Raw genomic sequence first — 144179 nt, forward strand, 5'->3', positions numbered from 1 at the left:
TGTTTGCTGCTTGACAGCAAGGGGAGAGAGGGGGGATGTAACAAGGTTAATTTAAAAGTGTGCCAATTTCTGCACTTTTGGTAAAATAAAAACAGTTTTAAAAAATTAATAAATCCTTCATATAGAAAGCATTTCGGCAAACAGGACTACAGCGGGCTGTAGTGGTAATGGTTCGTTAAGTGTTTCTTTAAAGAGTCCATCCATTTTAAGCTCATACACTGCAATATGGCACTTATTATGGTTTGAAATAATCATGAACGTTCTTTAGTTATTCTTATAAGGAAGAAATGTTGAATCTATTAGTCAGATGTAAGATGCTTAATATACCATGTTTCAAAAAAACAGTGCTGTATCCAGGAGAGGTCGTTTGGTTAAACGTTAGTGGCGCTGTTGTATTAGAATAGTAAGAATGATTCAAGTACAATGCACATGTCAATTAATTGCATTGTGGTCAGATTAACGACATACCTATTGCCAGAGGCTTGTGGCTCTGTTTTATTGCTAAGGTTCTGTAAATTTAAATATAAACTGCGGGTAGAGTGCACCTAAATGACAGCAACTTAATGTTATTTCACGTTTGACATGGTTTTTAATGATTACCCAGCAGAGTTTACGAATCAGCAATAGTGGGTTTTTTTTAACCTGTAATTATAAAAATTCTTAATCCACTGACTGTATTTAGAATATTGCTGTTGTATGGTCTACTGTCATTTGCTCTTTGTTACCTTTGTATTTATCTCACTTGTGGAGATTGAGACAAAAAACTAAATAATGCAAAACAGTTTTATCAAAATCATCACTCTTTGATTTTCATCAAAAAGGAGTTTTCAATGTGAGTAATTTACCTGCCAGGAACTTAAAACCTTACCTCTTGAGAACATCTAAAGCACAAAAACATACAAGGTGATCAAAAGAAAAGTGATAATTTATATATTCTTTTACCAAGAAAATCACAATGGAAACCAAAGGGAGGAGTTAAGCCAGTAACCAACGTTGCTCCAGACTTATTTATACCTAACCTTTAATATGATCATGCAAAAAATTATCCATCTTAAATTTGAGGTGCTAAATCAAATGGCTGCATTATAATATGATTCTAGCAAATACAAATGAAACATTCCCAAGATTCTGTGCAGCACTCTTGTAGAATAAACAATTGCAATGGACATCTGTGTCTTTGCATTAAATATCACTACGCTTTTAATAAAAACATTTTTTTTTTAAGCAGATCAATTTACTTTAAAATGGCTCAGTTACTATTGTAGAGGTTATAGCTACAAATCTTTTTTTACACAAGCTCTTTGTAAGCAAAACACGCTTTACAGATTGATAAAACTTTGATATATATTTAAACAAAATACAAAAGAAATTTCTCAGTCTTTAAATCAAAAAAATCTGTCAAATGTATCCATGTAATAGTGTTTGATCTAATCATAAAAAGAAAAGAAAAACTTTTTTTTTGGAAAAAGGCAAACAAGATTAATAATGATAAAAAAAAAACGAGTAGTGTCAAATATTTGCTGTATACATATGCATATCTTTTGAAAGGGCTGGGTCCTCGGCAACAGAAAAACCAAGAATGACTTGAAAAGCAACAGTTTATATCAGATACATTTAAATATATACAGTGCTGTTAAGATGCCATGATGAAAAAAAGAGGGACAGTATTACAGGCAAATACTAGATCCTAGCTACCCACGGGAAATGCATTAGAAAAAAAATACATTGGGAGCTACTTTTCTGATTTTACAGAAAAGTAATTATGCCATTTTGCATTTAACAATATTTTATTTTCTACAAGTCTCAATGTAAGTTCAGTTGGCACAGAAACACGGGAATGGGAGGCAGCTTTTGCATTATCCATATTTTCTAGAAAGAAAAAAATATATATAATTCCATAAAAATGACACTCCCATTAATCACAGGCATGCAATCTCATAAAAAAAATAAAAAAATTCACAGACCTGTAATTCTAGCACAGCTTTCCAGACATTGCGTCATCGTTTAAATCATATGTTTTACATGGCAATAATAAAAAGTTTTAAAAAAAGTTTACTATTGTTAACACCTCCATATATAATCAACAACCAAAATAATGACCACTTTTTAGAACAGATACATTTTCGAAAATGAGCCAAAGTGCTAGCACACCTGGCCTGGCGGGTACGCAGATTCTGCAGGACTCAAGACCTCGGAAAATGCGTTTAAATAAATAGGTCAATGCAAAACATATGCCGAAAGGGTGAGGGTTGAGTATTAAGTTACTGTAAAGGCAAAAGAAAAACTAAAATAGGTAGCGTCTTTAATACATTATTTCATAGCTCGAACACTTTAAAAATTAAAATAAGCTTAAAACATCTTTCATACAATTTGAAATGCCACGAGACAGTCGGGGATGACCGCCACCAATACTGAGGTGTAGAATGACACGACTTTTGAACAAGTTCTGCAGTGTTTTGTAATCCTAATGAACACTTTGTTTAAGGAATGCAGAGTCACCTGAGCACCACGGAGGACAATATGCTTCCCAGAAGTAAATGCAGGTATAAAGAAATTGTAGCAAGACTGACTTTACAACCATGAAAAGGAAGGAAGAAAAATAATTGACAGTACTTTATGATTTTTTTTTTCCACAGCAAAATGCCAATGAGAATACAGCACAAACAAATGCAGATATTGCTTAAAATTCCATTGTAAAAAGCCTTTTGTGTTTCTTTTACTCTGTCATATTGGAGAACCCATTCAGTTAATGTCAGTTTAAAGCTGCAAAATGAAAGCTATACAATCACTTTATGAGGGATAAAAAATAAACAGGAAAAAAAAAAAAATAAGCTATTTACAGTTTTATGTCTACAAGTCCAGCTCACATTATCACACAAATACCCAAAGCTAATGATAAAAGACCGTGGCTGCAAATGCAGGGGTATGAAATGAAAGGTATATGCAAGTTGTCATTCCGCGAGCCCCATCCTGTATGCAAGCAGCCTCATCCAGACTCCATCTAACAAGCCGCTTCTTTGTCTTGGATTTTTCCTTTGCTTTATACAGCAGTTATTCACCGTTTTTTCGCGGGTCGACGTCGTACCTAAAAGAAAAATATGGACATTTCATTATACAAACATTTAAAATACCCCCGTCTAATCAAGTCCTAAGAATAAACAAAAACAATATAATTATGGCAGAAACCGTGGAGCATGAATAAATATTCATCTTCCCTCTGCACAACCTCATTGTTTTGGCCTAAACTGTATAGTCAATTCCCTGTAGAGCCAATAAATCCTTAGATGTTTAGTTAAAACACTTATTTCTCATGCAAATAGACAGGGGTTTTCCTTGAAAATGTTTGAATAAGTAGCATAAGCTTCACGTTCTGTTAACAAGGCAAAAATAAATTTATTCTTGCAAGACTGCAAAACTCAAGGGACATCATTAGCTTATATTCTGTGTGGCATCCATGTAATATACTCTCCTTTATAATGTACAATAAAGCAGAACTCACTTGTACTTTAGTAAAAAAAAAAAAATATACATACAAATCCACTAGTTTGCCTCTGAAATTAAAATTATGTGTAATCGGTTGTTACCAGTGAAATCGTTTTTTCTATTCTCTGTAGTAAGCAATAAAGGAGATGGATATTTTCGGATATTTTATTTTTATTGAAGGTGTATGAAATGACCCTTCACTCGGACTATTTAAATCAATACTTCAGAGATCACATTTCTACAGAATAAGGTTGGGCCGGTCCTATGAAGTAATGTTCTGGATCATTGCAATATTTATCGGGTAACATGTAAAACAAGATAATGGCACAGAATCCATATCAGATGATAGTTGGGGTCAAGTCAAAAACCCACTAAAGGATATTTCTAGGGGAAAAAAAAAAAAAGTAAATTTTTAAGACATTCTCTTTGACTTCTTCTCTGGGGACTGCAGTGTGCCTATCACTATTAGAGAGTGACAAGCTGGACTTGCACTGCAGGGCTGAGCTCAGGAGAACTAACAAAAGCTTCTAACATGAGATTCCAGCTTCCATGAAGCACAGGTAAAGTAGCAGGCAATTGTACCCACGGGCCCCAGGTAAGAAAAAAAAAAATATCCTTAAAAAACAAAAAACAAAAAAAAAACCTGCTTAACATTAGGGGGAACAACAGGACACTCGCGGTACCATAACTACTACAGCGCACTTTGCCGTTTCATACATCTGATAAACATTTATCAAAATATATTTTTATGCAAAATACATTTTCCCTTATAATAGCAAACAATACAATTGCAATATGTACTTACAGCAACTGTACTGACTTCTTCCTCCTCCTCTTCAGATTCCTCATCTCTCAAATTATCACTATTGGCTGGGCTATTCTGGGACACATCCATCTCATCGGATGATTCCACTTCTCTACTCACTGCCTTCCGTGGCCGTCCAACACTGTATGAAACAAACCTCTTTTTAAAAAATTATTTTCAGCAGACCAATATGTCACATTGCAAACACATTCAGTTAAAGGAGCACTATAGGGTCAGGAACATATTTCTGACCCTTTAGTGTTAAAACCACTATCTAGTCACCCTGGCCCCCTCTTGCCTCTCTAAATATATTAAAATCTTACTTGAATTCAAGCCAGAAGCTGCTGGTTTTGTCCCGGTTTGCCTCAGAACAGCAAGCTGCCTGCTGACATCATCAGAAGTGTTGTTCTGAGCCAATCACAATGTTTCTCCATAGGATTGGCTACAATTGTGAAGGATGCAGATCAGTTGCAGACCCAGCACAAGTCAAACATAGCCCTGGCCAATCAACATCTTCTCAGACACATTGAATCACTGAATCTCTTTGAGAAAAGTTCAGTGTCTGCAACTGAATGTTGTGATTTAAACTAGGCAAGACTTCGATAGTTAGCAGCTCTAGTAGCCATCTGAGGAGTGGCCAGTGAAGTTATCACTAGGCTGTAATATAAACACTGCATTTTCTCTGAAAAGACAGTGTTTACAGCAAAAAGCCTGATGTGAATGATTCTACTCACCAAAACAAATGCAATAAGCTGTAGTTGTTCTGGTGACTATAGTGTCCCTTTAAGATTGATCTGTTTTTTAGATGAACTTTACGAAAGCAACAAATGCCTAGCTAAGGGTAAAACAAAAGAAAAAATGGAAAGAAATTAAGATACTGTAGGAGAAGAGAAAGAAGGGAAGGAGCGGGGACCATAGGTAGCTGTTCAATCTTAGCCCAGCAGAGCAGTGGTTCCAAGACCAGTCCTGAAGTACCCACCAACAATCCAGGATTTCTGGATTACCCAGTTGTGTGTAAGATGTTTTAAGAAAAACAAAACAGATACTAAAAAAATAAATAAAACAAAATAAAGAACTTTAGGCAACAGAGTAATCCCTAAATCTTGGACTGGTAGGGGGTACTTGAGGACTGGGTTGGGAACCCCTGCAGTAGAGGATTGCTTTAGGGATATTGCCACAAAATATTTGAACCTTGCTGCCTGCAAATATTTAGCAATTAATTGGCTTAAAAAAATAAAAATAAAAAAAAATTCCTTACAGCTTCATGGTCTAAAAGGAAGACCCCAGGCACCAAACAACCATCTAAATGAACTGTTAAGCCCTGATATAAGCCCCCCCCCCCCCCCCCCCCTGTGCTGATTGGCTGAGAGCAGTCAGCTCCTCATTCTAAGTTTTTTCCAAGCCAATTTTGTGGTTCAGGTTCAGGGACTCCTGCCACCAACTTCATTTAGATTAAATGGGTATGGTGTCTTATAATGCCTAAACTGTCCCATTAATCATTAATCTATATGATTAAAGGGTTACTCAAGCATAACCACTACAGCCCAGTGTAGTGGGTATGATGCCAGAAATACCCCGGCCGGTTCCAGGTAGTAGGGCTAATCATTTAGCATCGGTTTGCTCTCTTACCTGAGTACTTGATAGCTCCAGGGCTTTTGGTTCTTCTGCTGACACGCAATCCAGTCGCCATTCAATGGCTGGGAACATCAGCTGACTGCTCCCGGCCAATAAATGGCTCACTGCGCGCGCCCACACACACACACAAAAGAAAAGAAAAAAAAGGACCCTGTACAGAATTGACATTTTGGCCAATGAAGCCCCATCACTCTGTCAGAGGTAGATTTACACCTCAAACAGTTAAGGGGTTAAACTCGGTATGTGGAGTGTTTCAAAGCAAAACGCTGCACATACAGACTCAAGGAACACTTAAAGTAATTTGAAGTAGTCAGTGTTTGGAACAACTATGTATGGTTTTGTATTCTTTTTACTCCAATATTTTTCTATATATCTGCCAATGCTTGTGACCACCTCTCCTATAGACCTGCACAGAGATTCCATGTGACAAAACATTTTAGTTGAAGACATTTTATATTGCTAAATATTTACAAGAAGATGAAAGTTTCTGAACAAAAAAAAGTACCTTTTTTTCTCTTGTGAAGCAGCATTTTTGGGCGGCCGTCCCCTTCTCTTCTGTGGGGTAGATTGAGGCGTATCAAGGACAGGATCAGGCTGCTCAGATCTGTTAATAAAAAAAAAAAATAATATTAAGATAATAAAAGCAGTATTCATGCTTACACAATGCAATCTATTTCATGATCGGAATTTGACCTATTATATACTGTGTCTGCACAGTAATGTGTACATTTTACAACCAATTAACAAGTAATGTTTTATAAACCTACTTGCTCACTTTACTTTTTAGAAGACAACACAAAAATGTGTTCATATCAATTGTACAAAACTCCATGGGAAAATACCAACTTTGAAATTCCATTAAACTGACACTCTAGGCAATGGAATCAACTCATCTTAACTCATTAAAAAGCTCACGGTGCTTCAATACTGGCCCTGCAGTCTGGGGCTTAAATTTGTTCGGTCGTTACGAGGGTGGATATTATTTAGATCAAATGAATTTAAATCACTAGTCAGTAAGACTATTAAAATCTTGGTTTTCTACATTCTGCTCTGTGGTTGCTATGGGAGGAGACCAGAGAGTGTCTGACAGCCAAGAGAAAAAAAATAAATATTTTTAATAGGTTTTTCACCTAATTATTCATTTGCTAGCAAACAATATATTCAATATTATGCTTAATCTAATGACCATACATTGTTTGGGGTATGGCAGGTGCCACATATAACGTTAACGTTAATTAAACAGTGGGCATTGCACATCAGGAGCCCACATATGCAAGTGTTATTACAGTCCTTGTGAAGGACTGGTGCTGTTCAAGGCCCACAATTCTATTCAAATTCAACTCTTAACTCCTTAAGGACGGGACTGTTTTAGCCATGTTGTACGTTTCGGATCAAGGCTTTTTTAACACTTTTATGGTGTTGGTGTTTAACTGTAATTTTCTTCTCTCTTATTTACTGTTTCCATATACAAATTATATATTGTTTTTTTCTTTACATACCCTTATTTCTATCATGTCATATAATCTACTTTAAAAAAAAAAAAAAAAAAAAAAAATCTGGTGAAAAATTAAAATACATGTTTTTTGACTTAGTTTACGTAGCTACAAAATCTAATGAAAAAAAAACTACTAAATAGATTCAAAATTTTGTCCTGAGTTTAAAAACACCCAGTGTTTACATGCTTTTTTGCAAGTTATAGGGCTATAAGTACAAGTAGGAAATTGTGTTTTCAAAATATATATTTTTAAAATGTATCAATAGTGACATTGTAACATGTTATCTGTCAAATCTCTGAATCCCATCCGACATGTACATTTTTTTTTTAAATTAGACAACCCAGGGTATTCAATAAGGTGTATGTCCTATATTTTTTAGTAGCCACTTCGTCACAAACACTGGCCAAAGTTAGCATTTATATTTGTTTGTGTGTAAAAAACGCAAACCGCAATTATGAACACTAACTTTGGCCAGTGTTTGTGACTAAGTGGCTACTAAAAAAAACTGAACATACCCCATTTGCAATACCTTGGGTTGTCTTTTTTTGCAAAGGGTATGCTGGGTGACCATATGCTCTCAAAGGCAACATAGCCAACTTGGCAAATTTCAATGTAAAAAAAAAGGAAAATAAAGCTTTATATTTGACCAAGTAACTTTAAAAAAAAATATAAAACCTGTACATGGGGTCCACTGTTCTACTTGGGAGACTTCGATGAACAGAAATATTAGTGTTTCAAAACAGTAAAACATATCACAGTATAATCAGTGAAAAATGTCATTGCTGTGATATGTTTTACTGTTTTGAAACACTAATATTTGTATTCAGTGAAGTCTTCCGAGTAAAACAGTACCCCCCATTGACAGGTTTTAGGGTGTCATGTAAAGTTACAGGGTTAAATACTGTGCTAGCAAATTAAAGTCTCTGGACTTTCGGCCTGGGTTGTCAGGTAGGTCCTTCAAATGGCAAACAAAATTAATTATGTAAAAATATTACATAAGAGTGAATATATATAGAATATATATATATATATATATATATATATATATAGAATTGTTTTCCTAGCTTGTTGCAAAATTGTGCTTCAAACTGGGTTTTTTGCCTTCTTTTGGATCAACAGCAAAAAACAAATGTGAGGAAGGCTGAACTTCATGGACGCAAGTCTCTTTTCAGCTATGTAACTATGTAATATATTTAAAGCTTACATATTTATGAAATTATTTAGGTAATTTTGTATATGGATATTTATATTTCGGATTATTTTTTTTTATACATACATAGATATATAATTTCATTCTAAGTGTATTTTGATATATATTAATATCAAAGGACAGAATAAAATTACATATATAATTTAAGTTTAATTTACTTATTTATATTTTATAATAAAATATATATACACACACACTATATATATATATATATATATATATATATATATATATATATATATATACACAAACACACACACACATGTGTGTAATTTCATTATAAGTGTATATATATTCTTATATTAATTAATTTATATATATATATATATTATAAAAATGCACGTAATTTGACATATTTATACAAGATACATATATATTATATATACATAATATAAATATAAATATATATACACACACACACAATTATTTTTTTTTTACTGTAACTGATTATACATTTTTTTTTAACTTTTTTCCCACCAGCAGGGGGACTGCCTGGGCTGTCACCGGTCCTCAAGGGGATTTTTCCGATGATGGTCCTGAACAGTTATCAGTCGTGAAGGGGTTAAGGGAACCAAAAAAAACACTCCAACAACAAGCCAAATTGAATATAACCGGTATATACAGATGGCACCAAAAGAGAAGAGGGAAAAAAAATGTAAAAAACGTTTATTGGTTGTGTAAAAGGAAAAAAAAAATGGACACATACTTTTGTGGGGTTTTCTTTGGGGTTTTTGATGCTCCTCTTCCTCTCCTTTTAGGTTCTACAGTTTCAACTTCAGGTTCTTCACTCATTTCAAGTGGTTCATCCTCTTCTTCAGGGGGACTGTCTACAGCAGGTGCTTTTTTCCTACCTCTTTTCGGCGTTTTTGCAGCTAGTTCTTCTTTTGCCGCGATGCCTTTTGCAGACTTTGGAGGTCGTCCCCTTCTTGCTTTTTTGGGCGGACTGTTTTGCTCATCCTCATTCTCAAGCAAGTCCTCCTTTAATCGTTTGTCAGGCCACTGTTGATCATCTGACTCCGAGACAGTTGCAACTCTTTTCCTTCCTCGTCCTCCTCTGGATTTTGGTTCCTGAACTGATTTTGACAATTCTTCTATGCTTATATTATCCTCTTGATCAATCAGAGACTGTTTCTTGCGCCCCTTGGGTTTTTCAAGGTCAGTCTATACATAAATAAAAATGCAGCAATTTAAGAATAATTACATTTGAACATGATACACTTTGTCCAAATCTGTTACAAAAAGTGCTTTTAAAGGATCAGATGTTTCTTGATATAATTACCCTCGGTAGATATAGGTGGTGCGGAAGGTTTTATTTGATGGGGTAATTTTATGAGAACGGACAGATTACGTTTAATAAAAACTGAAAGATGGGAACAAACATATGTACAGAACATGTTCCCTCCCTTTGTAATAGCAAAAATGATCTGAAAAAAAAGTTTGTTACACAAATGAAAAATATGATTGTTGATCAAACATCGCCACTTTGTGCAAACCTCATCATAAAACTTAAAAGGACACTATAAGCACCAAGAGGGTTTCATCTTACTGAAGTGGTTTGGGTGCAATATCCCTGTCACCTTAACCCTGCAATGCAAAACATTGCCGTTCTAGATAAACTGCAATTTTTACATTGCTGAGCTAAGACAGCCTCTAATGGCTGTAACTACTCAGGGGCAGTTTTGAATTCCTAACACTAATCCTTTAAGATATCAAAGCTTAAAACAGTAACTCCTACCCTCAGAATATCAGAGTCATCTCTTTTATCGCCTTTCTTTCCAGACAATGGTGATGACATCATGGTGTAATCATCATTTTCACTCGGATCCAATTCCACACTTTCAAGCCTTTAAAGAGAAAATATCACAAACATTATATAATATAATATTAATTATAGCTGATATATAGAGACATATATAAACACCCAAAAAAAATATATGCCATATACTCTCTAGAGGAAAAGTAAACACTTTGAAATGGAGAAATAAGAACTTGCAAAATACACAGGCAACCCCTTATAAAACAATGCAGAAGCATTTAAGTGATTGTGTTAAACAAGCAGATATTTGGAGATAGTTTTTTTTCCCTTTTAAAATATTCATCTGGAATCATTTGTATAAATTTGGGTGCTCATTTTTTTTATGCTGTTTTGAGTAGTTTTGCTTTTGCGTAGGTGTGACTGTCAGATGACTGATGGTGCCATGGAGGTTTAATTTAAAAAAAAGTATTATTGCAGTAACAAGTTTAAATTACCAAGTTGTTGGTATATTACAGGAACGAAGTGCACCATAACAACTTAATCAGAATTAAGTTGTTATGGTGTGAGGAGGTCCCCGGACTAAAGGAATTAAATTGTTAATAAACCGTTCAACTTCAAAGTCTACAATCCAAAGCACGTTAGCTCTTCCCACAAATATCCACTGCAGCCCACGGCTTAAAAACATTAAGCCTCAGAGATGCTGACACTTAGCCTATCAGTAGCCCCCTAATTCACAAAACAGCTTGAGAAAATTATGTACATTACTCAAGCCGTTTTGTGAATGGGGAGGTTTTTATTCTCAAGCCGTTTTGTGAATGGGGAGGTATTTATTCTCAAGCCGTTTTGTGAATGGGGAGGTATTTATTGTCAAGCCGTTTTGTGAATGGGGAGGTATTTATTCTCAAGCAGATTTGTAAATGATGAGCTTCTGATGGAAGCTCACAAACCAGGGATGCTGCCAGTAGCTATGGAGCACAAAGTAGCTGAGCTGGGCTAGTTCTAAAACCAGCAATACATTATTCAACCCTTTCACTCCTCAAATCTGATGAGTGGAACTGCAGATGAGGGCTGTACTTATAGAGCAGAATGATTGCTTCTAGACCGGTGTAGCCACTTCATTGTCTGGGAAGTGGCTAAAAAGTTAAAATAAAATCCATTGCCACTAGAATAACCCATTTAAATTCCACAAAATTGTTTTCTGTCAACACAAGATCTATATCTACAGGCTTTGTATCTTTTCCTAAGTTGTGTTTCAAAGCTGCTATATAGAGCAAACACAGACTCAAAGGAATCCATGTTTAAAATAGAATAAGGGAAAAAAGTGATTCTTTGTTAAACTAATTTGCATATGCCCACTCAGAATCCTTTGCGGTGGTAACATTACTGCAAATTTGTGATTCCTGTGGGAAAACCAAGTCTTATGGCTTGACTGGTGTGCAGATTTTTGTTTAACATTGTATTAGCTATAATATATTGGGGTTTTCAAGGTCATATATACATACATACACACACATTTTGTGACATGAGTATAGAAGGGCCTTTTGTTACATAAATGAATTTGTACTGCGGTATACAGAAGGCTTGCACAATATAGCACCACCTTCCGAATACCATATCACTTCAAATCACCTGCACACGGACACTAAAAGTAGTTTAAAAATGGATCTTTACATGTCCGACAAAATGGGAGCAAAAAAAAAAAAAGACTGGTTTAACTATTGACAAAAAGGACTGTATAATAAAAAAAAAGTTTTAACAAGAACTGTATTACAACAATATAGTGAATACAGTTGATTTCTTCAAATAGCCTCTGTTCCTGAAGAACTTTACATGTAAGCACATACAGCTCAGATTAAATAATAGCATTAATGTTTTGCAGAGATCTATGGATTATGAATGTTTCACCTTGAGGATGAAAGCACAAAAAGCTACAATGCACCAACACACACCTTCCTTTAATTCTTCCCGGGGAGCTTGGATTGGATCCGCTGCTGGCATTGCTTACAGTCTCCATTCTAGAAGATTTTGTCTGCATCTGCTTTCCTGCTGATGATAATGGCTTGTTGACAGCTCCAAGAACATTTGCTGATTTCGGCTGAAATAAATCGTATCTGTTGTTATGAGGAGTTACAATGCAATTAACTACAGAGCAATATAGAAAAGCAGAAACAAATATTGAAACTTGACCTGTCTTGTGAATGTGCTATACAGTTATAGCTAAATGAACTCTCCAGACCCATGAAGCACTTCAGCGCGCAAATGCTAGCCTTTACCGTAATTCTTTAACCAGCTAAATGCATGCTCTTATTTTATAAAAGTAATAAAAGAGAAATCACCATTTTTATAAATAGTCACCCTATGATGCATCCTCTTGGCTGTCAGATTGTACTCTACCTCAATGCAAAAGTGAGGGTTTCTCATAGAGAAGCAATGGACTCCATGCTAGTTTAGGAGAAGCATTCTATTGAAGCGGTGCAGAGATTGACACCTATGTGCCACAGAAGCCCAAAGTTATTATACAGTAATAACAGTTCATTCAGAAGGCTTTCCATTAAATTTTAGAATGTCTAATGGTTTTATAGACAGCTGATGTAACTATGTTGAAAGTAAAAAGTTCTAAAATTGCATTGAAGAACTAGTGAAAAATTGCATTCACTCCATCAGTCAGCATTGTGCCAACCAAAATAAATCAGTACATGCCACATACCTTTCCCGGAGTGAAAAATGCTTTCATTTCTGCTGGAAGATAATTTTTGGTGTTGCTGAAATTCTAAGAAGATAAAATTAAATGTGTTACATACATTAGGACATGATAACCTTTCATCTTTAAGTATATATTTATATGAAGTAGACAACACAAGAGTATTTTGACACTTTTTACGTAGTAATTTAACGGCCAACAAATGCTAAAAATTTCAGCAATGTTTTTTAAATGTGTATTTCTTAAACCGGATGTGTACCAACAACGGACATAACCCCATATTGTGTGCAGCATTATCATCTGAGTACAAGTCTTTGCCTGTATCATATGTAAAAGCCCGGACCATTTGTTTTTTTACAGACAGAAAGCAGATCGATGGACTGCAAAAGGCCAGCCATTTGTGACGCCATTTTATGTCAAAGTCTGTGGGTCCGCCCCCTACCAAGTTACTATTAGCTTTTAAGTAGTACACACATATTCCGCAGCGTTTTACAATTATATAAACAGCAAGAAGTCTAGAGGGCCCTGCTATAACGGCCTTACAATCTATGATTTGATGTAGGCAGATATATCAAAAGGTGTCTTTACCAAGATTCAAACTTGGGGTTCCCAGGCAGCGATGTTACAATTGCTCCAACCAGCTGGTCCATGTTGCATAATGTATATTGGAGACATGCTACTATGATTGCACACCCTAAATGTTGCGCAGCTTACTGTTCTGAGTAAAACAATATACCCAATGTGTGCCTTTGGCACTATCTTGTGATGTTACAGTGCCTTGTAAGAAAAATTACTCTGTTTTTACATTTATAACTGATAGATGTTGATGGGTCTGTTGCTCATTTTGGAGTACAGTTCAAATTGTTCATAAATGCATACCAATTTGGTAATATGTTAAGCCTTATTGTACTGCCATTTTTTTTCACAAATTTCTTTTGATAGATTATGGCACATAGTAACTTAGCAATTTTGTAAACTATGTGTACTGCTATAAAAGAAAATTATGCTTAGCTATATCTCCTAAGTACAAAATGATCCCTCGTCAATCCTTTGTAAAGTTCTTGCGAAAATATGGGGCTGAATTAATAACTTGCAAAAATTGGTCTAAGGTGCATTTTAGTAGATTAAATAAATTGGACCAGACACTCAGGTTTGCTGCATTTTAGCACATTTAAATGACTCCATAAATGCATACTGTTTGGAAAATTAGCATCACAGAATGTATTTTAAGCTTTACTTAAAGTACAATTTTTTTCACCATTTTCTTTCAAGTTTCTGGTATTTTTTTTTACTACATGCATTGTATTTCTGCTGTGTATTTTTAAAATCCTGTGTGCTACTGTGTAAAAAAAAAAAAAAAAAAACTCCTACATCAGAGTACAGCAATATTCACATGCACACTTTTGCAAAGTTTACAGGGACAAATTTGCTCAATGTAGATTGCCGTTTCTTTTTTAAATAAGTGGAGATGGGTCTGTTGCCAACCCCAATGCTAATCTTTACCATAATCCTTACTATAAATCTAACCCTAAACATGAACACTAAATATAGTGTTAGAGGGATTCCCTCTGCTGATTTTAGGATTCCCTTACAGTGCAGAGAAGTTAAATCATACTGTGACAAGCTATCAGTAAACAATTTACACCATCCTGTCACCGCCATTACCTACAGTGATCAGTGCTGGGCACCTTCTGCAGAGAACTTGCTGAAAAACTCAATCGAGTTCATCTTGGACCTCAGTTGTCTCCAACTGTCAGAGTGAATGCCCGGTGATGGTAATGTCATCACCGGGCTGTGGCTGAACACTGTGAAAGAGCTGGAGTGCCCCCATCATTGAATTATTAAAATATTTTAATTGTAGCATAACTGTATATGAACATACCTTATCAGGCTGTGTAAAGTAACGTGCTGGTAAGACTGGATCCTTTGGCGACTCTAAACTGTAAGTAGTACTCTTGGATATAATTATATTCATCGCAATATCACACACTGTGTATAGTTTCTGTGTAAGAAAAAATATATATATATTTTTTTTTAAATCAAGCATAATCCAAATAAAAAACTATCCATAACTACAAACAATCCATAACTGTTTGCTGTATATACACAAACTATAGCTGCCAAGTGTACCATGATTGGATTAACAATCCCAGTATGCCCTTGAGCATCTAACAGAGAAGTATGCCATACGTGTGCAGTCTGCATTTTCTCCAGTAGTGCCACACAGGAGCATGCGTCATTCATGAGACACTGGAAACGTTAACGAATTTCCCCCATAAAGGATGAACGTTAAAATAAAAGAAATGCTTAAAGGGACTCTATAGTCACCATATAAAAGCAAGAAAGACAGGTCCCCCAGCCTTCCTTCTTGCTTTTATATGAACTTTCATTAATTAAAAAAAAAAATTCGATGTTTTTATATTAAAAACTTGCCTCCGTTCCAGCGCCGAGCTCCCCGCTAGGCCGCGCCCCCTTTTTCGTCAAAATGACGAAATCGCGGGGCTCAATGGGACGGCTTCGCGCTGGACCAATCGCGTTCTTCATAGAGCGGCATTGAATGCCGCCCTATGAAGAACCTGAGCGCTTTACCGCGCATGTGCGCGGAATGCGCGTTCGCGAGCTGAGCTGTCTGACTGACAGCTCAGCTCGCTTTCTAAAATTATCAATAAGGGGGGGGACCTACTGTCCCCCCCCGGCCCCCACCCCTGTGCGGCGGGTGGTGGCCCTAAAATTATCAATGAGGGGGGGGACCTACTGCCCCCCCGGCCCCCACCCCTGAGCGGCGGGTGGGGGCCCTAAAATTATCAATAAGGGGGGGACCTATTGTCCCCCCCCGGCCCCCACCCCTGTGCGGCGGGTGGGGGCCCTAAAATTATCAATAAGGGGGGGGGACCTACTGTCCCCCCCCGGCCCCCACCCCTGTGCGGCGGGTGGGGGCCCTAAAATTATCAATGAGGGGGGGGGACCTACTGTCCCCCCCCCGGCCCCCACCCCTGAGCGGCGGGTGGGGGCCCTACAATTATCAATAAGGGGGGGACCTACTGTCCCCCCCCGGCCCCCACCCCTGTGCGGCGGGTGGGGGCCCTAAAATTATCAATGAGGGGGGGGACCTACTGTCCCCCCCCCGGCGGGTGGGGGCCCTAAAATGATCAATAAGGGGGGGGACCTATTGTCCCCCCCGGCCCCCACCCCTGAGCGGTGGTTGGGGGCCCTAAATACAAAGGGGGGGGACCCTAGTTAACCCTCCCCCCCCCAAAAAAAAAAATATCTCCCTACCTACCCCCCTCACCCTAAAAATAACGAGGGGGGACCATTAACTAAAAACCTGTAAAAAAGAAAAAATGAGATAAAATCAACTTACCATTCGATGTTTTCTTTCTTCTAAAATCTTCTTTCTTCAGCCCCAAAAAAGGCCAAATAAAAATCCATAATAACCGACGCAATTAAAAAAAAAAAAAAAAAAACGAGCGCAAAAAAAAAAAATCCATCTTCACCCATGGAGGGCTCCGCGCAGACTGAGCTCCGCAGGGTGGGGAAGGCTTATAAAGCCTTGCCCCGCCCTGCAATTAGGCTAAGAACACTCTGATTGGTGGGTTTGAGCCAATCAGAGTGCTCTTTGTCATTTTACAAGCGTGGGAAAGTTCTTTGGAATTTTCCCACGCTTGTAAAATGACACAGAGCACTGTGATTGGATGGATTTCAAGCCATCCAATCACAGTGCTCTTTGTCATTTTACAAGCGTGGGAAAGTTCTTTGGAATTTCCCCACGCTTGTAAAATGACACAGAGCACTGTGATTGGATGGGTTTCAAGCCATCCAATCACAGTGCTCTGTGTCATTTTACAAGCGTGGGAAAATTCCAAAGAACTTTCCCACGCTTGTAAAATGACACAGAGCACTGTGATTGGATGGCTTGAAATCCATCCAATCACAGTGCTCTGTGTCATTTTACAAGCGTGGGAAAATTCCAAAGAACTTTCCCACGCTTGTAAAATGACACAGAGCACTGTGATTGGATGGCTTGAAATCCATCCAATCACAGTGCTCTGTGTCATTTTACAAGCGTGGGAAAATTCCAAAGAACTTTCCCACGCTTGTAAAATGACAAAGAGCACTCTGATTGGTTTAAACCCACCAATCAGAGTGTTCTTAGCCTAATTGCAGGGCGGGGCAAGGCTTTATAAGCCTTCCCCACCCTGCGGAGCTCAGTCTGCGCGGAGCCCTCCATGGGTGAAGATGGATTATTTTTTTGGCGCTCGGTTTTTTTTTTTTTTGTTTTTTTTTTAATTGCGTCGGTTATTATGGATTTTTATTTGGCCTTTTTTGGGCTGAAGAAAGAAGATTTTAGAAGAAAGAAAACATCGAATGGCAAGTTTTTTTTATCTCTTTTTATTTATTTTTTTTACAGGTTTTTAGTTAATGTTCCCCCCCTCATTATTTTTAGGGTGAGGGGGGTAGGTAGGGAGATAATTTTTTTTTTGGGGGGGGGAGGGTTAACTAGGGTCCCCCCCCCCTTTGTATTTAGGGCCCCCACCCACCGCTCAGGGGTGGGGGCCGGGGGGGACAATAGGTCCCCCCCTTATTGATAATTTTAGGGCCCCCACCCGCCGCACAGGGGTGGGGGCCGGGGGGGGGACAATAGGTCCCCCCCTTATTGATAATTTTAGGGCCCCCACCCGCCGCACAGGGGTGGGGGCCGGGGGGGGGACAGTAGGTCCCCCCCTTATTGATAATTGTAGGGCCCCCACCCGCCGCTCAGGGGTGGGGGCCGGGGGGGGGACAGTAGGTCCCCCCCCTCATTGATAATTTTAGGGCCCCCACCCGCCGCTCAGGGGTGGGGGCCGGGGGGGGGACAGTAGGTCCCCCCCCTCATTGATAATTTTAGGGCCCCCACCCGCCGCACAGGGGTGGGGGCCGGGGGGGGACAGTAGGTCCCCCCCTTATTGATAATTGTAGGGCCCCCACCCGCCGCTCAGGGGTGGGGGCCGGGGGGGGGACAGTAGGTCCCCCCCCTCATTGATAATTTTAGGGCCCCCACCCGCCGCACAGGGGTGGGGGCCGGGGGGGGGGACAGTAGGTCCCCCCCCTTATTGATAATTTTAGGGCCCCCACCCGCCGCACAGGGGTGGGGGCCGGGGGGGGACAGTAGGTCCCCCCCTTATTGATAATTTTAGGGCCCCCACCCGCCGCACAGGGGTGGGGGCCGGGGGGGGACAATAGGTCCCCCCCTTATTGATAATTTTAGGGCCCCCACCCGCCGCACAGGGGTGGGGGCCGGGGGGGGGGGGACAGTAGGTCCCCCCCTTATTGATAATTTTAGGGCCCCCACCCGCCGCACAGGGGTGGGGGCCGGGGACAGTAGGTCCCCCTTATTGATAATTTTAGGGCCCCCACCCGCCGCACAGCGGTGGGGGCCGGGGAAGGAGAGTAGGTCTCCCCCCCCCCCCCCCCCCCCCCCTTCAACCACTATTGTGGACAGTAAGCGTCCCTGTGGGTTCGGGCTTCAGCTGTCAGCTGAAGCTAAAGCTGTCAGCTGAAGCCACGCCCACAGCAGTGCTGACAGGCTATCAGCACACAAAGCGCGTTCACAGTGCTTTGTGTGCTGATAGCCCGTCTGATGCATTCACCCAGAATGCATCGGACGAGGGGCCTTTTTAGGGCCTCTGAACTCGGAAGTCCCTCTGGTGGCCGTCTGATTGACTGCAACAAGAGGTGTTCCAAGCTTCCAATGTAAACACTGCATTTTCTCAGAAAATACAGTGCTTACAAGAAAAAGGCTCCGGGTAGCTGTAGCACTCACCTGAACAACCTCATTAAGCTGAAGTTGTTCAGGTGACTATAGTGTCCCTTTAAGAAATTAAAAAAAATATAACTTGTCAACCAATAGCTAACTTTTTCACTTTTAGTTATCCAGCCCTGCATCAGTAAACCCAAAGAATGCGGTCAAATAATTCAGCATTCATCGCAAAATATATGATAGGTTAACCCTCCAAATTAGATAATGTTTTTCACAAATAAACATGGGCCAAAACATGCATCCCGCATGTCAACTTGTGACCGTTCTGCTGGCCCAAATGCTGACAAAATAAAGTTGTTTTTTTTAGTCATCAACTGCAAAGCAAATATATAATCAAGCAAAATAGTGCACAAATGTACATATTTATAGACCAAGATCTTAAAAGTTGTATAAGAAAGCAATGCAAATTATCACTGTCCATACCTCATTTATCTTGGGGTCATCTGGTGATTGTGCATCTTTTGTTTGCTTAATATTTTCCACCATTTTTCTGATAAACGCATGACTGTTATTTTCATTTTTTGACATTAAAATCTCCAGAATGAACCAGAGGCACCTATTACGAAAGTAAGTTGTCCAGTGAATTCAGATTGTACAGTAAGAGAAAAACAAGCATTGTGTGAATTGTCTGCGTTATCTTAAAAGCAAAACTCATGGATGGAAATGAACAAAAAATATCATCAATTGCTGCCCATACTAAAATAGACAAGAGAACGAAGATACTTGTCCAGGCTTAAAGGAAAGCTGTTAATTGTACCCCATTTTAGTTTAAATTTATATTAAATATTTTGCAGTTGCCAACATGATCCAGTCCAGGGCACACATTGTATTAGAGGAGGAGAAACAAATATCATTAAAGGTTTACTCCACGTACCATGTCCACTTCAGGTAAAGTGGTCATGATGACTGGAGTCTGTGCACACTTTCACTATGAAACACTGCACCTAGACAAGTTTAACCACTTTGCTGTCAATGTGTGGAGTCACTTGCCAGCCTGGAACATTTTTTTTTTTTTTACATCTATTTTTGTTGTTGTTGGAGTAACCCTTAAGAAAACATTTTAAATTTTCGCCCCCTTTCTCTGGCCTGACTGAGTGGAACTGACTGACCGGAAGGATAGAGGCACTCCGTTCTAGGTTAGGATCTAAATACGGTATGGTTTGGATTTCATTGATGTTATTTTATATACTTCAGTAAAGACATTTTTAAATATAGGGGGGTGGGAGGCTTAGAAAAAAGGATAATCCTGGGAAGTGACGTTAGTACTTTAAGCCCATGGTTGGGTACGAACACTTTTGGAACAGTTATTTGGATGTTCATATTGGATTATTTATGTAATCGCTGTAGCTACCAAATATTAAAGTCATGGTCAATTTGGGTAGATGAGAATAGAGGTCCCTATGGGTTACAGGTAGTGAGTGAGTGTGTCTTCATTTAGAATACAAGATGATGTTAAATCCAAAATATTTCAAAGGTTGTGTGACTATCAAATCATAAAATAATCTGGTTCTAATGCATTCTACTGCAAATATCTATTTTCTCAGAATTTGTGGATATAATCAGTTTTTTAATTTAAAAACTAAAAATATATGTACACATTTAAGATTTCTCAGGACCGGGACCGCGATGGTTCAGTTTCACCGTTGGGCTCTGTAGGGCAGGATAGTGGAGCGGCGGCTTGGTACGGCGGAGATCTCTCCCCCGAGGGACTAAAACTCCGAGAGCTAGCCTCTCCTCGGCTCCGCTGGCCCGCAATCACCGAGGGTCGCGGTTGTGGGTCAAAAGTCCCGGTTTTCAGGCTTAATTTTGCATGCTTTGCAGGAGCAGATCTTTCCTGCGACCGTTAGGCTTGGCGGCCCGGCCCCGCTAAATGGCTGAATCTTAACTCAAATGGCACATTCATGTGCATGGAAATGCTTTACATTTGAAGACATGTCAACTATGACAAACCTCTGCTTCATACACTGAAAGGACATACACATTCATTACATTGGCAAAAATATATATTTGATATAAGCGCCAAATTGATATATTTTAATCACACAGAAAGTCTTTCATCTAGTTAACTTTCTATAGACCTGATTAAAGAAAATGGCTGCATTAGAAATAAATATGTAATTTTTGTCCAGTAAACACACACAGCCCAAGTATTTATGTTTTATTAATATAATTTTTACCTGCTTTTTTAGTATGTCAACAACATTATTGTAACAATCTAATGCAGAGGAAAGAGAATTAAAATGATGGTAAAAAGAGAATATACTTACTCCTTTATGTCTTTCAGTTGTTCTATATCTTGTACTTTGACATAATCTGGGTCATGTGCAAGCAAATGGATTGTATAAGGAACAACATATTCTGGCAGAATAGAAAGTAGTTTCTCTAGAGGATGGGAAAAAAAAATGCACAAGATTAATATAAATAATAATTATCTTATCTTAAGAAGATGAATACAACAACAACAACAACTATTAGGAATTTTAGAACTGAACACAAAAAATAGAGTAAATTCACACCTCCAGGATTTATCACCATAAGATAATTTACACCCGCTGAAAAGTAAAGTACAAGCAAAATGATTGCTGTAAACTAAACAGCTGGTCACCTTTAGACGTCAACTCAATCTACCTGGTTTACTTCAGATTCTATTTTTTTTTTTTTCTTCATGTTGGGTACGGTAAACGGGGGTACAGAAAGAAAGAAAAAAAATTAAAATAAAAAATAATAAACTTAGAATCTGAAGTAAACCAGGTAGATTGAGTTGATGTTTAAAGGTGACCAGCTGTTTAGTGTACAGCAATCATTTTGCTTGTACTTTACTTCCCCCCCCCCCCCCCCCCTTTTTCCCTTTCAGATTCTAATATTAATAGCAATAAAACCACTGCAAATTAATCAAAAGAACAAGAAAACCAAAACAAAAAAATAACCTATTTTGCATGGAATTGCGACTTCTGTTACAATACAGCAGTTACCTGCTGAGGTATTTTGTAGTACAATCCTGTTGCAGACAGCATCCTTCTAAGCAAATAAAGGTGGAAACAACAGTGTCTGAATGAATCTGCGTGGTGTTAATGGCACTGAATGTAAGTTTGAAAAGCAGAAAGATGGGATAGAACATCCCTACTTACCACTTACTGCAGCATGCTGCTTCAGGTACTCTCTTCTGACGTTGATGTTTTTGACTAGGCACTGTCTGGCATGTGCTCGCCTTTCTTTCACTGGATCTTTGGCACACAGTGCACAGATGGCCATATATTCAAGCGGAAGCCGCAATCTGGCCAGTCCTTTGTGGAGTTTTTGTGCAAATAACTGCCTGACCTGGTAACACTCATCCTGTTATAGAAAGCAAAACAAGCGATCAACACAACCCAAAAATTTAAAGTGCAGAAAATGTTAAGGGGGGAAATCTGAAGTAAACCAGGTAGATGGTGCCAAACATCACTAAAAGAGGATCCTTGTATTGAGTGAAGAAGCAGCAGTACTTCACTAGTCAACCTTAGCCACACATAAAAAAACAATCACACAATATTGTATTTTAAAATTTTAAATAGATTTGTTATTTTCTTTCAAGTGAGACCTGGGGTACAGAAGTTATTAAACTAGAATGGAACAGATTTTACTTATCTCAGAGGGATGGAAGTCCTGAATTATAGAACCAGAATGCTCGAAAAGCTACCTCACTAATAGTTTAAGTAAATAAAATGTATTAGATTTGCTTTGTAAAGTGAATGTTAAAATAGATGCAGTGGTGGCTAAGCAGCACTGGTGGATGGCAGCAAGTTTGTGAAGTACCTCCATCACCGCAAGAACTAGAGCAAATTGCAGGCTAAAGAAGCCCAAAGAGATCAGCCGGGCTAAAACCAACACCATAGACACTTGGATAACAGGGACAGGCAAAACAACCTCATAACCAGAGGCTATCCAAAAGTTCTGATCTAGGCACTCTTTTTTTTTTTTTTAATTCTTTTTTTTTGGGTGCATAAAGGATAACAAATGCAAATGTGTGTGCCATGCCCCAACAGCATGTACCCGCTATAGAGTAGTAAAACAACATTGGCATGACAGTGAAGTACAATGCACATTTTTTGGTTGTAGTAACGAGAAGACAATTTGTTTAAGCTTAGAAAGTAGCGGTATAGGTCTAGAATGAGAGTCTAATTGTCTAAGTGAGGGATGATACAACTAGCTCATACATGACGATCCTTATACCTGGCAATTGTGAAAATTAGCCGTTGGAGGGAGGAGGGGGTAAGCGAGCCAGCTGCGCTCCTATGGTAGTTAGATGCCGGAGTAGTAATTATGGACACTTTAATGTGCTGTTCTATGTACACTATAAGCAGATTATCTACTATACGTCCCAATGTGGTGTGCGGTCTGGTTGCCTAGCTAGGCAAGCTGGTGCTGCTTAGGTAACTGGTCTAGGTTTGGAAACAATCACAGTATAGCATTACTCGGGATTATGCGTGTTTAAGCATTAACCATAGAGAATAAACGGTTTAAAGCAAGTGAAGCTTAAGTGGTCTCGGTAATATTTAACGGGGAGTGTATATATCTCAACATCCGATACCCCCTATGTGTTCGTTACTCAAGTCCTGGCGTGTGTGTCCCTCTCGCCAGCTTTGGAGATAACATGAATTACGCTAACTAGAAGCTGGGATGTGTCTACCCAGTGGTGAAGAATCTACGGGCCACTCCGATAGCCAAGCAACCCTGTTCCTATCAAGCGCTGTGGTACAAACTTTGGCCTTGCAACTTGTTTGGCCTATATATTAGCACATCGTGTAAGGCATAAATAAACGTCCCAGGGTGTGTCAAGGCCTAACAGGATGGGCATTAGAGTTTAGGGAGGCATGTGTATCGTTACCAATGTGTGATGCTGTATCTAATATGGTGATTGTATGATATCAAGACATATAAACAGACTTTTGAGTCCCGGTATAAGCGTGCAGAAGCACCATAACCTGAACAGCGAAGGTGGATCGCTCAGTGGTAGGAGAGTCTAGGACGTGGGGGACCCGTAGATGGCCACTTGGGCTGAAGCTCTCCATGTCCGCATCAGGCTCGGTGACCGCTTGTGGTAAGTACATGTGGGCCTCAGTGTCAGGGTTTATGCCCCAATCAGGAGGTCCCCATAGGCTGGAGTGAGTCTCCGGTGCGTCAGGCTGTGGCTACGGTGTGCTTCAGATTTGTTATTGTCAGGGAACAGGTGAAAATCGTCCGTTGAATTGGAGCCCACTGGTTGTCGAGTGTGCCGCATCTCGGTGGGGCGTTTAGGGCCCACAGCCAGGGGTATTTTGTGCGGTCTGTGGATTAAATAACCAGGAAACAGTTGGGTAATAGTCCAGCGGCATGTTGAGCTGCTCTCCGAGAGTTTCGAGCCCCTCAGGGCGGTGATGGACTTAGCCTGGCTGGAGGGTAGTATGGGCGTCAACATTCGTTTGAGTGTCTGCGGCAACTCTGCCTCCAGCATCTCTTCTGGGATCCCTCTGACCTTTAAATTATGTCTCCTTCTGGTATCCTCTTGGGCAGCAAAGCGCCGTTCATGTAGTAGGTTCTGGCGTTGCAGATCCTGTACAGCTGTCTGTAGTGAGGATATATTCTGTTGGTAGTCTTGGGAGGAGTCCTCCAGTGTTGATATGCGGCCTGTCAAGCCCTGCAGCTCGCCTCTCAAAGCGGTGACGTCCGTGAGGATGTTTTTCTGCAGGTCTGCTAGTAATGCTTTTAATACCCCGGTGGTTACCAGGTCGGCATCCGTGTCAGCTCTTGGTTTGTTAGGATTCACCTTCTGCTTTGGGGCTGGAGCTGGGGGGTAATCATCCTCTGCATCTCCAGAGCAGTCATCCGAGAAGAAATCCGAGCAGCCTCCGTGGAGAGCCGCCATGTTGGATTCGCCCGTGCCGCGTGCTTGCCGCCACATGTCTCCAATTGTCAGCCCTGGAGCAGGTTTGTCCGCCGTCGTTTTTTTTTTATTTTTCCGACCCATAAGGCTAGGAGTATTCCCACGCTTGTATAGTTGTCCGTGGGGGAGATGTATGCTGTATTTAGGTTCAGTTTCTCGTTTTTCGCTCCGATCCAGGCATTCTTTTTACATAGCGCACAAACCTGCAGACAATCTTATACGTTTCATTTGCATACACAGAAACATAAAAAAAAAAGAAAACTCAGACCACCAAAACACATCATCATCTGCCACCTTCATTACTATGCTGACATGTGGAACATTCTCAGAGTGGCCAGAACAGCCCTCCCATCCATTGATGCTCAAATATTCCAGGATCTATCCTGGACCAAGCTCTAGGGCTGCAAAACCCTTATATCTATAACGCACGCCCTCCACTCAAAGAATCTCAAATGTAGATGGGGACACCCCATAACTTCCAAGTAGTATCTCCTGTGCTGGTGAATGGGAGAGTTCCACTTCATTTCCCATGTGACGGCTGGTATACTGGTTGCACATTTGGAGTCCTACAGCTGGACAGAAGTGCTCCTGTGAAGGACTAAAAGGCACCTGACTCCATTACAGATGTGGCACGCCACATTACAACAAGAGAAAAGACCTCTGTCAAAATATACTACAGAAATATTTCTACTTATACCCTTCTTTTTTTGGGGGAGCCTATGGGCAGCCTTCCATATTCAACTCACCCCTAGTGACTGGGAGTTTATAGGCAATAAGATTATTCCCTTCTATGCTAGTACTCAATAAGAGTATTGTACCCACATGACATAGGTATACTGCATGCAGAAAGGAGGTAATCCTAACAGCGACCAATGCTTGAGATGTTCTGCTGGTAAGGGCACCATGTAACTTCTGTGGTGGTATTGCTCAAGGATACAACCCTTTTGGCAGGCAGTTATCGAGTTAGTCCAGGAAATTTTGCCTACTTCCCACACTATTTTACCATCTCATGCCCTACTGGCATAGCTGCGGGTTTTTAAAGAGTCTCCCAGAAATATACTACTATTGATGCTATTGGGTACTGCAAGCACCATGATCTGACAATTTTGGAAACAGAATTAGGACCCCACAGTGGAGCAGTGGGTGCAAAGAGTTGATGTTTTATGCTGCAATGAAGAGACACACTGGTCAGCTCTAGGGAACATACACAGTTACCTGTAGATCTTGTCCCCTTGGTTAGAACTTTTTAGAGTACCTAATTATACAGAGTGATTTTGATAACCTACCCCGGCATATATGGCAAACCAGAAGATATAAGGGTACTCCACTCAGATTAGGTAATAGATGGGCAAAATTGTTATCTTCCAAATATCCATTTGCAGGCATATGGTGAACCACTTAAATCGGCATTGCCACATAGAATCTTTATGAAATAATAATTTTGATTGCGTTGAAATTAGGACTACTTTGTCTCTGTATATTTCCTCAGCTTTGACACTGGGCAAAGCTACAGGGTCAATCGCGACAGCCACATGGAATTGGCTGTCTATGGTGGATCCCGTGGTTTTGTGGGATCCTTTATAGATCTCAATGCAAGCGCGAGAGTACAGCAGTGACTGTCGGCACCTGATGGTGAAGCATCAGGAGTTGAAGAGGACCAGCAAGGGGAAGATGGCTGTGCCTGTGATGGGGACAGATTCAGATAAGCAAATCACAAGCATTCACACATCCCTAGCCAGCTTAATGTTCTGAGTGGTTCAGGGAACTGCGGTGTGCATGATCCTACAAGAAGTTGTACTTACTTTGTGTAAATATTTGGATGACTCAACAGGGAAGCTAAATATCCCTATAACACATTTTTTTTTTTAAATGGGAGGCCTATGTCTATATTTAGACATGTTTTCAAGCACTGTAATTATTTCAATAAGCGGGTTACTGCATTTGGAGTGTCCTTGTAACTGCAGGCTACAAAAAACCTAGAGTCTCAGTGAACCAATATCAACACATTTATTCAAACCATAACTTATTGTACGTATCATTTTACACATCCTGCTGCACTGTGCAAAATATACATTTAAATTGTAATCATATTTTATTTTGGATTTTACTTTCAACTTAAATATTCGGTTACTTGTAACTTGGTGTATACAGGGAACCTTTAAGATCCCAATTTCACTATGAAAAACTCTTAAACATTTAATAACCAAAGCATTTGAGTCTATATTAAAAAATACCTTAAGGCAAAAAACTTACATTGACAACCAATGCACAGAGCTGATATTGTTCTAACGTGATTATTTCATGGTAACATGGTTCCTGTGCTAATTTTACGATCGCACTCCCTGCAGCAAGCCTCAGACGTGACATATCCGGTTTACTGGAATAAAAATGAAGCAGATTTATGGCTACAGGAATTAACGTAAAGATTTTGGCAAATGTAATAACTGCACATTCAGGAATTGTGTATCTGTGCACAACCCCTTGGGGTTCTAATGTATTAGATCTGAAACAAAAAAATAAAATTTGCAGCTTCTCTGGCTTCACAGAAAAATGTTAAAGATATTATCTAGAAGAGACAACTGAGCAGAGCACTTAATTTAAGAACAAGCAAATGTAAAAAAAAAAAAAAGCAAATAAAGGTATATTTAAAAGAAAATAGATTCTGGTCCCTTTCTACATGCAAAGGTCTGAAAAATCTGTCATAATCTTCTCCAATACATGCAGATTAATGGTATAACATTACTATGCCTGACAAATATGTGTTTGCAATATGTTGAAGTAATGACTTCTTAAAGGTATAAGTTATGGTGCCTGGACTACCCTGGCACTGTCTGATTGTTTCACTGTGGTACTTCTGGTTTGAGTGGATATGCTGAAGCAGAGATTGACACTGGCCAAGAACATTATCTGACGGCTCCTAGTCAACAAATAATCTCCAAGTTTGGAATGAGTTGGTATGGGAATGGTGGAATATGAACTGTATTCGTTATGTTGTTTAGGATATGTTTTAAAATATAAATTTTCCGATAAAGGATTCATTTTGCAAGCAATCCTCACAACAAACAATTTGATAACACATGCGTTCAATTGCATAGCAGTAGAACTAGAGGGACATTAATGCAAATTTAAGCTTCCAGGAGAGGAAAATGCCCAAACACTGGAGTATCCAAGACTTTGGGGTAACACATAAAACAGTGAGATAAAAAATGATTGGCTAAATTTGTACATCGCTGCAATTATTGATTAATGCAAGTATCAAATCAATGCTAACTGAAACCCAAGAGTCGAGGGGTAAGCACTACAGAAAGTCCTGTATATATGGTCATACATGCATATGTACAACCAATATGTTTTTAAAAAATATATAAATAAATAAAAACACGTCCCTTTGTGTATACTGATGACATTGCTGTAAAACTACAAAATAATCATATGGATTTGCTTAACTGGATGTGACAAGAATTTTCCTTACATTTCCTAATTTTTATATAGTATTATATACATAATCTTGCCAAAACCATGCATATTATAGAATAAGAGGTTATGCTTGGTACACTGGTAAGAGACAGCTCCGTTGCTACCAAAAGCATTCAGTAAGTTTCTCAATTACCTTAATTTTCCATGTTCTGTTAAATCACCATCAGTGTGCAATATTGCTGTGAGAAGTCGTAATGTCGAGTTCCCAGATTTACTGTGGTTATTCTTCATTCCTAACAACCATCGCACCATCATCTTAATTGCTTGAATCTACAACAAACATGATAGGTACAGAGACTGATCAGTCTTGAAACCTTTATACATAAAATGCACAAAGATTTACAAAAAAAGCAAAACATTCAGCTTTCAAAGGAAGCATAGCACATATCCCAAACACACAAGAAGCACATGTTTGTGTGATTTCTAGCTCAGGATTCAATTTTGCCCAGACCAAGTGGTTTGTTTTGTTTTTTACAATAGTGCTTATGAGCATGAGAAGCTTTGAAAGAGAGAAAAAATATAGAATGAAAGAAAGAAAAATTAAAAAATGCTAGAAAGGGCCTGAAAACTGTGCATGTGTCAAAACGATTATTTTTATTAAAACAAATGTTTATAAAATCACCTTTTTTCCCATTCTTTACCACATTGGCTCCAACGATTCCATATGTAGTAAAGTACCTGGGAATTCCCTTAGAACAGTGATAGAGATACACTACACAATACATATTTGGAAACCTCACCCATGTAGAAAGTTTACAGGCCATTATATAATTATATATACACACACGCTCTTTAGTAAAGGGTGTGAAATGAGCAGTGACTTACTTTCACCAAGGTTTCTTGCGATACTTCATCATCTGGCACCCAGAGTTTGGTTGTCTTTCTACCTGGCGACTAATAAAATTGGCATTAAATAGGATATTGATTTACAAATCTACTCAATCACAGTAAAAAATAAATGCCAATTTAAGATGATGCAAAATGCATTGGTGGAAAAATCTCGAAATTTTAATTTTCTTTACGTTATCCATTAAGACTTGGAAACAAAAGTGGGCTTTACCATAAGTACAATATAGATGAGGAATATTCAGGCTAAATTCACTGTTTTAAATCAGATTTAGTAGAGAGCTAAATTAAAGAAACACATATTTCTAAAACCATAGTGCTGAAGTGGCTGTTTAGGTGACGGGCCCCTCTGTGGAGATTAAAGTTTATTTTACTCACCTTTTCTACCACGCCACATCTATCCTCTCCTGGATGGCTGAGATCGATCTTGATGATCTCCACCAACCCAATGCTTTCCTATATGAAAATATAGGGAGGCATACGCACAAGCACAGAAAAACTTCACACTGCACCAATCAGCATCTCTATGGGGAGAGTTCAGCGTCTTCTTGCAGAGTGTGAAGACACTGAACATAAGCACTGTGCAGCATTGGACAAGGAAGTTAATCTAGGGGCCGCCTGCCACTAAAAGTGTTACTAGCCAGCAATGTAAACACTGCCTTTTCTCTGAGAAGGCAGTGTATACACTGCTAACACTGCAGGGACCAGATGCAATGGTTCTGGTGATTATAGTGTTCTTTAAGGAGTTTAAAGCATGGCTACTTTTTGGCAGCACAGGATATTCAAGGCGATAATACAGTTGATATGCAAGTATCAAAATCGTTCTGATCCAGTGAGAAATCAGTTTCCCACTTTATGGTAGAGAATTTATTTTATTTCCTTTTTCTGAGGTACAAGGTTTTAAACATCAGAAACAGATTTGTGAAAGTTGGTGGAGTTGATTTTAACCCAGCCTATATTATATGCAACTAAGTGATCAAATTCAGAATAAAAATAAAAAAATACTTGTGGGACTCAATGTAATATTTGTGGATACATTTTTCTAATTATTTCATATTTCTGGATAAACTTAACATTTTTGCAATAATTGTTTTGGGGGAAATAAACATTTTTCAAAAAATCATTTTAAAAATGTGTCCATGAAAAATATTAGAAAAACAGTATTTCGGGACAAAAACTGAATAAAAAAAAAATAAGAATGTAAAATCAAGAGAAAAAAAAAATAAAAAACGTATTGCAGAATCCAAAAGGTAGATCCACAGATGTTGTAGAACTACCAGTTTGAATAGAAGAGTTATTCATAACATTCTTAAACCAAACTATAAATCATAACAAAACTTACTCTGTCAGTCATCAATAAGTCCTTCACCACAAATGTTGCTACCAATGATTTTAAAGGGCCAGAAAATTGATCTGGTGAAAGCTGTGCTATATGGCCAATGGACACAAGTGATGTAATGAGGTTCTCCGGATTGCTGGGATCCAAGCTTTTATGTAACGGCTAAAGATATAAAAAAAAAAAAAAATTAAAAAAAGAAAATCAAATACAGTTATTAGTGATATCCCAAAATACTAAGCTTGTGACCGTTACAATGCACAAAGCTAACTTCAGGACTGCAAGTATTTAACTAATAGTTCTGCATTTGTTTTTGTTTAATTTGAAAAATAATTTACAAATAAATAAAATGTATGCATTAATTTTGTCCAAAAATGCAAAACAAGTTAAATATTAATAACCGTACAGGGTGCTGAAAGAATTTAATGCTATTCGTTGAAAAACTAGTGCTGTTCTGAGTGAATAGATACCCTCCCCTCCCCCCCAACCTTGCTAACTATTTTTTTTATCTAAATTGAATTGCATAAAAAAAAAAAAAAAAGAGTTTCAGACAAACCGAAAAAATTCAGAACAAATGCAAACTAAAATGAAATAATGTCCCTTTACTGGCAACTAGCCATTGGCAAGTAACAATGTAGCCCTGTCGAGTAGAAATTCACCCCTGGTGAATATGCAATGGCAAGCAGATTTTAAGGACTGGCTAGTAGCCCTGATATAATAGAGAGACAGAGGGAGAGAGAGGGAGGAAGAGATACACACACACACTCTTGGTATCTTTACATTTGTGTAGTAGGATGCGCAGTTATATAGATTTTTGCATATTTTAAAATCAATTATTTAGACATATGCAGAACAGCTCAATAGGTGGTTTAACCAGTTACATATGTCACTTGGATGTTTGTAGCAAGCCACAAATGTGTCCCATTAATGGCTGCAAACCTCATCACAAAAAAGAATTAAGGCATTAAAAACTAAAAAGCACACCATTGTTCATGAGCGACATAGCATGAAATTGAAGCAGTAAATTAATTCATGCTGTGCGCAGCTATCTGGTTTTCTTGAAAACTAAATAAAGGTTGAGGCGACGGAGGATCTTCTATGTTGTGTGAATGCAAACTGTCATTTTCAAACCACAGACATGAGAAAATTACATATTCTAACACTTTCAAAGCAAAAGCATTGAATTACAAAAGGGCAGCATTGCCAGAGAAAGCAGAAGGCAAATATATAAATAAACCTAGTAGGAAACTGAAAATGAGCAGCGTTTCCAACCCAGGGGGATATTGCCAAGTGACGGATATGAAAAAACCCTGGTGATATTTTAAGTATGTATTACTAACAATCTCTAATACCAAGGGAAGGCTATCAGTGGTCCAAAAGATATGCGAAAAACCAAGTATAATAATTTTGAAAATGGTTTACCTCAAATATCTGGGCAAACTGTGTTTCTTTACTGGAGAATATTGAATGTATACAGTGAATGGAGTACTTGGCTTGACGGGGTGGTCCTTTTTTAGCTTTTTGTTGTAAGACTGGAAGCAAAGCTCTGCAAAAACAAACCCACACAAGATTACACAAAAATTCAACCACAGTGCTCTGGCAGGAATTAAACGGTCTCTGTCAGACACAAAACATGTGGATGGCAGCCCACTTCAGGAAAATATAAACATTGACTGGGCTGGAAAAACCAGCAGCAATGTGATTGGCTGAGAATGCTGAAGCCCCATGGTTCAAGTGACATCCTACAATGCATGGCATTTTCTTAATTATGACTGTACATTTTAAAAATATATTGAAACCTTTTTCCAAATTAAGTTACACTAGGTTTAAACCCCTGTGGTTAGAAGAAATTATAAACAAAAACAGAACTGTTGGCCATAAACAATACCTTTAAACAATTGGGAATCATAAATGAAGGATTTAGTAAGGAGTTAAAAACTTTGAGATTCCCCTTTCATATAGGACACACTATGAAGCCACATTTTACAAAAACAACCATGCTTAAAAGCAAGTATGACTGATATCCAGTACTGATGGATCTGGAAGCTCTCAGCTTCTAGACAAGGTCACTAGACCGTAATTAATATATATATATATATATATATATATATATATATATATATATATATATATATATATATATATATATATATATATATATATATATATCCCCCTTATCCCCAGTTAACCTTCAGCATAGCAGATAACCACAACATTTGGAGTGCCAAAGTATTCCTATACCAAGAAAACATGACATGTACATATTTAATTCATTTCGCATTTTTTCCAACATGGCAATCATACAGCACACTAAATTTGAGGCAAGATAGACCTAAACTATATTTTGAAATTTTAAGTAAAAGTGCTAGGGAGTGATTATGGCAGAAACCCAATACTCACGATCTGATGTGAGGGAAATCCTCCTCAATTTTGTTTCCGGTGTTCTTAAAAATTTGCAGAGCTGCTTCGGCTACTTTTTCATCATCCATCTTCAGACAAGCCAAAAGGGATTCAAATGTTTCAGCAGAATGAAAAGAAATGGGATGCGTGAAAGAAAGTACCTGGAAAACAGACATTTTGCAAAACACATTTTAAAAAAAATATATACACATATATTCTTGGACATATATTGAGAAACAAGCAGCCATGAAATCCGAATGCCAAATATAATATTTACCTTTAGTAACTCAAGGCCTGCGCGGATTGCTTCATCTGTGGGCACACCTTCATCTTCATCATCCGCCGTTCCATCTATAGACTTGTTCACTAATTTAATGAGGGAACTTCAAGGGGAAAAATAAATGTAAACCACTATAGGTAGGAAGGAAAATGCTCTGACCTAACATGTTATGTTTTGACAAAGTCCTAGACACCAGATCATGCTGGGCACGTTAAAAGATACTGCTTGGAGCTGACAGACTGCAAAGTGAAATTGCACACCTGAGAAAGTTGCGGATATTTTTTTTGTTCTTTCTCCAAAGAAAATATAAATAGACTATAAACCGTACATTAGATAAAAAAAAAAAAAAAAAAAAAAATACAGAATTCATTTGTGTGAAAGAACACATATCTAGAGTGCACTGCAAAGAAAATACAAATCTACAAAGCTACTGAAAGTGACTGTCATAGAATTCACTATAACTATTACTTGCCTACCAGAGTACTCAGTAAGAGCATCCTGCATTATTAGTATGTAAATCACAAATACAGGTACACTGCAGTGTCAGCTACAAACTAATACTTTAGTCACACAAATTTTTAAGTTCAGTATAAATCACACACCCACAGTGGCTGCAAAACCAAAAAGTAGAGGAAGAGACCCTTTATAAAAATAAGTTCTTGATCTCTGAAGAGTTGTCCTAAAAGCATATTTATAGGTTAACAGAACGGTTCGCTGGCGTGCGATATGTAATGTCAAATCTCAGGCCACATACAAACACAAAAAAAGTAAACCACACATTAGCTAAACAGAACCCCATTGGATAAGTGTTTGATTTAAGTTAGAGTCCCTGTAAATAGCCAGAATTCCAGATTTGAATGCGAAGCATGGTGATGCTGCATGCCAGTGCTTTACACTGGCTGTATTTGCGGGCTATGGTGTCCGTCTGAAGAGGTGTGAAAACCAGTGAGATTCGGGATACAGTCAGGCTGGATTCCAGGTATGTTTAAAGCTTCATAAAAGGTTCATAAGGTTCATAAAAAAGAAAACTTTATAAGTTGTAGTAACACTTTAATGCATAACCCCTTTTGTAGAGTAAGGATGAAAGCATAAGCTATCCGGCACAAAACACTTGCAGACTAGGAAAAGGGAAGAAGGAAGTAATTACCTGATAGATTCTGTGTCAATATGGACTGGAGCAATTCTCTCCAAAAGGAATTTTATCATTTCTAGAAATGGGTTGGTTGGTTGCTTTGGATTGCCCAGTTTCTTTGTAATATCACGCTAGAACAAAAACAAAACATTTGTAAAAAACATACCATAAAAATATATTTGTTTTTTTTTTTATCAACATGTCCGTTCAATTCAAACCCAACCAATCTTATATGACAGAACGAAAATACACATAGAAATACCCTGTCTGTGACATGCAGTTGCCTCTATTGGAGAAATGAGCTGGAACCCATAATTGCAGAGTTTGGTTCCCTCTGTAGCCTCTGGAAGAGGTGTGCTCATTGAATCCCTGCTACAATAATATAAATGCGTTGGTATATGAGGATTTATAGGATCTTTAATGGCAAAGAAGAGCAACAGGTGACATATGATGTGTCTGGGGCTTTAACAATCTAACTCCCTGTTCTCTAGCAGGCTACGGGTAATAATTTTGCAACATTAACAGGAGATACCCTACACAATCACATCTCCCTAACAGGAAGAGATGAAATAAAAGCACAGAGAAAAGGAAGCACTAAAGCAAAGGTTCAATCAAGTGAAAGCTCAGTTCAGTTGCACAGAAGAGGAGGAACCTTTTTATTTTGAATATATTCTTTATTTTTGCTGTGCATACGAGTACAATGAAGCTTGCATTACCACAACAGTAAGAGCAAGCAATACAAATTCAAACATAGGAAACCATTGGTATCGTATTCAAAGTAGCTGCACAATTTTATGAAAGTAAGATTAAGTTAGTCAAACAACGTTTTCTCGTTAGGCTAGTATGTCAATTATATGGAGTTGCTCTAGAATTATCTAGATGCCTAGATATGAGTAATGTAGATTAAAAGACAAGATAGTAATTATGTTAGTGGAGGGAAGAGTAGAGTTAGGCTAGACTGGAGTGAATAGGTAGGAGTAAAGTTAAATTATCTGACAATGGGATTAGCCTTAACAATAATCCCAAGAGGCCCCATTTCAGGTATTAATCTCCTGGCTAGGACATATGTAACAATCTCAGAACCAGAAAATGAGCTTTGGCAAATCAAATTAAAGAAAAGCAGAAAAGAAAAGTCAGAGTTAGGCGGAATGAGAGTCTGCCTGTAAGAGTCACAAACTCCGGTTATCCAATTCCCTTCTGGGGCAAATCATAGTTCTGCTTGTCGCCCTAATGTGGACTGATGAAACATCAGGCTGAAGTGTGAAGACTGACTATGCGCTAGCTTCGGACACCCGCAAGACACTGCAGGGACAGGGGACATTTTACAGATAGTATAATGAACATTTCTTCCTGGGTAGGCTATTTAAAAAAAAAAAAAAAAAAAGGATAGTGAAATAGCCCTACATGTATGCAATCTAAAAAATTGATAATATTTTGAATGTTTTACAATGTTAAGATTTAGACATTTGTAAATTTCCATTACCACACAGACTTCTGCCTGCTTGCACGAACATGTAGGGCTGACAAGCTTCTCCAGTTGACCTCTGATTTTCTCATCCTCTTCTAGAACTTGTGTAAACTTCTTTAAAAAATCTTGACCTTTACCGGGATCTGGCAAGTTTCCTAAAATCAAAACATATAAAGATAAATCTGTGAGGTGTTAAAGGGTTACCTTAACCAGCACGGCCACTTCTGCTAATAGAAGTGGTATTGGTGAAGTCTGTATGTGCAGCGCCTCTACTTAAACTCTACTAAACACTGCACACACGGAGATATATTTACACCTTTATGCAGGGGATAGTTGCAATTCTGGGCAAACGCCACGTTGGCAGCATGAAACTGTTCCATATAGCCAAATGTCAATTCTGTGCAAAAAATACCTTTCAGCGCACCTGGCAGCTGACGTAGCTTGTCCCTTGCCAGCAGAGCCAGGATGGGGACCATTTGTCACCTCTCCCTACAGTTAAGCCCTCTCACTTTCACATACCCTCCATTTTTTTTTATTTTTTTTCATACCTCCCTTTGCTGGCTCTGGGCACACCGATTAAATGGCCCAATCAAAGACTTCTCTAAAGTCTTTGATTTCAACTGACGACAGTTAGATGACGTCACATGGGGGAGTGGAAAGCCGCACCGAGACCGTAGTCCTGCGTGAAAGTTATTTCTTATTTGATCCTATTTATTTTTAATCATATAGGATCACATTGCATATACCTGCATTGTTTAATATGGTTCATTTTGGTAGAGTGTTTTTTGTTGTTGTTTTCACCTTTGTATTTAACTTACAGTAATCTGTGTGTTATTTGGGGACCTTGAACTATTTATAGATATGTGTAAAATTTGTTTTTGGATCATTCCAAAAAGACAACACAGGAACTATTACAGCTCTAATGTATTTGATCAAGTTACTATGCTGTATTTTTTGAATGGTCAAATTTATTTTTATACATATATAAACACACACATACAGGTACATGTAAATGTACAAGCTTTGCCATTAGACAGTAAATTTGAAATTCAATCAAATGTATTGCAGCAATTCAAACTTACGTGTAATAACCATTACTTTTGAAAATATTGCTTTACTGCCGGCTTCTGACTGGAAGAAAAGAAATAATATTTACTTCAAATACTTGCAATTAAGAAATTAGGTAACTGGGATTAAAAGCATATTATGGAGAACATTTCCACATGAACCTATTTTTCTCTAAGCCATCCAAAAAATCTTTACAATTAACAATGCTTTTCATTAAGATCTATAATACATTTAACACAAAGCAAGATAATAGAACTCTGCCATACACTAAGTTTTTTATAATTTAACACACACAAATAATAGTTGTACCTCACCTAGCTATTGAAGCTGTACCTCCTTGCCATGTGAATTCCCCACCCCACAATGCCAAAGGCATCTACAGAGAAATGCCCTACGTTCGCATATTCTACATGTACTGCGCTGCAGCTGTAGCTGTTACTTTACATGCAATGCCGGGCACGGATCATATATTCAAATATAAAAACACAAACCATACTTTTAGCAAGTCATTGGATGATAGTGCATAAATCTCACATGAGAGTTCCAGTGCAAGTACAACTGAAAATCAACAATTCTAGTAAAAGTGCCCATACACCTAAAATAAAATAAATAAAAAGATTGGCACTTTATTAAAATCTAAAACTGCAAATGTTTAGAAACACTAAAAATGAACCGTTTTTTACCTTTGGCTTCTTGATTAGGTCCAGCAAATCCTTGACATGATGTCTCAACATGTTCTGACACTTCCACATTTCATTTAAAGCCCTTGAAAAGAAGATTTGGAAAACCAGTTTGTAATAACGATAGAACACAAAATAAATCTACAAACATTTACAAATACAGTTTCTCTGTAACTTTTGTGAAAAGATTCTTTATTTATATTCTTCTATTAAACACGTTATCCTTAAGAGTAAAATTAACAAAATAAGAAAAACAGATACATACTTAACAGCATTTAAATCCAATGTAGCATATAGATAATACAAGCACTTCATTCGCTCTGTAGTTTCCAGGTTGTGTGGCACCATGAACTGAGCAAAGATCCGTTCTACAAGTAATCTGAAATGAAAAAGAGGGAATAGAATCATAGACCATTTCTTTCTCTACTAAAAAGAGTAGGCAAGTAATAGAGACATTTATGAATATGCAAAATAGCTTTTTTTTTTTTTTTTTTAAATCTTCAGATTTTTCCTTTTCCATGTATATCTCAATGCCTTTTGTGCAATTCTTACTTTTCGTCATGTAGAATTTTTAAGCAGACTAAGGAAAGCTTGTATGTCCTCCCCTTAAAAAAAAAGACTACAAACTGCACACCAAGTTTTAACTGATATACACAGCAATATATTCAGAAAGATTCAGATGAATCCAATCATATTCTTCATTTTCACCACCCCAATTGTATGTTGTATTTAATAGATCTACAACAATTCAATACACAAAATTAAAGCCACAAAAAGAATTCTCCAGGTAACTTACCGATCATCAATACTGTTTTGGTAATATATATGTAGCAGCTTGTCTTTAATCCATGAAATCTGTTTTGCAGACTCTTTGCCAGCTTCTGCTTGTAAGGCATACTTCTTGTAGATTTGAGCAAGACCCATCATTGCTTCTTTTCGTACTCTCCACTAAAGACAGAAAATTAGAGTGATTATGAGATTACATTTGCTTACCTGTCCTATCAATACACTAAACATAACTAAGTAAGAAATGATTAAAAACAGTCATTTCTAAAGAGGAGCTGTGTATTTATTAATGGGGAGATACAACGGACTGGATACCACTATACAGCATAAAGTGTACAAAACCGCTAAAATACAATATCATCACAGATTGGTGCTAAATAAACTAAAACTGTTGCCCAAAAAGGATAGGGTTTTACCACAAACTAACATTTTTACATGGATTGCATAACAATTTAAAAATCATAGTATTAGGATTTATAAAGCACCAAATATTTGGCAGCGCAAACAAGGGGCTGAAAGACATGTTCATGTATTGGAGCATAAGCTACAAATGAGCTTCTACTGTGAAAAAAAATTGCAAATAAGCAGTTTGAAGAATAAAAAGGTAAAACAAAAAAAATAAGTCATAGGCAATTAAAGGGACACTCCAGGCACCCAGACCACTTCTACTCATTGGAGTGGTCTGGGTGCCAACTCCCACTACCCTTAACCCTGCAAGTGTAATTATTGCAGTTTTTTTTAAACTGCAATAATTACCTTGCAGGGTTAAGTCCTCCCCTAGTGGCTGTCTATTAGACAGCCACTAGAGGAAACTTCCTGCTCTTTAGCACAGGTTGTCTGTGCTAGAGCGTCGCTGGACGTCCTCACGCTGTGTGAGGACCTCCAGCGTCGCTCTATTCCCCATAGGGAAGCATTGAAATTAATTTTCAATGCTTTCCTATGGGGTGCGCTAATGCGCATGTGCGGCATTGCCGCGCATGCGCATTAGGTCTCCTCGGCCGGCGGGCGAGATCAGTCTCGCCCACAGGCCGACGTAAGCAGAAGGAGGAGCGGCGGGGGAGGAGGAAGCAGCGACGTGGGACATGTCGCTGCCTCTGGTAAGTCACTGAAGGGGTTTTCACCCCTTCAGCAACTGGGGATTGGGGGGTGGGAGGGAGAGGGACCCTCCAGTGCCAGGAAAACGGATTGTTTTCCTGGCACTGGAGTTTCCCTTTAAGAGTTCTCTATGTGGAAAACGGGCACAGTGCTACCATACCGATATGCAACATCAAATGGCCTGCAGGGTGTTTAAACATATCTGCTTACACACAATGCATGCACATGGTACAATTACATGTATTTGGGGGAATGCAGACTTTGTAATTAAAGCAGCAGGCAATTATGACAATATCTCTATAATCAATTATAATTTCACCAGCTGTTGGTACACCGATTACACTACTTAGCTGAAGCAGACTTTTCCACTAACACAATACATAGGTACATTGATGTTCATATATGTAACAAACAATAAAAAATAAAAAAATAAATTATAACACTTTAAAAATGTAGGTTTTCTACTTTAATCTTACCCGTTTGTCCAATGTTCTCTCACGTACAAAATTAAGTAGGTGGTCATTGACAAGTAGAAGGTCTTTCTTTGCAGCAGTAACTATAGACACTATAACATCATGCCTAATTGCTTCTTCTGGATCATGGGATCTCACTTTAAGGTAGTCTAAGAAATACATAAAATGCTAATTTTGAAGAGAAGTAATATTTAAATTGATATACAGAAGTTGTGGAAAAATTCTACATACTACATTTTTCGCTAAAGAAAAATCGTTAAATACAAAAAACTTTGATTTAATGGAACACTATAAGCACCAATACAACTTTTGTTTAACAAAGTGGTTTTGATACATAGATCATGCCTCTGCAGTTTCACTGCTTAACACTCAGCCATTTCGTAGTTAAATCAATGTTGTTTAAGCAGTCCTAGCCACACCTCCCAGCTGAGATTCACACTGCCTCCATACACACTTCTTGAAAAGGAGTCAATTTTTTTTAGTTTCCCTTATCACACAGTATGTTTAACTTGAAATAACCTAAGTGGCATGATCTATACACTAAAACCGCTAAACTAAAGTTGTGTTGGTGCTTACAGTATCCTTTTAATTTCCTCTACATAGAGTGTGAGAATGTGCTTAAATAAGCTGCTACAAGTCTTTCATTGCAGTTTAACCCCTTAAGGGCCAAACTTCTGGAATAAAAGGGAATCATGACATGTCACACATGTTATGTGTCCTTAAGGGGTTAAGTAGGATAGAATTGATATTGATTAAGCAGTAGTGTAAAATCCACTTCATCAAGCCAACTGAAAAGTGGAGCAATCTAATGGTAAACGCAATAATACACAAAAGAGGACAAGCACTAATAATTCAAACTACAAGATGGATTTGGGCAGCAAACACTGATCACAAGGGGGACCTACAATCTCTAAAAAAAAAATGAAGCCAAAACTATAAGAAATACATGTTGTTCCTAACGATAAAAAGTATCAAGGGACATTGTCCAGAAGTTCTCATCTATTGCTGCCCGATGAGGAAAATCTTGTCAAGACACTCAAAAACGGTTTGACAAAATAAAATAACTAAAAATTATTAAAACAAATCTTTAACAAAAACGAGCACATGCAATTTATCATCTTGCTAAAAATCAAGCACTCTATTTGTACAAAACCGCAGACAGCAGAAAAAAAAAAAAGTTTTCAATACCTGTTAAATCCTTTGCAAGATCTGGGTGGTTCATTAAACAATGACTGGCGAACTTCACACATTCCAGACGAATGGGTACATGTATGTCATTAAACCTGACCATCAAATTAAACAGTTTTAATAGAATTATAAACATGCACCAGGAAAAAAAAATTTAAAAGGGGGGGTGGGGGGGAGAAAGAGAGAAGAGAGAGATAACTTTTAGTCAGCAGTGGACAAATCATCCCCCCAATTAAAATAAAACAAATGTAAAAAAGGGGGAGGAGAGGCATGTAGGTGAGGCTGACAGCCACTGTATACCATCAAGAAGCTTAAAACATCATCACACCATGCAGCTAGTATGACAGTGTGAGGAGAGGAAGCAAGAGGATGGGGCAAAGCCAATGATCAGTAAAGGTGCTTCACTACAAGGTCAGGCTGTTGGGTCACCCAAGGTATAAGTAATCTGTTTAAAGGATCACTCCAGAATGATTTTTTGTTTTTAAACAAAAATCACTGTGGAGCAGATCTACCCCAATAAATAGTTGCATGCATTTTTTTAGGACTCCAGCCTATGCAAGCCCTCCAATTTTTACACAGAAGATACGAATATTCTCTTCACAGGGGATAACCAAACTCATTGAAAGTCTATTAATCTGTGCACACGTGCGTGTCTGATTTGAAGTCTGTGGAGGCTTTGGATTGTCTGAAGACACTGGTCTAAAGGAGAGGAGGCAGGGGTGCTGAAGTAGAGCATGCCTGCCACTTCTGTTAGCTATGGGGAGCTAATGGAAGGAGGAAGCATCCAATAGACTGTAAGCTCGTTTGAGCACAGTCCTCTTCAACCTCTCGTTCCTGTAAGTTTTCTTGTAATTGTCCTATTTATAGTTAAATCCCCTCTCTCATAATGAAGCATGAGCCAGAGTAGCAGTGGATGGCTCTGATTGGCTGAGAAAGTCAGCTGACCATTTTCAGCTTATCACGTACCCTATTCATGGGACAAATTGGTATAGTGACTAGGAAGTGTGCAAACTCTGCTTTAGCCATATCTATAGAGATGGGTCACACTGTGGAAGACCCAGGACTATTATGTAGTGATAAACTGTTCAAAAATAGTTTAACATTGAATGAAAGAACAGTGTCTGGGAACTCCAGAAACAAATTCACTAAGATGAAAATGTTCATATGGTCCCTTTAAAGCAGCTCTGTCAAGGCAATATCGGTTTTGGGTATTTGTATTTTGTCTATAAATGATACACAGGTCTTGTAAGGTGTTCCATAAACTGACCGTGACACCGCTCCTGGCTGATTAAGTGACTGGAGTTTAAGAAGTTCATCACAACAAACAGGTGCCTACTGGGGACAGTTTTAAGAATGCATATCTTCAGCTTCTCTCGGCCGGCACAACACAGGTCTTTGAAAGGTCTTACAGAGACCCCAGATGGAGACCCCCCTTAACCCATCCAGTGTTTGGAAAGGATTGCTTTCACATTTGAAACTCATGTATTAGCAAGTGATTAAAGCAGCAGTGGCACTAATCCAAACTCTGCTATTATCATTTTCACTCCTTGCTCATGTAAAAATCAAAGTCAAGTAGGGAAATATTTGCACCCCCTGCTGAATGTACAGTTTCAGGTTGTTGGAGACAGTTATCCTATACTAATGCTTCAGGTACTGATAAAATATCCAGAATAGTGTGGGGATACAGGAGTGGTGCAAAGAAAAGGAGGAGGCCTGTCTGGACACCTATACATTTGCCACAGACCTGACTAAAAACTGAATGTTGCGCATTAGATATGTAAATTTATTTAATAGAAGCCATCAATGAAGAAAGAAAAAAAAAAACGCCACCATGTCCCTTTGCGAGAAACCACAGTTTCAAAAACTTTTAAATACCTTCCCAGGTAGCACTGCCAAAGAGGTTTGTTCTGAGATGCCAGCTCTGAATCCTTTGCCCCAAACATCTTTGCCAAAAGTCTGACCACCTGCAGGCGCTCCTCATTATCGTTACTCTATACATGAACACATAGTTACAGGGAATTAGTTAAAATACATACATTTGTGTAAAAAGTCAGCGGTTCAAAAAGTTTTTGTCTAGACATCTGTTGATGCCTGTAAACCAGTACAATATGGCTGTGTTATGAGTTTACACATTTTAATAACAAATAAATCATGATTTTAGTTAGAAGAAAAATATCTGAAGGCATTATAAATTAAACCATTGTTTTCCTTGCAGGCTGTGCCCAGCAGACAGCAGGTTAGTTGTCAAAGCATCCACATGATTTGAATACTGGGCATCTGGGCACTCCTGGCACCATGACCACTAAAGTGCTAAGAAGTGGTTATTGTACTAAGAGTGTTTCTAAAAGGACAGCATTCACAGTTTTGTGACCGGACTTTGCATCAAAGCTGCTGAGGGAGAAAGGGGAACTCCATGCTCCATAAAACATGAAATTCGTTAGTACTTGGACTGGACCTTTAACAGTGTCTGACTACTTGATTTAGAAAAGATAAACTAACAGTCCCAATCACTCCCAAATCACGGCATGTTATAATGTAGTGGATTCCCAAAAGCTTTTATCCAATTCATAAACACCGTCAGAAATAAATGGACCTGGTTTCATCTTCACTGATGGTGGGGAGGGGGGGGGAACCATGCTAAGTTTTATACTGGATTATTTAAAATATAGAAGATCCTATTCAATTGATACAAACCCAGGCATAAAACAGTTATTTTTTTTAATCTGAGCTCTAAAAATCTACTTTGGCAGCACGATTATTTTATAGCAATATAAAAATGACTGAAAGCCTTGCTGATGCAAGACTCCAAAAGATATTTATGTGGACGACAAGTGGATAATTTCCAAACAAAGAACCTCGCAAGAACAGCTGCATCACCAAGCAAAAATAAATAAGTCAGAAAACTGCTACTAGCACGGTATGCAAATTCACAGTAATTCAAAGACTATTGTCTGCCAGATAATTATGTCTACTCAAATTATATCTCTAGAAAGAAAAATACATTACTATACTTTATGTTGTCAGGCACATCATACAGCTGCTAAAGCAATATGAAATATAACTTTCAATAATCCGTAGGCACGGTTTATTAACTAAAAATAAAGCATGCAACGGATTGGAGAAATAAAGCAGTGAAATACATTATATTTCACACGTAACTTGTACAGTGTCCTAGTCGTTAAACTCCAAAGACACAAAATTAATGTTTTATTCACTAAACAGTGAGTTGTGGAAAAAACATTTAATGAGAAGTTGTCACTTGAACACTGAAAATGACCGTTGTATGCTTACCCTACTAAATGCTACTGTAACATTTATTGGGGTAAACAATGCTGCAGGTGCATGTAAAAAAAAAAAAAAAAAAACCTGAAAACCAAAAAGCAGTACATATAGATCTGTTGCACTTCCTTTGACGCCTCATGTTGCTTTGGGCACACTCTTGAAATTCCAAATTTAAAAACTGCATTTGCAGAGAAACGCTTACAAGCAAATTCACGCTCTGGCATTCATTTCAGCAGCCCTGCTCTTAGGGCACTGCAGGAATTAATTTAAATTTACATGCAATATCTATTTAAGTTAAATTCATTTAAAAAAATAAATAAATTAAAAGAAAAAAAAAAAAGCACACACAAGTAGTAGAATTAATATTTCTACCTTTTGGTTAACTATTTGCTTGTGCATAGGGACAGCTCTACTACTTTAAAGTTAGAATTCCTAGAATGTTTCAAATTTCTTCCAACTCTTTTGTGGTGGCCTTAAAGCAGGGGTCCTCATGCTACGGCCCGCAGGCCGGATTCGGCCCGCCAGGATCCTGAACCCAGCCCAAGCACTCAGGGCCACCCGATGAGCCCTATATCTTCAAAGGCCCGTTAAGCGCTGCGGCCAGGCCCCTTTAACCCCTTAAAGACACATGACATGTCTGACATGTCATGATTCCCTTTTATTCCAGAAGTTTGGTCCTTAAGGGGTTTAAAAAAAAAAAAAAAACACAACACAGCAGCAAAGTAGTGATGGGAGGAAGTGGCCGTCACTTCCTCCCAGCTCCCTCCGCTCAGGAGGGAAGAAAGACAGGCAGCGAGGAAGGAAGAGCCACGCCGACTTTTATCAGCCACAGCCACCCTCCTGCAAAAAAAGTAAAAAAATAGCTGTTTGTGTCAGCATGTAAGTCTTATGTCAGCATGTAAGCGTGTTTGTGTCTGTATGTATGTTAGTATGTGTATGTGTGAGAAAACAAGGGGCAGGCTGCACTAAGCTAAAGTATGTGTATGTGTGTCTTTATATGTGTCGGTTTCAGTATGTATAGGAATTTGTTTAAAAAAATGTCAAACTATAGTCCGGGCCCCAGCAGTGTCTGAGGGACCGTGAGCTGGCCCCGTTTAAAAAGTTTAAGGACCCTTTCCTTAACGTGACAGTCAAACCCCTACCCCCCTCATCCTTCCCTTACTTGCTTTGTATCTTATAATTATACTCCCAATTGCCTATATATTTATGTTATCTTGCTTGGACACTGGATCTCAGTAGGTGCAGCTATTTTGTAAAAAAAACACAAAATGGTAAATAAAATAAAAGCAATTACCTTGAGTTTGAACTCCAGCTGAGGTAAAACAGACAAGAGCAAATGGCTATCTATATTGTACAACTCCAGAATCAGATCGAAGACATGTTCGGATAAATCGCTAATAGAAGTCTTGCCAAGCATGAGAACCTGGTTGAAAAACTAGCAAAAAAGGAAGGAAAAAACAAAAACACCTTAATATTTTCCCAATGAATGCAGAATTGTGATTTCTAAAACAGTAGGATACAAAGTATTAAACAGATCAGCCTATTTCCCTACAAAGCTACAAGCATCAAATCATACCACCACCTCAGTTTGGCCTCAGTGTAGAGGACCCTAGCTCACATTTTGGACTATAAATACCAATATATACTGTATAGGGGTACTGCAAAGTAAACTTTACATCGGAAGCAGTTCAATATAGTACCATATCGCGTGTACACAGTTTGAACCATCAACATACATCACTTAACATTACACTCAGCGCCAAACATTTTGTGAAGCTATTTTCTTCCCATTTGTTAATCAATATTTTTGGAGAGGGGGGCTGGTTTATTTAGTCACAAAAAATTATTAAGGGGAGCATAACACATTGGTTGCAACTCCACTATCTTTGAGTGATATTGTGTACTCATGGAAACCCCTGCACATTTTAGTACATCAGTCTCATTTAATTTAAATATTTACACACAAACCCCCACCTCATAAGCAAATTGCCCAAGAAATTTCAGCAAATAATGATCAATACTTTTCAGCCCCTTAGTGCCCATTGCTTTCTACATTAAGATTTATTTCTACAAGTACAGGTTCACTGAAACATTTTACAGGTGTGGCAAAATGTGTAAACTTACATTTGTGATGTATGGTTCTATAGCTTGAGCTGTTCTCTTCAGCAATGCTTTAGCCAGGTCATAGGCTTGTTTGTTCAAATTCTAGGGGAATTGAAAACATGATGACTTGCTTAACACCAGTTGAAAGGATTTAAATAAACGTCTGATTAAATGAATTACAAATGTATGGAATTTATTTTATTATTGATTTTTTTTTATCTTAACCTGCAATGTCATAAAAGAGAAAGTGGAATAGAAAATTGTCTGTATACTATGTATGCAAAATGCTATACAAACTTTCAGCTGTACTAGTATTTCTTAGCAGTTGTGCCAACAATGCAAACTCCATTTTGCCAACAAACTATTCCATGAAGAAAGTCCTGTCACGTACACTACGCTGAATCAAATATGTGGCACGGGTCAGATAATTGTTGAAGTAACTAGATGGTATTATGTCCACTATGTTTATGTGGACAAATAGATTAATAAATATCAGTAATTCTGCATACTTAGTAGAGCTAAAAATATTTCTCAGAACTCCCTCTCCTTACAGATTTTGTTTTACTTTGTATGATATAACAGATCAGCCAACTTGTCTGGTTTAATTTTATTTGCCAACCAGAATCAAGTTTTCTTGATTGGATTTATACCACATGGTAGTAAGGGTGGCAGTTCTTTTGGCATACATGTTCAAACTACACTCATTTGTAAGGTGCCTTCCCCATCTTCATCATTGAGAACATACGCATAGCAAGATCAGTAATCCCAATCTACCAACTTCTTTGTGACTTTGCCAAAGTGATATCTGCTTCACCTCAATGACAGATTTAAAATGATCCAGCCCAGAACTCTTGTCCCAGGCAGGCCTATTATGCTGCTGGAGGTGGATTTCAAATTAATAATCTCTGTATGAGCAGCATTCCACACAACTGCTGCACATACAAAGTTCCTTGCACCATGACCACAATTCAGTATTGTGAATTGATCGTGTAACTTTAGCATTAAAGATTTCAAAATAAGTGATACAAAAGAATCTGCTAGCCAGCAAAGTTTCCATATCTTTGGAATACTGAATCAAAATCCAAGTTGATCACAGCCATTGCAGGGCGTTGCAGAGAATTGGAGCTACTTAGACTTTGCAAAGGCATTTGATACGGTTCCACACACAAAACCTTGGTGCTCAGATGATGGGGGGGAAAAAAAAGGTCTAAAGAAGAATTCTTGTTGTTGGATAGAACACTGGCTGAAAGAAAGTACAGCGAGTTGTCACTAAAGGAACCTGTATTCCCAACGCTTTAGTATCCCTGTTCCTAGTTCTGGATGAAGGCCCCTTTCCCAAAAAGAAATAAAAGATTTTTAACTTACCCTGCTTACTTCACAACCCCCTGCAACACCCTGGTGGAGGCACGGCCTTAACTGATGCTGCACAGCAAGTGGTGCACATTCATCCAAGCTACTATACAGGAAAGCATGAAATCAATACTTTCCTATGGGGGTTTCTGCATCACAAGACAGTTTTGCTCTGTTTGTGACGCAGAAGCACCTCTTGAGTTTACAGTAAGTCTAATGAGATGTGGAATTCACTGCCTGAAAAAGTGATTTTATAGAGTATAAAGATATTTATACAACTGGATGAATGATTGCAAAAATATAGCATTCAGGTGTATAATATTAATATATGGAATAAGAACTTCTTGATCCATGGAAAGGTCTGCCTTTCATTCAGGGGTCGAGAAATATTTTTTTCCTAGTTTGTTGCAAAATCGGAAGGCACTTCAAACTGGGTTTTCCATGCCTTTTTTTGGAACAGCAGAAACATGGGAGAAAGGCCACAAGTCTTTCATTCAGGCTATGTATACATGAGTTCAAAGCAGGCACTGAAAAGGTTATGCAAGAGTTTCAAGCTGGCTAATGTCAATTTGGTGCATTCAAGACATGCGAGTTCAACACACAAGCATGCTGGTGACAACGCACCATCCCGCAGTGCAGCTCATGTCCTTATCCTCCCCCAACATCCCTCCCTATCCCTTGAGGAGGGAGAACTTTGCCTCGGCGCTGCAATAGAGGCAAGTTTTGGCTTTATTTTTTTTATTGTTTTTTCTAAGGCGGCGGGAGGAAGAGGGGAGTATTATAGGAAAGATTACTCTAAGCAGAAATGTTTTATTAAGATACTTTTTTTTGGTCGAAGTAACCCTTCAAAAATCTACCTCAAAATCTGCAAATTGCTTTAGAGTTCCAATTAATTGCACAAACAGCCTATGACATCTGCAGTTACACACACAAAGAAAATCTAAAAGGCATCTGCAGCCAGCCAGACATTTAAAAACACATTTAGAAAAAATAAAAGCAGCAAACAAATATACACATTTTTAATGTCATAATTATCACACATTTTTATGCAGAGACCTGGAAGGAACAGTGTTGCTTAACATTCAGTTAATTCTCATTAATGAGAAGCTAAGAAGGCAAATTACAAGTAAACACTATGCATCCCCAAAACAATTAAATACAGCATATATATTCTCACAAAAAATAAATGCCAATTGCCAGATAAAAAGGAAAAAATAAATACAAATTAAATATTGTATTAAACATGTCATGTGACTTAAACACATTTTCTAAAGTTTATAGCAGAGAATTGCTTACATTTGTTGTGTAACATTATAGTGTTATTTAATCAGACAGTAAAAAGACAATACCTTGTGTGCAGGAACCAAGTTTACTAGAACAGTATCCAATAACTCCTGAGAAACTGTGTCTCCTTCACTGACTATAGAGCTCATCAGGTCCACCATATGCATGTGAACTTTCTGATTATGGCCATTGCTAAAACAAAAAACAAACACATTGGTCAATACCACAATAGTGAGAGGGAGAGACACACAAACAAACACCTATATAGCAATTAGGATGCCAAATTGTTGAGCAATGTGCCTGCATCCTTTATTGGCCAAATTCACTAGTGTTTTGGAGTTATTTTTGTATGTTTTAAAAAGAGAGTGGTGGCATGTATGTAAAAGGGACACTCCAGACCCCTAAAGCACTTTAGCTAGCTGCTATTTTTTCATTTTGCAAAAAGTACAGCTTTTAATAGCTATTAACCTTTATAAATTAACTTTATTACGCCCCCGCGTCTGTCAGACAACCTGTTGTGCTATTTCCTGGTGATTAAAGGACCACTATAGGCACCCAGACCACTTCAGCTTAATGAAGTGGTCTGGGTGCCAGGTCCATCTAGGATTAACCCTTTCTGCTGTAAACATAGCAGTTTCATAGAAACTGCTATGTTTATAATAGGGTTAATCCAGCCTCTAGTGGCTGTCTCATTGACAGCCGCTTCCGCGCTTCTCACTGATTTTCACAGTGATAAGTCGCCAGCGTCCATAGGAAACCATTGAGAATGCTTTCCTATGGACTGGCTGAATGCGCGCGCGGCTCGTGCCGCGCATGCGCATTCAGCCGATGACGACGAGAAGGAGGAGGAGGAGAGACCTCCCGCCCGGCGCTGGAGAAAGAGGTAAATTTAACCCCTTCTACCCCCTAGAGCCCGGCGGAGGGGGGGCCCTGAGGGTGGGGGGGAACTAGAGACCTTATATAGTGCCAGGAAAACGAGTGTTTTCCTGGCACTATAGTGGTCCTTTAACGCCTTAAGGACCAAACTTCTGGAATAAAAGGGAATCATTACATGTCACACATGTCATGTGTCCTTAAGGGGTTAAACTATCAGTATTAAAAGGAACACTGCAACAGTTTAAAATGTATTACTTCGTAACAATCAAGTGTTCTATAGTTAATTTAGATTTATGGGCTCACAACAAACTGTTACCTGCAAGGATTAGAGGCAATAGCTATAATACACTAAAAACGCTTCGCTGTGAAAAGCCTCACATCCGCTTTGAGTGAGCACTCATTGCATGTGAGGAGGAATACTTCCCCTGCTGTCTGATCATAGCTGGGAGGGTGCAAGCTAGAAGCTTTATTCCTCTTGAAATCTGCACTTTTAGAATTAAGATAGAATAGACACTAATGACATATAAAGCAAATTTCATTTGTAGGATCAACAACACTACTTACTTAATAACGGAGAACAGAGTTCTGTAAAGTTGGGTGAAGATTTCATTACTGTCCTCTAATTCAAAACATATGTTGTATGACTTGACCCATGCAATGTTCTAAGTGGAAATGAGAAATAAAATGTAAAATAGGAGAAGGTGTGTTAAAAAAAAATAATAATAATAAAAGTGTACACATACCAACAGATTAGTACCAATACACAGACCTACACAAAAACCTAATTAATCTCTTACCTCAAGTAAATAGAAATATCTATTAAACTGAGGACTCTTCGTATCTTCGAGCCCCTTGAGCTGTCTGGTTATGAACATAAAAATATCCTACAGAGATAAATTGGTATGTATGAATAATTATTCTTTCAAGAGTGAAGGCATTCAACAGTGATTAAGAAGAAAAGACATAAAACAGAAAAATCATATGTCTGAGCATAATTTGGCTGGTATTTCTTGAGCATTTGTCAGACAAGCTCAATCTTTACTAAAAACATTTAATTTAGATAGAAGACAAATACTTTTACATAAGGCATGGGTGGCAAATTCTAATTTTACAGTAAAAGGAACAATCATACACCATTACAATGGGAACAAAGTTTAATGGAAAACTTCATGTTGTGTATATGGTCAAAGCAATTCTCCTGGGCACAAATTGTACGCCAGCTTATAATAAGTGAAAATTCAACCGTGTTTAGTAGCCATGGGCTCTCCAGGCTTGCAGTGGTAAGACATTTTCAGGTCTGTCTAGTAATGTAGAGAAATGCTTCAGATAAATAAAAAGATAAGTATATTTATGACACATTTTCCTCTGCAATATAAATCACCTGAGAATAAAATGTGCATTCATTGAGAAAAAAAACACACAGATTTTTAACTATAAAAGAAAACTGTTCATCCTAGAAACTTTACAAATGCATACAATTGTATTTTTTTTTTGTCTCTAGAATATAAATTGGATTCTGAACACCAGGTACGCTATTACAGAGGGACATATGTTTATAAAGCACAGTTCGCAACTACCAATAGATACAAAAATACAAACACACACACACACACACACTTGCCTTTAATTTATCCGGAGACGTATATGGAGCTTCTGGAGCATAAATCCTGAATATATCTGCCAGGCAACATGCTACAAGCAAACGCACATCTTTATCAGGATGTTTGAGAAAGAAGTCAGATGCCAAGTGTAGTGCAAGATTAAGATATTGTTCTTTTTCCTCTTCAGAATCTTGATCCATATCCATGAAGGTCTTCACAACCATCTAAAGAGGAAAGATTGAGGTTACTATTTTAAACGCTTATATATATACACACAAAATCAAACCCCTTGTGTTCTTCAGGAGTTTATTCACACAGCCTTTCACACTGTGCCTTGTGTACAATTTATTTTTCAAAAATATTTATCAAGGATTCATTGAGATTTCTGCTGTTTTCAAGCATGTCCTGTTCCACAAAATTCAATTTTTACAATATGGTACAATATATTAAAAATGTAAAATATTAAAATACACGTATAAATTTAACACAGAACAAGTCCGAAAACAATCAACCATAATTAAAGGTGCAATGCAGGATGGTGAGGGATAAGTACAACAATGGAAGCCTGACCAGAAAATGTAAGAAATGGGGGGTTTCTGCACAGTTTGAGAAACAGCAGAGGAACATTGAGAAAGGGGTACACAGTCCCTGTTATTTTAGACTGCAAACACAGAGTTGGTAGGGAAAGAATGGAAAGGCAAAACATGCAGATTTTGCATATTAACAGTTATCAAGTGAAAACTCACCTTCAATCGTCTCACCATCTCTTCTTTAGAGATTTTGTCTGAAATTTCTTTCACCCCAGGGGGATACGTGATTTTCCCATCATTGGCTTTGGCTTTTGAATGAGCCATTGTTGCAAAACTTGATGGGACCTCCAATAGAGACCTACATGAAAAAGCATGGTAAATGATCCAGAAATTGGCTTGTGTAAAAATAGGTTACAGTTAGATGAAAATAAAACCGTGAGTTACGTATTATGAATTTCAGTCACACTCGTACAAGAAGATGTATCAGTGGCTGAACTAGTAAAGAAAAAAAAAGGCAGCAATAATTTAGTCCAACATTTTGCAGTGAGAATAGAGATTGAATTAAAAAAATGTTTTTTTTTTGTTTTGTTTTTAAAGTATGACTTTACATTTTTATTTTGTTTAGCTCGTGGGGGAAAAAAAACAAACAAATGCAAAACAAAGAACACAATACCCCAAAGCACGATTGTTCTAAAGCAGCATTTCCCAATTGGTGTTCCGCCACAAAAATGAAAAAAATAAAATGCCGGTGGGCGGCGAGGGAGCAGTGATCTCCCTCGCGCACACAGCAGTGATGCTGGAGCCGGAATAGGACGTTGGTCCGGCTCCGGCATCAATAAGAGGCACGCGAGGGAACTGAGCAGGGACATCACTGCTCCCTCACCGCCCTTTTGTGTCACTGTACCCCACTACTCCCTATAGCATGTAAGTTCATTGAGCAGGGCCCTCAATCCTTCTGTTCCTGTGTGTCCAACTTGTCTGGTTACAAATATGTGTCTGTTTATCCACCCATTGCACAGCGCTGTGGAATTTGTTGGCGCTTTGTGAATAGTATTAATAATGACAAAACTGTGAGAAAGGTACAGTATCAGGCTCACATTTAACTAACCAGTGGCCCACAAAAAAATGATGCTTCACGACAATTAAGCATGTGCGCCAGCTGTGAAATGCTATTTTGGAGAGACAGAAGGCAGGAAGGGGTAGGTAGAGACACAAGGAAAGAGATGATTATGAAGAGGTTGGGGAGACATGTCAGAGTTGAAGCAGATACAAAATTAGGAACGATGAGAGGAGATGAAAGATCATTCTACAGATTTCATCCACCAGCCTACAACCAAACATCAGAAAGGTCACCTCTAAGACTCAAACACAACCATCTTATTGACATCACATGCATTGGCCCAGGTAAGAATTTCAGTTTAAAAAAAAAAAAGTGTCTGTACTCTTCTCAATTGATTATCTTACATGCCAAACCAGACCAGAGATTAGCAACCTCAACACATAGGTAGAAAAAGCAATATGATACAAAGAATCAGAGTATGAAGTTACAACAGCAGTGGTTCAAGCTCGAGTTTGATAAAGACCTCATTTGAGATCAAAACATTACTGTTGTAACTTGATATTCTGATTCTTCAATAAATCTGCCACCATGTCAACCTTGAGTTCCTGGATCATGTTGGCTTTTCCCCTCTCAATAGGTTTCCCTTCTCACCCTGGTCACCTCTAGGCAGAAAGGTTAATTTCATCCCTGGTGACACACTTCAAGCCTTCACAGAGTTTCACAAGCTGGATGCCGATCCAGTCGCCATTTATTGGCTTAGAGTAAGGTAACTCTGTTCCAACGCTGACAAAGAAGTGAGCTTGCCATCATCAGTGACGAGATTTGCCCTGCATGGTGATATGTCCCAAGTAAGGTAAATCAAATAAAAACAGAGGAGGAGTTGAAGATGGTCCAGAGGTGGGTGTTAGGCAAAGAGTAACACCCACGAAGCACGACTATGGCAGTGCTGTAACGGAGAAAAAGTGAGTAAATCTTTATATTACACTTTGAATACACCATGTATCTTTGTGATATATGGAGTATTCAATGTAAATGGGAGCGATTGAAGGTCAGTAAACTTTTTTTCACTACAGGTTCACTTTCACATTACAATAAGTAGTAGCAGCTTTGGCACTTAGAAAGCCACTTAGCCTAGCATCTTACAAATCCCCATAGCATTGATTGAATGCTTTCCTATGAGGAAGGCCTAATGTGTGTGTGGCTCTGCGGTTCCTCGTGCTGACATCGGAGGTGGAGATGGAGCCAGCGCCAAGGGACCTCAGCACTGGAACAAGGGAAATGTTTTTAACCCTTTGCCTTGGTGGAGTGGGGGGGAGAGGGAATTGCCTCGGGGGAGGGACACTGTTAGGAATACAGTTTATCATTCATAAACTACAGTGTTCCTTTAAAAGGTTTTACATTATAAATCAAATGTATTTTCTTCCAGATGTGAATATCCCTTAAACTATAATGAGCGAAGTTCTTTGTCATCTGACCATACATGGGCATAATTATATGCGTACTTTGCATTTCTTTTAGTAAGTCATAATACATCCCTCACAACCATTGAATTTTGGGCTCCAGATTTTTATCTCTGGTGTCCTACTTCGAGGAACACCAGAGATCATGTCCCAGTAAGGTGAAGCTAGAGTGCACATCATTACATATACCAGCTTTGCAATTAGGACATTCAACTTATGGGAAGAGCAATATAGCATATGTGCAGCTTGAGAATGTGTGACGAGCATTAATGTTAGGCTGAAATAACACCCTACAAGGATACACACACACACACATCAGCGACGTGAAATTTCATATATCCCAATGTTGGAGAATGTTAATATAAACTTGATAAAATAAGTATAGTGAGTATATGTATACACACCATTATTTCAGATTGCGCCTGTCTAGAGCCCTGGACATTAACATGGTTACTCGGAAAGCTACCATTTTTTTTGTTCATCCAAATAAAATATTAATAGAAAGGCTAGTTTTGAAACATTTTTACAGTTCAGCTATAAATCACAACCTTTGGCCTCAAGCAGATTTACTGTGCCAAAATTCAGAGTATCTCACCCACTCTATCCCTGTGCCCCTTCCATAGTGTGAATGTGATGACGTTTTCTAATTGTGTGCAATGTGTTTTGCACACCCCACCACCCCCAGACGAAGAGTAACTGGCTGAAGGGAAGATGAGGAGGGGTGGCTAGCTGCAGAGAGGTCTGGTGAGGTTAAGATAAGCAGGTGAGAGTTAGTCTCGGAGTAGATTACCTTCTGTGGTTAAGTATAAAAATTATATTACATTGGATAGACTATACAACCAGCACATCTCATTGCAGTCTCGTCCAATTACAGTCATCTGAAACCCCTGCTCCGGAATTATTCTAAATTCTGATCAATCCTTAATTTCAGCCTCTGCTCCAGCCTTCCTCCAGGTTCCCCGCTAACCTCCGATCCTGCCTTGGCTCCAGCATGCCATGTGCCAGATCTGCAACTACTTCCTGTTTCAGAGAGACCAACAACCTCCACTGTCTCTCAACTGACTCCGTGAGTGCCAGACTGCTCAGATCCTGTCCTCCAAATGACACTCAGAAGCAGGGCTTGAAAATCCCCTCTCTTCCCATGCCCAAAAAAAAACCTGCCAGCCCAGAACTTCATCTCCCAGGTGTCAAGCAATAGAAAGAAGAGGACTCACAGGTCTTGCTGCTAGTAAAGATTCAGGATTTATGTATTTTACAGAAACGAGCCTCAACTCTTTTATAGTTTTAATAATAAAAAAAAAAAATTAAAATTCATTTTTAAGCTTTAATTTGTAAACATATACAGTATAAGTAAATAAAGTGTCAGCAAATGCAAATTTAATACATGAACGAGGCTTGTTTTTTTTTTCCTGTGTTAATTAAAATGAAATGTTATATATATATATTCCTTTTGAAAATATTTTCTGTCCTTGACTTATTTTCATCCTGTTCCCAAACCCCTTCATTACTTGAATAAGGTATTTTCAGCCTAATTCACTATGTTAAAATGTTAGTGGACATATCACAGGTATGACAGGTTGATTGCATCACAACAGTCTTTATCCCCAGTGCTCCAAGCACATCTTTGCTTCGTCATTCAGTGCAAGATATTTACCAGTCAGCTTGTTTTATATTCAGTCTTCATCTCTGAGGAAAATCAGTAAGATTTAATGCTTCCAAAATGTTTCTAGAGTGGAAATATTGCAGCTCTTCTAATGCAAATTGTAAAGAATGCAAATGATCAATACTTCAAAAGATCCATTGAGGGATAAAAATTAAACATGGAATGAAAGGCAAGAAAAATAAAATAACCTTTTTTCTCTCTCTAGATTAGAAAAAGTGCACAACAACAGGGATAAACAAGTATTCCCAAATGGGCATGTAGACATTTACCAGAGCAATAAGCACCTTGCAACCAAAAACAGAATCCTAAGAGACTTGTATGCCTAACAGTATTTTGAGAAAGTGTGAATGGAGGACCATGTTGCAGCCTAGCAAACTGAGCCAAAGTTGCCAATACCTTAGATGCCCATGATTTACCAATTCCTTTTGTGGAATGAGCCTTTAAATGAAGTTGAGAAGTAACTTAGGGGACTTGTAGGGAAGCATGATAGCTTCTTTATTCCATCTTGCCAATGAGCCATTGAATGCCAAGAGATCTTTTGATTAGGATAGCAAACAATCAGCCTGTTGGAACAACGAAAAGGTTTTGGTCATTCCAAATAGCACTGAAGTGCACTTAACATCATCAAGGTAATGAATTTTACTTTCCTTCCTGTTCCAAGGGTTCTGACAATGTTGGAAGCACAATTTCCTTGAGGTTTTTCACCAAAGAAAAAAATACCTTATCTATAAGAAAACCAGAGAGGGAGGATGTGTTGTAAAGCCTGAAGTTCCCCAAACTGATTTGCTGATGTAACAGCCACCAGAAAAGGTAAGGATGCAGACATTGCATTCCTCTAACAGTTCAAAAGGGGATTCACAAAGCGTTGACCAAAGATCCCACGGAAGAACCATTTGTCTGATTATTGGGAGGAGATTAGAGAAGGCTTTGAAAAACCTGGAGATCAGAGGATCTGAAGCCAAGTCTCTGAATTTTGGACTAGCAAAGATGTTGAATGTAGACCCTTCGCAAAGCCCTAATGTGCAAATCTTAGAATATTCTTAACAGAAGTTGATTTTTTTGTGAATTCCCAGGAACCAGATAGAATAGAATGTCCTCCAGATCCTGGAATAAAGTCTACTTGTAAATTATTTCTTTGAGGTAATAAGTCAAACTTCCAGTCTTGGGCCATTTGAACTGACAAGATTGAATGTTTTAAGAGTCAGTACACGTCTTGAAACACAACCTGGTTTCTCTACTGACAGGTGCCAGAAGTTTATTTTTGAAATGCTCACGAAAATTGAGAACTGCTCCAAGGCAGAAGGGAAGAATTGCAATGATTCTTGTCTCCCTCCATTGCTAGTTTGGTTGATAGAGACTAATCGTCTGGTTTTCTTGTGTATTCTTAAAGATATCAGGTCTATTTATGGAGTTTTTGAATCTCAACACTATTCCTTGAAAAGTTTAATGGTAAAGAGACCAATATCCTTGCTTAAAATAATTACTGCCCAGAGCATCTATCAAAACATTGGTTTCTCTTCAAGTTTAACTGCAAATAGAGAGAAGGTGACTTCTGCACCCAAGGCAGGAAGAGAGACTCCAGTTGCGTTATAAGGAATTTTATCTAAAGAGACTGTATGTAAGACGTCTACCACCAAATCAAAAACTGTTTATTGTGTATGGATAAATTCTCATCAATAGGTCCAGCAAAGAGGCTCTTCTGTTCCATTCTGACAGAATATTTCTTTATCAAGGCCTCATTCATACCTTGGTCCAACTGACAGCTGGAATTGAAGCGGTAAAGAGAGAACAACCTCGTTGCTTTTCTTACGGAACATTTAGTTTAAAGAGCCATAATAGACCTGAAGATATGAGGTTTCCTTTCTGCTGGAAAAACAAAAAACACCACTTTCCTTTGAGCGAAGTCTAGAGGAGACCCAAAAACCTAATCACTCTAGTGGGAACCAATACAGAGTTCACTTGATTTAAAATCCAGCCATATGGCCAACATAGACTGTTTCGATGTCTCTGACAAGTAGTTTTGGTCTCAATGACCCAAATGGCTTTTGAACTAGAAACAGCCATATGTAGAGGTTCCTGAAACGTGTTCTGTGGGTGGAGGTTTTTTTTTTTTTTACTTCTGCAAATAGAGTTGAAGCAGTTTTGGGTGAGTGGACTTAAAAGCCTAAAAGACCATTCAACTCAAAATGGTATCCTCTTAAAATAGCAAGGACCAAATAATCTGTGGTGGATGTCTTTCCTGGGAAAACGAAGGCAGGAAGTCTTCCACTTATTGCTCTGGCATCAAAACCATTGATCTTTAGTTTTACTACGGAACCTTCCCCCCCAAATGATTTCTGTAATCACATGGTGGTCTTTATTTCTTCTTGTTGAAGTCAGTGAAATAAATCTATAAAATAAAACTTGAATCTTTTTGCGTCTTGCCTCAAAATCGCCTCTAGGTGTGCTGGAGGACTGTTGAGAGCACACAGCAAATGAAGAGTGCACCCATCAAAAAGGTAGTTGAACCAGGGAATAGACAGCCTCCATAACTCTGGAAAAATTGAATTGTGCACCTAAAATCCTAAGTCGCTTTGCGTATCACAAACCCCCAGTGTAGCACATCGCAACCTGTGCACGCGTACCACCGCAACTGCACTTGCTTGTAACGCATCATTACGGATGTAGGCGAATCATATAAAAGGTGTGGAACACTGGCTCCTAGCAAGCACTCTGAGAGCAGGGACTACTACTCTGTACCATTCATATTAGCATGTAAGCTATGCAAGCAGACATCCTACTCTATACTGCACCATTTTTAATAGTGTGTAAGCAGAGACTCCTACTCTGTATTGTATTACTCATATTATATTGTAAGCTCTGTGAGCAGGTACCCATACTCTGTATTGTGCCATTCATATTAGATAGTAAGCTCTGTAAGCAGAGACTCCTACTCTGTGTTGTATTATTCATATTAGATTGTAAGCTCTGTAAGCAAAAACTCCTAATCTGTATTGTATTATTCATATTAGATTGTATGCTCTGTGAGCAGATACTCCTCCTCTGCATTGCACCATTCATATTGAATTGTAAGCTCTGTGAGCAGGGACTGCTACTCTGTATTGTCCTATTCATATTAACATGTACGCTCTGTGAGCAGTCTCCTACTCTGCATTGTACCATTCATATTAGCATGTAAGCTCTGTGAGCAGGGACTTCTACTCTGTATTGTACCATTTATATTGGATTGTAAGCAGGGATGCCTACTCTGTATTGCATTATTCATATTAGATTGTAAGCTCTGTGAGCAGGGACTCCTACTCTGTAATGTACCATTCATATAAGCATGTAAGCTCTGTGAGCAGGGACTCCTACTCTGTATTGTATTATTCATATTAGCATGCAAGCGCTGTAACTTGGGTTCATATTCGCAAGTAAGCTCTGTGAGAAGGGACCTTCTCTGCATTATTTTATCATATTAATGCAATATGTTCAGCAATGAACAGTTAACAAAAAATTAGGTGGCTGGTCCACGTTTTAAAACCTATCCCCAAAAGTGAGGTCAGGAATGAATCCCCCCCTCCCCCCGTGAGACATCCACCATGGTTTTTCCTTGCCTTCCTCTGCATAAGTAAGATATTGGTCATAAGAATTGCAACAATGTTAAAATTACTGCCTGTATATTGCAGAATAAAAATAAAAACAATAAATGTATCTGTGATTGTCTGATTATTGATTAATATCACTACATAGATCATACATCATTAATAAAGCTCACTGATCAGAATGAATAAAAATGTGCGATAGAGGGAAATAATATCTATGATTCACTTCATAATCTGTATATTTCATATTAATAAAAAAATATGGAAGGCAGTGTACACAATGCATAAGAATACTCACCAGCGGCCCAAAATTCATCTACACTTCACTGCTAACAAAGATCTCATCACAGCAAGGAGATTAATGGTCACAGTGTCTGATACATCATCTAAATGATCCTGCAGAAAATAAGTCAAGAATAACTAAGGAATTTGGGATTAATAGGGATGAATGAGGCAACTAGCACACATCACACCCACTATAAAATGATCACGCACATAATGTCCGGTGACCATGCAAAGGATAGAAAAATCATAAAAAGGAGTTGAATTTAACCCCTGAACCTTTTGGCAAAAAAAAAAAAAAAAGCATCTCTGTGCCACTTTGGTGAATTTTAATTGGCCGGAATAGATACACAAATACCACACTGCTTTCTCCAATGAACAGAGCCACATTTAGATTTTTATGGTTTGCAAGATATAAATGTATTTAAATACAATTTTTCCCTCAAAACAAACAAAAAAAAATGTGGAACAAACAAAAAAAAATGTGGAACAGACAATGTCCAACAAAGGAGTCAAATACATCATATTAAAAGGGGGAAGGGAGAGTAGAAAAAGGGGAGGGGCGGGGGGAGGAAGGAATACGAACAATTAAGACTAATGCAATATGTAACCATAACCAAATAGTTGACCTGTTAAAGCATATTCGAACCAGCCTTAACTATCAGAGTCTGATGTCAAGTCAAATATTGAGGGAAATGAGAGATAACCAATTTCTAGTTTTTTACACTATAAACTCCATCATAACTAAAAATAAAAATATTATTGATCAGCTTAGTTTGGGATATCACCAACTCAGAGGTGTAAAGGAACCCAAAGTAGCATATTTGGGTTTGATATGTAAGGAAAAATAAAAATGTTTGATTTAAATAATATATATTGTTTTTAATTGAAATAAGTTCTCTGAGAAAAATGTGCGGGTAAGAAAATTACATTATAGTCCAAATGTTTTTCACCCTGAAATGTGGATTAGTTATGTAATATTTACATTTCTGGTTTAACCCCTTAAGTCCGGAGGGCGTACTATTACGTCCTTTTAAAAGCGGCTCTAAACGCCGCCGGACGTAATAGTACGCCCTCCGTTTTTTAGTAACTTACCCGGTCGCTGGCGGTCCCACGCCGGCGATCGCGGTTCGGGGGACTCCCAGGGAGCCCCCCGCGGCACGTCCGCCCTCCAGGAGCCCTCCCGGCCATGTGAGAGTGAGGTCCTTGCGAGGACCTCACAATCACATGGCCGGTATAGCTGCCTGCTGCATTGCCAGCAGGGGACCAACTGTAATGACAGTTGGTCCCCCTGCTGGCTGAAAATAAAATAAAAAATGTTTAAAACAGTGTAAAAAAAAATAAATTATATACTTAGATCATATATATATATTATATATATATGATCTAAGTATATATATACACATATACACACATACACATACACCGTCTAGGTGTATTTTAATATTAATATATATATATAATTATATATATATATTAATATCAAATTACACGTAGACTGATACTGATTAAATATATATATAATTATTGTTATATATATTTATAAATAATATAAAAAAAATTAATATGTAAATACGTAAAAAAATTTAATAAAAAAAATAATTAAAAATAAAATATTAAAAAATATATAGATGTGTTTTATTTCGTTCTAACTGTATTCTGATATTAATATATATATATATTTATATCAAAATACACTTATAACGAAATAATATATATATCTATATACATAAATATATACGTATATATCACTATATATACCTATATATAAATAAAAATATTAAAAAAAATATATATATATATATACGTATATATACACATATGTATATATATACACATATATTAATTCTACACATATATTTATGTAATAATTTTACATAATTAGGTATCCTAATTAATTACAATTAGCGGGACCTGCCTGACCACCCATGCCGAAAGTATAGGGAATTTAATTTGCTAGCACTATATTTAACCCTATAACTTTCCAAGACACCATAAAACCTGTACATGGGGGGTACTGTTTTACTCGGGAGACTTCGCTGAACACAAATATTAGTGTTTCAAAACAGTAAAATGTATTACAACCATGATATCGCCAGTAAAAGTGACGTTTTTTGCATTTTTCACGCACAAACAGCACTTACAGGGACGATATTATTGCTGCAATACTTTTTACTGTTTTGAAACACATATATTTGTGTTCAGCGAAGTCTCCTGAGTACAACAGTACCCCTCATGTACAGGTTTTATGGTGTTTTCAAAAATTACAGCGTCAAATATAAGGCTTGTGTTTAATTTTTTTCACATTAAAATTCGCCAGATTGCTTACGTTGCCTTTATGACCCTATGGTAGCCCAAGAATGAAAATTACCCCTATGATGGCATACCATTTGCAATAGTAGACAACCAAAGGTATTGCAAATGGGGTATGTCCAGTATTTTTTAGTAGCCACTTAGTCACAAACACTGGCCAAAATTGGCGTTTTTTGCATTTTTCACACACAAACAAATACAAACGCTAACTTTGGCCAGTGTTTGTGACCAAATGGCTACTAAAAAAGACTGGACATCGCTTATTTGCAATACCTTGGGTCGTCTACTATTGCAAATGGTATGCCATTATGGGTGTAAATTTATTTCCTGGGCTACTATACAGTCTCAAAGGCAACGTAACCAATCTGGCGAATTTCAATTTCAAATGTAACACGCTATATTTGACCCTGTAACTTCCCAAAACACCATAAAACCTGTACATAGGGGGTACTGTTTTACACGTGAGACTTTGCTGAATACAAATATGTGTATTTTATTGCAGTAAAAGCAAACCGTATTATGACATTGACAGTTAAAATGTCATGAAGAACGAAAAAAATAAAAAAAAATCTTATTTTCTCCCATTTTTTTCATATTAAATTATGTTTCATAGCTAAATATTTGATATTAAATGAAAGCCCTGTTTCCCCTGAATAAAATGATATATAATAAGGGGGGGTGCATTTAATATGAAAGAGGTGAATTACGGTTGGACAGACATATAGCGCAAATGCCAGGTTTTGTTTACGTTTTGTTTCGTTCACAACTTGTACATTTGGCTGCGGTGTTAAGGGGTTAAGAATTCCATTAATCCAAGTTAAAAGGACTTGTCTCGGCATAAATAGCAGCATACAGGGAGATTTGGCAAAAGGAGAAAAGGTGAGGATAATCAAAAAAAAAAAACAAGAAAATTAAGCACCAGGGGAGGGGGAAGGTCTGAACTAAGTAGACACAATCAAGACTGTAGCATTAGGAATACAGATATCGGCCCCCGCTGCCCACCTGCAGGGTTAAGGGAACAGGGACTCTGCATCCAGCCCACTTCAATGAGATGAGATTGACTGGATGCATATAGTGTCCTTTTAATAATTTTTTTGTGTTAGACCACCTCATGATTGAGCGGGAAAACAGAGGGAAGTTAGCTTTATTTATTTTTTAATTCCAAAGTAATTGTAACCTGACATGGAATGACCCAGGGAACACATATACCGTGCAGAACTTAGTGTTTTTGTATTTCAAAGCAATACATCTGTAGAGGGACATTCAGGGCTGCTAGAATCTCAACATTACGATTGATCTCTCAAATGCAGGCATATGTTTTGAAAGGAAAGCATTATAGGTAGTATAGCTTAGAAACAAGTGATGTAAATAAGCAGGCCCACATCAAGCCAGAGATGATGCATCCTAAGAGCCAATCTCATGCATCTTGTTCAAAGGCCTTAAGAAAGGATATCTTTTAGATAGACTCCCTGAAAGAAACAGAGCAATTATCAAAAGCAGAATACAAGGAAAATATGTACTTTCAAGCCAAAGTAACAACCATGAATGCAAATAATTGGCTTAGACAGGCATTAAGGAATAGTAAAAATAAATTAAGGTGTTTAAGATTGCACAAGATTTGAGTAGGAAGCACATGTACTAATTAGATGCCTAGGTGAGCAGAAATTAACATTATGGAAGAATATACTACTTGTTCTGTTTTGCTTATGGTTATTACTTCAATCCTCAAACGAGTCCTAATTCCAGATGTGCTGAATATAGTGAAAGTAACTTTTTAAACAGGGGGCCAGTTCACGGTCCCTCAGACACTGTTGGGGGCCAGACTATAAAAAATCTGAACGAATTTCTATGCACACATACATAAACAGACAGACACATATATCACACACACACACAGTGACATACTGACCGACACATACTGACCGACACATACTGACCGACACATACTGACCGACACATACTGACCGACACATACTGACCGACACATACTGACCGACACATACTGACCGACACATACTGACCGACACATACTGACCGACACATACTGACCGACACATACTGACCGACACATACTGACCGGCCGTCACTTGCTTCCAGCACTACTTTGCAGCTGTGATATTTTTTTTCTTCTTTTTTTTTTAAAGGGGCCCAGTCGTTCTATTGCACGACCGCAGCACTGACCGGGCCCCTGAAGCTATAGGGCCCATCAGGTGGCCCTGAGTGCTTGGGCCGGGTTCAGGACCCTGGCGGGCTGGCCATAGTTTGAGGACCCCTGGTGAAAAGTTTCCCCAATATAATGGACGCAACCAGTCGTGTTGGGTAAACAGCAATCTGAACTTTATTAGGCCACACTATGCTTTTTATGCAGCGCCCCTAGTATGGGGTTTCCAATACAAAGTGACAGGGGTTTCCTTCCCACAAGCCATTGTGCTTGAGAGATAATTGAGCTCCAATCAAGCTAATCCAATTATCTCTCAAATAGGAAAACTTACATACAATTTTTACGTCACAAAAATATATGACAACAGCATCGGAAACCCCACAAAAAATTATATCCCCAAATAAGCCCTGATCTGAGCACACAACGCTCAGATCGGTTCGGTAAAACGAAAGTTATGTTTGTGCATATATGAACTGGCTGCCCGGTAGAGGTAGTATTGTCAACTTCAAAAGGGGTTAACTTTTTTTTTTAATATATATATATATATATATATATATATATATATATATATATATATATATATATATATATATATATATATATATATATATATATATATATATATATATATATCTTTATTTATCAATTTATAAATTTTCATCCATATACAGCTTTTCAAAAGGTATGTTTAGAACACAGTACCATGAATTGCATTACAATAAAATATTATGCATAATAATAATAAAACCATGTTCATATGTACATATGCTCAACTTCTGCTGTATCTACAGTCATACAATCGTATAGTAAGAAAAAAAAAGAAAAAAAAGAAAAAACAATACAATTCTTATCCTTACTCTCACCTATCCGTACACTCAACATACTCTCACCTACCAGCTGCAACTTAGGGATGGCTACCTATAGGGGGGAGGGAGGGATTGAGTTTTATGGTTAAGGTATCTAACCCAAGGGACCCAGACTTCATTATATTTCTCTCTAAAGATCTTATTTAGAGCTAACCCGGCTTCCATACTACATTGAAATTCTCTCTGTGTACATATATCATGCCAATTTAATGCGCCCATATTTCTCCAGTTTCTAGCCAAAACTATTTTTATTGCCATGGATCATAAGAATTTTTACTTTTATGTTACTTTTTGGCAGATCTAAATGAAAAAAACATTTGAGGCGTAATAACAACTTGATCCTCATAAATAAAGTCTACCAGTTTCGATAACATTAATTTCATAGGTTTCAACTCCTCACAGTCCCACCAGATGTGGGAGAATGAGCCCAACTCCCTACCACATCTCCAACAATCTGGTAGGAGTGTGGGTTGAAACCTATGGAGGCGAGTAGGCACCAGGTACCAGCGGTATATAATTTTAAAGTACACTTCTTGTTTATTCACCCCATGTATATATCTTTTAACAGCTCGTAAACTCGAAATCCAATCCTCAGCCGAGGATGAGAAATGGAGTTCTTGTTCCCATTTATTCATTGCAGACGCTTTATCTATTTGCCTTTGGCTTCTTATAAATTGATTAAATCTAGATGCAATTTTTTTTTTTTTAAAGTGGAATGCTATGAACTGATCAATTAAAGAGGTTTCCGAAAAGACTTCCCATAATAAGAGATTTTATTCTTAAATAATTAAATAGTTCCTTCGAAGGGAGGCAAAAGGGGTTAACTTGATCGTATGGGAGGTCAGAGCTTACAACCTAAATTCCTCTTTGAAGCTGGGACCCCAGCAGAGCTACTCTGTAAGGTGTTAGAAGTCACACATAAGTGGCCTGGAAGTCTGGTTTCAGTTTAATCCCTTAGTGACCGCGGACGTACAGGGTACTTCTGACAAAAAACTGTCGCTAACGACCGCTGATGTACCCTTTACATCCGCGGCCAAAATGAGAACTGGAAGCTATCTATTTAACTTGGCTCCTGTGACTTGTATATTGGCTTTAATTGCCTCTTTCACGCCTCATACATGTGTAAGTGCAATTTATTGTGTTTTAGTGATTTTTATTTATGGTGTTGCACTATGCATGTTGTGGCTTTATCTTGAAGCCATTAAAGAGTATAAAGATTGTACTATCACAGTTTGTTTTAATGACTGTTGCCGGTATTAGAAGCTAAACTGTAAGCTAATTTATGCTTGTTTTTTTTTCCACCTGTAGAATATCAATCTTATTAATATATTCACTGTATCTTTCTATTCCCGCTATATTTGGTTTTATTATATTTGTTTTGACGGTGTTGCAGGATTAAATAGAGTGTGGAGCTATTGGAGGTTATTACTACATTTCCTTTGCAGTGTCATAATATAGAAATAGAGGAAATTAAGTCTCACACACGCCTGACCTTTGTATGGGGCAGACGTGCTGTATTTGAGCTCCTGCAAGCGGGGCAGATCTGAGGGTTTTAACGCCAGCTAACAAACGACTGAAACCACTAAAGAGTACTACTAACAAAGGGGATAATCTGCTGTTCACATCGAGACCCTGATTGAGTCTATTATTCCTGGTTGCCCTCCATTATGCCCCAGCTTGCAGCCCGCCACCACAATACCCCAGCTGGTCTCCAGCCTGCCTCTGAGGTAACAAGCTCACATATCAGAGCCATGGCAAAATTCCATGGTGCCTGGGATTTGTCGAGCCCCGACTTATTCTATGCAATTATCTCATGTTTATTTTCACTTGTTTTTCTTCTCTATGAGAGGTCATATTACCGGTCAGCTATTCCTACTCATATCTTACTCCCCTCAGTCGGTGGCAGAGTTTTAGCTAGCATGTGCCTGCCACCCATCTTTGGCTTCCTTTCTATTGTTATTATCTGCCATGCTAAGAGAAGTTTATTTCATGTTATATTATAAAACAAAATTTGCTATGTTCTCAACATTTCATGTGGCATCTTACGTACGGTTTATCGATATATATTATTTCGCTGAAATGTCAGAATATGGCTTGTACTTTATACACATCACTGAAAAGATTTTCACACACACAGACCAATTAAAAAAAAGTGGGTGGATAAAGCCATAGCTGAACCAACTCATCTCATTGATCGATATAGGTAGATAAAAGCATAGCTACTGAAATGAAGTGAATCAGACAAAACAGCAGCTTCAATAAACTGATAATAGAAAAGAAAGACCAAAAGATATAATGGGTTACTACATGGGAGGGACTACCATTAGTATCAATAGCACATCTTCGATGGAACAAAAAAAAAAAAATAGAACATAGTGGTTGCAAGTTGCAGTGTGAATGTTCTGAACTTTGCCTTTCACCTAACCTGAATCTGATACACCAGGAATGCAAAATAGGGAATCAATCAAATGTAGGTGCAACTTACATGTCTTAGATTTAGAGTAAACAATGTCTTAAAAAACCAGGCCAGCATAGAAAAACATTTCAGCCTTAAAGATCCTGGATTCAATATTAAGATACAACTTTTATCAGTAGGCAAACTAGGTCCCAAATTTAGATTTACACGTACAGCTGTTATCTCGCTGATGTTATAGAAGTTATAATCTCAGGGGTTAAAATGGAAACCCCTTGCTGAACACAGAACAGGGGATCTGATCGTCAGACAGGACTGAATATACAGACTGGTTAGAATAAAATTCCACCAGTAATGTAGATTAACAGCATACAGAACTAAATCACTCATGTTAATGGTAAAACTGTAGAATAATATCCTTTTTCCAAGAAATATCCTGTTTTGTCAGGAATTTTGTTTTATTTACCTATTGTAAAGCATTGCATAACATTTTGTCACTATATAAATAGTTGCAATTGAAACTTTGGGAATATCATCCCTGATTGAACATTTTACATACACCCAGTAAGTACACTGACCAACACAACACTAAAGCCAACTGCCTAATAGCATGTCCTGCCAAAATTGCTCTGATGAGTCGAGGCATGGACTACAAAAGACCTTTGAACATGTCCTGTGGCACCAAGACATTACCAGCAAATCCTTTAAGTCCTGCAAGTTGCGAGGTGTGGCCTACATGGATCGGATTTGTTGTTCCGGAACATTCCACAGATGCTCAAATCAGATTGAGATCTGGGAAATTGGGGGTGTTGTCATGTTCTTCAAACCATTCCTGAATAATTTTAGCAGAGTGGCAGGCAAGGGCCATTATCCTGCTGAAAGAGGCCACTGCCATCAAAGAACACCATTGCCATGAAGGGGTGTATATTAGGGATCGACCAATATTGAATGGTTTTTTTTTTTGAGCCGATACCGATAATCTGTGAACTTTAAGGCCGATAGCTTACTGATATTCTGCACATTTACTGTTTTTTTGCAATTTTTTTTTTAAGTGGTAAATGCACAAAATATACATGCCTGTCAGAATTTTTTATGTTTTCAAGAATATTTGTGTGTGTAGTGGATGTAGTGAGAGTATTTAATTAGTAAATGCAGTGTGTGTTTGTGTAGTGGATGCAGTGTGTTTGTGTGTAAATATGTGCGCTAGGAACTCCCACCCTCGATGTTCCCCCCCCCCCACCCCTCTCGTCCATAGCATTTTTCCTCTCCCCCCTCCTGTCCTGTAGCATTCTTTACTTCCCTCCCCTGTCCCATAGTGTTCTTTCCTTCTCCTCTCCCAAAGTGTAACTTCCCCGTCTTGACTCCCGCGGTACAGGAGTTTTAGTCTCCTGTACCCAGTAGGACTGACAGGAAGTGCTCTCAAGTTCCTGTACCTCGGTATGCACTGCTGCTCCGCTCGGCCACACTACACAGAGTGCTTGGCAGGAGGGAGCGCTGTGCGCCCACCTCCTGCCGGTCACTCCAATCTAGCACCCCCGGGTCGGTGTGTGCTAAGGCGGCTGCTTGTGCCGCCTTATGGACACACCGGCCCACCTCATTATCGGTTATTACTGGTGATTTTCAGTCGATAAAAAAAAAAAATTTAAAAAAAAAAAAAAACGGAATATTGCCCAAACCAATTTTCGGTTGATCTCTCGTGTATATGGTCTGAAACAATCTCTAGGTAGGTTTAACATTTCAAAGTAACATCCAAGGTTTTCCAGAGCATAACACTGCTTCCGCCGGCCTGCCCTTTTACCATAGTGAATCCTGCTGCCTTCCAAGGTAAACAAAGCACACTGTCCATCCACCTGATCTAAAAGAAAATGTAATTCAGACGACACGGCAACCTTCTTCCATTGCTCCATAGTCCAATTCTGACACTCACATCCCCATTAAATGGAGCTTCCGGCAGTGGGCGGGGATCCTCACAGTTAACTCTGTCTGGTCTGTGCCTACGCACCAAACTGCCAAAATTTAGGTATACACCAACGCAATGGAAACAAATCAACACCTGTGTGTGCGCATTTCACTTTGTCCATCAGAAACCCAGAGCAACACCAGTGTGTTCTATAAAATAATTGGCTAGCTGCACCTGTATAATTCTTTAGGAAACACTTTACTGGAAGAGCAGTCTAGCATATAAGATGCAGAGATCTACCACTGTCGAGTCCAAGGAAAACAACCGTTCCCACCGAATTACTATTTGTCCACTTAAATAAAAGGAAAATGAAAAACTATTAACTAAAGGACCACTATAAGCACCCGGACAACTACAGCTCAATGAAGTGGTCTGGGTGCCAGGCCCATCTAAGGTTAACCCTGCAGCTGTAAGCAGTTTCTCTTTCCAGCCTCTAGTGGCTGTCTTGTTGACAGCCGCTAGAGGCACTTCTCACTGTTAAAATCAGTGAGAAGACGCTGACGTCCATAGGAAAGCATTGAAAAATGCTTTCCTATGGACTGATTGAATAAGCGCGCGGCTCTTGCCGCGCATGACATCGGAAGAGGGAGGAGAGTCCCCAGTGCCGAGGGAGCCTGGCGCTGAAGAAAGGTAAGCGTTTAACCCCTTCCTCCCCCTAGAGCCCGGCAGGGGTGGGACCCTGAGGGTGGGGGGGGGAACATAAAGACCCTATATAGAGCCAGAAAATTAGTAGGTGTTCCTGGCACTATAGTCGGCCTTTAAGGTAAAAGCTACTTGTCTTCCTTTATTGGGCCTCTGATGTGCTGGGGGGCTGATGAGAGCACACTGGTAACTGAACTGGCATGCATCCAGAGGCCAGATAGTTACAGGTGGAATTAAAATGTTCTGACATTAGGCTCCATATTAAGCTTTTTTAAAAAGGCACCAAGATCAATCTGCGCAGCACTGACACTGGAAGCACCTATAGTAGCCGGCTGAGTGACGGTCACTAGAGGTGTAACTAAGCAGGAATGGAAATACTGCTTTGTTTGTGCATATACAGTCTACAGGCACCGTGACCACTTCAAACAATTTAAAAAAAATATTAATTTTTTTAAAGAGGGGCTACAAAGTTCTAGAAAGCTCAAGCAGAATTTAGGCAAATTCTTTGCCCCAATTTAAATCTGCCATGATCTGTAGATGGCCAATGCAGGTAACAGCTGATGTACTTAAATGCCCTTTGACTTAAAGGAACACTATAGTCACCTAAATTACTTTAGCTAAATAGAGCAGTTTTAGTGTATAGATCATTCCCCTGCAATTTCACTGCTCAATTTACTCTCATTTAGGAGTTACCGTATATACTCGAGTATAAGCCGACCCGAGTATAAGCCGAGGCCCCTAATTTTACCCAAAAAAACTGGGAAAACGTATTCACTCGAGTATAAGACTAGGGTGGGAAATGCAGCAGCTACTGGTAAATTTCTAAATAAAATTCGATCCTAAAAAAATTATATTAATTGAATATTTATTTACAGTGTGTCTATATAATGAATGCAGTGTGAGTGTGCGTGTGTATGAGAATGCAGTGTGCGTGTGTATGAGAATGCAGTGTGCGTGTGTATGAGAATGCAGTGTGCGTGTGTATGAGAATGCAGTGTGCGTGTGTATGAGAATGCAGTGTGCGTGTGTATGAGAATGCAGTGTGCGTGTGTATGAGAATGCAGTGTGCGTGTGTATGAGAATGCAGAGTGCGTGTGTATGAGAATGCAGAGTGCGTGTGTATGAGAATGCAGAGTGCGTGTGTATGAGAATGCAGAGTGCGTGTGTATGAGAATGCAGAGTGCGTGTGTATGAGAATGCAGAGTGCGTGTGTATGAGAATGCAGAGTGCGATGCAGAGTGCGATGCAGAGTGCGATGCAGAGTGCGATGCAGAGTGCGATGCAGAGTGCGATGCAGAGTGCGATGCAGAGTGCGATGCAGAGTGCGATGCAGAGTGCGATGCAGAGTGCGATGCAGAGTGCGATGCAGAGTGCGATGCAGAGTGCGATGCAGAGTGCGATGCAGAGTGCGATGCAGAGTGCGATGCAGAGTGCGATGCAGAGTGCGATGCAGAGTGCGATGCAGAGCCTTGGTGGGGGGTTATTTTTTAATTATTATTTTAATATTGTTTTTGTTTCATTAATATTTTTTTATTATTATAATTTTTTATTATTATATTATTATTATTATTATTTATATATATTCATTTTTTCGTCCCCCCTCCCTGCTTCCTAGCTGGCCAGGGAGGGGGGCTCTCACTCCCTGGTGGTCCAGTGGCATTGGTAGTTCAGTGGGGGGAAGAGGGGGGCTGGCAGGGAGCACTTACCTCTCCTGCAGCTCCTGTCAGCTCCCTTCTCCTCCGCGCCGGTCCGGTCAGCTCCCCTGTCAGCTCACACTGTAAGTCTCGCGAGAGCCGCACTATGACCCCGCGGCTCTCGCGAGACTTACACTGGGAGCTGACAGAGGTGCTGAACGGACCGGCGCGGAGGAGAAGGGAGCTGACAGAGGTGCTGAACGGACCGGCGCGGAGGAGAAGGGCGCTGACAGGAGCTGCAGGAGAGGTAAGCGCTCGCTGCCAGCCCCCTGTCTGTATTATGGCAATGTAAATTGCCATAATACAGACAGTGACTCGAGTATAAGACGAGTTGGGGGTTTTCAGCACAAAAAATGTGCTGAAAAACTCGTCCTTATACTCGAGTATATACGGTAAATCACTTTGTTTCTGTTTATGCAGCCATAGCCACACCTCCCCTGGCTATGATTGACAGAGCCTGCATGAAAAAAAAAAAAACTTGTTTCACTTTCAAACAGATGTAATTTACCTTAAATACTTGTATCTCAATCTCTAAATTGAACTTTAATCACATACAGGAGGCTCTTGCAGGGTCTAGCAAGCTATTAACATAGCAGGGGATAAGAAAATCTTAGTTAAACAGAACTTGCAATAAAGAAAGCCTAAATAGGGCTCTCTTTACAGGAAGTGTTTATGGAAGGCTGTGCAAGTCACATGCAGGGAGGTGTGACTAGGGTTCATAAACAAAGGGATTTAACTCCTAAATGGAAGAGGATTTTCTATACACCAAAACTGCTTCATTAAGCTAAAGTTGTTCAGGTGACTATAGTGTTCCTATAAGACAAAATCACGGAACCTGTATGCAGTAACAGATGTAACGTTGTGAGGATAAAATGGAAGAGCTGAACACGTGGCAGTCCAGCTCCAAGTTCTGCGTTGTCTCCATAGTCTTTAAACTACTTTCTGAAAGGACCCTTAATGTAGTGTCAGGGCAGTTAGGATATGAAAAGATGTATCACATAAAATTGATCTTAAAATTTAAACTTCACCTAGTAACACTTCTCTTCAATACCTCACATACAACAAAAGACTAGAAAAAAATACTTTAAAAAATAAATAAACCCAAACAAAATGCTACACAGTATACAATTCTAGTGGGGGTAAAAAGAAAATTGGAGAACACATAATTAAGCTAATAAGCTAGCTCTAACTATCTGTGCATGTTATGGTGGCCACTGCCGTTTAAAGGACCACTATAGGTACCCAGACCACTTCAGCTTAATGAAGTGGTCTGGGTGCCTGGTCCAGCTAGGATTAACCCTTTCTTCTATAAACTGTTATGTTTATAATAGGGTTAATCCAGCCTCTAGTGGCTGTCTCATTGACGGCCGCTAGAGGCGCTTCCGCGCTTCTCACAGTGAGAAGATGCCAGCGTCCATAGGAAAGCATTGAGTAATGTTTTCCTGGCACTATAGTGGTCCTTTAAGGCTGATGTTTGTAGATCCCTGGATAGGTTTTCCTGGAAAAATACTTTATATTCATCAAAAACCACTACAAATTATTAATGTAGTGGTTCTGGGGGACAAACGCCTGTCAGCAGTGTAAAGTCCACCATCTTTGAGAGGCTGAACACTCTCCCCATAGCGACGCATTGACTCAATGTATCTCTATGAAGAGATGCTGATTGGCACAGCGTAACCAATTGCCATGCATGCACACTAGCCTCCCAATGCGTCACATATGCAGCATCTGGATTGATGCTTTCAATCAGCAGGGAAGGAGGTCATCTAAATAGTTGTCAGATCACTATAGCTTTAGGAATACGTGATTGTATTCCTCGTGCTATTATCTTCCTTTAAAATCCACTCTCACAATGAAAGAAACCAGCCTTAGTGGGACATTAATTTCGATAAGGAAGTAAAAACGCAAAAGGGATGCACTCACTGGTAAACAAGACAATTTACAACATGATTTTTCATTTAATTGTTTAAATAATGTAAAGATGCATTTTTGACGGTTGTTCTAATTAATATTTGCAACCTGATAAAAATGTCATTTTTAAAATCAGATTAGTTAAAGTAAGAACTGGTTTTGGTATGTACCATTAGAAAAAATACAGACAATGATGAGATTATAGAAAGCTGAACAGTTTAATAGGTTAATCCAGTGGTTCTTTAACTTTTTAGGTTCAAGGCGCCCTTAATATTTTTTCAAGGCAGCCCAAGTCAAAATTTCTAGGTTGGATATCTGTACAGGGCTGTGGCATTTATTGGCGCTATGGTGTAATGTACAGTGTTAGTGTTTGAAGGGATGCTTGTATATAGTTTGCGTTGTTTTTTTTTTTTTTTTTTAAAGCGGGGGTGTGTTGGTATGCAATGTTCACTTTTTAAAGGGACACTCCAGGCACCCAGACCACTTCTGCTCATTGGAGTGGCTGGGTGCCAACTCCCACTACTCTTAACCCTGCAAATGTAATTATTGCAGTTTTTTATAAACTGCAATAATTACCTTGCAGGGTTAACTCCACCTCTAGTGGCTGTCTACTAAAAAGCCACTAGAGGTCACTTCCTGACACATAGCACAGATTATCTGTGCTAGAGCGTCGCTGGATGTCCTCACGCTGTGTGAGGACCTCCAGCGTCGCTCATTTCCTCATAGGAAAGCATTTAAAATCTTTTTCAATGCTTTCCTATGGGGAGCGCTAATGCGCATGCGCATTAGGTCTTCTCGGACAGTGGGCGGGATCAGTCTCGCCCACCGGCAGACGGAGACAGTAGGAGGAGCGGCGCGGAGGAGGAGACAGCGACGAGGGACATCGTCGCTGCCTCAGGTAAGTGACTGAAGGGGTTTTCACCCCTTCAGTAACCGGGGATTGGGGGGTGGGAGGGAGAGGGTACCTCCAGTGCCAGGAAAACGGATTGTTTTCCTGGCATGTACATTTGTGTGAAGTATTTGTGTTTGAGTGAAGGGGTGTGTTTGTATATTTTTATTTATAAAATACTGCATGAAAACACAGCCTCACGCTGCATAACTTATCCATATTTCATTCTGAACAACATGTAGAATATAATGTATTGTAAAGAGAAAAGGATATTTCCTGCAGAAGCATTTTATTAAAAGAAAAAAAGGACTTGGGGAAAAAAAACTAAAATAAAGTGATTGGTTATCTTTCATCCTGGATATTTTTCCTTGCATGTTCCCTGCAAGCCTCATCTTCATATTCCATGGTGGGGATTAAGCCACCTGCACACCTCTATTATATTAACCCTGTCTCCTCTATATATCTGTTTTATTTTTTCATATTCATTCTGAGGACATCCAGAACACCAATATCCTGAAGTAGGGATTGTAAGACTCTATGCGGATATCTTTGAGCTAAGAAAGCTCAAGTGCATTTCAATATAGATACTAGTGTGATCTGGTGCCATAGACATACTTCTCCGTAGAATCTCATTTTTATTTTCTTCCGTTGTGCAGAGATTTACATCCAAGAGCACAGACCACTTCTATTTATCCTGGGGAAAGGGAGTGATAATGCCGCTAAATCAAGTTTTAATAAAAGCTCCTAAAATTGTGAATGCATTGCTTAGATTTTATGAATATACTTGGGAACTAAAAAAATACTACACTATTGGTTTCTTCCTTGGTTTTTGTGTCTTACAGAAAAAAAACTCAAGCACAACTGTGGGTATTGATTTATTGGTGCAGCTCTTATTTAATTTTCTTGTTCCAATAGCTGATACATGCCAATTTTGACATGTACAGGCAGAGAGACTGCCTACAGCCCTGTAAAATGAGCACTGTGAAATCACAACTGATGCTGGGGGCAATTTCTGCAGGGCTTATTTCATGCTTGAGACAACTTGAAAGTGCATGGTACATGCCAGGATCAGTGCATAACATATGTGGCAAACCTAGCCACTTCAGTGTGTCAAAGACTGTTTGTATGTTATTTTTACATTCCATAGACTGTGGCATTCGTAGTTTCACAAACAATATTAGATTATTCTGTTCGTGAAACGAATGAACTGTCGAACAGGAGACCACACAAGGGAGTCGTGTGTCTCCAATTAACGAACTGGCAACATTTCTAACCGCAGAACATTAATGGTTTTATGGGTGGGCGCTGTTCGTATAACCGAACACGTGGCGTCGGCCATCTTTGCTTACGAACGCCCAGCGGTGTCTGGTCGTCGAGTGCCTGGAACTAAAATTAGCCACTCGACCTCACGAACACCGCTGGACTTCCACAACCATTCGTATGGTTACCCCATTCATTTAAACCTAGCGGCATTCGACAAATTAAACTGCACGAACCACCTATCTCCACGGCCAGCATGTATTGTACATTGTTCATATGCGTTCGTATGAAACCCTTCATTCGAATGGCTTTCACATTCTAATGAATGGATCTGAGTGGTATTACGCCAGATGGTGCGCTCAGATCGCAGCCATTCAATGAAAGGTCATTCGAACAATAACGTGTAAAATGGTATAAGTTATAGATTGTGTTAAATGGTATATTTTGCTGTATGGAGAGATAATGTAATTAACAGTATATTCTTGCGCAATTCTCTCTCCAGTACAGCAATGTATGATGGGAAATAGCCAGTATGGAAACCACTTGCATGGGGACTTGTATATAACCGGTTGCATTAGAATAAAAGCTCAGTTGACTCCCAAACTATATGTCGTCAACATACATCATTTGCATTAAGACAATAAGGAACCAAGATGAACACCACACATGGTTTTGTCAATAAGAGGTTAAAAGAACACTATAGGGTCAGGAACACAAACGTGTATTTCTGACCGTATAGTGTTAAAAATCACTATCTAGCCTGCCCCTCCCCCTCAAAATATAGTAAAATCGTACCTTTATTCCAGTATGCTGGTTCGGCCTTTTTGGCTGATATCATCAGAAGTGATAAACTCAGCCAATCACAATGCTTTCCCATAGGCAAGCATTGAATTTGCTGAGATAGTCAATTCTGATGGCAAGGAGGAAGGCCAGGGGCAGAGACAAACACCATCCTGGCCAATCAGCATCTCTTCATAGAGATGCATTGAATCAATTATAAAAATATATTCAGAGCCAGTACAAACCATTTTCTGGAAATCTATTCATAAAAAGGGCTATACATAGGACTCGGTTAAAAGAAAGAAGAGATTTAGTCTAAGGAAAAGAAAAAAGTTTTTGGGGTTTTTTTACAGTAAGAACTATAAGGATGTGGAATTATCTGCCTAAAGAGGTGGTTTTAATCAGAGTCCATACAGAATTTGGATAAATACTTGCAATAACATACAGGGATATAATTTCTAGGGATCGAGCGATTATCGGTTTGCAGATATTATCGGCTGATATTCTGATTTTTTTTTGTAAGTATCGGCGATAATCACCGGTAATACTGATAATGAATGAGTGGGCCGGCGCGTCCATATGGTGGCACAAGCGGCTGTCTTGGAGCGCACCAGCCCAGGGGGTGCTAGATTGGACTGACCGGTAGGAGGTGAGCGTGCAGCACTTCCTCCTGCCAGGCACTCTGTGTAGTGTGGCCAAGCGGAGCAGTGCGCATCGCGGTACAGGAACTTATGTTTCCTGTACCTGGCCGGACTGAAAGGAAGTGCTCACAGAGACAGGATCTCCTGTACAGTGGGAAACAAGACAGGGGGAAGTTACACTTTGGGAGAGGGGAGGGACGGAGAGTGGATTGGAGGGGGGGACAGAACACACTGTGGGACAGGGGAGGGGAGGGGAGGACAGAACACACTGTGGGACAGGGGAGGGGAGGGGAGGGGAGGACAGAACACACTGTGGGACAGGGGAGGGGAGGGGAGGGGAGGACAGAACACACTGTGGGACAGGGGAGGGGAGGGGAGGGGAGGACAGAACACACTGTGGGACAGGGGAGGGGAGGGGAGGGGAGGACAGAACACACTGTGGGACAGGGGAGGGGAGGGGAGGGGAGGACAGAACACACTGTGGGACAGGGGAGGGGAGGGGAGGGGAGGACAGAACACACTGTGGGACAGGGGAGGGGAGGGGAGGGGAGGACAGAACACACTGTGGGACAGGGGAGGGGAGGGGAGGGGAGGACAGAACACACTGTGGGACAGGGGAGGGGAGGACAGAACACACTGTGGGACAGGGGAGGGGAGGACAGAACACACTGTGGGACAGGGGAGGGGAGGGGAGGACAGAACACACTGTGGGACAGGGGAGGGGAGGGGAGGACAGAACACACTGTGGGACAGGGGAGGGGAGGGGAGGACAGAACACACTGTGGGACAGGGGAGGGGAGGGGAGGACAGAACACACTGTGGGACAGGGGAGGGGAGGGGAGGACAGAACACACTGTGGGACAGGGGAGGGGAGGGGAGGACAGAACACACTGTGGGACAGGGGAGGGGAGGGGAGGACAGAACACACTGTGGGACAGGGGAGGGGAGGGGAGGACAGAACACACTGTGGGACAGGGGAGGGGAGGGGAGGACAGAACACACTGTGGGACAGGGGAGGGGAGGGGAGGACAGAACACACTGTGGGACAGGGGAGGGGAGGACAGAACACACTGTGGGACAGGGGAGGGGAGGACAGAACACACTGTGGGACAGGGGAGGGGAGGACAGAACACACTGTGGGACAGGGGAGGGGAGGACAGAACACACTGTGGGACAGGGGAGGGGAGGACAGAACACACTGTGGGACAGGGGAGGGGAGGACAGAACACACTGTGGGACAGGGGAGGGGAGGACAGAACACACTGTGGGACAGAGGAGGGGAGGAAAGAACACTGTGGGACAGGGGAGGGGAGGAAAAGGAAAGAACACACTGTGGGACAGGGGAGGGGAGGGAAAGGGAGAAAAAAAAATCTGACTGGCATGTATATTTTGTACATTTACGACTTAATTTAAAAAAAAAAAAATTTTTTAAAATGTGCAAAAAAAAATTCTCTCCAAAAACAAAACAAAAACAAACGGTAAGTGGGCGGAATATTGGTAAGCTATCGGCCTCAAAGTTCACAGATTATCCGTATCAGCTCTAAAAAAAATAAATCAATGTCTGTCGATCCCTAATAATTTCCAATTAGTGGGGTAATAGCTGCTTGATCCAAGAAGATATCTGACTGCCATTTTGGGGTCAAAAAGGAATGTTCAGACTGTTTTTTACCTTCTTTTGGATCACCTGTAAAAACATATGTGAGGAAGGCTGAATTTGATGGACGCATGTCTCTTAATGTATTGCATCTATATGAGGGAGGTTCAGTATCTCCATGCAGAGGGTGAAGACACTGAATGTCAGTACTGCACACTGTGCAGCACTGCTTCAGGAGGCACCTCTAGTGCCCATCTGAGGAGTGGCCACTGGAGGTATCCCTAGGCTGTCAACACTGCCTTTTCTCTGAAAAGACAGTTTAGAGCAAAAAGCCTGCAGGGACAAGATATACTCACCAGAACAGCTACGTTAAGCTGTAGTTGTTTGTTTGTTTAAAGGGACATTGTAGTAACCAGAACAACAATCAAGAATTCTGGAAAACAGGCAATGGGACCTTGGATAAACTAAACTAAATTATAGGCAGAACACTTTATAGCTGTAGCACATAGAAGAGGCAGCAGCAACAGAATACTGGAGGGCTATGTAAAAAGACGAATTATGAGGCAAAGTTCTACAAGTGAAGGCTTCAAACAGGAACATTTTATTTGTTTCCATGTAAACTGCTATTTTTTATTAGCATTTAAATACTGCCAATATATTCTGCAGTGCTTTACAATTATACAATGGTGTTATTTAAAAAGTAATTGATGGGTAGAAATAATGTTGAGACAAGAGATGCAGAACAGTTTTGCCATGTTCAAAACAAACTCTACTCAAAGTGTCCACAACTCTCCCTGTAGGTTGGAGAACACAAGTTGTGTGCCCTTTTTCAAAATTCCCAACCTTTAGCAACGACTTACAGCTTTAAATTGTTTCCATAGCATTACTCCAGTTATGATCGAAGTGGTCCAATGACCGGCAACAGAACAGGTAGCAACACATGCAAAACGCCAATAAATGAAATGGCTATTTTTATTTTTTTCTAACAATTAAGAAAATAGTGATCAAAGTATTTGCCATTATTGCGAGGGACGACAAGCACATATTTCCACTTTTCATACATTGTGTTTGGCTGCAGCTGAAAAAAAAAAAAACACACACACACACACATATATCTTTCACAAGCAAAATATCCAGACACTTTTACAAATGCCATTAAAATAAGACACTATAATGGATTCCCAGAGTTGCACTTAATAGAGAAGCTAGTTTGCAGTGTTTGACAACCTCACTTAGGGAAATGAAGGAATGAACAATATGCATAGCAGCAAACTATGGGAGCTTGAAGTGTCAGTTCTTTCCCATTTGAAAATATCCACAGTGCATGGCTACTGTATTATTAACTTGTGCAAATTAAACAGTTGAGACACTAGGACACCCTGTGACAATGGTTTCATATTATGAACTGGAAACACTGCAACAAAATATCACATTACATTAAATCACAATTCCAACAGCTGTCGCTTTACAGTATTAAGAAGGCATGGGAGAACTTAGCAGAAATTATAGTTAAATTAAATTTACCCATTAACCATGACGCATTAAATTATATTGCACATTGTTTAGATGCAACCACTGTCATATACGAATGGGTATATAAAACATATACTATCAACAATAGCAGCAAAACTGCAAGCTAAGGCGTATAAATAGTTCCTTGCCAGTGATTACCCAACCTTGGAACTCCAGATGTTTGTGCATCGCATTTCCCATTACATCCAAATGCTTAAAAAAAAAAAAAAGCTGAAAAAATGTAATTCTCGAATACCTGCAGCTTCAGCCATCACTGACCTAAGGAGTTTAACCAATGCACAGATCACACAGGGGAGATTTCAGTCAAACCTGACCATGCTGTATAAAAGGAACTTTACATTGCTTCACACTGAAAACTCACTTATCCTGAGCAACTGAAGGGAATTTAACAGCCACAGGGCATGGGCAGAGGCATTTAAAATGAATAAACAATCTCAATAAAGTTTAGGAGACAAATTTTTTGACACCATCTTTTGAAAGAGGAGTTTAGACCATTAAAAATAAAATTTTAAGGATCTAAACTACATAGCACAAAAGAAAAATGTTGATACAGGAAGACGACTTTCAAGTCTTGGGCCGGTGACATACTTATCACTTGGCATTGATCACCCAAAAACAAGTGGAAGGCACACTGAAGGGGCACCGCCAACCATGCCAGAGAGCAGTTAGTACCCACTTATTTGGAGGGAATAGGTAATAAAACGTATAGAGGGCGGTTAGATAATGAGGGACACAAAGGTGGCCTTTTGCACTGAATGGCAGGTTTTGAAGAGAGGTTCTGGACCAGCGAGTAGCTTGGTATGTAGGCCCTGGATATTCTAATGATGTAAAAGCAATGCTACTAACTGTAAATTAAAAACAATATATACAGTGACAATAGAAAGAGCACAAAGCATCACCTATTACAGGAGTTTAAACAGAGACGATAAGGACAGAAAAAGTACACAGCACCATTACCGGAGAAATTAGAATGATTGAAGAAGCACAGGCCACCACCTGATATCTCTTATACAGATAAAGCATCAATAGAAGGAATGAACAGCGCCACCCAGTACAAAAAAAAAAAAAAAAAAAAAGGTATAGATACCGCTAAAACAGAAGAACCGTACATTGCCCAGTACCAGAGATACAGAATAGAAAGAGGGTAATAGACACACGGTAAAGGAGGTATAGATAAAATGAGGTTAGACGGCTAACACTGCGCAGTCCACTACCAGAAATACAAATAGTGAGGACAGAAGGATTGCATAGTGCCAGAGATACAGATGGCAGGTACAGTACTTCCAGGTACTGGAGAGACAAACAAAAAGAAAGCAGTGCCAAAACTGCCACAGTAACAACACACATTGCACAGTACCGGAGAAACAGATAACGCAATGATATATGCATGGCACTGAACCACCTGATACAGTCATGATTTTTACATTGCACAGTGCCGCACGGTACCAGAGATACAGAATTGATAAAATTTTAACCTGCCGCACGGTACCGGACATACAGCAACGATGGTTACACCGTACCGGACATACAGCAACGATGGTTACACCGTACCGGACATACAGCAACGATGGTTACACCGTACCGGACATACAGCAACGATGGTTACACCGTACCCGGTTACACGGCCCGGTACCGGAGATACAGTATTGATGGTTACACGGCCCGGTACCGGAGATACAGTATTGATGGTTACACGGCCCGGTACCGGAGATACAGTATTGATGGTTACACGGCCCGGTACCGGAGATACAGTATTGATGGTTACACGGCCCGGTACCGGAGATACAGTATTGATGGTTACACGGCCCGGTACCGGAGATACAGTATTGATGGTTACACGGCCCGGTACCGGAGATACAGTATTGATGGTTACACGGCCCGGTACCGGAGATACAGTATTGATGGTTACACGGCCCGGTACCGGAGATACAGTATTGATGGTTACACGGCCCGGTACCGGAGATACAGTATTGATGGTTACACGGCCCGGTACCGGAGATACAGTAATGATGGCCCGGTACCGGGGATACAGTAATGATGGTTACCGGGCCGGTACCGGAGATACAGTAATGATGGCCCGGTACCGGAGATACAGTAATGATGGCCCGGTACCGGAGATACAGTAATGATGGTTACCGGGCCGGTACCGGAGATCCAGTAATGATGGCCCGGTACCGGAGATCCAATGAGAGCACAGTGCCGGTTACCGGGCCCCTGCGGACAGAGCTGGAACCGATATAACGGACACCCCGGGTCCGCTCCCGGTTCTCCCGTCATACCGTCAGTACACGGGAGGGCAGTCAGGGCCGCCGCTCCCTTATCCCGCCCGCCGGCTCACCTTTAACCGCTCGGATCCGTCAGAGCAGCCTCACTCCCCGTGCGACTCCCCGAGCTGCTCTCAGTCCGTGTCCCCGCTCCGTGCCGCCTTCCCCGAGCTTCAAAATGGCGCCAATTTGTCTCCGGCGGCTCCAATGCAAGCGGCTATGGAGAGCAGCGCGGCCAACTGCACAGAACGGGCGGCCAGCGCCACCAGCCGGCCAGGCTCGGTACTGCAGCGAGCCGCCCTCCCGTGACGTCATCAGCAGTGACAGACACTCTCCAGTGACCCTCTGAACTGCAGGAAGCATGGTCACCTGCTATACCTTGAACTCCCAGGACAGCTGCCACATTCACCAAGCCAGGGACCAATAACCTGGGAAATGCAGACATTACAGACATTAGGACAACATAGCCGAGCTGGAAAATTGTCTAGAGTAGAGATTGTTTTTTTTTTATTATTATTTTATTTTTTTAATGTTGTTATTTTGGCATAAAATTTGCAATGCTTTTGTTATTTTGTTTTCTTTACTTCAGCAGAATTAGTGAATACTCCTGTTACCACATTCTCTGGTGTGCCTGCTGTTTGTGGTTGGGAGCACCTCTCACACGCAGCACCCCACACATACACCACAGAGCACCTGTCACACACACAGCACCCCTACACACAAACACAGCAGCCCTATACACAAACACATACACTGCAGTCTGTGTGTATTCAGCTGTTTGTATGTATTCAGCAGTGTGTGTGTGTGTGTGTGTGTGTGTATTCAGCAGTCTGTGTATTTATTTAGCAGTCTGTCTGTGTGTACTCAGCAGTGTGTGTGCATGTTTTCAGCAGTCGGTGTGTGCGTATTCAGCAGTCGGTGTGTGTGCTTATTCTGCAGTCTGTCTGTATGTATGTATTGCATTTGTTGGAGGTACCAATAAATATAAGCGTAATTGTATCGATAATTTACATTTTTATTCCTGTGAGTTGTTGTGTAGGCAAGGCCACAGTGCTCTGCTTGGCCCGTGGCCCCATATTGCTGTTAAGATGGCATTGCTGGTGCCAAGGGATTGTATCAGATCGTTGCTGTGGTACTCCACAACAACTCTGTGATACAATATTGAGCATCAGCCCTGCTGGAGAGCTTCCCTGCCAGCTTGCTTGGACCCACTGCAGGGGAATTAGCTGTCCAATGAGGGAGTTATATATACTGCTGGTGGTGAGCTACCACCCATGTGTCAGTATTTAGGGCCCAATTTCCTCTGTCCTTCTTTTCTATCCTAATGCCTCTCTTTTCTAAGAGTTCTAAAATGTTGGTTTGGCTGATTGTATAACAGTGGAGCAATAATACATTAATGTATTGTGTTAAGAATACAAAATACAAAACTGTCTTCCTATCACTACAGAGCCCTTGTACCTCCCCGGTCCCCCCAGCGCACACCCCAGCTATGAAAAGGTTACAAAAAACACTTTAAACAGTTACCAAAGGTCCCTTGGAGCTGTTTTGGACTCCTTCGACTTCAACGCGATCCAGGAACCTAATGAGTGACTCAATGCTTTCTTACGGGGTTTTGCAAGATGTCCTCATTCACAGCTTGAAGACATTCAGCGTCGTTTTACAGAGTCAAACTCTGTGATGCTACAGGAAACACCTCTAGTGGCTGTCTAAGAGGCAGTCTTAACCCTGCAATGTAAACATTGCAGCTTCTCTAGGGACAGGGGACAGGGGCACTGCACCCAGTCCACTTCAGTGAGATGAAGAGTTAACTTATTGTTGTGGTTTTTCCTCTGGGTCAAAGGCCAAAATAAGATCCCCATTTATTGGAAAAAGGAACATTATATTATTTAGGCATCAGGTACCTGCCAGCATGATTTTCTGTAACCACCATAGGAAGGCTGGCGGGGGACATTGCTCTGTGGGCTGCAGAATCTGGGGTGACCAGACACACACAGTCAGACACACACACTAACGGACACACACACACTAACAGACACACACAGTCGGACACACTAACAGACACACACAGTCAGACACAGTCAGTCATATGACACTTTGGCTGTCATTGTGTGGTAAGTGACGTGTTGTAAGAAACATACTCTGTGTCTCTTAGGCATGTATATGCTTTATAAAGACCTGGGTTCAGGTCGAAATGTTGCGGATCCATTAAAATTGCTTTGAACGTATCACAGTGAGTGCCTGAGATTCCTTATATCTTAGGCATGTAAGGACCTCTGTGAATGCTCAGTTTTGCCGCGCAGGTCATGCATATGAAGTGTTCAGGGATATATGATGTTACACCTCACGTCTAAAACGGTCCTCTCCAACCTCTCGTTCCTGTAAGTTCTTCATAATTGTCTTATTTATAGTTAAATCCCCCTCTCATAATATTGTAAAGCGCTACGGAATCTGTTGGAGCTATATAAATGGCAATAATAATAATACCTTCTAAAGTTTCAAATAGACAAAGAGAGACACTTTCACTTTAGGGTGGTGCGTGGGGTTTTGCAAGTTTTGTGGAATTGTAGGTGACTTGCTAACAGAAACATACTAATCGGTACACAGAGCACCCCTTCCTGCCAAACCTGGCACCTGCATATTTGGATATTGCTGGAGAGGTGCCACAAGGCAGGTGCCTCCTCTGATTGGGGCTAAAGCAATCTGGTAACATCACTCCTTAGAATTAGGAAACCAAGGTTCAAAACCCAGTCAGACCACGCTATCTGTAAGTGTCCATGGACAAGGCACCTAATAACATCTCTGCCTACCACAAATCCTTATAGATTGTAAATTTGCTTGAGCAGGGCCCTCTTCACTTTCTCTTTTTCTATGATTGTAAAGTGTAAATAATAATAAAATGCATCTCTACGACTGTTTGAAGTGGCTGCTGTGATCTCTCTGTACTGATTTCCTAGCTCCCTTAGCCACCCAGTACCGTTGCTGGAGCAGCGATGTGTCGTCACTCTAGCCCCGAGATCAGTATAGAACAGAAATGATACCGGAGAAACTGACGGAAGCGAAGCACAGAGAGATGGACACAGGTTTCTTCAGGAAGGAAGAGATTCTTTATTGGATCACCGATCGGGACTCAGAGGGACTAATGTCACCAAAATACAGCAAGTTCTGAGCCCCGGACAATAGTGCAGGCTCCTTATATAGGCACATAACTCCTCCCATATTAAGCTCCACCCGCACATTCTCTTAACCAATCAACACAAATAAGAATTAACTTCCTGTTTGACCGCATGGCCTGTCCAGCACAATGGAGGAGGGGAATACTATATCCTGTATTCTTGCACATGCTCCGTACACTACTGATCGTATCTTGCCTCGTGCAACCAACTGATCGATACGTCAGCATATGCACGTACACATGCCACGTGGTAATCTCGGCCTACTAAATTTATTTTTACCGAGATTCCACCACATTCCCCCCTTTGATGCCTCTTGATATTTTACAATTACTTGAGGCATCACTTAACCTTAGTTTGCTTACACCGCAAGTTACCTTGAACCAGACCAGACTTATCTTATGATGTGAATCTTCAACACTCCTCTTCCTGCATTGGTTCTCCCTGATCTAGAGCCTCATATATTTTTAAATCGCCATTATCTGTGCAGCAGCCTTCCTTTCTGCTATATTTTCTATCAGACTTTGCACAGACCTAACTACTAAGGGTATAAGACACGGTAGGAGTAGACACAACATTAAAATCAGTAGGACTCCACCTACCACTGCCTTAAGCCCTCCAAACCACTCATACCAGCTACCAAACCAACTACTTGGATTATACCCTTTCCATACCTGAGTAGGCACATGCGCTAGTTTAACCATATGGCTAGTAAGCTCAGCTATTGCTTGCCCTTCGTCATCTATTTGAAGACAGCAATTGCTCAGGTTAAACTTCCCACATACACCTCCCTCTACTGCCAAAAGGTAATCCAAGGCTAATCTATTTTGGTAGACTGCTGTCCTCATCCTGGTATTATGCTTAGCTAGAAGATTGAGCGCTTGTGATGTCTCGTTAGTGATAATCTCAACCACCGCCTGTAATCTTATAATGCGGTTGAGCATATAAATAGGGGTTCTATAACCAAAGGTACCATCTTCTGCCCACGTGGCTGGCCCATAATAATCTATGATACGCTGGGGAGGCCATTCATTATCTTCCCAGGCGCCTATCTCTATGGGTCCCCTTTTCTTCCTATGATTCACATCATATACTTTAACACCTAAAGTCTCACCTGTTTCAATAGGTAACAAGAAGAAGGATGGTTTGAGCATACCCAACACACATGCCCCTTCCCAGTCCTGTGGCAACTCCGAATAGGCTTTCTTACCACAGATCCAGTACAAATTTGCTGGGGCTCTCCAGGTAGATGTGATGGATAGATCAAACCACACATCCTTTAAATTGGCGTATCTAGCAAACGGGTTAGATGGTTCTGAGACATTTGAAGCCGACCACCAAGTTGTATTCTTTGTATCATCATCATAAGCTTTTTGCCCTAGACAAGTTAATTCTCCTACAGAAGTATTATACATTATTCCTTTCCTTGCTATGCAAACATAACCTATGATGGAGGTCTTTAATCTCCACTCAGATTTACCTCTAACACTCATATGATAATCGGCTTGTGTAGATATTAGTTGGTCAACTGCCTCAGAACCGGACATTACCTCCTTTGCTTCCCAAGGCCATTGGTCTCCCATGTTAGTACCTCCACACACATAGCAGTTGGTAACATTAAGACTACCGGCAATACTTTCAGCTAAATCGATGAACAGGTTTTTAGCATTATGGGGGATCTTATTATCTATACTCATCTCTTCATAAAAGGAATGGTATACTTGATGAGTCTGGGAGGATACCGTATCAGTCTCTATCCCTATAAATAATACTGTCCCAGGATCTAAACCCGTCCCATATATCTGAAACCCAAATAAATTGCCATATTTGTCTAAGAACTTGTCGGGGTTATTTATAAGTATATGGACTGGGTTACATTCCATAGACTTACAATATGGGCTAGTCGGCAACTTAGTCACTATCATGTCCTTGTCTACTGTCTGTCCCCAAGTTGCCCACCCCACACAAGACCAATATGGGCAAAAGTTATACTCTCTATTTGGGCATCTAGGACTCACATATTTATTTTTACTACTGGGACAAATATATTTATCATTAGACCCATACGTCCTCTCCCATCTAAGATCCCCACATACATTCCACGGCTTTCTACCACTTGATATCGCCTTACATGCATCAAATAGCAGAACACCCGAAGAATGTACGGATTCTAACACTGTCTTATTAATTAGGGTCCCCTGAGGATCTTCATTCCTGAGAGTCAACCAAATTGTACGGGGTTGATACTCTGGACTGAAGCACTTAGGTTCTCCTACTCCTAAATGGCACACACTATAGTCTATATTTAGGTATCTACATCTCGATACATCTCCTTTACACTCGTATTGTGAATGCCAAATTAGGGTTCGGGAAATATGGTTACCTGTTCTCGTAGTCTTAATGCATACCTCACAGCTAGGAGTGTCGGTACCTCTACCTTCCTGAATATAAAAACACACATAAATAAACACTATCAAAAACACATCTTTCGCCGTCATCCTCAGTCTTCGTCCGTGCGAAGGCACCTCAGCTTCCAGGATGTAAGGGCTGCAGGGAATGGAGTTCTGCTCGTCTTCACAGGTGTCCCTTCGAGACTTTCCTGGCTTATAAACTATACGTCGGTGGGCGGACAGGCTTTATTATGGCCTTCTCACTCACGCACCAAATCCCAAAAATAATAAAATTTGTAATCCACAATAGTTCCTCGTTACTCCGACTGAGTCGTGCGTTTTAACCGGATCTTGCAGGGATTCTCTGGATCTGCTGTAACTTGCCAAGAATCGACTGCTGCTGGTTTAACCCTGGAGTGATGTATCCACGGAGTCACTTCGGCTACTTTTATTGCTGTAGGGGTAGACAAAAGAACAACATAAGGACCTCTCCACTTGGGCCCTAACGGTACATTATTCCACTCTTTAATCCACACTTGATCTCCTGGATGATAACTATGTACAGGGGGATAAATATTCACAGGTAATCTATCTTGTACCCATTTCTGTACCTCCTCCATAGTCTTACCCAACTCTACAACCTGCTGCCGGGTAATTCCTTCTCCCAACTGACTCAAGTCCCCCCTTAAGTTACCAAGTACGGGAGGTGGTCGCCCATACATGATTTCAAAAGGAGAGAGGCCCATCCTTCTGGTAGGGGTACTGCGGATTCGCAATAGAGCTATGGGTAAGAGAACGTTCCACTTAAGTTGGGTTTCCTGACACATTTTAGCCAACTGGTTCTTAATAGTTCTATTCATTCTCTCTACCTTACCAGAACTCTGGGGTCTATATGCCGTATGAAGCCTCCACTTTATACCAAGCATATGAGTCAGTTGTTGTAGGCACTGGTGAACAAAAGCTGGACCATTGTCCGATCCTATAGAACAGGGTAGTCCATATCGAGGTATTATTTCTCGTAACAGGAATCTCACAACTTCTCCTGCTTTCTCTGTACGAGTAGGACATGCTTCTACCCAGCCTGAATAGGTGCACACAATTACCAACAGGTAACGATGTCCACCCGATTTAGGCATCACTGTAAAGTCTATTTGCAGATCGGACATGGGGAGTCCCCCCATAAACTGGACTCCTGGTGGCTTTACTGGTCCTTGTCTTGCATTATTTTTAGCACACGTTACACATCTGCGTACAATGGCCTGAGTCAAGTTGGTCAACCTTGGTATGTAGAAATGTTTCCTGAGAGATTCTTCTGTACTGTCTCTCCCAGAGTGTGTCCCGTTATGATAATTTTGGACAATTTCTACCGCTAGTGATGCTGGTATGACTATTCTTCCATCTTCTAGCTGATACCACTTGTTCTCCAAATACTTTCCTGGTTCAGTCTTTAACCACTCCTCTTCTTGAGCTGTATAAACTGGAGTCCATTGAGACAGTGGAGATGGTATTAGAGCAGCTATATGCCCCACATACTCCTGTCTTCCCGATTCAGCGGCACGCTTAGCTGTACTGTCTGCCATCCGATTTCCCTTGGTTACATCACCATCTCCTCTCAGATGCGCTCGACAATGTATGATACCGACTTCTTTCGGCTCCCACACTGCTTCCAATAGTTGTAGGATTTCAGCTGCATACTTGATTTCTTTGCCTTCTGAATTCAGTAGTCCTCTTTCTTTATACAAAGCTCCGTGGGCATGAGTGGTTAAAAACGCATATTTGGAGTCCGTGTAGATGTTCACTCTTAAACCTTCAGCCAATTGTAACGCTCGTGTCAGTGCTATCAATTCTGCCTTTTGTGCTGATGTTCCTTTCGCCAGTGGCCGAGCTTCTATCACCTTGTCTATTGTTGTTACTGCATATCCTGCATAGCGGATCCCTTCTTTCACATAACTACTGCCGTCGGTGTAATATTGAACATCGGGGTTCTGGATGGGAAAATCACGAAGATCTGGTCTACTTGAAAATACTTCATCCATTACTTCCAAACAATCATGTTGACTTTCAGTAGGTTGTGGCAAAAGGGTAGCTGGATTTAAGGTGTTTACAGTCTCTAAATGCACTCTTGGGTTTTCACACAACATTGCTTGATACTTGGTCATACGGCTGTTACTAAACCAATGATTTCCTTTGTAATCCAACAACGTCTGTACTGCATGTGGGACTCGTACATAAAGTTCTTGACCCAGAGTGAGTTTATCGGCTTCAGCTACTAGCAGGGCAGCTGCAGCTACGGCTCTTAGACAAGGTGGAAGTCCGCTGGCCACTGCATCCAATTGCTTAGACATGTAGGCAACAGGTCTTTGCCATGATCCCAAGTACTGTGTCAATACTCCCACAGCCATTCTTCTTTGCTCATGTACATACAGGTAGAATGGTCGTGTGTGATCAGGTAGACCTAATGCTGGGGCACTCATCAAAGCCTTCTTCACATCTTCAAATGCCGTTTGCTGTTCTTGGGTCCACAAGAAGGGGTCGTGCTCTGTACCTTTGATAGCTGCATACAGAGGTTTTGCCAGTATCGCGTAGCTGGGAATCCATATCCTACAGAAGCCTGCTGCCCCCAAGAATTCTCGCACTTGTCTTCTATTCTTGGGTATTGGTATTTGGCAGACAGCTTCTTTTCTCTCTGGCCCCATAATTCTTTGACCTTCAGAGATATGGAATCCCAGATATTTGACAGTTGGCAAACACAACTGAGCCTTCTTTCTAGACACCTTGTATCCTGCCTTCCAGAGAATGTGTAGTAGATCGTGCGTCGCTTGCTGACATATTTCTTTTGTAACTGCTGCTATCAACAAGTCATCTACATATTGTAACAATACACACTCTCCTGGGATGGACTCGAAATCCAGTAGATCCTGACTTAGAGCTGAACCAAATAGGGTAGGTGAATTTTTAAACCCTTGGGGCAGTCTTGTCCAGGTCATTTGGCGTTTTGAGCCCGTTACAGCGTTTTCCCATTGGAAAGCGAAGATACATTGACTTTCTGCGGCAATTCGGAGGCAAAAGAAGGCATCTTTGAGATCTAAGACTGTAAAGTAAGTAGCCCCGCCCGGAATTAAAGCAAGCAGGTTATATGGATTGGGCACGACTGGATGTATACTAACAACCGCATCATTGACTGCTCTCAAGTCCTGCACAGGTCGATACTCATCTGTACCGGGCTTTTGAACAGGCAGCAATGGGGTGTTCCAGGGGGAAGTACAGAATTTTAGGATACCATACCGTATGAACTTATCCAGATAAGATTGGATGTTCTTCTTAGCCTTCTGCGGGATGTGATATTGTCTTAGGCTTACTGGATAAACCCCAAGTTTTAGTTCAATTTTTATAGGTGGAATATTGCGGGCCAGTCCTGGTGGGTTGTTCTCTGCCCAAACTCCTGGTATGTTGAATAAGGACTCATCACTCCTAGGGTTTTGGCTAGTCAACGCTGTATAAAGTCGCCACTCTTCTTCCTTTGGTACGGATAATGTCATAATACCTGAAGGTCCATTAAACTTTAAGGATGTTGTTCCATTTGGTAGGAACGTAATCTGCGCTTGTAACTTAGATAGCATATCACGTCCCAGCAATTGGACTGGACATTCAGGCATATAAAGGAATTGATGTTTTACTACGTGGCCTCCCAATGTACAGAGTCGACTTTTAAGAACCGTTTTTTCAGCACTTCTTCCAGTTGCTCCTATCACAGTAATAGTCCTTCCAGATGGAGGAGCAACTAGATTAGTCACCACTGAATGTTCAGCACCAGTGTCAATCATGAACGCACTCCTTTTTCCCCCTATTGATACATCGACCATAGGCTCCGCTCGACCAAGGGGGATGGAGCCCGGTCGGTATCAGTAGTCCTCCATGACCGTGTCAGCCAATCCTACAAAGTCCCTACCTTCTCTATCGCGGGACCTTTGCGCTGCTGGAATATACCTGTCTTCCCTAACACTTCCTCTATTCCCATTACTCCCTCTATTACCATTACTCCCTCCGGGGCCTCCTCTACCTCTCGCTCTGCCTCTAAAGTTTCCATAACCTGCCCTGGGTTGGTCTCTCTCGTACTGCTCTCTTTGTGGACATTCGTTCCTCCAATGCCCTTCTTCCTTGCAATACGCACACTGATTCCTACTCAAAGGCTCCCTATTCCATCTACTATCGCCTCTATCTGGGCCCCGTCTATCTACGCCTGCGATCGCTACCGCTAGCATGTCTGCCTTTCAACGCATCTTGCGCTCTTCCTCTTTCTTACTTTCTGTTTCCCTATTCATATATACCTTATTCGCTACCTCCATTAGTTGGGTGATAGACATTCCTGCAAACCCTTCTAACTTTTGTAGCTTGCGCTTAATATCTCCGTAAGCTTGGCTGACAAAGGCGGAGTTCACCATTCGGGAATTATCTGCGTCTTCCGGATTAAAGGGGGTATACAAGCGGTATGCCTCCAATAATCGGTCATAAAAGACACTGGGCGCTTCATCGCTTTTCTGAATCACCTCAACTGTCTTCGACATATTAATGGCTTTCTTTCCTCCGGCTTTCATGCCAGCAATTATAGCGTCTCTATAGGCTCTGAGTTGGACCATATCAGCACCATTTACGTTCCAATCGGGATCGGTGTTGGGGTAATGTGTTGCGGCCCATGCTGATGGATTGGCTTGGTTCAAAGTACGGGCTTTATCCTCTAGCGCTTTAATGGCCGCTTGATTTATTCTTGTCCTTTCCTCATTATTAAACAAAGTCATTAATAACTGCTGGCAATCAGCCCATGTCGGGTTATGCGTCTGTACTATTGAGGTGAACAGATCAGTCATAGCTTGTGGTTTCTCGGTATACGAGGAATTGTGGGTCTTCCAGTTTAAGAGATCGGTTGTAGTGAATGGGACATATACGAAGACTGGGTCAGCATGTGCCATTTGACCTGCGGCATCGATATAGGCTGACCCGGGATTAAGGCGAAGAGGCATCTGGTAATGTCTTAATTGTTGGGTACCGGTCAGTTGTCGGGTCTGTATGGGGCTACGTGGAAGGGCGTCAGTCATAGGTTCCAGTCGGGGAGAAATAGGGTATGGGGATGTGGGAACTTGGTTTTGGGAAAAGGTTGTAAATAAAACACTTCGAGTCGAGCTAGATGAAGCTTGACCGGAAGTCTGAAGTGGCGCCAAATCAGGATATTCGGATTTAATGGGGGTTGGTTCTGATTCCGGAAGGGGAGATTTAGTACGAGAGGGGGTGGATTCTGTACTGGAGGAGGAAGCGGAAGTGGATGGGGGTAATGAGGGGAGGGTTGCAGGACTTCCTGCATTTGCGTCACTTCCTCTTAACGGAAAGTAAGGGGGCGGCAAAGGGATCTCGGACTCAGGGGGCGTGTCCAAAATGGGCCTAACACCAGTCCTAGTGGACAAACAAGTCCTAGCTACCATGAGGCGACATTGCTCCTCGTGGCATGTCTGAAGCCATTTTGGCGAGTCATTTACGACCTGTCTCCAACAATCAATATAAGGAAACTGGCCGTAAAGTTCAGGCCTACCTGATACAGCCACGTGTAAGCGCTGTACCAGAGTTGGATCCAAACTGCCACGTGGCGGCCATGCCGCAACCAAAGTAGGCCACTCCCTAGTACACAAAGTGACCAAACGTACAGGAGACATTTTAACCCCAAAATCACAAGTTTTGAATCCCTTTTTAAAATTCTTCACCATACAACCTAAGGGATCCGGAATCGTTGACTGCGACGCACCCATACTTAACAATGGAACGTCGTCGACAACGAATACTATACACGCGTACTATTCAACAGTCACACCCGTTTCCTCTGGCAACAGCACCACGTGGTACGGTTACCAAGTGAAACGTACACAATAATACAATAAACACTCAGGGAATTCCCGTACACACACAGCTGTTACACCAGTCACTAGATAATCAATATTATGCCCTTTGGCGTAACTATACAGTCACCCACGCTATAATTCTCTATATATGAATTACCCGTCTATAACACACCCCAGTAACATCGTCTTTTACAAATAGCGGTTACAGTATGGTTAGCATAGGTCAAAGCACAAGTTAGGGTCACAATACAATTATTAGTGGTTATGGTGTTAAAACATGCAATAGACGACAATGATTAGTACTTATATACAGTGTCAGTAAATATACAGGGTTATGGTACCGTGCACTATAATACAGCAACACACTATTAACACTCTCGCTAGACGGCTGAGCTCGCGCTATCTAACAAGATATACACTTTACTAAACAATCTTTATCACATTTACAATTCCCAACTAAACTATTGGCCAGTACCTTGATGGACTACCTAAAAACAATCTACATACGTTTTGGTTAGCCACACTGCCCAATCACCACATATAGCGAGCTAGAGGACCGAATTTACACAGACGCCTCTTAGTCGAACTATCAAAAGTCTAGTGGGTTCCAAATTTACACGCCTTCCCACTTAGCCCAGATAGGTTGAGAGCTAGCGTACCGAATTTACACAGACGCCGCTTAGTCTCCCGGTCCCTCCGACCTAGCGAACAAAATATACACCCTAGAACGCTAGTCTAGACAAGACACCGGTGTCCGGCTAGGGCTATTTACACCAGAGCCCCGCCTGACTAACAGAATCAAACGGTCTGACTAAAGAGCGTTCGATCGAGCGGTGCGCCTTCGCTCCTTCCCTCCGACAGAGGGGGCAGATACACAGATTCAAACCCCTTTGGGCCTACCGCACAATCGGTATACCCCTAGTGGGTCCTGCCGTCTAAAACAGCAGTTGTCTTACCTCCTCGTTCCTGAACCTGAGTTCACACTCATCGACGGGGACACCCCAGCACTTCTTACGTAGAGGCCGATGATCTCCTGGACAACAGACCAGTGGCGCCGAGACGAAGGGAGGTCCACGCAGAAGTTCAGGGGTGCAGCCGTAGAGAACGTGGGCAAAGATAGACCGTCTCACGCCTCTGCCTCTCAGCTACCGTTGAACGATGAGCTTCCCGGCCAATGCACCAAATGATACCGGAGAAACTGACGGAAGCCAAGCACAGAGAGATGGACACAGGTTTCTTCAGGAAGGAAGAGATTCTTTATTGGATCACCGATCGGGACTCACAGGGACTAATGTCACCAAAATACAGCAAGTTCTGAGCCCCGGACAATAGTGCAGGCTCCTTATATAGGCACATAACTCCTCCCATATTAAGCTCCACCCGCACATTCTCTTAACCAATCAACACAAATAAGAATTAACTTCCTGTTTGACCGCATGGCCTGTCCAGCATAATGGAGGAGGGGAATACTATATCCTGTATTCTTGCACATGCTCCGTACACTACTGATCGTATCTTGCCTCGTGCAACCAACTGATCGATACGTCAGCATATGCACGTACACATGCCACGTGGTAATCTCGGCCTACTAAATTTATTTTTACCGAGATTCCACCACAAAAGGAACTGGGCAGTCAGTACAGAGAGTGATCTCAGTAGCTCCCCACTACACACCAGCAATCTAACTCTCTCTTTCAAGGTTAGAAAACAAAGACTGGATGTTTGGTATGAATTTGTGTGAATACATATCAATGTGTCACAATCACACAAAAATAAATTCAGCGAGGACGGAATAATTTATATCTACACCTGTATCCTTGAGTGAGGATCATACCACTTCAAGGGCTATCAGAGGAGCCAGGTTTTACGGCTCCATTACACGTGAGTGCACATTTTATAGTTTTTACCTACCCTTGCTTCATAGCTCTACATACTTCACCATATACAATTTTTATTTGTTTGTTTTTATGAGGATACCCCCTACCACACCTATAATTCGAAGAATTACCTCTGCACTTGATCCACAGGCGGGGGTTATTCTGCCCAGGCGCATACACTGGAGCTGTATTGAAGCTCCAGGAAAGTGTGAGTGCACATCTTTTATCTTACCTATCACCACTACCGTTTTAAATACTACACTATTATTTCTTCTCTGGTTCTCTCCACATATACCTTGTCAAGAATTACTGAAGCGCTGCACCCACCTCTCTGTTTTTATCCATATATCAATGTTATGTGTCCATGTTTGTGTATATAAATGTCTGTACTGTGTTTATGTGTATATGATTGTGGGTTTAATTTCCCTAACAAAAGGAGATTTAGGAGAGGGTGTGCATAGTGAGACACAAAAAAAATAATCTATAATTTGGCTGCAATGTAGCCTAGGTATGCCTTTGCTTACTAATAATGTTCTTTGAAACTAAAATGTGATTTAAAACAAGAACAATGTATTTTATTTACACGTACTGATTTCTTTAGAATATTCATCTTTTTAACCACATGCTAATTTCTAAACACATTTATTGTAGTTTAAAGACACATAACTAGGAGTATTATTGCTGTGGTGCTCTGTTATAAACTCAGACAAACCAACAATATGGAATTCCTAGAAAGGAGGGACATTATGTTAAAAAAAAAAAAGAGATATTTATATGGGTATTTGAGGGAATACCAGTGAGGATTAGTCTCTCCATACTTTGTTTATTGTTAAAAAAAAAAAAAAAAAGAGAGAAACAGAAAGATTTGGGACCAAAATACGGACTGTCCCTCCTAGATAGGGGCACTTGGGATGTATGCCAAAATCCTACTTTGTGAAATAATTATATTGAGTGTTTTAATTTTACTAGGACCGTCCACATTGAGATTTGTGAGTTTTGTACACACAAAAAGGCACACACCTCACCTCTCCTGATTACCAACATGACTTTCCCAGTGCTGTAGATACCAATCTGATCTCAGCCTAATGAAAGTGTTTTGCAGACCTAGGCACTAAAAGCAAACACCTCAGTCATCTGATGAGGATACTGTACAGGCTGTGCTTTGTCAAGCAGAATAAAATTAATAAAGTCAGAGTCAGTGTTGGAAAAATATATTCATAGCTAGGTAAACATAGTGAATTGTATTCATGAGTAAAAGTGTCAAGGTCACACGCTAAGGTCAATTTCATTTCCATATATAAGCAAAAAGCAGCACTCAGGAACTGTGACAAATCAAGTGGAGGGTACAGTAATGTATCAGGTGTCTATAATGTGCTCAAAAATCAAATTACCTTTTCTATTTCAGTGGTATCTAGCTGCATAATGTATGTCAGAGATTCATATAAATTGCTTGCGACCCTTTCCGACTTTTTTGTATTCCATTAAAAAGGCCTGGCACTTGATTAGACAATACACTGTATGCATATACAGTTTGTATGTGTTGTTACAATCGGGTGTGTCTGCAAAATAAAAAGCTGCAGTACTATATTTTGAAATATTTTATGATTTTGTAAAATATCCTATGATTTTATATATACATGTAACTGATTGTGGATGGAAGATTTGCTTTTCTAATTTTTCCCTGTTTTTTTTATCTTTGCCCCCTTTCCCATTGTTATTACGTTAATGACAATTGTAAACATGTGTATGGCATAAGAAGAAAAAACACATTTTTTAAAAATAGTACAGAGTATGCATCAAGTTAGGTCAGCATGTCTGAGGCGCGGATAAGACTGAGTGAGCATCAGGGTCAGCGAGTGGAGAAGACATGATGAGTGTGGTGTAGGTATATATCAAGGGGTATGTGCATGCTAGATAAACAGGCTGTATCTCTTGGTATCTTGTATAACCCAAAGTAAACTAGCGGGTATGTCATACGGGATTTTATGGGGTTAGTGAGAGTTGGCTGCATTGCCAGTGACATACTCAGGATTTTGTTTTCATGCTAAGGTCTATGTAGGACTACAAATGCATTCTGCGAGAAGTGCTGATAGCAGGTGGTCTAGCTTGCCACTGTAGGTTGCCGGTAGGCTATTTGCCCCAGGTGTGAGATAATGAGGTGTGGGAGAATGCATTGGGGTGTATTAGCCCTAACCAAGGGGGCAACGGGGTTTGTGTGTTACGCCATGTCTTGAGTACTGGAGAGAGTGCATGCTCCTTTCTGGAGCGGACACGCTCCGAGGTAGTGAGCTCCCCAGGGTTATGAGGAACATATAAGCATTGACATAAGTAATCTATAAGAATGTACCATGTCGGAACCATAGCACCAAAAAAAACCAAGATATAACGGGAAAAATATAACCGGCTGTGGTGTGTTAATCTATATCATTGGCCCATTTAGTTCAAAGGGGGGGTTTTGCCGCCTCCAGCAAAGGGGACTTTAGTTTGCAGAGGATCTTCTGTCTCTGTCACGGTGCTTACACTGGTACGTGGGACAAAGGGGATGACGTTAGCCGGGTACCATGAGGTTTCCGGTTGGTTCGGGGTTGTAGGTGGGGGGGCAGTCCCACGTTCTTTAGGAAGGACGTTGCATCTTCCATGGAGTGGAGGACATTATTATTATTATTATTATGATATTTATATAGCGCCATTAAATTCCGCAGCACTTTACAATGGGTGGACGAACAGACATGTAGTTGTAACCAGACAAGTTGGACACACAGGAACAGAGGGGTTGAGGGCCCTGCTCAGTGAGCTTACATGCTAGAGGGATTGGGGTAAAATGACACAAAAAGGTAAGGATAGTTTTAGACTAGTGACAGTTGCAGAAGAGGAACCAGTTGGGAGTTATTAACAGTTTAATTGATACGCTTTTATGAAGAAGTGGGTTTTTAACAATTTTTCGAAGGAGTGGAGACTGGGTGAGCATCTAACGGAGGAGGGAAGCGAGTTCCACAGGAACGGTGCAACCCTCGAGAAATCTTGAAGGCGAGCATCAGAGGTGGGAGTACGGACAGAAGATAGACATAAGTCTTCAGCAGATCGTAAGGGCCTAGACGGGACATACTTGAGTATAAGGGAGGATAGATAGGTGGGCCTTTGTTACCATTAGAGAGTTGTCAGTCCCCCAGTCTCTAAGGTATTTCTGCCGATCGCAGTTTGCTGGTAACAGATCCATAGGATTTTCTCCATAGAAAGGTGGCTCTTGTTAAATCCTTAAAAAAGGTCAAGTTGGAGTCCTCGAAGGCGGTGCGGTGTATTGCCCGTCAGAGCTGTCATTATTTTGATTTTATTCTGAACTGTGAGACAGCGCAGAATGACATCTCGGTTTATGTTTGATGTAGTGTGAATTGTGGTGGGAATGCGGTATTGTCCAGCAAACAGGTCTGTTTGCGTGCCACTGTGGGAGGTAGCAAGGTAGTGAGAAGGCACCTGATGTAGTAAGGCAGTTCCTCTGCGGTGACACTAGCGGGGACACCCCTGATTTTAATATGTGTGCGATGTTGTCGGTCCTCTATGGCCGTGATTCTGGCATATAAGATTCTCTGGTGAGTTTGCAATTGGTGCATTGAGTCCTGTACTGTGGACAGGTTAGCTTGTGTGTCTTTTATGTCCCCCTCCGCAACCCCTACACATTCAGGAACTGCTTGCAACTCCTTTTTAAATACAGCTGAGTCTGCGGCTAGTATCTTGTGTATGTCAGTCAGCAGGACCTTCAGGTCTCGCTTTGTGATCGGGGCTGAGTCGTCGGAGGATTCCACAGGCATGGAATGTGTTACCTGAGAATTTGATGGCTCCTCCACTTCCCGGCCGCTTGGCTCAGGGTCGGCCTCTTGCTGGTCTCCCGCCGGCAGGGGAGGGCTGGCAGCCTTAGACCTGGGGGGCAAAACCAGTCAAGTGGCCCATTGCACCACCAAATCAGTTCACCATCCATGCCCACCTTTTCCTGGTTTTATAACGGATATTGATGTTATGCTAATCAGTAGCTCTTTGCCATACCCGCTCCTTCACGGCTCTGACTTTCAATGTTGTCAGAGCACAGGCTGAGAATCTCTGAGCCTGTGCTCTGACGCATTAACTGAGCGCCGGAACCACGAGGGAGAGGGTATAATCTGACTGCACCTACTGCTGGTGCGCACCAGTGGACCACCAGCGAATCGTTTAAATTGAATATGCTGGTGTCCCCAACTTGTGAGCTGTGTTGGCTACCGGGCGCCTCTGTTGTCATGGCACCCTGCGTGACTGCACAGCGTGCACACCCCAATGGCTGGCCCTGCTGACACACACTGACGTTACTACTTAGAAATCCCTCAATATTAATACAGACATCAGAGTAAACACCAATAAACTGTGGAAACAGAGCTGATCCCCCCCAAATGTATAAAGATTTGCTTACTGGATTTGTTGTAAGATTAAATCATGCCTCCTCCTCTCTCTCTCTCTCCCTCTCTCCCATGCGCTGCTCTGTAGGCTGGGAGGAAGTGAAGAGTAATCACATTCTCCCAGCACAGCGCCACCTGTGGCTGCATGGGGAACAGCTGTTTAATGTAATGCTTGCAGGACGGCCAGCTGCCGCAGAACCTCTTTGTTCCCGTCTCTGCAAAGGGCTCCAGGCACTGCTTGCTGTGAGTGTGAGCCACTGTAAATTAGGGGCAGAGGGCACTTGTACTGCGGTAAAAACGGATCTGGGCAGAAGGAGAGTGCTGTGCAATCAGTGCACTCCCCTCCTGTGGGTCACCAGTAGACTGATGCACCTGCCCAGGATCAGAGCCGGTGCAAGGATTTTTGCCGCCCTAGGCAAAACAAAAATTTGCCGCCTCGCCCCTCCCCCATGTGACATCACAATGCCCCACCTATATGATCTGTCATATGAACTAATGCCAATGCTGCACACAGTGTGTGTTTACATTAAAAAGCCTTCAGGGACAGGCTATAGACACCAGAACCACTTCATTAAGCTGATGTGGTTCTGGGGACTATAGTGTCCCTTTAATGTGAGGTAAATTATAGATTAGTGTCACTAATAATATCCTGGATTGCCTACTTACAATCAGATGAGGATGGTGATGGGCTGCAGTTTGGCTCCACTGGTCTGGTGTAGAACAGGATCTCTGGAGGCTGCTTGTAACTGTGGTCACAAAATTCAAAGTTCTAGTAGAATGGGAAGCAGCTCCATTTTTTGGGGACCCCTTACACAGCTCAAGGTCTGGGCCCCAGGGCCTGACGGTGAGTATGCCCATAAGGCCCACCTAAAAGTCCACCTATATGTTCCACCCATGAGTTCGCTCACAGGGAGTGGAGTGCGTAGGGGATGTGTTATGTGTTATTGTAGAGGATCTAATGTGTGTGCTTATGGTAGGTAGTGTATAGGGATACCAGTTTGTGCAGGTAATGCAGTGTATTTGTTTGTAGTGGAAGCAGTGTGTGTTTGTGTATAAGGGATGTATTGTGTGAATCTGTGTTTGTATGCATAAGGGATGCAAGGTGTGTGTATGTAAGTGTGTGCATTGAGTGTGTGTAAGAAATGCATTGTGTTTCTGTGTATATGTAAGATAAGCAGTGTGTGTGTTTGCATGTGTGTGTAAGGGTTTGCATTGTGTGTTTCTGTGTATGTGTGCAAAGGATGCATTGTCTTTGTGTGTAATGGATGCATTGTGTGTTTCTCTGTGTGTAAGGGAAGCATGTTGTGTTTCTGTGTGTGTAATGGATGCATTGTGTGTGTCTCTGTGTGTAAGGGAAGCATGTTGTGTTTCTGGGTGTGTAGGGATGCATTGTGTGTTTCTGTGTATGTGTGCAAAGGATGCATTGTCTTTGTGTGTAATGGATGCATTGTGTGTTTCTCTGTGTGTAAGGGAAGCATGTTGTGTTTCTGTGTGTGTAATTGATGCATTGTGTGTTTCTCTGTGTGTAAGGGAAGCATGTTGTGTTTCTGTGTGTGTAGGGATGCATTGTGTGTTTCTCTGTGTGTAAGGGAAGCATGTTGTGTTTCTGTGTGTGTAGGGATGCATTATGTGTTTCTGTGTATGTATAGGGATGCATTGTGTGTGTGTGTGTGTGTGTGCGCGTAGTGTGAAAGAGCTCCCTGTCTTGACCCCTGTCCTATAGAGCTCTCCCCTGCCCCTTAGTGGTCTCTCCCCCCCCCCTCCCCTAGCAGTCACTTCTCACACCCACCCACCCTCCCTGTGCTCTTCTCATTCCCCCTCCCCCCCCAAACCTCCGGTGTTCTTTTCACCGCCTCCCTCCCTGTGTTCTACTCACTCCCCCCCTCCATGTGTTCTCCTCACTCCCCTCCGGTTCTCCTCACCTCTCCCCCAGGTGATCTCACTCACTCCCCCCCAGTTTTCTATTCCCTCCCCCCACCCTCCCTGTGTTCTTCTCACTCCCCCACCCATGCGGTATTGTCCAGCAAACAGGTCTGTTTGCGTGCCACTGTGGGAGGTAGCAAGGTAGTGAGAAGGCACCTGATGTAGTAAGGCAGTTCCTCTGCGGTGACACTAGCGGGGACACCCCTGATTTTAATATGTGTGCGATGTTGTCGGTCCTCTATGGCCGTGATTCTGGCAGATAAGATTCTCTGGTGAGTTTGCAATTGGTGCATTGAGTCCTGTACTGTGGACAGGTTAGCTTGTGTGTCTTTTATGTCCCCCTCCGCAACCCCTACACATTCAGGAACTGCTTGCAACTCCTTTTTAAATACAGCTGAGTCTGCGGCTAGTATCTTGTGTATGTCAGTCAGCAGGACCTTCAGGTCTCGCTTTGTGATCGGGGCTGAGTCGTCGGAGGATTCCACAGGCATGGAATGTGTTACCTGAGAATTTGATGGCTCCTCCACTCTACCGGCCGCTTGGCTCAGGGTCGGCCTCTTGCTGGTCTCCCGCCGGCAGGGGAGGGCTGGCAGCCTTAGACCTGGGGGGCAAAACCAGTCAAGTGGCCCATTGCACCACCAAATCAGTTCACCATCCATGCCCACCTTTTCCTGGTTTTATAACGGATATTGATGTTATGCTAATCAGTAGCTCTTTGCCATACCCGCTCCTTCACAGCTCTGACTTTCAATGTTGTCAGAGCACAGGCTGAGAATCTCTGAGCCTGTGCTCTGACGCATTAACTGAGCGCCGGAACCACGAGGGAGAGGGTATAATCTGACTGCACCTACTGCTGGTGCGCACCAGTGGACCACCAGCGAATCGTTTAAATTGAATATGCTGGTGTCCCCAACTTGTGAGCTGTGTTGGCTACCGGGCGCCTCTGTTGTCATGGCACCCTGCGTGACTGCACAGCGTGCACACCCCAATGGCTGGCCCTGCTGACACACACTGACGTTACTACTTAGAAATCCCTCAATATTAATACAGACATCAGAGTAAACACCAATAAACTGTGGAAACAGAGCTGATCCCCCCCAAATGTATAAAGATTTGCTTACTGGATTTGTTGTAAGATTAAATCATGCCTCCTCCTCTCTCTCTCTCTCCCTCTCTCCCATGCGCTGCTCTGTAGGCTGGGAGGAAGTGAAGAGTAATCACATTCTCCCAGCACAGCGCCACCTGTGGCTGCATGGGGAACAGCTGTTTAATGTAATGCTTGCAGGACGGCCAGCTGCCGCAGAACCTCTTTGTTCCCGTCTCTGCAAAGGGCTCCAGGCACTGCTTGCTGTGAGTGTGAGCCACTGTAAATTAGGGGCAGAGGGCACTTGTACTGCGGTAAAAACGGATCTGGGCAGAAGGAGAGTGCTGTGCAATCAGTGCACTCCCCTCCTGTGGGTCACCAGTAGACTGATGCACCTGCCCAGGATCAGAGCCGGTGCAAGGATTTTTGCCGCCCTAGGCAAAACAAAAATTTGCCGCCTCGCCCCTCCCCCATGTGACATCACAATGCCCCACCTATATGATCTGTCATATGAACTAATGCCAATGCTGCACACAGTGTGTGTTTACATTAAAAAGCCTTCAGGGACAGGCTATAGACACCAGAACCACTTCATTAAGCTGATGTGGTTCTGGGGACTATAGTGTCCCTTTAATGTGAGGTAAATTATAGATTAGTGTCACTAATAATATCCTGGATTGCCTACTTACAATCAGATGAGGATGGTGATGGGCTGCAGTTTGGCTCCACTGGTCTGGTGTAGAACAGGATCTCTGGAGGCTGCTTGTAACTGTGGTCACAAAATTCAAAGTTCTAGTAGAATGGGAAGCAGCTCCATTTTTTTGGGGACCCCTTACACAGCTCAAGGTCTGGGCCCCAGGGCCTGACGGTGAGTATGCCCATAAGGCCCACCTAAAAGTCCACCTATATGTTCCACCCATGAGTTCGCTCACAGGGAGTGGAGTGCGTAGGGGATGTGTTATGTGTTATTGTAGAGGATCTAATGTGTGTGCTTATGGTAGGTAGTGTATAGGGATACCAGTTTGTGCAGGTAATGCAGTGTATTTGTTTGTAGTGGAAGCAGTGTGTGTTTGTGTATAAGGGATGTATTGTGTGAATCTGTGTTTGTATGCATAAGGGATGCAAGGTGTGTGTCTGTAAGTGTGTGCATTGAGTGTGTGTAAGAAATGCATTGTGTTTCTGTGTATATGTAAGAGAAGCAGTGTGTGTGTTTGCATGTGTGTGTAAGGGTTTGCATTGTGTGTTTCTGTGTATGTGTGCAAAGGATGCATTGTCTTTGTGTGTAATGGATGCATTGTGTGTTTCTCTGTGTGTAAGGGAAGCATGTTGTGTTTCTGTGTGTGTAATGGATGCATTGTGTGTGTCTCTGTGTGTAAGGGAAGCATGTTGTGTTTCTGGGTGTGTAGGGATGCATTGTGTGTTTCTGTGTATGTGTGCAAAGGATGCATTGTCTTTGTGTGTAATGGATGCATTGTGTGTTTCTCTGTGTGTAAGGGAAGCATGTTGTGTTTCTGTGTGTGTAATTGATGCATTGTGTGTTTCTCTGTGTGTAAGGGAAGCATGTTGTGTTTCTGTGTGTGTAGGGATGCATTGTGTGTTTCTCTGTGTGTAAGGGAAGCATGTTGTGTTTCTGTGTGTGTAGGGATGCATTATGTGTTTCTGTGTATGTATAGGGATGCATTGTGTGTGTGTGTGTGTGTGCGCGTAGTGTGAAAGAGCTCCCTGTCTTGACCCCTGTCCTATAGAGCTCTCCCCTGCCCCTTAGTGGTCTCTCCTCCCCCCCCCCTCCCCTAGCAGTCATTTCTCACACCCACCCACCCTCCCTGTGCTCTTCTCATTCCCCCTCCCCCCCCAAACCTCCGGTGTTCTTTTCACCGCCTCCCTCCCTGTGTTCTACTCACTCCCCCCCTCCATGTGTTCTCCTCACTCCCCTCCGGTTCTCCTCACCTCCCCCCCAGGTGATCTCACTCACTCCCCCCCAGTTTTCTATTCCCTCCCCCCACCCTCCCTGTGTTCTTCTCACTCCCCCACCCTCCCTGTGTTCCCTCCTACTCCCCCACCCTCCCTGTGTTCTTCTTAATCCCCCCTCTTCTTCTTACCCCCCCTCACCTCCCCTCCCCTCCCCTGTAGCGTGGCCGAGCTCTTCTCCAGTCCGCGGTGCCCGGCCGGATTGATAGGAAGGTGCACACTCAGTGTGCACTTCCTGTCAGTCCGGCCGGTTACAGGAAACAGAAACTCCAGTTCCGCGCGGAGTTTCTGTTTCCTGTAACGGGCCGGACTGACAGGAAGTGCACACTGAGTGGGCACCTTCCTATCACTCTGGCCGGGCACCGCGGACCGGAGAGCAGCTCGGCCACGCTACAGGGGAGGGGAGAAGATGTGCTGCAGCCGCCTGAGGCTCTTAACAGAGCGCTCAGGCGGCTGCAGCATTTAAAGGGCCGGCCCTGCAGCGGCCGGTCTTAAAATGGTTTGGGGCGGCCTGGGGGGCAATTGCCTCCCTGCCCCCCGGCCCTGCGATCTTGGCTATGCAGGCCTTTGCAGCATCGCCCCAATGTCTCTGTTGTCTGATCCAGAGACGGGTTTTTGTGATCTGCGGCCCATTGCCTGCATACAGGCTTGTTCAGGGGGTTGAGTGGGAGGTGGTTCGCGCCCAGTCTCCACCGAGAAGGGCCTCGAGGCCGGGGATTGGCAGCGTGGGGTAGGCCCCGGATCTCGCCATTTCTGCTGCTTTTGGGCCTGGAAAAAAGGCATCAATCGATGCAGCCTGGGCAGCAAAGTACAGGTATGTAGTTTTTAAAGCTGGATTGGCTTCTGCTTTACCGGCCAGATTGTTGGGTTTCCCTGTGGAGCTCAAGGAAATGGCGTGTAGTCAGGTCTGTAAGCATAAAAAACACTTCTTCAGGCAGAGAATTCCGCATCCTTACAGAATTAGATCCACTCTAATTGTGGTCTGAGTGTGATCTTGTGCGCAAGTCTTTAAATCTATGTGTTTTTCAGTGGACTAAAATGTCTTGCTGACTATCTGAATTTTAGGGCAGATATTGAATATTTGCAGTGTAATCAGAGCATGTATTACATTCTTTTCAAATTCTTTCATTTAAGTTTTTGCAATTTTAACATAAACATTATATGTTTAATAAGTAAAAATCCACAATATAAATATAATGGGCTAACATAAAAAAAGAAAGGAAAACAGGGAAAGTGATCATAATTCTGACCAATATGTTGTTTGATACATGACATGCGCACAGTCGATTATTCGGCAGGTGCGCTGTGTACCCCAACCCCCCAATAACTTACAGACACCGTATTTCTGTTGGAATAAAAAAGTCCACAGCTTTATTTATTATTATAAACAAGGTAACAAATTGGGGTCATTGCCACAAATGTAAATTTACCTCCACCCCCCACCGTACATAAATTACCCCCAGCAATGACCCCGCCCAATAACAATAAATAACATTATAAATAACAAATAACACATAACACATGGCCTACCAAAGAGGCCCCATATCCATAACTTTTTTAACTGTAGGGGTGTACCGAGACCCCCCTACACCACCTGGTTCGGAGCCACCGATGAGCTCGAACCCACAAACCATTTCACACTCCAGTCTAATCCAGCCTAACCAATTTATACTCCTCCTACCTTCCAATTACCCAAGCCCTATCCCGCCGCTGTGACCAAACGGGAACTACAAAAACAACAGGGAGGGTGGGAGGGACAATTACCAGGTAAGTGTCAGTTTAGTTAAAATGTCCCTTACTCATAAAATGGCCGCTTAATATACTCCTATTATCCAGCCCCCATTTACCAATAAACACGCCCCTTTAACTGGTTACTCCCCTGCCTACTCCTGGCTCTGTCAAGGCCCACTCCCCTGACTGCGCTGTTCCATGGGCTTCATGACATGCGCACAGTCGATTATTCGGCAGGTGCGCTGTGTACCCCAACCCCCCAATAACTTACAGACACCGTATTTCTGTTGGAATAAAAAAGTCCACAGCTTTATTTATTATTATAAACAAGGTAACAAATTGGGGTCATTGCCACAAATGTAAATTTACCTCCACCCCCCACCGTACATAAATTACCCCCAGCAATGACCCCGCCCAATAACAATAAATAACATTATAAATAACAAATAACACATAACACATGGCCTACCAAAGAGGCCCCATATCCATAACTTTTTTAACTGTAGGGGTGTACCGAGACCCCCCTACACCACCTGGTTCGGAGCCACCGATGAGCTCGAACCCACAAACCATTTCACACTCCAGTCTAATCCAGCCTAACCAATTTATACTCCTCCTACCTTCCAATTACCCAAGCCCTATCCCGCCATAGCAAGAGACTTGAACCCTTAATGTCTCGAGCGACCCCCACCACACATAAATAGGGCTTTGGAAATACCATCCTGGAAACCTAAATTTAATAGGTCACACCCCACCTCAGACAGGTGCACACCATCCCGCCTAAAATAACCGGGCAACCCGCCCTCCAATTCAAAGTGCCTCACTGGGACCCCCCCTATCCTCCTAATAAAGACAGACATGGCCTTGTTTACTTTACCCCGGCAACGTGCCACAGCCGCCGGGTCCCTGGCATGCCTCCAGTTCAACCGCGGCACCATCTCAGACCACACTATTGTAACTCCAGGGACCAGTGCCCTCACCCTATCCAGGTCCCTCTTCATTCTCCTGACCAACACCTTCTGGGAGACCAAACCTAAATCATTGCCCCCACCGTGAATCAAAAGTATATCTGGGGCAAACCCCCTTGACAACATCCCAAAAATCTCCCCACTTATGCTCTGCCAGCTGAAACCCCGAAAACCAAACCACCGAAGGTCCACTGTGTCCAGAAGAAAACCCAGTTGTGTGCCTTGTCTCCGAACTGCGGCCCTCTTCTCCGCCCAGTAGACAAACGAGTGACCCACCAGCCAAGCGACCAAGCCTGAAAGGAAACAAATTCAGTTAACCGGCAGAGCACCCTTTACCCACATCCACAACAATCCATTCACACCAACCTTTCCGGCCTTACATATGCCCGGAACCTGATGGATTCCCATCTCCCAATCTGCTTTATCCGCTCCTCCCCTAGCCCGAGACGCGCCGCCTCAGTCGCAGCCCCGATACGGAAGGAGTGCGTACCAAATTGTCCGGGCTGCAAGCCCAATCTCGTCAACCCCATGCGGAAGACTCGCAAGAACTGAAAGCGCGACAGCGCTTTCCCATCCTCGTGAATCAGGAAGCAACCACCAACCTTCGGGCGAATCTGTAAAAACACGTCCCCACACACTACCGGGCACACCGGGGACCCTGGTAGCGAGGACAGGACAATTTTCTTACCCTTTCCGAAGACGTCCGTCTTCGAGCGCCGGAGCCAAACCACGACCTTGTCCTGTTCGATAACCACATCCTCATACCGGAGGCCCGATGTCCCCGACCTATTGGCGCTCACCAATTCACCAATACGAAAGGCCCCAAAGAAAGCCCATACGAAAGCCACAGAGAACAAAGTTACCTCAAATGCCGAGCTGCACACTTCGCTCAGCAACCCCACCAACCCTTGAAGGGTGGCAAAGGACACCGGCCTCCTCGTATCCACGGACCTCCTGCCCTTCTTGAAACCCTTCAAAGTTTGCTTCACCAAAAAATGTTTTGTCAAGTCTTCCCACCCGTTAAACTTGAACAGGAAAGCTAACGCAGACATGTAGCGCTCCACCCTAGAAGGGGACGACCCACCTGCCACCAACCTGCAAAGAAGCCACAACAGCGTATCCAACCTACCGGCTGCGGAATCGCCTGCTCCCGCCTGGGACATCATTTCCTCCCATTCACTCCAAACCTTTGTATAAGCGGCCCAAGTCCCCGGTGCCAGCGAGCTCCTTATGTATCGCCCAAGCACAACGTCCCGAGCCGCCACATCTCCTCCGGGCACGCCTGCCCCGTCGCTTGCGCGTCCGGTGCTGCTTCCCGGAACCGCTCCCACTGCGAACGAGACAGAGCGTCAGCGACCACATTCAGCAGACCCGGCACGTGCCGGCCCTGAAGACAATGTTCCAAGACATACACAAGAGCACTAGCTGACGCAACAACCTAACCACTGGAAGGGACGAAGCCGACAGACTATTAATTACCTGTACCACTGCCATATTATCAGAGTGGAAGATAACTTTCTTGTCCTTGAGCTCCCTGCCCCATAGTGATACCGCTACCACAACTGGAAAAAGCTCCAAAAAGGCAAGGTTCCGAATCAAGGGGCTCTCGGACCAAGCCGTAGGCCAAACCTCGGCACACCACTTGCCCCCAAGGTAAGCCCCAAAGCCAACGCTCCCCGAGGCGTCCGTAAACAGCCCGGCGTCGCCAGATGCCTTCATCGCATCCCTGAAAAACACCCGCCCATTAAATTTAGTGAGGAAGCGGTCCCATATGTCCAAGTCCTCTCTCATGCCTACAGACACCCTGATGTAATGACTCGGCAGTCGAACACCACAGGTAGCCCTAGCCAGCAATCTACAAAAAACCCTACCCATAGGGATCACCTTACAGGCGAAGTTAAGGCTGCCGAGCAAGGACTGCAGTCCCCGAAGCGTAACTTTCCTAGCGCCCTTTATCGCGTTCACCTGCTGGCGGAGCACCCTCAACTTCTCCTCCGGCAGCCTACATTCCCCCACGACCGAGTCGATTTCCAGCCCTAGAAAACTCAGGCACTCGGTCGGGCCCACTGTCTTGTCCTCAGCCAGAGGAATCCCAAACTGTTGCGCTATCCTCTGAAAAACCCGCAGTATTTGGGCACATCTGTCGGACCCAGCCGGGCCCACACACAGAAAGTCGTCCAGGTAATGGACCACCGTACCCCCGCCCGTTTCCTTACGCACTACCCACTCCAAGAACGTGCTAAACTTTTCGAAATACGCACATGAGATGGAGCAACCCATGGGTAGGCACAGGTCCACGAAAAACTTACCCTCAAAAAGGCACCCCAACAAATGGTGACAGTCTGGGTGGATAGGAAGGAGCCGGAATGCTGCCTCCACATCCACCTTCGCCATCAAGGCCCCGCGCCCTGCTCTCCGAACCAACTCGACAGCATGGTCGAATGATGCATACGATACGGAGCACAGGGCCTCATCGATATCATCATTTACTGACGCCCCTTTCGGGAATGATAAATGATGAATCAACCTAAACTTACCCGCCTCCTTCTTGGGGACTACCCCTAGCGGGGACACCCTCAAGTCAGGCAACGGCGGAGCCTCGAACGGCCCTGCCATCCTACCCAGTTGCACCTCCTTCAGCAACTTGTCCCGCACAACTCCCGGGTGCTCCCCCACCGACTTGAGGTTACTGCATAACCTCCCCACATCCCTACTCTGAAACGGTATTGAAAAACCCTCCGTAAAGCCTTGCCATAAGAATTCGGCGTCCTGATGGTTACCGTACTGTTTTAGCCACGGTAGCATCTCGCCTACTTTCACTGGGGTTGCCCCCCGCGGCAGCGGAGGGGGCCGCCGCTCCATTGGCTCCCACTCCTGGTGCAGACTTACCTCGCTTAAAACACCGACTGGCTCCATGGGCCCCCCCACAACCGGAGCACTCGTGCTTAAACCGGCACGCCGTTCCCCACTTGCATTGGCCCTCGTTAAAGAGCCAACAGAAGCCTTTCTTTTGCCCGGCCGATGCAGGTCCCCCAGGGGCCGCACCGGCCGTCCCGTGAAAGGGCGCAGCCTTCTGCGCCATCATGAGCCGCATCCAGAGGGGAAGGTCCATTTGATCCCACCGCATGCTGGGATTCGCCGCTAACCTCTGGCGAAACTGTTCGTCGTACCGCCACCAGGCGACCCCGCCATAAGTACGGTACGCTTCCCCAATCCCGTCTAGGTAGCAGAACAGTTGGGAGCATTTATCCGGCGACTTTTCCCCTATCACACTGGCCAGGATACAAAAGGCCCTTAGCCAGTTCCCAAATGTTTTAGGAATCTTCCGATACCTACGCTTTTTCTCCTCCTCCTCCTTCTTCGCGTCCTTCTTGTCCTCCTCCTTCATGTCTAAGAACTCCTCCAGCGGGAGTAAGGAAAAAACCTCCACAAACTCACCCTTCCAAATTTTCTCCTTTATGTCCATTTTTATATGACAACCTAATGGGCCCGAGAAAGACACGTGCACGTTTTGCCGCGCAGCGTCGGTAATTTCGCCCCCAATACCAACCTTCTCCCCCGACTCCTTAATAGATTCGGACACAGATAACCCCACCTCGCTATCCTGTGTTGGACCCACGGCCCTACCCGGTAACCCTTGGCCCTTCTCACACGTCCACACTCTCCCAAACTGAGGTGAAGCCATTTCCCCACCCGCCCATGAATCTAAGAAAGATTTTAAACAAGTCAATAGTGTTCCTGCGTGTGGTGCAACAGTTGACTCACCGCCTGAGCCCGAAGCCGCAGAAGGCCGTGGGTTCGTTTCCCTTCCGTCCGCCATGCTTGGCTCTGGAGCATCCGATTGGCGCCTGTAAGGAAACCAAGTTTAGACAAACCGCGTTCGGTAGTTTCCTCCCGAAAGGTCAGAGTCTAAGGTAGTGCGAGCTTGCTTCGATAGTTACAGGAACCGAAATCCATACGGAATAAAACAGCTGCATAAGATAATTCCCTTGTTACAGCATACGAATTCCAAATAACAGTCAGAGTCCAGGTTCAGGATACAAGTAGAACTAACGTTTATTCACACACATGGCTTTTTATGCAGGTCCCCATGCAAGGGGACATCCCACAGGGAGGAGTAACATTTATCCAATCCCGAACAGTAAAAATATAAAACACACCCAATACAAACAGGCAGTTCCCTCCCCTAGTCCTGGAGATAATCAGGTCTGATATAGTAACAACCTAATTATCTCCAGGCTGAAAATTCACTATTTTCCCCAATTTCTGGAACACCCCTTTATACCTGGGGTATCCCCACAAATACTATATCCCCTGATAGCCCCGATCCGGGTGACCAACATATCCAAATTTCACCCGGATCGGTTCAGGGGTTCGCAAAAAGTATGGAAGTCCTTTGTGACCGGTTCACTGTGGGCGGACTGCCCAAAATAGTTCCAGAGGTTCGTGTGGTTTTGCCGGTCACTTCAGAAAAAGGGAAAAAATGCATAAAAGTACCGAATGAATTCCCCTGGCTCCTAGCAGCGATTGTTCCCCTCATTCGTGTGCATATTTGTACCGAATAGCGCTCTCCTAGCTAATCGGTATCACTAGTTCCAGCGTTCGTATGATTGAGACCGGTGTTTGGGAAGTCGAGTGTCCGATTTTAGTTCCAGACACTCGACGACCAAGTCCCGCTGCCTTTGTTTGGCGAAAAAAAAGATGGCCGCGGTTTTCTCTGCCACGTGGCGTTCGGCAGTACGAACGCTGACCGCACACATAGAGGGTGAAAGTGATGCCGGCTTTGAAGTTAAGTGAGCCAGGGGTGGTCTCTGTTCGGCAGTCCCATCTGCCGAATGAAAAATACACAAAAAAACAAGAACTATGCAACAAAATATCGAATAATATAGTCATTTCTTCACACTGCTCCCCTATAAGTCCATAGGTCGGCATACCCGCCTAGACCCTGTCGGGTTGGCTTGGGGATGTCCGAGAAAAGTAGCGGTTTAGGAGTCCAGTTCGGTCTGGCGTGACAGGCCATCCGCATTACCATTTTGTTTTCCGGGCCGGTACTGCATAGTGAAATTATAAGGTTGAAGGGCTAGGCTCCACCGTAATAGCCTGGGATTGTCTCCAGCTACCCGGTTAAGCCATACCAGGGGGTTGTGGTCCGTCATAAGGGTAAATGCCCGCCCATACAAATAGGGCTGTAGCTTCTTGAGTGCCCACACGAGGGCCAAGCATTCTTTTTCTACGGTGGCATAGCTGACTTTGTTATGGTACTTTTTCAGTAAACCAAAATGTTTAAGTGTCTATCTGTTCCTGTCCAAATTAAAGAGAATTGAATTGCGTATATACGCTGAAGTAATTCAGTCTGACACACGGAGTTCAGGTTAAAATAACTTCGAGGAAATTTATTGGCAAGTGCAGAATCAGCGGGCGCGCAGGCCCTTTTAAGAGACATTTTCGTCATCATTGATTATCAAGATATCAGTGAATAAACATCATTAATTGGATTAATTGTTAAGTGTCTGGGTTAGTGTCCACCTATCAATATAATTAATTGGATCAAAAGCTAAGTGGTTAGTTCCGTGTCCACCCACCAAGAGGTGGTACTTTTTCGGACACGGGTGGGGGACAAGGGGTCTTGAGCGTCATTTTACTCGGTCGGTGATGTCAAATCTCGTGGTTAGGTGCAAGGTCTCTTATGAATAGAACATTTCATTACTACTGTGTTCTCATGGCCTTTAAATTATATTATGTTGCGAGTTAGGGGAAATTCAACAGTTCCTGGGTTAGTCATATCCTTATGGAGAATACAGTCCTTGTCTATTGTATTAGATGTGCTGAGAAATACTGTCATGTAATGTAGTTTTCATATGAAGAAGTCAGGTTATGAGGACAAAATGGAGGATTTGTCACAGTATCAGGTTAATACAGAGTTAGAGCAGCAATTCAATATAAATACAATAAGATTTTTTAATAATTCTACATCAGTCCCCCCTATGAAATGTTAGATTCTAAGAGATAAAACTTTATTTGTTAATACCAGAAGACGTGTTAGCCCAAAGGCACAGAAACCCCGTGGCCGCTAGCTAGGTGTTAATGCAAAGTGCAAGTCTGTCCCTATTTTCTGACCCTACTAGGCTAGCTCATCTGTCAGTATGGCTCTCGAACACTTCACACCCAAGGGTATCCCATGGCAGCTAACCCACCACTTCTCCACATGGGGCCTTTACCATTCACCGACAGATGCTGTCCCTAATCTAGTCCCTTCCTAGAATTCCTGCACTTTATCATCAAAAGGGATGGATTGCAGCGGCAAACAGGGTGAGTTGAGATCCTGGAAATCTTGGTCATCAACATCAAGTAGTGTGAAAGTGGGTGCCGCTTGGTCAACAGTCTTCGTGAGAGCTTTCCTCAGGCAGGGGAAGACACAACAAAAGAGAAGAGCAAAGATAAAAAGAGAAATTAGTATTGCCATACCAATATGCATTAAAGCCTTTTTCCAACCCGTCATCCAACCAAACCATCTGTCCCAGGGATCTTTTATCCCGGAATTCCTTTTTAATTCTTCTGAGAGGTCATTTAATTTTGCTATGGCTAATGTAACTTTACCATTAGGACCTGTGTTTTCTGGGATGTAAGTACAACATGTCATGGTGTCGGGCAAAATTTTACATACCCCTCCTTTTTCGGCTAGGATCATATCCAGGGCTATTCTATTTTGGAAGGCCATTTGGGATGTTGCCTGCAATTGTTCGGCTAATCCCTGGAGGGCATCTCTGGTGTAATTAACGAAACGCTGTTGATTGTAATAAATGTAGTTTATCCAATTTAAGTTCTTGTTTGCAGTAACTATGGTAAAAATTGATTCAAACCCTGCAGCAACTTCATCTCTTGCTTTAAATTCATTGGGTACCCCCCTAGGCACCCCAATGGCATCAATGTAAATGTGAGGGTCAAAACTTCCTTTTACTGGGGCTTCACGCTTGGCCTTAGTGTGGCTGGACTCATGGGTGTTGGTGTGTGTGTCAGAAATAATGTGTATAGGCATAATGGCCTTGGCCAATGTACACTCCCCCCACCACTCTGTGTCCATTCTGGATCTTAACTGTAAATCCCCACACAACCAGTAAATATCTCCCAGTGACCTAGTGTGCTGCTGCAGCAAACGTACAGGAACAGTTCTATATGTAGTACAATAACCTGCGGGAAAGTTACCCACAAATTTACCAATCCCATCATGTTTGACATAGCAAGTGTAATTACCTTTATATACGGTAACACCATGAGGAGGTCTTACATTTTTGGCTATAAGAGGATACTCCGCTGTCCATGCTTGACATTGAGACCTGTTGAAATTATATTGGTAGGCAAAAAGACTTAAAATGCAATTTTCTTCATCTACTGGCAGGGTTAAAGGTACAGTGCCCAGATGAGGCCGGGCACCACCACACACATAGCATGCGGTTCGGTTATGTTTGTTGGCATTATATTTCATCCATTCTAACCATAGGTTAACATCATTAAAACCTGTTTCAGCGGCCATAGTATCTTCAAAGGTGGGGTTAGCAATGGCCATCATGTCCTTAAAGGACTGGATGTGTGGTTTTAATGGGTTTGTGACCATATGAGTAGCTCCTCGCCACTCAGGGGAATTACACATATCTTTAAGGTAGAAATGCCCTAATTTAGTATAGGAACCCTTTTTCCAGTACATTCCCAATACATACTGGTCTGCATCTGTTGGGCTTGGATGCTCAACATTAAGAATTAATTTCATTGGTGTGCCTCCTCCAGGCTTTCTCAGAGTCATTCTTTGAAGGAGGGACCTACCATGATCATCTACTTTAGATAAGGCACTTTTTGGCTTGTAGCCCCAGGAAGGTCCGGCATTCCATCCCGCCGCCCCCCAATGGCCACAATTATGCCCCCATTGTTTGTCAACTACACAAACATATGGATCTTTTACATGAGGGATATCTCTATAGATATTCTGGATTTGTGTTGTAGTGAATGGGCATTCTACGATGTCACAATAATCAAAGGTATAGGTAGCCACACGGGTACATGATGAATTATACCAGAAGGTGTACCCACTAGCATCTTTAGTGATGGCTACTTGCTGGGCCTTAATTAAACTAATTAAGGAGACAATGTACCAGAGGTACATGGTTGTGCGGTATCTGCTTCCTCTGGGGCAGGAGACTTCTTGCAGTGGGAAGCGTGGATCCAATGTGGCCTGCCGGCCAATTTGACGGAAGTTGCGGTGATCAGGAGAACTTGGAATGGCCCGTCAAATCTTGGTTCCAGGGTGCTTTTCCGCACGAACTTCTTAACCAGAACCCAATCTCCGGGAAGCAGGTTATGGGTACCTGTATCCAATTCGGGATCTGGAATTGAAGAGAAAACTTGGGCATGTATTTTGTTCAAGGCACTTGCAAGTTCAGTTACATAGTCTACTAAAACATCTGATTGAAGCTGTAACTGCTGTGGATAATAACAACCTAGTCTGGGTGCTGTCCCAAATAGAATCTCATATGGGGACAGTGAATGCTTCCCTCTAGGTGTGTGCCTAACACTGAACAAAGCTATTGACAGACTTTCTGGCCAGGGCATTTTTGTTTCTTGTGACATTTTTAACATTCTGGCTTTTAGAGTGCCATTCATGCGCTCTACTTTACCACTACTTTGTGGGTGGTAAGGGGTGTGGAAGGCTAGGGTCACTCCCAGAGCAGTCCAAATTTCTTTAGTCACTGTTGCTGTAAAGGCTGGGCCTTGATCACTTTCAATGACTTCTGGAAGTCCAAATCTACATACAATGTCTGTAAGTAGGCGTCTTGCGGTTGTTTTTGCAGTGATATTGGCTACAGGGTAGGCTTCTGGCCAGCCTGAGAACATATCCACCATTACTAGTGCATATTCATGAGACCCACTCTTGGGCATTTGGATATGATCAATTTGAATTCTCTGGAATGGGTACATGGGTTTTGCTAGGTGCTTTGCAGGCACCTTGATTGGTCTTCCTGGATTACATTTTGCACAAATGACACAGGCCCTGCAGAAGCTGTTGATCAGGGTTGTGATTCCAGGTGCTTCATAATATTTTTGAATGAGGGCGGCCATTAGGTCTTTTGACAGATGTGCAGGCCCATGGGCCCATTGGACAACTGCTGGATATAAGTTTCTTGGAAGGCAAAATTTAGAATTGTTGTAGTAAATTCCGTCCTTTAGGACAGCTCCTTTCCTCTTCCATTTCTGGATTTCTTCAGGGGTAATTATAGCTTGTTGTTCTCGTAGAATTCTTAGGTCGGTAGGAAGAGTTTGTAAGGTAAAGATAGGAACTTCTTCTTCTTGACCGGACACTTCTTCATCCACTTCCTGCAAATCTCTGGCTGCTTGCTTAGCAGCCTGATCGGCCAAATGGTTGCCCTTTGCTTCATCTGAATCCAATTTCCCATGTGCCTTTACTTTCAAAACGGCCACTTCTTCTGGGAGTAGGAGGGCATCCATTAGTTCCTTGATTGCAGAGCTGTGTTTGACTGGTGTACCGGCAGTGGTAAGAAATCCTCTTGTCTTCCAAATGAGGCCGAAGTCATGTGCCACACCCAGAGCATATCTTGAATCTGTATAGATGTTGGCACGCTTTCCCTTGGAAATCTTGCATGCTGAAGTCAGGGCTTGCAATTCAGCTTCTTGCGCAGACATTGCTGGCGGTAGAGGTGATGACTTGAGAACTTCCCCTGTTGTGGTTACGGCATATCCTGTATGGTATTTTCCTTCTTCATCAGCATACCTTGAACCGTCCACAAACAGAGTAAAATCCGGATCCGGTAATGGATTCTCATGCACAGTTGGTAAGTGTACTGTTTCCATTTTCATCTGTTCGAAACAGTCATGAGGAGTTTCTGGGTCATAGTCATTTGTTATAACTAGGTCTTTAAATTCTTTTTCCAGGAAATGTCGTGGCCATGCTTCAAGAAGGTCAGTTGCTGGGTATTTGGCAATGCCATTTTCCTGTAGTTGTTCTTCATCCATGGTGGCCCATAACTTTGCCATGGGCCCAAGATCATTCCATGATCTTGTCTTTAACTTGGTAACAGGAATATGTGGAATAGCAGTATCCCAATGATGGTATAGGTAATTGAGTTCTGGGGGCAGTTGGATCAGGACCATGCTGTTGCCTTCCGAGTCACAATAGAAATCTTGGGCAGTGAGCTTTACTTCAAACCAGTGGTAGAGCTCATCTTCATAGCAAGGTTCAGGAGTAATGTCTGGCTTGTACCACATGGTACAGAAGGCGTAATCTGGACCTTCACAGAGAGGTGTCTTGTCCTCGTGAAAAGTTAAATGTGGATGCATTTTCTTGATACATCCACAGAGAAGGTAAATGTAGGTTTCATCTGTGACAAACCCATAGTAGATACCCCCCTCAGGGAGTGGAAGAAGAGTGGATGGGTTAAGAACTTGACATCTTTGGATGGAAATGTTGTCAGGTAGAAGAAGATGGCACTGGAGGCGTAGGTGTCTGGCTGGAGACACGTGCTTGAGCTGGACTTGGTTGATGATGGCAGAAATGTCATGAGGGGCCAAAACAACCAGGGGGTGGCCAAGGACCAGGTCTGAGGTTCTTTCTATGAGCTCTCTTGCAGCAAAAACAGCCCTGAGACAGGAAGGAGTCCCTCTGGCCACAATGTCCAGTTGACATGAGAAATATCCAATAGGCCTCTGGCGGCCTCTTAAGTCATTAGTTTGGGTGAGAACTCCTGTTGCGTGGCCTTGTCTTTCAGAGACAAATAATTTGAAAGGTTTGGAGTAATCAGGTAGGCCCAAGGCAGGAGCAGAAGCAATGGCACGTTTAAGAGATTTGAAATTGTCCAGAGCTTCGTTGGTCAGGCCGAATGGATCTGACTTGAGTGCATCGTAGAGAGGTTGCATAAGCAGAGAGGCCTCTGGGATCCATGCTCTGCAGTAGGAAATGAGGCCTAAGAAGGCATGAAGAGATTTTGAAGTCCTTGGGGGTTGAATGTCCAGAATTGTTCTGACTCGGTCCCGAGTGAGATGTCTGGTACCTTGAGATAGGCAATGTCCAAGGAAAATCACAGAGGGTTGACAGAATTGCAGCTTGAGAAGCGAAGCTTTACATCCTTGTTCTGCCAAATAGCAAAGCAGACTGATTGAACATTTTTCAGTAGTGGGTATATCATCTCCACAGAGCAACAAATCATCCACATACTGGAGTAAAACAACTTCTGGGTGTTCAGCTTGCCATGGGTCAAGAATAGTACACATGGCTTTGGCAAATTGACTTGGAGAATTTTGTGCCCCTTGGGGCATGACAGTCCATGTATATTGTTGCATTTCATGGGTGAAAGCGAACAGGTATTGACAGGATGGATCTAGTGGAACACTGAAAAAGGCATTAGCTAGATCAATGACTGTGAAATACTTTGCAGAAGGTGGGACGCCAGAGAGCAGGGTATGGGGGTTTGGTACAAGAGGGGTGTCCAGGACAGTGGCTTCATTGACTGCACGGAGATCCTGAACCATCCTGTACTTTACTGGCTCACCTTTTAAAGTCTTCTTCTTCACAGGAAATAATGGAGTATTACATTCTGATTTACACTCCACTAAAGCACCCTTTTCCAGGAGCGCTTTGATGTGAATAGAAATGGCTGCAGCCTGTGCTGGTTTTAGAGGATATTGTGGTTTCCTTGGTAACTTAGCTCCTGGGATAAGCTTAACCACCACAGGTGGGACATTTAGATGACCTATATCCTCTGGGCCTGAGGACCATAACTTAGCAGGCACCTGAGTTTTTAACTCATCTGGGAAATTGGACCTAGGTTCTGCTGCTTGCTCATTGGGTATATCTAATTGCAGCATCAAAGGTAAGGAGCACAGGGCTGAAGTGTCAGAAACAGATAGAGGTGTAGACATTTCTACCTGTCCATCTGGAGTGAAGGTTATAGACGCCTGCAGGCGTGAAAGGACATCAGCGCCTAACAGGTTAATTGGGCATGTGGAGGAAACTACAAAACGAGCAAGTAAGCTTGTGCCAACCCGCAGAGGGGTTGTTAGAGGACTGTGTCTCGGTTGGCCATCCACTCCAACACAGGAGACATCAATACTTGACAAGAAAGATGGGTCTGGCAGGTCTTGTTCTCTGAGAACACTTCGGGCTGCGCCTGTGTCAATAAGAAATGTGGTAGGTTGGCCTTCAATGGGTAAAGTCACTGTGGCAAGTGGCCCCCCCCCCCCCCTTATCCCCTGTAAACACTGCCATGACAGGGGTTAATGACACAGGTTTGCCAATTTCCTAATCATCATCTGGTTCCTCAACAATTGGAACCGTTTTCATGGTCTTAGGGGCCGGGGCAGGCTTGGGAAACTTTTTGGGCTCCCCTGTAGGAAACTTTTTGGGCTCCCCCGGTTCCCTTTTGGGTTCTGGACAGTCACTTCTGTAGTGTCCCTTAGCCCCACAATTAAAACATGTTACGTCCTCTAACTTGACACCCTTGGTGCCAGGGGCGATGGGGGTGGCACGGGCCACCATGAGAGGAGCTGAATTGGGTCTTCTGGGGGTTTGGGCAGATTCCAAACCTCTAGCAACTAGGAGTAACGTATCTAGGGGAACAACCTTGTATTCAGGGCGTGCAGCAATGATTCCCTTGCGTATGGAATCTTTAACACCTTGGACAAACGCACCTGATAGCATTTGTGAATGAATTTTGTCAGTGAGATCAAATCCCAAATCTGTAAACATTTGATATAATCTTGCATGAAACCTTTCCACTGATTCTCCTTTGTCTTGCACAACATCAGTAAGGCCAGCAGCTTGATCTGCAAGTTTATCCTTAGCCCAATCTCTCAATTGATTGCAAAAGGTTACTCCGGAGGGATAATCAACATCACTTGTAAGCAGATCTGTACTGAGGTGGCGGGCCATGCTGGGCCAATATGCATCCCCTGCTTTAATAGCACAAATGCTCAGTAGGTCACGCCAGGCGGCGGAATAAGTCTTTTGTATCTGAACTATCCCTCGGTAAAAAGGCATAGGCTGTTTCTCTGGGTCAGGGAGAGATTTCATTAAAGCACTAGCTTGTGTGGGGTTAAAAGCGACATATTTAGGAGGGGCCTGTTCTCCCCGACCCTGATGGCCGAAGGGATCTTCAATAGAACGGTGGGCTCTCGCAGCCTCCATTGAACCCTGGGACAGCCTGTCATCCTCTTCCTCATCTAGCTCAATTATCTGGGACCTTCTGCGTGAGGGGAACACCTGGGGAGACAGGGCCGGGGGATAGGAGGGAGCTCCGGAGGCGGGAGTTGCCATTGGGTCATAACCTTGGGACCGGTAATCACCGGGAAGCACCGGCATCAGGGGTGCTGAATGGCTGGGGGCCGCCATATTGGAGGCGGGGAAGGAAGTTGCATTGGGGTTAAGGGAAGACGTGGCGGCCATGTTGGATGTGGGCACATCCGGGGCAGACTGAACCGGACTGGGCATGACCGGAACCTGGGGAGTGACTTGGGGAAAGGGGTATGGCCAGTGAGGATAGGGGTATGGGAAGGGGTATGGCCAGGCCATTTGGGTGGGAGTTGGGGCGGAACCTGGAGTGGGCAGTGAGGTTGGGGAGGGATTAGCAGAGGGGGTGGGAAACTGGGCTGTGGTCGGGGCGGGCGAGGGAGAGGGTGGGGAAGAGTTAGTAAAGGTGCCTGAAGGAGGAGGAGCCGGAGTGGGATCAGCAAGATTGACAGTGGCAGGAGAGGAGGGGTTAGTGAACTGGGCAGATGCAGATGGGAGGGTAGGATTATCTACGGAGACAAAGTGTGAGGAAGGAATGGCAGATGAGATGTTAGCATTAGACTCAGAAGGTGGCTTGGGGATGGATGAGGATGATGGGAATGTTAGGGAGGGAGAAGGGGAAAAGTAGGATCCATCAGAATTTAGGACCGGGCAAACGGGAGAGGTGACGGGATGGGGATTGGGAGGATTAATCAGCTGGCAATCTCCCATTACTGACTGGATCTTTGGGATAGACATCCCCCGGGCGCCATTTTGGGGCGCTGGCTGAGGAAGAGCCCCAACAACACAATTATTATGGTACACAAACATTTTCACACCCTTGTGAATTATTTCTTCTTCTACCCAACCTTCTTGCTGAATAGCCTTTGCTACTCTGTACCATGCTTCAGCTGTTTTTAATAAATCATAATTTGCAAGCTTGCCTTTCTTTTCCATCAACAATCTACGCCAACTTTCTGGTTGTAATCTACCACATGTCGGCACAGTTATTTTACAAACTTTTGCAATCTTTTCAACACCTTTAACCATCTCCTCACCCTCTCTGTCATCAACTAAATCACATGCTAACCAGCCCTTACTGGGCTTACTTAAATCCTGCCCCATGATCCCTTCTCCCCTACACCAGCGTCCCAGATATAGGGAAAGATAAGGAAAATTGAACCGGAACGTCTACAATGCTCGACTGCCACCTGAGAATCGTGGGTCTTTCTCAAGTGCGTCTTCCCAAAACGTAGACTAGTCACTGAATCCGCCTACCCGGGGTGGTAGACACGGATTGGAGCGAGGTGAGAAGTGTGTGACCAATCACTTCTCTATTAAGAGGAATGGGAGTGGATAGTATAATAGTACAGGAAGTGTAGAAAAGGTAAAGAGTAAGGGAAGAAAAATCCTTAGAGACAGATACAGGAGTTTTTTAAATGACTCCACATTAAACAAACAAGACAACAGTACAGTTGAAATACAGTGCATGCATCACAGTTCAAATGAAATCAACAGTAATCCCTTTCCTTCTACATGTGCTTACTCCAAAGTCACCTTTCTCAACCTCGTAGTGTCCCCGCTCGGAGAATGACTTCCTCAAGTCTCACTACCAGCGGCCAAGGATAACAGCTAACACCGGTCCGAAATCCTTTCTAGCCTCCCTCGTTACAGCAGTCCACTTAAAGTGGCCACGCCACCCTCACTCCCGTAGTGCCCTTATAAAACCCACTCTATAAGTCTCACTACCACGTGATGCGGAAAACAAGCAATGCCTGCCTGAATCCCCCCAGGAAACTGAGTCCCCTGCCACAAGGCTAAGTCTCCTACCACAGTTAAAATAATCAGTGGACCTTCAACTCAACTAGAGCCGAAGGGTCCGGGTCAGGACGTCCCCAACTCAACTAGAGCTGGATGGTCCGGGTCAGGACGTCCCCAACTCAACTAGAGCTGGATGGTCCGAAAGCGCACAGTGAAGCTAGCTAGGCTATCAAAGTGACACAAAATTGGATCACAGGAAACTATGATTCTACACAGATCCCACAATTCCACAAACTTCTTTTTCCTTACAGCCACAGCCACGAGGCTCCTAAAAGAAGTAAACAGGCAAAGAAGACCCCCAGGAACACATCCACAGGTCAACCCCCCTTTTTCCCTACAGCCACAAACACGTGGCTCCTAAAAGGAGTAAAACAGGCAACAGGACTCCAGGCAAATCCCCCGGGTCCACCCCCCCCTTTATCCCAAAAAGGGGAAAACAGACAAACACAGGACCCTCAAGCAAACTACCACGGGTCCACCCCCCCCTTTATCCCAAAAAGGGGAAACAAATAAACATTCAGCCCGGGCAACCAAACTAGACACACCCAGGCAACAGATAGACTAAATGCAGGTAACAAATGGGTAATAAGACTCCGGGCAAGATATTACCTGTCTTTGATGTCCTCCCGGGAAGCAGTCACAGACACGTGGACGGGTCAATCAAAGGGGCCGGAACATACCGGTGGCTCTGCAGAAGTCTCTACCGTGTACTTGGAGGTGATCAGTCTCCCTTCCTTCCCCCTGGATTCCTCCGTCCACCCTTGTCTTCCTTAGGACGGCTCACCGGCCAGACATAGCCCGGAGTCCCTGTTCGGGCGCCAAAGTTGTTATGGTACTTTTTCAGTAAACCAAAATGTTTAAGTGTCTATCTGTTCCTGTCCAAATTAAAGAGAATTGAATTGCGTATATACGCTGAAGTAATTCAGTCTGACACACGGAGTTCAGGTTAAAATAACTTCGAGGAAATTTATTGGCAAGTGCAGAATCAGCGGGCGCGCAGGCCCTTTTAAGAGACATTTTCGTCATCATTGATTATCAAGATATCAGTGAATAAACATCATTAATTGGATTAATTGTTAAGTGTCTGGGTTAGTGTCCACCTATCAATATAATTAATTGGATCAAAAGCTAAGTGGTTAGTTCCGTGTCCACCCACCAAGAGGTGGTACTTTTTCGGACACGGGTGGGGGACAAGGGGTCTTGAGCGTCATTTTACTCGGTCGGTGATGTCAAATCTCGTGGTTAGGTGCAAGGTCTCTTATGAATAGAACATTTCATTACTACTGTGTTCTCATGGCCTTTAAATTATATTATGTTGCGAGTTAGGGGAAATTCAACAGTTCCTGGGTTAGTCATATCCTTATGGAGAATACAGTCCTTGTCTATTGTATTAGATGTGCTGAGAAATACTGTCATGTAATGTAGTTTTCATATGAAGAAGTCAGGTTATGAGGACAAAATGGAGGATTTGTCACAGTATCAGGTTAATACAGAGTTAGAGCAGCAATTCAATATAAATACAATAAGATTTTTTAATAATTCTACATCAACTTCTCGGGGTAACAGTTTACGGCTGAGGTATGCCACCGGGTGTTCCATGCCGTCTGTGCCCACTTGGCTTAGCACGGCTCCCAGTCCGAACATGGAGGCATCTGTGTGTACAAGAAATTGTTTAGTGTAGTCGGGTGCTGCCAACACAGGAGCCTCACTCAATGCCGCTTTAAGCTTCTGGAAAGCGTCCGTGCACTCTGGGGTCCAGGAAACCTGTTTGGGGAGGGCCTTTTTGGTAAGGTCGGTGAGGGGTTTGGCCAGGGCGCTGTACTCTGGGACAAACTTTCTATAATAACCGGCCGTCCCTAAGAAAGCTAGTACCTGGGTTTTGGTCCGAGGTTGGGGCCAGTTCGCTATGGCCTCTACCTTAGCTGGCTCTGGACGCTGTCTACCGGAGCCCACCCTGTGGCCGAGATACTGTACCTCGGCCAGACCTACGTGACATTTGTCGGGTTTTAACGTGAGCCCTGCGAGGTGGATTCGTTGGAGTACCCTGGACACATGGCCCAGATGGTCTCCCCATGTGCGGCTGTAGACGGCAATATCGTCTAGATACGCGCATGCGAAGTCCTGAAACCCCTCCAGGAGCCTATCGGCCATCCTCTGAAAGGTAGCCGGGGCATTCTTCATCCCAAAGGGCATAACCTTGAATTGGTATAGCCCGAAAGGGGTGACGAATGCCGACTTGGGGATGGCCGCAGGCTCCAAGGGGATCTGCCAATAACCTTTGCACAGGTCCAGGGTAGTCAAGTAGTTCCCCCCCGCCATACGGTCTAAGAGCTCATCTATTCTGGGCATGGGGTAGGCGTCTGTTATGGTACGATCGTTAAGCCTCCGATAGTCTACACAGAAGCGCGTGGTGCCGTCGCGCTTCGGTACTAGTACTACCGGGGAGGCCCAAGGACTTTGCGAGGGTTCTATTACCCCTAACTGTAACATATCCCTTAACTCGGTGAGCATACTCTCACGCACTGCTTCCGGGATCCGATATGGTTGTTGCCGCAGTGGCGTCTCTCCCTGGGTTTCCACGCGGTGTACCGCAGCGGAGGTATAGCCTGGGGTGGCTGAAAACATCTCTTGGTATCTCTGCAGCAGTTGCGTGGCCTCACCTTTCTCTAGGGGGTTTAAATTTTGACCCAAGCTTACTTGGTCAATAGTACAGGGAGCGGTGTCTAGTAAATCGGGGAGGGGTAGTCCCTCACTATCTTCTGTGGCGGGCGCACACACGGCGCCCACATCCTCTGTTCTCTCAAAGTATGGTTTGAGCATATTCACATGGAAGGCTTTGGTCAGCCTTTCATCTGAGCATTTGCTCACGATGTAGGTGGTCTCGCTAACCCGTTCGACTACCTTAAATGGTCCCTGCCATGCGGCTTGTAGCTTATCCTTTTTAACTGGCCTCAAAGCTAACACCTTCTGCCCTAAGTCTAGTACTCTATCTTGGGCTCCCCTATCGTACCATTTCCTCTGGTCCTCCTGGGCCGTCTGCAGGTTCTCCCGAACCGATGCGGTGAGCGCCCGCAGACGGTCCCGGAACTCCAGGACATACTGGACGATAGGGACTCCCCCCTCGTCTGTATTGCCCTCCCAGTGCTCCCGTACGAGCTCCAGTGGGCCCCGAACTTTTCTCCCGTACAGGAGTTCGAAGGGGGAAAACCCAGTGGAGGCCTGGGGCACCTCACGGTAGGCAAACAGAAGGTGGGGGAGGAATTTTTCCCAGTTCTTGTGGGACTCCGTAAAGGTTTTTAGCATCTGTTTTAGAGTGCCATTGAAACGTTCACAGAGCCCGTTAGTCTGGGGATGGTACGGGGCGCTGAACAGGGGTTTCACTCCACAGCTCTGCCACAATTGTTGTGTCAGGGTAGCCGTGAACTGAGTTCCCCGATCGGATAGGATCTCTTGTGGGAAACCTACTCGGGTGAATATCTGAATAAGGGCTTCGGCCACGGTCTCTGCCTCTATATTGGTGAGGGCGACTGCCTCCGGGTATCTAGTGGCGTAGTCGACCACGGTTAATATGAACTTTTTGCCCGACTGGCTGGGTCGGCTGAGGGGTCCTATTAAATCTACCGCTACTCGGTGAAAGGGCTGTTCTATAATGGGCAATGGGTGAAGTTTGGCCTTCCGAAGGTCTCCCCTTTTTCCTACCCTTTGGCAGACGTCGCACGTCCTGCAGTAATACTTGAGGTCCTGGGTGACCCTGGGCCAGAAGAAGGTTTGGGTTAACCTGTCTCTTGTCTTTTTGACCCCTAAATGTCCTGCTAGGGGAATGTCATGACTGAGTTTTAACAACTCAGCCCGGAATTTACGGGGTACAATTAACTGTCTTTTGATGACTTGGGTGGCCCCCTGTCCCACCCCCTCGGTCACTCTATACAGCAATCCCTTATACCACTCAAACTTTTCGTGCGGGTTGTTCCCTGGGGTAACGGCCGCGGCCTTCCTATAACCCTCTAATGTGGGGTCGGTACGCTGCTCTTGTTCAAACCCCTGGGGGGTATCCCAGAAAGGAAAGGGAGGATCGGGTAAGGGGGGTATTTCGACTCTTACCTGGTTTTCCTCAGAGTGCAGCGGAGCTTCCAGTCTGGCTTGAGCTCGGGTGGTAACTGGGTATGCCTCGGCAGGTGGGTCTCGGGCCAGTTGGGAGGTCAAGCACCCTACATCATTTCCCAACAAAACTTCGGCGGGTAGTTCTTGCATAATCCCCACCTCCAGCTGTTTGGACCCGGAACCCCAATCAACAAGGACATTAGCGGTGGGCAGTTTGTGGATAGCGCCCCCAGCCACCCTCACAGCGACTGTGCGTCCGGTGCGAGCTTGCGCTCTGATCGTGTGAGGTTGCACTACAGTCAAAGTAGCCCCAGAGTCTCTCAGAGCCCGGGCCCCCACGCCATCTACGGTAATCCATTGGCGGTGGTGGTCCCGGTTGTCACCCCCAGCTTGAACTGGGTTGACCTCGTGTAACACACTCCACTGTTCTTCTTGGTTAGGAACACCGGTTGTGCCTTCCTGTTGCACACAATGAGCAGCTGCCCTGGGTTGTTGTGGGGGTTGCCTTTCCCAGCTTCCCCGGTTTAAGCGAGGGCACTGATTCTTATAATGCCCTGGTTGCTTGCAATAATGGCACACTGCAGGGGGACGTGGTGTGTTTGCTGGGTTCGGTGAAGGGTTACTCATGGAGGGTCTAGGAGGGGTAGGGGTTGTTGGAGCCTGGTAGTTAGGCTTAAAAGGTGGTCTGCTCACCCCTTGCTCCTTCCTCCTATTATCCTGATACTCATCCGCTAGCCTAGCGGCTTCCTCCACAGTTTTTGGCTTTCTATCTTTAACCCAGTCTTTTATGTCCTCTGCAGAGTGATTAAAAAATTGCTCCAGTAACATTAGTTGCAAAGCATCCTCCAGAGTGGTTGCTTGGCAGCCCTTCATCCAATTGCGGGCCGCCCGTTGTAGCCGAAAAGCCCATTCCGTATGGGAATCTCTCCCAGTCTTCCTCAGCTCTCTAAATTTTTTTCGGTATGCCTCCGGAGTTACAGCATATCTGGCCAACAAAATGTCTTTTACTTTTTCATAATTATGTATGTCCCCCTCAGGTACTGCTCGCAGCGCCTCGGCTGCTCTACCTGACAATTTACTGCTAATGACTGCAGCCCATTTCGTGGAGTCTAATCCCTCCAGTGCACATTGACGTTCAAAGTCTTGCAAGTAACTGTCAATTTCCATCTCATTGTCATTAAACGATTTAAAGGCTGCATAATTTACCTTCTTTGGTATCTCCCCAGTACTTCCCGGGGAGTGCAGTAAATCTCCTTGTGCCGGCCTGTCCCGGTCCTCTCGCTCTTTTTGCGCTTGTCTGGCTTGTGCCATGACCTGCAAAAGCGCCTCTGTAGTTGGGTTGGGTCCCAATAGACTGACCATCCATCGGATGTCCTTTTGCATCACGGTTTCTTCCTCTTGATCCATCTCTGTATTACTGGTATTATCGCTCTGTATTAATTCCGCAATTAACGTGGCTTTTGTCTTGTTACTTGCCACTCTGCCTCGAGCTTCCAGTAAATCCTTTAGTGTGGTTCTTTTAAGTAGCTGGTACTGCTGAGCCATTCATTCCCTTGCTTGGTTTGTAACGTCCATTCGGGATTCGAATCCCTCCGCTTGCCACCAGTTGTAAGGAAACCAAGTTTAGACAAACCGCGTTCGGTAGTTTCCTCCCGAAAGGTCAGAGTCTAAGGTAGTGCGAGCTTGCTTCGATAGTTACAGGAACCGAAATCCATACGGAATAAAACAGCTGCATAAGATAATTCCCTTGTTACAGCATACGAATTCCAAATAACAGTCAGAGTCCAGGTTCAGGATACAAGTAGAACTAACGTTTATTCACACACATGGCTTTTTATGCAGGTCCCCATGCAAGGGGACATCCCACAGGGAGGAGTAACATTTATCCAATCCCGAACAGTAAAAATATAAAACACACCCAATACAAACAGGCAGTTCCCTCCCCTAGTCCTGGAGATAATCAGGTCTGATATAGTAACAACCTAATTATCTCCAGGCTGAAAATTCACTATTTTCCCCAATTTCTGGAACACCCCTTTATACCTGGGGTATCCCCACAAATACTATATCCCCTGATAGCCCCGATCCGGGTGACCAACATATCCAAATTTCACCCGGATCGGTTCAGGGGTTCGCAAAAAGTATGGAAGTCCTTTGTGACCGGTTCACTGTGGGCGGACTGCCCAAAATAGTTCCAGAGGTTCGTGTGGTTTTGCCGGTCACTTCAGAAAAAGGGAAAAAATGCATAAAAGTACCGAATGAATTCCCCTGGCTCCTAGCAGCGATTGTTCCCCTCATTCGTGTGCATATTTGTACCGAATAGCGCTCTCCTAGCTAATCGGTATCACTAGTTCCAGCGTTCGTATGATTGAGACCGGTGTTTGGGAAGTCGAGTGTCCGATTTTAGTTCCAGACACTCGACGACCAAGTCCCGCTGCCTTTGTTTGGCGAAAAAAAAGATGGCCGCGGTTTTCTCTGCCACGTGGCGTTCGGCAGTACGAACGCTGACCGCACACATAGAGGGTGAAAGTGATGCCGGCTTTGAAGTTAAGTGAGCCAGGGGTGGTCTCTGTTCGGCAGTCCCATCTGCCGAATGAAAAATACACAAAAAAACAAGAACTATGCAACAAAATATCGAATAATATAGTCATTTCTTCACAGCGCCGACTCCTGTCAGCCTGGCCCTGCCTCAGGACCGCGGGTGTAGTGCTGCGAGACCTGCATGGAGAACGACACCTGGGTAGTGTGTCCACATGATCACATACCCGCCCAACCTCCTTATGCTCCTGCCTGTAGTTCCGCACCATGTCCCGCCTCCCTGCCTGGCCCTCCCGGCCGTAAGCGCTGCGCCGCTGACCTGGCGAGCTCCTGCCTGATGACCCAGACGCACTGCGCCGCTGCCTCCACCTCAGTTCCCCTGAAACCGATCTCCTCCTGCTAAGCCTGCTTGTTGACCTGCTCCTCTCTCTACCCCTCCACCCGTCAGCCCGCCTCCTGTCTTGCCTGGCACTGACGCCGCGCTGCTCCCTGCTGCGATGCGGCCTAGGGCTCCGCGAGAGACCCCGCCGTCCCCGGGAGCCGCCCCTGTGGCCCTCCCGCTCTCTCCCAGCCCGTCCTGTCTCCATGCCCTGGGCTGATTCCTGGGAGCTATCCCGACCCGCTGAACCTGGCCCCTTTTGGGCCGCCTTGTGAACTGGGGATTCCACTTGTCTGTCCTGGCGCCTCCGGTCCGCCAAAGCCGCGGGCCCTGCCGGCCCCAAGGTACCTGGCTGGGCGGACCCGCTGTCTGTGTCCCTTGCGCTGCACCTGGCCCCACTAGAGGCCGCCCCCGTTGTGTCCCCTTGCACAGGGGCTCCCCCTGCCATCAGGGGGACCGCCTGTTCTCTAGAGGCCTCCGCTCTGCCCCCCGCCCGCTGCCCGGCCCCAGCGCCATTCCCTGACTCACCGGGCCGCATCCGCTCACTGCTTCCTCCATCCGATCCGCTCTGCGTCCTGGCTCCAGCCGCAACCGTCCCGCCTGCCGCCTCCCGGCGGGGCGCACACCGCGTGGTAGGCCTCGGCCTAGCTGCTGCCCGCACCCGGCCAGCACCGCGTCGAACAGACAGTGCCGGCCGCGGTATCTCCACTCCGCTGGGGCCCGCTACCTCATCCAGGGCCCCAACAGACTCCGCTGACGGGCTCCTCCGTCTGCCGACTTCGGGCTCCATGCCTGGGCTCAGCCGCTGGGGCGGTCTCGCCCTCCTCATGGAACGCCGTGCAGCCGCCGCAGGGGTTGTAGGGGGGGGACCCTGAGCCCCCAGTTGCTCATGAAGCCAGGCCAGTCCTCTATCCCGCACAGCAGCTCTCACTCCCTCCAGGATTTCTTCCATTGATGCCATGATCTGAAAGACAAAGAAAAAACCAACCCAGACCTGCCAAAAACAATTACCAGGTAAGTGTCAGTTTAGTTAAAATGTCCCTTACTCATAAAATGGCCGCTTAATATACTCCTATTATCCAGCCCCCATTTACCAATAACCACGCCCCTTTAACTGGTTACTCCCCTGCCTACTCCTGGCTCTGTCAAGGCCCACTCCCCTGACTGCGCTGTTCCATGGGCTTCAATAAAAGAAGTTTTAAATTTTTCATGACATTGACCTATAAATATATATATTTTTAATAACAAATAGTAAGTGCCAATTTACATTGTATTCTGTACACATTACATTTATATCGGGAGTAAATATTAGGGAACCTAATATGCCTTTTTTTTTTTAATATATGCTCTTAAGATTCCCATGCTTGGCCTAACTGTTTGCTAAGTGAACATCAGAGGCAAATTTATTTCCATTAACTGAAAATCGTTTTTCCCGAAATATTCAGAATAAATGTTGGTTCCATCCAGGGTAATGGGATTTAGCAAAACTAGAAAGAAAAATAAATAAATTATTCTGCAGCTCTACCTTATCCATGAGGCATAATTACCATGCTCACATTATCTTGCTCACACAGGTCGGACCCCGCTAAGCAGAAAGAAGGCAGAATTACAGTAGGATGAATTACCAAGTCTTAGAATAGTTGGGCTAACCCAATAAAACTCCCAAGGAGCTTATAAAATATACTTGCCTAAAGATAAACTGCATGAATGTCGAGAGTTCTAATTCTTTAACTCCTTAAGGACACATGACATGTGTGACATGTCATGATTCCCTTTTATTCCAGAAGTTTGGTCCTTAAGGGGTTAAAGTGACACTATAGTCACCAAAACAATTTTAACTTAATGAAGCAGTTTTAGTGTATAAATCATGTCCCTGCAATCTCCCTGCTCAATTCACTGCCATTTAGGAGTTAAATCACTTTTGTTGCTGTTTATGCAGCCCTAGCCAATTAGCCACACCTCCCCTGACTGTGAATGACACAACCTGCATGAAAAAAAATAATTTCATTTTTTTTATCTCCTGCTCTGTAAAGCTTTAAATACATATAGGAGACTCCCGCAGGGTCTAGCTGGAGGGGAGATTAAACAGAATTTGCAATAATTGAAGGTGTAAACGTTAGCTGACTCTTTACAGGAAGTGTTTAGGAAGGCTGTGTAAGTCCCACGCAGGGAGGTGTGACTAGGGCTGCATAAACCAAGTGGTTGAACCCCTAAATGGCAGAGAATTGAGCAGTGAGACTGCAGGGGCATGATCTATACACCAAAACTGCTTCATTACGATTAACATTGTTCTGGTGACTATAGTGTCCTTTTAATACCAAACAAATTGGGTGAATTGGAAGAAACAAACTTCCAACAATTGAGCAAGGGAGAACACAGGCACACTATAGGAAGAGAAACAGAACCACTAGGGTTGCACCTAAGAGGAATATATAAAAATGTATGTGAAATACAATTCCCATAATGCACAATCAGCTCTTATGATTGTCTTAACATCATGGGAATTACATTTCACTAATATCTGCAGGGCCTGGTTTTTAAAGACGTTTGAAAACTACAAATCCTACAACTCTCAGCCATCCTAATGGATTTAATGAGTATCACAGGAATTATAAGGAGCGGGCATGAATTCTAAGTTTTGCACAAGGTGCTGAAGGCCTAAGGTCGGCCTTGTGGGTATATCGGTAATAAGATAAGTCTAGGTGAATAAACTGTATAGTGTAGACTTGTAATTAGATCAAACTGATTCACACAAACGGTTTGTGCATACCTTCGTCAACAGAATTATAGGGAAATGTATGTATGATCTCTACATACTATATAAAACATATTCACTTGCCAGACTTTCAGCTATTATCATCAGACTCCTGAGTGGGTAGTAGTATTGTAGACACTAGCTTGGTAACTGGGAAAGAGTGGGGGACTGTGATAGGAAAATATTAAGACAGTCAGTGTGAACTGCACGGAACAAGAAACTAGCACCTAATGTCCTACTCAGTGATATTTCATTAAAAAAAGTACAGAAAATCCCCCAAGTGAGTGAACCTTAAGTAACAGACACGGTGGGTGGACTGCATATCAGTGATATGTTGTAGCTCTCCTCTTTTTTATCACGTCTATAAAGTCATTGAGTTTAAAGGGATTCTTGACAGGTCTATAGTCGCCATTTGGGCAGTCGGAATCCAGGACAAACCACCCCCATAACCTAACCCAATAATACACAGACACTAAGTAGTATGGGGAAATTTGTCCACAGCTTTATTAACCAATAATTATAATAATAATAATAATAATAATAATATCGATAATAAATTAACAGGTAAACATGGGTCATTGCCCCCCATACTCCGCCCCCTCGCATCCTGTTCCTTCGGCTACCATACAAAAGGCAATGACCCCCATATAATAACACATATATACATAATTATAACATACACCAACTTTATATCAAAGTGCCAACCACCATTAACCACGGCAGGGGTATACCCGGATACCCCTGCCCCACCAGGTTCTGAGCCACCTCCAGGACTCGAAACCTCTCAACCACCGATGACCACAATCTGTTTATTCCACCTCACGTTCATCCAGGGGAGCCTATTTCCTCTCCTTCAGCTCCCCGTCCCGCCGCTGTGAAAGAAACGGGTTAAATAAACACAAAACAAACAAAGGGAGGGTGGGTGGGACAAACTCGACCAGGTAGGAAGTTAGAATGACTCACCTAAAATGGCTGCTCATTTAAATAGCCAATCCCACTTACCCATAATTCCAACCCTCGCTTACTTCCTCCTAAGCCCGCCTCCTAACCCCTGTCAAGGCCTTTTTCCGCTTAGCTGCGCTCTAGCTACATGGGGCTACATGACAGGTCTATAGTCGCCATTTGGGCAGTCGGAATCCAGGACAAACCACCCCCATAACCTAACCCAATAATACACAGACACTAAGTAGTATGGGGAAATTTGTCCACAGCTTTATTAACCAATAATTATAATAATAATAATAATAATAATAATAATATCGATAATAAATTAACAGGTAAACATGGGTCATTGCCCCCCATACTCTGCCCCCTCGCATCCTGTTCCTTCGGCTACCATACAAAAGGCAATGACCCCCATATAATAACACATATATACATAATTATAACATACACCAACTTTATATCAAAGTGCCAACCACCATTAACCACGGCAGGGGTATACCCGGATACCCCTGCCCCACCAGGTTCTGAGCCACCTCCAGGACTCGAAACCTCTCAACCACCGATGACCACAATCTGTTTATTCCACCTCACGTTCATCCAGGGGAGCCTATTTCCTCTCCTTCAGCTCCCCGTCCCGCCGCTGTGAAAGAAACGGGTTACATAAACACAAAACAAACAAAGGGAGGGTGGGTGGGACAAACTCGACCAGGTAGGAAGTTAGAATGACTCACCTAAAATGGCTGCTCATTTAAATAGCCAATCCCACTTACCCATAATTCCAACCCTCGCTTACTTCCTCCTAAGCCCGCCTCCTAACCCCTGTCAAGGCCTTTTTCCGCTTAGCTGCGCTCTAGCTACATGGGGCTACATGACAGGTCTATAGTCGCCATTTGGGCAGTCGGAATCCAGGACAAACCACCCCCATAACCTAACCCAATAATACACAGACACTAAGTAGTATGGGGAAATTTGTCCACAGCTTTATTAACCAATAATTATAATAATAATAATAATAATAATAATAATATCGATAATAAATTAACAGGTAAACATGGGTCATTGCCCCCCATACTCCGCCCCCTCGCATCCTGTTCCTTCGGCTACCATACAAAAGGCAATGACCCCCATATAATAACACATATATACATAATTATAACATACACCAACTTTATATCAAAGTGCCAACCACCATTAACCACGGCAGGGGTATACCCGGATACCCCTGCCCCACCAGGTTCTGAGCCACCTCCAGGACTCGAAACCTCTCAACCACCGATGACCACAATCTGTTTATTCCACCTCACGTTCATCCAGGGGAGCCTATTTCCTCTCCTTCAGCTCCCCGTCCCGCCGCTGTGAAAGAAACGGGTTAAATAAACACAAAACAAACAAAGGGAGGGTGGGTGGGACAAACTCGACCAGGTAGGAAGTTAGAATGACTCACCTAAAATGGCTGCTCATTTAAATAGCCAATCCCACTTACCCATAATTCCAACCCTCGCTTACTTCCTCCTAAGCCCGCCTCCTAACCCCTGTCAAGGCCTTTTTCCGCTTAGCTGCGCTCTAGCTACATGGGGCTACATGACAGGTCTATAGTCGCCATTTGGGCAGTCGGAATCCAGGACAAACCACCCCCATAACCTAACCCAATAATACACAGACACTAAGTAGTATGGGGAAATTTGTCCACAGCTTTATTAACCAATAATTATAATAATAATAATAATAATAATAATATCGATAATAAATTAACAGGTAAACATGGGTCATTGCCCCCCATACTCCGCCCCCTCGCATCCTGTTCCTTCGGCTACCATACAAAAGGCAATGACCCCCATATAATAACACATATATACATAATTATAACATACACCAACTTTATATCAAAGTGCCAACCACCATTAACCACGGCAGGGGTATACCCGGATACCCCTGCCCCACCAGGTTCTGAGCCACCTCCAGGACTCGAAACCTCTCAACCACCGATGACCACAATCTGTTTATTCCACCTCACGTTCATCCAGGGGAGCCTATTTCCTCTCCTTCAGCTCCCCGTCCCGCCGCTGTGAAAGAAACGGGTTAAATAAACACAAAACAAACAAAGGGAGGGTGGGTGGGACAAACTCGACCAGGTAGGAAGTTAGAATGACTCACCTAAAATGGCTGCTCATTTAAATAGCCAATCCCACTTACCCATAATTCCAACCCTCGCTTACTTCCTCCTAAGCCCGCCTCCTAACCCCTGTCAAGGCCTTTTTCCGCTTAGCTGCGCTCTAGCTACATGGGGCTACATGACAGGTCTATAGTCGCCATTTGGGCAGTCGGAATCCAGGACAAACCACCCCCATAACCTAACCCAATAATACACAGACACTAAGTAGTATGGGGAAATTTGTCCACAGCTTTATTAACCAATAATTATAATAATAATAATAATAATAATAATAATATCGATAATAAATTAACAGGTAAACATGGGTCATTGCCCCCCATACTCCGCCCCCTCGCATCCTGTTCCTTCGGCTACCATACAAAAGGCAATGACCCCCATATAATAACACATATATACATAATTATAACATACACCAACTTTATATCAAAGTGCCAACCACCATTAACCACGGCAGGGGTATACCCGGATACCCCTGCCCCACCAGGTTCTGAGCCACCTCCAGGACTCGAAACCTCTCAACCACCGATGACCACAATCTGTTTATTCCACCTCACGTTCATCCAGGGGAGCCTATTTCCTCTCCTTCAGCTCCCCGTCCCGCCGCTGTGAAAGAAACGGGTTAAATAAACACAAAACAAACAAAGGGAGGGTGGGTGGGACAAACTCGACCAGGTAGGAAGTTAGAATGACTCACCTAAAATGGCTGCTCATTTAAATAGCCAATCCCACTTACCCATAATTCCAACCCTCGCTTACTTCCTCCTAAGCCCGCCTCCTAACCCCTGTCAAGGCCTTTTTCCGCTTAGCTGCGCTCTAGCTACATGGGGCTACATGACAGGTCTATAGTCGCCATTTGGGCAGTCGGAATCCAGGACAAACCACCCCCATAACCTAACCCAATAATACACAGACACTAAGTAGTATGGGGAAATTTGTCCACAGCTTTATTAACCAATAATTATAATAATAATAATAATAATAATAATATCGATAATAAATTAACAGGTAAACATGGGTCATTGCCCCCCATACTCCGCCCCCTCGCATCCTGTTCCTTCGGCTACCATACAAAAGGCAATGACCCCCATATAATAACACATATATACATAATTATAACATACACCAACTTTATATCAAAGTGCCAACCACCATTAACCACGGCAGGGGTATACCCGGATACCCCTGCCCCACCAGGTTCTGAGCCACCTCCAGGACTCGAAACCTCTCAACCACCGATGACCACAATCTGTTTATTCCACCTCACGTTCATCCAGGGGAGCCTATTTCCTCTCCTTCAGCTCCCCGTCCCGCCGCTGTGAAAGAAACGGGTTAAATAAACACAAAACAAACAAAGGGAGGGTGGGTGGGACAAACTCGACCAGGTAGGAAGTTAGAATGACTCACCTAAAATGGCTGCTCATTTAAATAGCCAATCCCACTTACCCATAATTCCAACCCTCGCTTACTTCCTCCTAAGCCCGCCTCCTAACCCCTGTCAAGGCCTTTTTCCGCTTAGCTGCGCTCTAGCTACATGGGGCTACATGAATGTGAATTCCCCCCCACATTACAAAGATTGTTATCACTATACATACTCCTTTCTGAAAGTTCCTTGTTTAGACTCTGATTTCTGCATAAAACATGCAGAGGTGGCTGAGATCTTTCAGGTTTTCTTGTTCTCTGTTTCTAAAGTCTGACAACTAACGACAGAAACAGGAGTAAACTTTAGAGTGGACTGCACACATGCATCATCTAACACAATCCACAAGTGCCATGCCTCAACTGGTACTACTGTGGTGGAATCTCGGTAAAAATAAATTTAGTAGGCCGAGATTACCACGTGGCATGTGTTCGTGCATATGCTGACGTATCGATCAGTTGGTTGCACGAGGCAAGATACGATCAGTAGTGTACTGAGCATGTGCAAGAATACAGGATATAGTATTCCCCTCCTCCATTGTGCTGGACAGGCCATGCGGTCAAGCAGGAAGTTAATTCTTATTTGTATTGATTGGTCAAGAGAATGTGCGGGTGGAGCTTAATATGGGAGGAGTTATGTGCCTATATAAGGAGCCTGCACTATTGCCCGGGGCTCAGAACTTGCTGTATTTTGGTGACATTAGTCCCTCTGAGTCCCGATCGGTGATCCAATAAAGAATCTCTTCCTTCCTGAAGAAACCTGTGTCCATCTCTCTGTGCTTGGCTTCCGTCAGTTTCTCCGGTATCATTTGGTGCATTGGCCGGGAAGCTCATCGTTCAACGGTAGCTGAGAGGCAGAGGCGTGAGACGGTCTATCTTTTCCCACGTTCTCTACGGCTGCACCCCTGAACTTCTGCGTGGACCTCTCTTCGTCTCGGCGCCACTGGTCTGTTGTCCAGGAGATCATCGGCCTCTATGTAAGAAGTGCTGGGGTGTCCCCGTCGATGAGTGTGAACTCAGGTTCAGGAACGAGGAGGTAAGACAACTGCTGTTTTAGACGGCAGACCCACTAGGGGTATACCGATTGTGCGGTAGGCCCAAAAGGGGTTTAAATCTGTGTGTGGAATCTGCCCCCTCTGTCGGAGGGAAGGAGCGAAGGCGCACCGCTCAATCGAACGCTCTTTAGTAAGACCGTTTGATTTGGTTTGGAGTCAGGCGGGGTTCTGTGTAAATAGCCCTAGCCGGACACCGGTGTCTTGTCTAGACTAGCGTTCTAGGGTGTATATTTCGTTCGCTAGGTCGGAGGGACCGGGAGACTAAGCGGCGTCTGTGTAAATTCGGTCCGCTAGCTCTCAACCTATCTTGGCTAAGTGGGAAGGCGTGTAAATTTGGAACCCACTAGATTTTTGATAGAGTAATAGACTAAGAGGCGTCTGTGTAAATTCGGTCCTCTAGTTCGCTATATGTGGTGCTTGGGCAGTGTGGCTAACCAAAACGGATGTAGATAGTTTTAGGTAGTCCATTCAAGGTACTGGCCAATAGTTTAGTTGGGATTGTAAATGTGTTAAAGATTGTTTAGTAAAGTGTATATCTTGTTAGATAGCGCGAGCTCAGCCGTCTAGCGAGAGTGTTAATAGTGTGTTGCTGTATCATAGTGCACGGTACCATAACCCTGTATATTTACTGACACTGTATATAAGTACTAATCATTGTCGTCTATTGCATGTTTAACACCATAACCACTAATAATTGTATTGTGACCTTAAATTGTGCTTTGACCTATGCTAACCGTACTGTAACCGCTATTTGTAAAAGACGATGTTACTGGGGTGTGTTATAGACGGGTAATTCATATATAGAGAATTATAGCGTGGGTGACTGTATAGTTTCGCCAAAGGGCATAATATTGATTATTTAGTGACTGGTGTAACAGCTGTGTGTGTACGGGAATTCCCTGAGTGTTTATTGTGTTATTGTGTACGTTTCACTTGGTAACCGTACCACGTGGTGCTGTTGCCAGAGGAAACGGGTGTGACTGTTGAATAGAACGCGTGCATAGTATTCGTTGTCAACGACGTTCCATTGATAAGTATGGGTGCGTCGGAGTCAACGATTCCGGATCCCTTAGGTTGTATGGTAAAGAATTTTAAAAAGGGATTCAAAACATGTGATTTTGGGGTTAAAATGTCTCCTGTACGTTTGGTCACTTTGTGCACTAGGGAGTGGCCTACTTTGGTTGCGGCATGGCCGCCACGTGGCAGTTTGGATCCAACTCTGGTACAGCGTGTACACGTGGCTGTATCAGGTAGGCCTGAACTTTACGGGCAGTTTCCATATATTGATTGTTGGAGACAGGCCGTAAACGACTCGCCAAAATGGATTCAGATATGCCACGAGGAGCAATGTCGCCTCATGGTGGCCAGGACTTGTTTGTCCACTAGGACTGGTGTTAGGCCCATTTTGGACACGCCCCCTGAGTCCGAGATCCCTTTGCCGCCCCCTTACTTTCCTTTAAGAGGAAGTGACGCGAATGCAGGAAGTTCTGCACCCCTTCCCCTATTGCCCCCATCCACTTCCGCTTCCTCCTCCAGTACAGAATCCACCCCCCCTCGTATTAAATCTCCCCTTCCGGAACCAGGACCAACCCCCATTAGATCTGAATATCCTGATTTGGCGCCACTTCAAACTTCCGGTCAAACTTCTTCTAGCTCGGCTCGGAGTATTTTATTCACCAATTTTTCCCAAAATCAAGCTCCCACATCCTCATGTTCTATTACCCCCCGACCGGAACCTCTAACTGACGCCCCTCCACGTAGCCCCATACTAACCCGACAACTGACCAGTACCCAACAATTAAAACATTATCAGATGCCTCTTCGTCTGAATCCTGGGTCAGCCTATATCGATGCCGCAGGTCAAATGGCACATGCTGACCCAGTCTTCGTATATGTCCCGTTCACGACTACCGATCTCTTGAATTGGAAGACCCACAACTCCTCGTACACTGAGAAACCACAAGCTATGACCGATCTGTTCACCTCGATAGTTCAGACACATAATCCGACATGGGCTGATTGCCAGCAGTTATTAATGACATTGTTCAATAATGAGGAAAGGACAAGGATTAACCAAGCGGCCATTAAAGCGCTAGAGGATAGAGCCCGTGCTTTAAATCAAGCCAATCCGGCAGCATGGGCCGCAACACATTACCCTAATACCGATCCCGATTGGAATGTTAATGGCGCAGATATGGTTCAACGCTATAATTGCTGGCATGAAAGCCGGAGGGAAGAAAGCTATTAACATGTCGAAGACAGTTGAGGTGATTCAGAAAAGTGATGAAGCGCCCAGTGTCTTTTATGACCGATTATTGGAGGCATACCGCTTGTATACCCCCTTTAATCCGGAAGACGCTGATAATTCCCGAATGGTAAACTCCGCCTTTGTCAGCCAAGCTTACGGAGATATTAAGCGCAAGCTACAGAAATTAGAAGGGTTTGCAGGTATGTCTATCACCCAACTAATGGAGGTAGCGAACAAAGTGTATATGAATAGGGAAACAGAAAGCAAGAAAGAGGAAGAGCGCAAGATGCGTAGAAAGGCAGATATGTTAGCGGTAGCGATCGCAGGCGTAGATAGACGGGGCCCAGATAGAGGCGATAGTACGTGGAATGAGGAACCTCTGAGTAGAAATCAGTGCGCATACTGTAGGGAAGAAGGGCATTGGAGAAGTGAGTGTCCGCGAAGAGAACAGTATGAGAGAGACAGACCCAGGGCAGGTTACGGAAACTTTAGAGGCAGAGCGAGAGGTAGAGGAGGCCCCGGAGGGAGTAATGGTAATAGAGGGAGTAATGGGAACAGAGGAAGTGTTAGGGAAGATAGGTATTATCCAGCAGCGCAAAGGTCCCGCGATAGAGAAGGTAGGGACTTTGTAGGATTGGCTGACACGGTCATGGAGGACTATTGATACCAACCGGGCTCCATCCCCCTTGGTCGAGCGGAGCCTATGGTCGATGTATCAATAGGGGGAAAAAGGAGTGCGTTCATGATCGACACTGGTGCTGAACATTCGGTGGTGACTAACCTAGTTGCTCCTCCATCTGAAAGAACTATTACTGTAATAGGAGCAACTGGGAGAAGTGCTGAAAAACCGGTTCTTAAAAGTCGACTCTGTACATTGGGAGGCCACGTAGTAAAACACCAATTCCTTTACATGCCTGAATGTCCAGTCCAATTGCTGGGACGTGATATGCTATCCAAATTACAAGCGCAGATTACGTTCCTACCAAATGGAACAACATCTTTAAAGTTTAATGGACCTTCAGGTATTATGACATTATCCGTACCAAAGGAAGAAGAGTGGCGACTTTATACAGCGTTGACTAGCCAAAACCCTAGGAGTGATGAATCCTTATTCAACATACCAGGAGTTTGGGCAGAGAACAACCCACCAGGACTGGCCCGCAATATTCCACCTATTAAAATCGAACTAAAACTTGGGGTTTATCCAGTGAGCCTAAGACAATATCACATCCCGCAGAAGGCTAAGAAGAACATAGAAACATAGAAACATAGAAACATAGAATGTGACGGCAGATAAGAACCATTCGGCCCATCTAGTCTGCCCAGTTTTCTAAATACTTTCATTAGTCCCTGGCATTATCTTATAGTTAGGATAGCCTTATGCCTATCCCATGCATGCTTAAACTCCTTTACTGTGTTAACCTCTACCACTTCAGCTGGAAGGCTATTCCATGCATCCACTACCCTCTCAGTAAAGTAATACTTCCTGATATTATTTTTAAACCTTTGTAATTTTAGACTATGTCCTCTGGTTGTGGTAGTTTTTCTTCTTTTAAATATAGTCTCCTCCTTCACTGTGTTGATTCCCTTTATGTATTTAAATGTTTCTATCATATCCCCCCTGTCTCGTCTTTCCACCAAGCTATACATGTTAAGATCCTTTAACCTTTCCTGGTAAGTTTTATCCTGCAATCCATGAACCAGTTTAGTAGCCCTTCTTTGAACTCTCTCTAAGGTATCAATATCCTTCTGAAGATATGGTCTCCAGTACTGTGTACAGTACTCCAAGTGAGGTCTCACCAGTGTTCTGTACAATGGCATGAGCACTTCCCTCTTTCTACTGCTAATACCTCTCCCTATACAACCAAGCATTCTGCTAGCATTTCATGCTGCTCTATTACATTGTCTGCCTACCTTTAAGTCATCAGAAATAATCACCCCTAAATCCCTTTCCTCAGATGTTGAGGTTAGGACTCTATCAAATATTCTGTACTCTGCCCTTGGGTTTTTACGTCCAAGATGCATTATCTTGCACTTATCTACATTAAATGTCAGTTGCCACAACTCTGACCATTTTTCTAGTTTACCTAAATCATTTGCCATTTGGCTTATCCCTCCTGGAACATCAACCCTGTTACATATCTTAGTATCATCCGCAAAAAGACACACCTTACCATCAAGACCTTCTGCAATATCACTAATAAAAATATTAAAGAGAATGGGTCCAAGTACAGATCCCTGAGGTACCCCACTGGTGACAAGCCCAAGCTTCGAATATACTCCATTGACTACAACCCTCTGTTGCCTGTCACTCAGCCACTGCCTTACCCATTCAACAATATTGGAATCCAAACTCAAAGATTGCAGTTTATTGATAAGCCTTCTATGTGCAACAGTGTCAAAAGCCTTACTGAAATCTAGGTAAGCAATGTCTACTGCACCACCCTGATCTATAATTTTAGTTACCCAATCAAAAAAATCAATAAGATTAGTTTGGCATGATCTCCCTGAAGTAAACCCATGTTGTCTCTGATCTTGAAATCCATGTGTTTTTAGATGTTCAACAATCCTATCCTTTAACATGGTTTCCATCACTTTCCCCACTACTGAAGTAAGGCTTACTGGCCTATAGTTGCCCGACTCCTCCCTATTACCTTTCTTGTGAATGGGCACAACATTCGCTAACTTCCAATCTTCTGGGACTACTCCTGTTAACAATGATTGGTTAAATAAATCTGTTAATGGTTTTGCTAGTACACCACTAAGCTCTTTTAATAGCTTTGGGTGTATTCCATCAGGTCCCATTGACTTATTTGTCTTTACTTTTGACAGTTGAAATAGAACCTCTTCCTCTGTAAACTCACGTGTAATAAATGACTCATTTATCCTTTTTTTTAACAGAGGTCCCTTTCCTTCATTTTCGGCTGTAAATACCGAACAAAAATATTCATTGAGGCAGTCAGCTAGACCTTTATCCTCATCTACATACCTTCCTTCTTTTGTTTTTAATCTAACTAATCCTTGTTTTACTTTTCTTTTCTCATTTATGTATCTAAA

General features: G+C 42.6%; 1 protein-coding gene across 1 annotated transcript; it reads right to left on the bottom strand.

The window, feature by feature from the left end:
- Window positions 1-1584: 1584 nt before the first annotated feature.
- Window positions 1585-83098, bottom strand: PDS5B (PDS5 cohesin associated factor B). The gene is made up of 35 exons (XM_063429324.1): window positions 83082-83098; window positions 52254-52395; window positions 51528-51731; window positions 50704-50790; window positions 50471-50568; window positions 49096-49222; window positions 46418-46498; window positions 45588-45728; window positions 42887-43002; window positions 41012-41106; window positions 39827-39972; window positions 38266-38417; window positions 37735-37848; window positions 37473-37554; window positions 36804-36852; window positions 35737-35876; window positions 34269-34384; window positions 33119-33224; window positions 32842-33002; window positions 31864-31987; window positions 30448-30606; window positions 29085-29153; window positions 28393-28529; window positions 27036-27159; window positions 22012-22216; window positions 21151-21265; window positions 19307-19439; window positions 14969-15088; window positions 13093-13155; window positions 12335-12480; window positions 10365-10473; window positions 9336-9790; window positions 6429-6527; window positions 4289-4430; window positions 1585-3085 (listed from the first exon to the last, which is right to left on the bottom strand). Exons 2-35 carry the CDS (start codon window positions 52359-52361, stop codon window positions 3056-3058), a joined length of 4353 nt encoding a protein of 1450 aa, XP_063285394.1. The 5' UTR covers window positions 52362-52395; window positions 83082-83098; the 3' UTR covers window positions 1585-3055.
- Between the last annotated feature and the right edge of the window lie 61081 nt (window positions 83099-144179).

The sequence above is a fragment of the Pelobates fuscus genome, chromosome 1 (genome assembly GCF_036172605.1).
Source record: "Pelobates fuscus isolate aPelFus1 chromosome 1, aPelFus1.pri, whole genome shotgun sequence".
Lineage (NCBI taxonomy): Eukaryota > Metazoa > Chordata > Amphibia > Anura > Pelobatidae > Pelobates > Pelobates fuscus.

What these genes read in the sequence shown, in the direction of transcription:
- PDS5B (XM_063429324.1), bottom strand. Translation starts at nt 52,361, where the DNA reads ATGGCTCATTCAAAAGCCAAAGCCAATGATGGGAAAATCACGTATCCC. An exon ending in TCTGTGCATTGGTTGTCAAT is followed by an intron (nt 22,217 to 27,035) that starts GTAAGTTTTTTG and finishes TTTCTATAACAG; the next exon opens with GATGAGTGTTACCAGGTCAG. An exon ending in GCTTCACAAGAGAAAAAAAG is followed by an intron (nt 4,431 to 6,428) that starts GTACTTTTTTTT and finishes TGTTTCATACAG; the next exon opens with TGTTGGACGGCCACGGAAGG.